This window comes from Myotis yumanensis, unplaced genomic scaffold (genome assembly GCF_028538775.1).
Source record: "Myotis yumanensis isolate MYYU_CA2020_CCGP unplaced genomic scaffold, mMyoYum1.0.hap1 SCAF_16, whole genome shotgun sequence".
Lineage (NCBI taxonomy): Eukaryota > Metazoa > Chordata > Mammalia > Chiroptera > Vespertilionidae > Myotis > Myotis yumanensis.
The window spans coordinates 33,830,905-33,975,083 of NW_027223767.1; the positions used below are offsets into that span (position 1 = coordinate 33,830,905).

General features: G+C 45.8%; 1 protein-coding gene across 1 annotated transcript; it reads right to left on the bottom strand.

Moving 5' to 3' along the window:
* Positions 1 to 3,172: 3,172 nt before the first annotated feature.
* Positions 3,173 to 84,947, bottom strand: MARCHF10 (membrane associated ring-CH-type finger 10). Its single transcript, XM_070393161.1, has 11 exons — positions 84,785 to 84,947; positions 79,937 to 80,043; positions 71,010 to 71,129; positions 50,193 to 50,364; positions 36,387 to 36,539; positions 29,744 to 31,148; positions 24,330 to 24,496; positions 21,787 to 21,896; positions 12,615 to 12,728; positions 7,211 to 7,253; positions 3,173 to 3,610 (listed from the first exon to the last, which is right to left on the bottom strand). The coding sequence occupies exons 2-11, from the start codon at positions 80,024 to 80,026 to the stop codon at positions 3,549 to 3,551; spliced, it is 2,436 nt and encodes an 811-aa protein (XP_070249262.1). The 5' UTR covers positions 80,027 to 80,043; positions 84,785 to 84,947; the 3' UTR covers positions 3,173 to 3,548.
* Between the last annotated feature and the right edge of the window lie 59,232 nt (positions 84,948 to 144,179).

Below are 144,179 nucleotides of genomic sequence, written 5' to 3' on the forward strand. Positions count from 1 at the left end.
GCCGACTTCAGTCTTGAGCTGCAGATTTCAGTCCCCCCTTGTCCGGAAAAGCAGGCGGGGTGCCGGCCCTGGAGAAAGGAAAGGACTTGAATTGGATTTGGTGCTGGTGCAAATACATGGACTGTTTTCCGATATCGGGCCGTGGCAGGACTTCAGTTTTAGCCCTTAAAGGGAATTCTGGGTGGTGAAGGTTATTGCGTCCTCTTGGCATTCCTCCTCTGAGTTCTGAGTTGTTACGGAGCGGCAGGGATGGTCGCTGTATGTCCTCTGCCTCTCTCTGGGGCTTGGGAAACTTTGGATGGTGTCTTTCCTCGCCCTGGGACCGCCTCAGACATGCCGTTCCTCCACGATAATGATAATCATCCAAATGCGTATTGGGTAGTTACCATTGCTGCCTTGTTCTGCCTGCTTACCATGAATGAACCCACTTCATCTATTCAACACCCCCGAGGTAGGTGATGTGACTCTTTTTACAGATGAGGAAACTGAGGCACAGAGAGACGAACTTGCCCTGCCACCGCCCCTCCACCCTCCCTGCACTATGGAGAGTGTTGGGGGTGGGCAGCGGGTCCTGGGGAGCCCCCCTTGTGATCTTGCAGCCAGTCTCAACCTGTCATCTCTGCTGACGGTTTCAGAAGCCTCTCTGGAGTTGAAGGGCCACGAATGATCTCTTCCCTTTTGTCCTGTGGCTTCCCTTCCAAGGCCGTCTCGGGCTTCCCCAGCCAACCGGAAGCAGCGCGTTCCTACCAACCCCCTTGTCAGTTGAAATGGCAGAAAGCGAAGATGAGCCTTCCCAGACCTAAAATTTAGCATGCACACTGTCTTTATTTCGCTCACCACCATGATCCAAATGCTCAATTATGTCCAATTTTATACTAAGGGTGACATCCTTATGAGCTCTCTTAGGCTTTTCTGATCCCTTGGACACTTGATAACAGATACACAAAATAAATCAAGATGAAGCACAGTCTCTCAGACACGGTCCCTGCTCTGGCAGCTTGCTGCTGAGATGCTGGGTGCAGTTCCCAGGGAAGGCGCTAGGTGGGGCCATGCTCACTGCTTCTGGAAGGGCTCATTGCAGAACAAACACGGAACACTATTTCTGCTTTTTTCCTAAAAGGAAAAAACTCTTCAGATTTTCTTCGGTTATCGAACACAGGTACTGATGTAGCTTTATCATGAGAGTGGAGTGGCGGAAAACGAACTTTCAAAAAGCGGGGGGCGGGGGTACTTATATCAGGGTAACCCGGGCTGGGGTGGGATCATGGGGGAGAGTGTTCAGAAGGCAGAGAGATGAGGTGGGGGGCTCGATTGATGTATAGATATTTACACTCTTGGATGTTTTAAAGTTCCCATTTATTTCCTTAATGGGAGTGTGCTCTCTCCTCCTACTGCCATCAGCTCTTCTGGGTCCCACTTGCCTCATCTCACCAAGTGTGGATTGGTGGCTTTTGGTAGCTCCCTCCTGTCTGTGTGGAACCTTAGCTCCCTGACCTGAGCATGGGGCCCTCTGACTCCCCTGCCCAATGACCCCACTCTAGCCAGATGCTCCTGTGTGCACTCCCGGCTTCTTCTTCCTGCCCCACCTCTTGGCTTGCCTGGGCTCCATTCTTCAAGGCCCTTTCTGCTATGCACCCGACTGCTGGAGCTGGTTAAGGATGCTACCCTCTCAGGTGGTCCAGAAGCATGGTCTTAGCCAACAGACTGACTTACACCCTGTAAATTTGGGCGTGTCACGCCCCGGAGCTTAGATGTTGTGGAGATTAATTTTATGTGTCAAGTCAGCTGGGCTAAGGGATGCCCAGATAGTGGGTAAAACATTGTTTCTGAGTATGTGTGTGAGGGTGTTCCGGGAAGAGATTAGCATTTGAATCGGTAGACTGTGTAAAGAATATTGCCTTCCTGGCGTGGGCGGACATCATTCAATCCGTTGAGGGCCTGAATGAATGAAAAGATGAAGGGAAAATTCTCTCTGTGCTTGAGCTGGGCCATCCATCTTCTCCTGCCCTCGAACATCCATGCTCCTGGTTCTTAGACCTTTAGATGAAGACGTGGACACAGGCTATGGGTTCTCCTGGTCCTCAGGCCTTTGGGTTTGAACTGAAATGACATCACCAGCTTTCCTGGGCCTCAGCTTACAGATGGCAGGTCGTGGGACTTCTCAGCCTCCATAATTGCATGAGCCAATCCTCCTAATACATCTCTTCCTATATATCTGTTTAAATCCTATTGGTTCTGCTTCTCTGGAGAATCCTAATACAGTGGGGCCTTGACTTGCGAGTGTCCCGACTAACGAGTTTTTCGAGATACGAACCGTCTCTCGGCCGATTTTTTGCTTTGAGTTGCGAGCTAAAATTCGGGTTACGAGCCAGCTTCAGATACCCCACCACTAGTTGGCGCAGCGAACGCCACAACATCAGCCCAGCATCACGTGTCATTGTAATGGTGAAAACTGATTTGACATACGAGTAATTTGAGTTACGAGCTCCGTCGCGGAACGAATTAAACTCGTAAGTCAAGGCCCCACTGTATAGGGTTTCCTCCCATGTAACATGAGGTTAATGATACCTGCCTCACAGAGTTATTGTGACGATGAGAGATCAATGCAAAATGTTTTTCACCTGCCAAAGTCCTCTCCAGCTGTCTTCAGTCAGTCTCCATCCCTAGTCCCAACCCCCATGACCACTGATCTGTCTCTACAGTGTGGCCTTTTCTAGAAATTGCATGTAAATAGAATCATATGCTGTGCAGTCTTCCGTGTCTGGCTTATTTCACCTAGCATATTCACCTAGCATGATGTTTTTGCATTTATCAGTCGTATGTGCCCACCATCTTTTATTTTTTGACCCCCTCTCCCCCCACAGACAAACAGAAACACATAATGTTCTCTCTTCTCATGAGCTTTCTCTGACCTTTTTTCACCCCGTCTGACCTGGTCTTTGGGCCCTAAGAGGAGAGAAGAGTGGAGTCCACACACCAATCAGGCCCTGACCAGCCCCCGGGGATGTGTCACCCCTCCCGATGGTGGTGGTGGGGAGCAAGGAGACGTGGAGGTGGGGGGGGGGGGGATGGCTGTGGGCTGTGCTTCCCTCTCCTCCCAGTCGGAGGCCTTGAGCCTTTGTCCCATGAGACTGAAATAAGCTTAAAACAGAGTTGGGTAAATTAAGTCGGTTTACTGAATACGCACCTCGATTCCACTCAGGGTGGCGGCCTGAACAGGTGCCCTCAGCAGAGGGACCCCAGGCCGCTGGGCCTGTCAGGGCTGTGGGGTCCTTTGGGGCTTCTGGGCTGAGGGGCAGCAGCAGGGCAGCCTGTGGGTGCTCAACAAGCCAGGCTGCTTGGCCTGTGCTGTCGGGGTCTTGGCTGTTGCTGTCCGTAGACGCTCAAGCCAGACCCCAAGAAGGGAGTGGCATAAAGTAAACACAGTAACTGCAAACACATGGTCTCGGTTTCAGTAAAGAGGAGGGAGGGAGGGAAGGAGGCACCTGGGGACATAGTAAGGGCGGCTGGGGGAGAGGTCTCCGCCGAGCTCCATGGCCAGCTCCTTGCTAGATGACCCGCCTGTTGCCTTCATACATGCCGTTTTCATTTCCATCTCCCAACTCGGAATCTGGAAAGCAAGAAGGACTCTCAGGCTGCAGAGCCACAGCAGACTGCGGGATCTGCCCTGGAGGGGCGTGCCATTGCTGCCCCTCCCGCCCCCACCCCAGCCCCGGCGGCCAGCCACACACATGCTGCAGTGCCTGGAACAGTGTGGGGAACAGAGATGGCAGTCTGGGGCTGGGAAATTCCTAGACTTCCCACCGGCCAGAGCAGCTGGACGGTAAGCCCCTCAACAAAAGCATCTTACTCATCTTCAGATCCCCACGGGGCCTGGTGTGCAAATGTTTGCAGGAGGAATAGCTGGAGGGGGCTCTCAGGGTAGTGCCCCCGCACAAACTCTCGCTTCCTTAACTTGTCAGGAAAGGGGGCTGGGGGGATTGGCCTAGGTTGTAAAGAAGTCTTCCAGGGATCAAGGGGCTGGAAGCAGAGGGCCATGTGATGGGAAGGAAGACAGAGAGGCAGTGGGATGGCAGTGGGGTCTGAGTGAGGAGATGGAATGGGGGTGGGGGCTCTTTATTCTTGGGGGAAACTCTTGTTCTCAATACATTTCTTTTCCCATTAGCTTGAGTGAGTGCCCCCTGACTGTTTGGAAAGAGTTTTTGACTGTGGAAGAAGGGCAAGGAGTAGGAGCAATTGACAAATTGACATGCCCCCATCTTTACCTGGACCCTCTCAGCTTCTCCCTCCACCACAGGAAGCCCCAGCCCCACAAGCTTCCCCCCCCCCCCCCCCCCCGTTTCCTCACTCACCCTGTTCTTTCCCCCAAAGCCAGTTGCCTTGACTTGTGCAAATGGGGAGGTGCTCTGGCCCAGCCTTTGGCCTGAAGGCCTCCCGCCTGCTCCTGTTCACACCTGGATTGATAGCTGCAGGAGGCATTGTTCCCCTCCCTGGCCTTGGGCTTGGCTGTGGTGACAGTCATTCGTGCCAGCTGGGCAGCACTGGCAGGGGGGCTGGGTCTCAGACAGGTGTGACAGGTTGTCGGATCTGGGCACACCCACCCAGGGACTCTCCCCAGCTGCCCTCACCTCTGTGCCACCTGTGCCATTTATGTGTGGCTTCGGTTACCAGGTGCAGGGGCGGGGTGCCTGGTGAGAAGGTTGGCATGGGCACCACAGAGCCACAAAGAGGCTGGCATCTCTGTGCCACCTAGTGGGCCCTGAGGTTTTGCCTTTTCTCCTCCTCGTTTTCCTGAACTGAGCGAGGGCGGCAGGTCACAGCTGTGACTCAGCTCTGGCAGCCGCTCTTAATAAAGTGCTGCCAACCAGGTGAGGCGTGCCAGGCTGCTGGGGACCAAGGAAGAGTGCAGCCCGGGGGAGGGTGGAAGGCATGCGGCTCCGTGGCTCTTCTCTGGATCATGGCTCGGGCGGGAAGCCAGGCGAGGGCAGCATCTGACCAGGTGCCAAGACCGGTCCTGCGCAGGGCTCTACTCCACCTCAGCGGTGCCTGCCGGCCTCTGGTGTGTGTGCAGGGCTGGGGGCAGGTGGGGCGGACCTAGATCCACGTTTCCAGGGAGAACTGGCTGCCCCCCACACTGGGGCCGGTGCAGGGGAGGATGTGGTCCTAGAGCTAGTCCCAGATTCCTGAAGTAGGATGGCAAATGGCATCTCTCTAGAGCAGTGGTTCTCAACCTTCCTAATGCCGCGACCCTTTAATACAGTTCCTCATGTTGTGGTGACCCCCAACCATAAAATTATTTTCGTTGCTACTTCATAACTGTAATTTTGCTACCGTTATGAATCGTCATGTAAATATCTGATGTGCAGGATGTATTTTCATTGTGACAAATTGAACATAATTAAAGCATAGTGATGAATCACAAAAACAATATGTAATTATATATGTGTTTTCCGATGGTCTTAGGCGACCGCTGTGAAAGAGTCGTTCGACCCCCAAAGGGGTCGCGACCCACAGGTTGAGAACCACTGCTCTAGAGCAACGCGGGACGGCAGCATCGCAACCAGGGCACTTGCAGGGGGGGCTCCCAGGATCCCCTCCGTGGAGACCCCTTTTTAAGCATCACCCCAGGGATGCTCTCCTCCTGCCCTTTAGAGACACGAGTCTTCCCTGGGCCCCGTATGTGCCTTCCCCAGCTCGGTGGGGAAAAGGCTTCGTCCTCAGGGCCTCCCGGAGCAGGAGGGCGGCAGCGGCCCATGCTGGGCACTAGGAGGCGCCCCTGCCCAGCCGAACCCACCCGGGCGCGCCCGGCTGCAGCAGGTTTCCCGAACCGGGAAGAGGCGCGGGCGCCGCTGGGGAGGGGCGCAGCCGGGCGCGGCGCCGAGACCCTGCCCGAGCCCCGGCCCCGGGTCCTCTCGGCGCCCACAGCCGGCTGCTGGCTGTCGCGCCCTTTCCGGAGCTGGGGCGCTCGCCAAAAGCCGCGATTAGGACCAGCGAGACCAGGCGCAGAGGCGTTTTCCGCGAGAGGGGGTGTGTGCGCCCGCGACACAAAGGTCTTTTCTCGACCCCACCGCTCCCTTCCCGCTCGCTCCCAGCCGGGTTCCCGGAGGGGGAGCCACCGGGGAGGGATCGACAGTGCTGGATGGTGCGGGTGGCCGCCCAGAGTGGCCCCCGAGGACACGGCGGTCGCGCCCAGAACTAGGACTCTATGGGCTCCTTTTGTGAACGGAGGGAAGGCCCCCTCCCTCCCTCCCCGCGTCTCTGAAAATGGCCCCCCCTACACCCCGGGTCCCGGAGGAGCGTGCCCTGAACAGTAAACTGGGTTCTAGAGGCATCGTCTGGGCCTCGCCCTGTGCAGTTGTGAGCTGGTTCAGCCAGGCGGGTCTGGGGGGGGGGAGGTTCCCCAAAAGCATCCCCCTGACCAGCTGCGCCCTGACCACCAGGGGCTCGCCCCTGGGCCTGGGCCTGACCCGAGTCCCTGGGAGGGGCCCAGGAATCTGCTTTTGGTAAGTCCCCAGGTGATGCTGACGGCAAAGCCAGTGTGGGGTTTACTGTCCTAACCCTTTTAGGGCGGTAACATCGCTCCCTGGAATAGCCTCTGGCGACGGAATTGTCCCATTCTCGCCCCCCGCCCCCCAGGTCCCTGTAATGTTTATTCTCCCTGCAAGCCCTCCTGCTTTCATTAACCACATCTTCCCCAGTGGGGGGTCCTGAGATCATGACCCGGTTTGAAGGCAGGTTTGCTTCCTAGGAGGGACCTTTCTCCGGAGGCCTGGCTCAGCCTGAGTCCAGCAGACCCACTTGATGGGGCCGAATGGTGAGGAAATCCAATAAAAAGCCACGAGCTTGTGACTGACTGTGGTCCCTTCCCGTGATGGCTAAAGAGCCCCTTCCAGGGTTTGGAAGATAACCTGAGAGGCTGGAGAATTCCAGCAAAGGAAAAGGGAAAATCCTGCGGTGAGCCATCCTGCCCCGACACCACCGCCTCCCCTTTTGCTTGCTTTCAGGGTGAGCTGGAACCCTTATCCGCTCCGGGTCAGTGCTTGGACTCGCCTTTATGACCTGCTGCTGCTAGTCTCCCAAGCTCGGTGGGGTTATTTTTGCCTCTGGGTGGTGGTCATTACTTCCTTCCACAGTATTAGGTTCAACACAGCGACAGAAAAAGTAAATGAGCAAACACCCTCAAAATGGCAGGACTGACCCCAAAACCTACTTTCATTTTCTTCCGGTCTGGGTCGTGGGAAATTTCTTGACAACTATGAGAAAGAAGACAGTGAAAAATGAATTGTCTTTCCAAGGCCACCGTGAACAGCTGTGTAATTCCCTAGACTCGGGGAGGTTCTCGGAATGCCTTACCATCACCTTAAAGGAGCAGGGAAAATGCGTGGAGGTGCCCGGAGCACGCTGACATTCAGCACGCGGGGCTCAGCCGGGCCTAAGGACGGCCGCGGCATCACCCGGGTCACCTTTGCCAGTCAGCCCAGGGCTTCTAATTTTGGCAGCGTGAGCAGACTTGCTTCCTCTCTGCAATTGATCTGAAGAGCAAGATCCCATCCTGATGGTCCGAAGCCCATTTTCAGGCCGTGCGGGGGTGAAGGCCTTGCTAATTGGCCACTTGCCTCACCACTGGCTTTTAAACAATCGCTTGTATTCTCTGCCCGGCAGGAAGCAGCAGGCCCATCAAGGCCTTGGGCTCCCTCTTTGTTCTGACTTTATGGCATTTTATGCCACAATAAGAAACACTGTGTACTCCGTGGGAGCCCATTGTGCCAGGCTGTGAGGATGTGGGATCGGGTGCGGAAGGCTGGTGCTCTTCCCCCAGGAGAAGAGGGGTTTTGTGACAGGCTCGAGGACAAAACAAGGGGTGCCAGACACTGTTGCTGGGGCAACAGGCTGCCCAGTGTGGAGGCAGCCTTGGCCTCTGGGGCGCCTCTCACCCACAGGCCAGGAAGAGGGCAGGGGAAGGATGGAATTTCTCATAGAGTGTGCAGTCCCAGTCACCCGGTAAATTATACATCAGGGCCGTGTTAGCCGGCCTCATCCTGTCCCGAGACGCTGTGCCAGGTGATCACATCTATCTAAACCAGCGCTCACACTCCACCAGGAAAAGCCATCTTGGTGAGTGTGGGCCAAGGGTCGGCCTCCCGTATTTTGGGTCGATCTGGTCCTTGGAGGCCAGACTTCTGGTTTTGTAGAAATGGTATGAATGGGGAGGGCTTGGGAAAAGTCCACTCAGCCTCCCACATAAATGGGTCAGGGCGAGTTGAAAGCTGCTTCAAATCTCTACCTGCCTCCCAGGCCAGCTGCGGCACTCTCCTCCCCGCCCCTCCCCTCCCCTCCCCTCCCCTCCGGTTTCTTCAGGTGAAAGTTTTCCTGCAGGTGCAGTGGTGATACAGCACACCTGGGGCAGGAGACAAAGGCGGGCCTCACTCCAGCAGAGCACTCTCTGCCCTTTGCCTTTTGCCTTTCCGCACTCTGACTGGGATTCTCTGTTGTTCTATGTAGTTTAGTGAATTAGGCCCCTAAGGGACATAGAGGAGCTGCCATGGGCAGGCAGGGAGAGAAATGCAGGGCATAGGTACATTTCATGGGGGGAGGGAGGGAAGCCTGGTAGAGATAAGACGTATGGCTATGAGGACTCCCAGGACAGGGGGCTTTGGGGGCGGGGGGGGGGGGTGTCAGGTCCTGAATAATGGAGTGCCCTGTGTGAGTGCTGAAAGGAAGAGAGGACTGGGAAGGCAAGTCTGTATAGCTTCACCTCGCAGGCCAGCTTTGTGTCCCCCTCAGATTAAATAAAGGGTGAGCCAAGATTAAATAAAGGGTGAGCCAAGTGGGGTCAAGTGAGGCCGGTGGGTCTTGTGTCCTCGTGCTGGGCACTTGCACAGAACACCACTCAATGCTTCCTTCAGCCCATATATGCCTCCCTCTGTGCCCACCAAGTCCGCACTTCCCATTTCCAATGCTCCCCACGTGGGCCCCTTGCCCTATAACAGTGCAACAGCCACCCAGCTGGTCCCGTCCCGCTCCAGCCCGCCCTCCTCATGGCTGCTCCAGTTACCTCTCAAAAGCCCAGACCTCTTGGCCTGCCAAACCCAGCTAGAAATCCTTGAGCGGCCTTCTAGCGTCCAACACCAACCCATCACATCCTGCTCCCTGCCAAACCTCCAGGCTCACTTCCTGCCAGTCTTGGCCACACTCAACTCCTCGACTTTCCCAAACATGCAAGGTTTTTCAGGTCTCTGAGCCTTTGCATTGCTTTCTGCATAGAATGCCCTTTTCCTCCCCACCCACCTTTGTCCACCTGCTAAACTCTCCAAGACTCAGTGCAATCATCACCTCCTCAGCTCATCAGTGGATGAGAGCAATAATGGGAGGAGCTTGGCTACCAGGCTCTCAAAGCAGTGGGAAGACTGACGGCAAAGAGCACAACCTACTCAGATTGAAAGCAAGGTCTTGGAGGTGTTGGCTAGTGTCCCTGAGGACCCTGCCCCGGGAGCCTGTCCTGGAGAAGGAGTGGAAGGAGGGGGTGAGAACAGTGGCTCCTCACGTCACCTAACTTTGCTCTGTTTCCCCCATCAATCTTCTGTTGTAATACAAGGCACGTTGTTGATACTCTTGTTACACGTCTATTTTCTCTTTAGACTCTGAGTCCTTTATAATCATCTTTTTATTCCCAGAATCTAGTTTAGAACCTGGTACATAGGAGGCACACAGAAACATCTTTAAACAAACGACTGTACCTTGAACTTGGATGTGTCGTTACCAGAATACCTTTCTCTCCACAAATTTGTACTATCTCCAATTTGTACTCGCTTCCTGGAAGAAGTGAGGTTCTGGTTCATTAATTTGCTGTTTGAGCATCAAAGGTTATTGAGCACCTACACTGTGCCGGGCATTTTCTAGGCACTGGAGGACTGTAGGGGTCAAAAGAGATAAGGGTTCCATGCCCTGGTTGCCAGTGCAACGTCCCACCTCCACCCTACAAGACCACGTCTTTCTTTGACGGTCAGTTAGCACTGGTGGAATCAATCAATGCTCCTGGCTTCCATAGTGTTTGGGACGTGGTCAGCGGTCACATAGGATTCACTGTGTGCCAGCATCACGAGAGGAGTCTAAGGCTGGGCTTTGCCTTCAAATAGCTCACAACCTCACTGGAGAGACAAATTGGTTGTTTATGGGATCATTGGAAATCCAGTCAGGGGACACCTGGTGTTGTCAATATCACAGCCTCTGGGAATTCACTGGGTCTGCCAGTTCTCTTGACCAAGTGTGGCTTTCCAATTATTTTCCAGATTTATAAATATGGTATTTTCTGTTTTTATAAATTCCAACTTGACCATAAGCTCCTCAAAAAAAAGGGACATCATGGCATCACGTCTAGTAGGTGGCCAGGTCTCCACTGATACAGGCTGAGGCATGAATGAATGAGTGAATGAATGATCATCACCACCGACAGGCATGCATCACTGGACACCTTTGTGAAAAACAGCCAAGAAACCCCGTGTGAATGGGTTCTCCAGTTTGGTAGGGACTGGACAGGGAAGGAGGGCTCGCTCCTTACATAGTGCCTCTCTTCTGCTAAATGTTACCCACAGATATCTGAGTATTTTCTACAAAAAAAACACGGAGACTCAAGTCCAGCAGTATGAATTTGCCCAAAGCCCTTGCCTTCCTTCTTCCATTTGTGGAACTCTTAACTGGTTATTTGTACCGGTGCTTGCTCGGTGGTTTAGTGGGTGAGATCTATTTCAGGGTTTCTCATTAAGTGTAAGCTGTGGTGAGAGAAGAATGTTGCCCTGTTCTTTCTGCTTCCTTCCTGTCCTGGTTCCCAGCTGGCTTCTGGTATCCCTTCCTCTTCCTCTAGGATAATTTTACCAGAAGGTTCCTCAGAGCCAGTGCTCTGGAGCCTGGGTTTCCATCCACTGGGTTGCACTATTTGTCGTGTGCTTTGCTGTCTTGAGGGCTAACCCTGCTTGCATTAGCTTGCCGAAGTGGCAGCCATCTGTAACCTATATCAACACTGGGGTGCTTTGAAGTTCAATGTGCAATAAAGGGTTCATTAAAAAGATGTGGAATCATGAAAATGAGGTTACAGAAATGTTAACAAAGGATTATTTCCTGCTTCCTGTACTATTATTTTTTCTTTTTTTAGTGTATTTCTCTGAGGAATTTATGTCACCATTAAAACTACGGAAGAGTTAAAGGAAGGACAGGCCAGGTCAAAAAGAGGGTGAGATTCCTGAGGAGATAGCTTGGCAAAGACCCAGCCTGTTTTCTTAATTGAGAGCTTAGGGTGGGAGAACTTAAGCAGAAGAAGAAGAAAAAAAAAAGGTAGGGACAAATCTAGAACTGTTATGACTAATGGTTTGAGCGCAGCCTTTTAGTTTGGGTTGACTCCAAATGGATCGCAACAGCCTCTAATCATGCAAGGCCTGCGGCAGTGTAAGCGCCTTTTGGAATCACTGAATTCCAGCCTCCAGGCAATGGCCACAGCAGGTGCCTCTTATCTACTTGAGGAGGAGGAAGAGGAGGAGGAGGAGGAGGAGGAGGAGGGAGGAGGAGGAGGAGGAGGAGGAGGGAAAAGGAAAGGGAGGAGGTGGAGGGGTAGGAGAAGGAGGAGGATAAGAGGAGGATTAGAGAGAGAGAGAGAGAGAGAGAGAGAGAGAAGTGAAAAGAAAGAAAGAAAGGGAGGTTCATGGGCCAGGATGGCAGAGTGTCACTCAGACTGTCTCATGGTAGCTTGTTCACTGCCACACTGGCTTGCTTTCCAGTCATGACCTTCTGACATGAACCAAAGTCAAGTTCCAAGCCTCAAGGGGTTCTGGGAACCCAAAACACTAAAAGTCTATCAGCCCCTGGCATGACCTTAAGGTAAAGGAGGGGACCTGGCCTGCCAGCGCTCTCTCCTGGCCCCACCACAGAGAAGCGGTTGACCAAGAGGGAAGTCCCCTGGGGCGCAGAGTTCTGGCTTGACAACAATCAAGACACTTCAGAGGTCTACCTGTCCGCCTCCCGCATTTTGGTTGACTGGGCTCAGGTCAGGCTCCAGTTAGTAGCAGACCCAGGCTTCTGCCTCCAATCTCGAAGCCTCCTGGAGGGCCCTGCTTCTCTTGTTAAAGGAAGGGCAGCCCCAGATGGCCATTCCCGGCCACTTCTCTAATGACAAAGGGTTGGCATCCATGCAGATGCTGGAATAACGTACCCTGGGATCCAAAGCCAGAAACATAGCTCTCCTGTGCGGGGAGGTCCCTGTTTCTCACGGGCCCTCGTGCTTGGGCAGTGGGCGTGCCCACACATGATGCGCACCCAGCCCCAGCAGCCTTGCTGGCCTCTATTTTCGGGGCAAAAATCCCCAGTGACTCACTCGCCTAGGTGACCATTTAATGACCATTTAGTTACTACTCATGTTTAATAGTAAGCAATCATGTGATTATCAATTACTTTTCAGCCAGAGGACTGGGCATACACTTAGCAGCCATTACGTCTCAGTCCTCACGATGACAGTGCTGTGTCCTCCCGGGTGACGGTGAGGACGTCAACAGATCGCACATCTAATAAACAACACTGCAAGGGTTGGGGGCCTGCTGCTGGAGGGGCCGGGATGGGGCCAGACTTACCCGCTCTCTCCCAACCCGGCTGTAGTTGAGTCTCATGAGTTCCGCAAACCTCTGCTCATAGAGGTGGAGCAGCAGCACCAGGTACAAGCCCGAGTTCATCAGCTCATTCTGCAGCTACATTGGAAAAGAAAGTTCTTAAGTTCATCTATAAAATATTCATGGAGGGTAACAAGGCCAAGAGGTGACAAGAAATGGGACAAGAGCCCAGCTGGTGGCTTGGTAGTTGAGCATTGACCTATGAACCTGGAGGTCATGGTTCATTCCCAGTCAGGGCACGTGCCCGGGTTGCAGGCTGAAATCAATAAAAAAAGAAAATGTATATTTTAAAAAGGGGCGAGAGCCTACGCCCCAAGGCCAGGCCTGCCCTCGGGGACCAGAGAACAGAGCAGGAGGGGGTCCTGGCTAGACGGCAGGCAGCCATGGGGGAATTCTTAACTATTTAGTGAGGCTGTCCTGGAGAAGCTCCAGCCTCCAGGCTATGACATGGGGCAAGGCTTCTGTGATGGTCCTTCAAGGACGGGAGGGAGTTTGGAAGGTGGTTATGAGGGGTATTAAGGGCCTTTCGGAGGCGCTGAATGCCAGCCGAGACATAGGGATGAAGAGAGCAGTGTGTGTGTTGGCCCAAGTTCCCCACTCACTGGTGTGGCTGGAGTATTTGTGGCAGGAGTTTGTTTTAGATTTAAAAAAAAAATTGGCATGGGCTGGGGAAATGGTGAGGTGGGACCATATTAGGCAGAAGTGAGGAGTATGGATGTAGCTGTGGCCTCTGAGAAGAGGTGATGTTTGTCTTAGGAAGGCAGACTTCTGTGGGAGAATTTGGGGCACAGGTGCCATGGGAGGATTACTTTATTTTCCTAGATCCCTCATTTGCCCAGAGAAAGGGCACAGGGCTTGTTTTTGTTTATTCCCCCCCCAAATGTATTTTTTATTTATTTTAAAAATACATTTTTATTGATTTCAGAGAGGAAGGGAGAGGGAGAGAAAGATAGAAACGTCAATGATGAGAGAGAATCATTGCTCGGCTACCTCCTGCATGCCCCCCACTGGGGATCGAGCCTGCAACCTGGGCATGTGCCCTTGACCAGAATCAAACCCCGGACCCTTCAGTCCACAGGCCAACGGCTCTATCCACTGAGCCAAACTGGCTAGGGCAGGCCTTGGTTCTTTATGTTACTATCTTTACTTAACTATCTCACCTAAGCCCCACTTACCCCCCATCCAGGCTCATCTATTACCATTTAACCCCCAGAGAGCGTGTGCCTGGCAGGGTCTCAGATGGCACTGTGAACCCCAGGGCCTTTGCAGGTGCCCTCTCCTGGTTTGGGCTGTTGGCTTGTTTTTGTGCCTCTGTTCTGAATGTCCCCTCTCCACCTTTCTGCCGGGCCATGCCCAAAACTTCTCTTATTGCTGTCACAATGTCACTTATGTCACTTCCTTACAGGAGCCTTCCCAACAATTGTTTCAGCCATCCCGTTACTCCCCGACTCCTAAGCATTTGTCTTTATTTTGTACGCTGCATCTAACACTTGCTCATGTTTTCGCCTTTTCTTGGTGGGTGGGTTGTGTTTTACTTTTCTCACTGGTGCTTAGAACATAGGGAGGTACATGGGGCGGGCCTGGCCCCCTGGCTGACCACGGCTCTTCTGTCCTCAGCTCCTTTGGTGGTCTGTGTGGCAAGGCCTCGCCCTGTGGACGCTTCATTGACCTTCAATAAATTAGTGGCATTAGCAACGACTCCTCCCCTCCGCCCCTTTAATCCCCCATCTGTCCTCATGCCAAATCCCCAGGGGCGGGGCCTGGGGACGGAGCCAGACGGTGCTCAGGAAGCCCCAGGGCAACTCGGCTCCCAGCAGAGGGCGTGGCCCTTTGCATCGCCCTTGGGAAAGGTCCGAACTCTGACCCTGTTCCCAGGATAACGGCAGCAGGTCTGCCACAGGGGCCACCCAGGTGCCTCTTCCTTACTCCCGCAGCAGCAGCAGCAGCAGCCACATTCCCATCCCATCAAGGGCCGCTCAGGAAGCTGGCACAGAACACACCTCTTCCAGGACTAAACAGCTGCCAGGAAAGATGCCCAAGCTGGGCCAGGACCGGTGCATTCTTCCTCCTGAATGGGGGCCAACTCCGGATCTCGGGGATCACTGGCCCCAAGGTCACCGCTCAAGGCCCCTCCGCCGCCCTACAGACTCGTCTTCAAAGGCTCTGCCACTGTCCTTGGCAGTCGGCCTCCTATTTTTAGCCTTTCGTCGCGTCCTCCTGCGCTCTTCTGACCTTGGCTGGGAGCAGGCAGAGGGGAAGTTGCTTGTTTTCACCCTTTTCTGCTTTCATTGCCTCCTCCCACTTCCCCGGGAGTGGGTGCCTCCTTTGTGTCTGTTTGCCAGCCACCTTCTCTGGGAAGCCTTCCTAGCCTGCCCCTCCTCCTCTTTAGTGCAAACCGCGCCTTGTCCTGTTTGCTTTTCCACGGGTGGTGGCCTCCTGCAAGCTGCCGCTCTGCCTCCTGCACTGTCATCGCGGTAAGCCTCTTACGTGCAGAGACACTCCGATGCATAATGGCAAATCAATCAGCTCGAAAATGGCTTGGAACGATCAGGTTTGTCAAAGCATTCAGGGAAATCATTTACTCTTTATGACTCAATAAGGCCCGGAGGCATGCAGATGGGAAAATATCCACTAATGTTTTCTGCAGATAATTTGAAAAGTCACTTCTAGCAGATTGTGTCTCCTCGCTGGTCTGTGGGAGGGAACCTGTCACGTGGCGTCATGAACCTCCCTGGCCAGGCTGCTTTATGTGGCCCTTGGCGGAGCTTGTGATGCTCGACCAAGGGGCTGGGCCGGCCAACCCGAGCAGGGAGTCCTCCTTCATCCCCCAGCCACACGTGGGAGGGTTGGTCATCACGGAGAGCTCTGCGGTGTTTGTTCCCAAGGGCGAAAGGAGCCAGGTTTCGGAGTGTTATTTGTTGGGCTACTCCTGACCCACCCCTCCCCGGACCCAAACGCATTGCACTTTGATGCCCTCGTGCCCTCGTGCAGCGGCGGGGACAGGTGGGAGGCGGGGTGGGGAGCCCGGAAAGGCAGAAGCCTGTGAGGCAGGCGACAGGAGCTCTGGAGCGCTCAGCCTCCTCCTGCCAGATGTTTTTCTTTCTTCTCTCCTGCCCCCTCCCCCCCTTCATTTTGTTAATATTCATTTCGACCGAGAGATTTGCCACCGATGCAAAGTCTCCATTTAATCCACTTCAGGAAGCGGACCGCCTGGCTGCACGCTCTCTCCGGTCTTCAAATATGTTCAAGAGATGCTCCCAAGTGTGAGGGTGATTAGGTGCCTGCGTGTGTCCAAGGACATCTGCCCGCGGCTGCGATGGCGCGAGCCCAGGCCTGCGCTCCAGAGCAACGCCAGCCAGAGCCCCGCCGAGACCGTCCTGCGCTGCAGGGCCCAGATGGCAGGGCGCATCTCCATCGCACAGTGGGCACAGCCCGGAGCGGGCAGCCCGGGGCCATCACGGGCTACGACGATGAGCGAAGAGTTTAAGCTGTTGCACGACCGAAGTGACTCCCCATTTATCAAAGGGGAGCAGTCACCACTGCTCTGCCTGCTTCCCCAGGGCGTGATGGCAGAATGAGCTGATCCCCGTGGGCACAGTATTTCGCAAAGCAAAAGTGTCCTGCGAGAGGGGAGAGTGAAGACAGGACTCAGGGCAAGGACCCCATGTGCCTTGTTGGCTCCTGTGCTTCGAGTGCCTGGCCCAGTGCCTGCTCAATCCATACATGTACATGTGAAAGAGTGAGAAAAAACGTATCGTTCTGGACCAGACAGCAGCCCATTTAGCCATGACTTTTGACCCTGGTAGCTCTGACATTCACATGAATCAGAATTACTGAGAGAATATTCCAAAACAAGGTGGCTGTGTACTAACCCCCCTCCCCAGTTTATGATTCAGGGGTCTGGGGTGGGACCCAAGACGTGCGTTTCTAATAAGTTCCCAGGTGATGGTGCTGGACTGGGGACCACCCATTCTTGAGAACCACTGCTGTAGACTGAGGAGCAACAGTTGGAAGCTAAGCAAGCTCCATTTGGCCGGCAGATGAGCCCTGGCAGGACAGAAGGAAGGAGACGCACATCTTTAGTTGGAGAAAAGTACTCTGCCTTTTGCCACAATTGCCACCACTCCCTATTGTGACGCTTGGAAGATTCTGATCACTTGTGATCTGCCTGCGATCTAAATTTGTCTTAAACCTGTTTTCTGCCCTGGCCTATTTGGCCCTCAGACTGAAGGGTGGTAGGTTCAATCCCTGGCTGGGGCACAGGCGGGGGCGCAACCAATTGATGTGTGTCTCTCACATTGATGTTTCTCTCTCTCCCCCCTCCCTTCCACTCTCTCTAAAAATCAGTGGGAAAACTCTCCTCAGGTTAGGATTAACAACAACAAAACATACCTGTTTTCTCCTGGCCCCTTTTGGAGCTCTACTTGTTACTATCCAGGAGTTCTTCCTTCACTAAAAAACAGAATGTCCCAGCCAGAATCAACTACTTCCGGTTAAAGAGCACACCCACAGCAGCCCTTCCAAAAGATGTGCCGTGGGTGAGGAATAAGCCGAGACGGAGAGCTGAGGGCCATGAAACCTGACAGGCCTGCGCTGGTGCCGCTGGGCTGGGCCCCACAGCTGCTTCAGCCTCCTGGGGCCACTCCAGGCAGCCTGGCAGAGTTCCTAATCCTGCCACGCGATGCTCAGTAACAAGGGCCCGGTGGGAACCACCCCATGTCTGAGAACCGAGGGGGTATCAGATCTCAATGCCCTGTTAGGGCTCTTAGGCAGCATTCACTCTGCCCCTACTCAGGTGCACTGAACCAAACCAGGAAAACATACTTTGACCTAAGCCCCTTCCCACCCGCCCAGGCCACTGTCAGTGCTGATTGGGCCCCTAACGGGCAATGGCCCCAGTCTGTCTGTGGTCAGGCCTCGAGGGAGGCATCTACTTCCTCTCTTTCCTTCTTGGTCTTAACAGTCTCATCCTCGGGGAGGCCTCCTCTGGTCCTGAGAGCAGGTCAGGCCCCTCCGTGGCTGTTCCCACAGCGGCCTGCACGTCCCTTGTTCTGGGCCCCCCACACGACGTTCTGATCACTTACAGTCTTCCCCGTTAGAAGGCAGCGGCCGTGTCGGCCTCGGCACCACGGTAGGCACTCCATGTGCTTTAAAAGTTGAACTTCGGTGTTATGTGTATTTTGCCACACTTCACACAAAAAATTAGTGCCTGATCCCATCCCAGACCAATTAAATCAGGATCACTGAGGCTGGGCCCGGGCATCAGCATTAATTTAATAATAATCATAAAAAAAGGTATGCAGCTAAATGTTCGTTTTAATTAGGGGAGATTTTTGTGTGTGTGTGTGTGTGTGTGTGTCTTCGATTTTTGTAATTAAAGAAAAGTATGAGGAAATAAGTTAGTGAGTTAGCTGAGGTCAGGCGAGAGCCAGACTGAGCTGAAGCCTGGCCTCGGCGTCTCCTGGCTTTGTCCCTGTCTTTGTACGTGTCTGTATTTGGCACCGGCTACCCCATCTCAATAAGAGAACCTGTTTTCCAGGAGTGAGAGCAGCACGGAGGGTGGGCTGGGAGGGCCCAGAGGAGTCCAGATGTGAGAGTCAGGGAAGGGCCTGGATTGCAGGTGCACAGCTGTGCCCATGAGGCCTGTGGCCAGGCCGGGGCCTCCCGAGCTGGGGACGCGTCCAGGTTGTATTACATCTTCTACATCTTTGTGTTAAACAACAGTTACTGCAGTCTTGATCCATGGAGAGTTCCTGAACGTGTCTAGGTCATGCTTCTGTAGTGTCTCAAGTTTAACTCGGGCCTTAAGCACACAGACACTATTATATTCACAACAGGCCACGGAAACAGTGGGAACTGCTGTAAAAGTGGCCCCTCGAGTGCTGCCGATCCGGTCCCTCCCTGTGACTGGGGTGCAGGGCATTTTCAAAAGGCTTTGAAGGCCGGTCGAGTTCTCACTGAAACCAGTTTCAGCTCTTTGCTGCATCCAAGTGACGTAATTGCGGTGCCGGGTAATTTCCGTTTTTCCCACAGATCCACTTCCCACCCTGCGCCGTGGCCTTGAGGCCGAGCGCCATGGATTGCGCTAACTAGGCCCCCTTGTGCTCTGGCTTCCCCTTGGGTTTGGCCAAAGGGAGGCTGTGGCGGACCAGTGGGTGGGGGTGGGGGTGTGACCTCCACTCAAGGTCACAGGCTGTTCGCCACGCTCTCCTAAGGTCACAGCTCTCCTGGTCCTGTAACTGCCCTCCCCTGTCACTGCAGGCCTAGCGGAGGTCGCGTTGGCCATCTCAGTTGCTTCGTCGTTTCTTGTTGATTTCTTCCCGTCATGCAGCTCTCGGCACTCACCCCTTGTGAATCTACCATCGTCTCTTTCCTGCCCGGACTCTGGCTGGCAGTGACTTTCACAGTTCTGTTAACAGTGCAGCGTGCTCCTAGCTGGTGTCTCCGCTGGTAGGATGCAGTGTGGCCCCTGTGTAGTAGGCCCGTTGGCTTGGTTCAGGGTGCACGTAGCTTTCTCTCTGGAGTGCCGAACACTTTGGGCATCCCTGTGGCTGTGATACGGCCGTTCTCACTTACTGAGAGCCTTCTGTGCACAGACGTGTTATTAGGTGATGCACTTGGGTCTTTTCCTACATCTGTCGGCAGGAATTGTCATCTCCCCATTTCCTATAGATGAGAGACCTGAGGCTCAGAGAGTTCGTGTAGTTTCCCCAAGATCACACAGCAACTTTGGGGAAGGGAATAGGATTTAGGTTCATGTCTTAGTCTAAGCTGGTGTGTTCTTTGATGGGATGGCTGCTTCTGGCTCATGAGTGCAAACATTTTAGCAGTGCATGGTGCAGGGCAGCAGCTTGGCAGAGGGAGAGCGGTGTGGACACGCTCGGGCCCGAAGGGGGATTTACTGGACGAGGCATTCCCCGGGCCGCCTGGTGTCGGCGAGGCTGCAGACCATCCTGGCAGCATTCCGAGTAACACGGCCTGGTCTGGACGCGTCCTTCTCAGGAAGTCTGGCCGGCTGCGTTTCCTGAAATAATCTGTTCTTCGAGATGACCACATGGACCCTGTCTGCACCCCAGCTGGCACCCTGACCTCAGGCACGCAGAGGGCCTGGTTCCTTTCAAAATTTTGACTCTAACATCCTCAGGGTCCAAGAATGTGAGTCGCTTCTGTTTCTCATCTCAGAACTCGGTGCCTGGGGGTTATGACTGAATGATTCAAGACCCTCAACATGTATGGACTCAAAATACTGAGTTTATTTCTCAGAAAATCCTTTTTTCCCCCCGTCCCTTCCACTCCCCCCCACCCCCCTCTGATGCCCATTCTTTGCAACGCTGGTGTGGCATTATGTCCACTGTATCAACCTTATTAGTTGTGCCGTTCAAATCCCCATTCTTCTCGATATTTCGCTCTTTTGTCTGGCAGCCTTAGGGTTTTAAAAAAGTAACTACAGAAATGCCCAGACTCACATGCACCATGTAGGCTCAGCTGTGCTACTGGCACAAAAGGTCTGGATTCAGGCTGCAGGTCTGACAGCCATAGGGACTCCTCCTCCGAGGCTGACATTTCAGTTGTTAACAATGATTTTATGGTTTTAAAATTATGGGCTTTACAGTCGTGATTATTAATTTTTTAAAAAATTATTTTTATTGATTTCAGAGGGGAAAGGAGAGGGAGAGAGAGATAGAAATATCAGTGATGAGAGAGAATCATTGATCGGCTGCCTCTGGCGTGCCCCATGCTGGGGATCAGCCCACAACCTGGGCACGTGCCCTGGCCAGGAATCGAACTGTGACCTCCTGGTTCATAGGTCGACCTCTGAGCCACGCTGGTCGGGCTAATCTTTTTTTCTAATCACATTGTGAGGGAGGTCAGTCTTAAATTATAATGGTCATGGAAGCTATTTTCATTTGATAAATATTTATTGACTGATTATTATGTGCAAGGCACCTTATAGATCAGTACCACCCAATAGAAAAGAAACATAGCGTGAGCTGCATATACAAGCCACGCATGTAATTTGAAAATTCCAAGTAGCCACATTAGAGAACTAAAAAAAAAAGGTGAAATTATTTTAACAATTTATTTTATTTAACCCAATATATCCCAAATATTATCATTTCAACAAATAATGAATATAAATGTATTTATGTGATACTTGACACTTTATTTTTTAATTCAGTTTGTATTGAACACATCCTGATTGGAAGTAGCTACCTGTTCATTAGCCACGTGTGGCTTCTGGCTTCCACATTGTGCAGTGCATTCTAAATACAGATTGTTTGTCTGAGAGTTGGGCAATTAACTGTTATCCTGGGCATACATCACTTTCCCACCTAAGGTTAACTAACTCCTTTACAGTATTAGAACTGCGATTCAAATACCCCAGGCGAGTTCATTCACTAGGTGTTAAAAAGCACACAGTAGGTGCTTACTACATGTTTATTACCCTTGAGTTAGGCAGTTCCCAAGCATCCCAGAGTTACTTGATATATAAATGGAAGACCATTTCCTCTACGATCCTGATCTTTTTTTCTCCTGTTGCTGTTAAATTCCTTCAGCAAATCTGGACTCAGAGCCTGCCAGACTTTTCCTATTTCTGTGTGTCCATTCAGCGACTACAGCTTCCTATCTTTGTCCCTGACAGCGGCAGGACCTCAACCCAGGGTGATCAAGACTCTCCAACCCTCCAATGTTCTAATTTAGTAACAGGCCTTCTCCAAGAAGGGAGCTAAATAAACACTCCCCACTGCGCACGTGCACAGGCCTCTGCCTTCCTTATATCGGGGAAAGGGTTTCTCTGACTTTGTACCTCTATTATCCTTATTTTGTTGTTGTTAATCCTCACCCTAGGATATTTTTCCATTGATTTTTAGGGCGAGTGGAAGAGAGGGAGAAAGACAGAAACATCCACGTGAAAGAAACACAGTGATTGGTTGCTTCCTGCACGAGCCCCAACCAGGGCCCGGGCTGGGTAGGAGCCTGCAATCGAGGTATGTGCCCTTGACCAGAATCAAACCTGGGATCTTTTGGTCGGCAGGCTGAGGCTCTATCCACTGAGCCAAACTGGCTAGGGCTGACCCTGTATGTCTAACCGACTTTAGCCTGTGGGGGCAGAGTGGTTGTGTGCGTCTCTTACCCGGGACTGCTGGTGCTTCTGGTAGAATTCAGTCATGTTAAAATCATCCAAATCGACCAGCAGGCCTTGCTTACACATCTCACAGGTCTTCACAGCGCCTAGATTCGCCCCTTAAATTAAAGAATTCTTTGTTATGTATGACCCTGGGTCTTTCTGTGTTGACGCTTTGGGTCTTTTGGTGTTGACATTTTGAGAGCCAACTTGTGTGTGTTATGAATTCAGAGTTTCGGTGACCTTCTTTTAAAGGCGGTCATCTTCCTTAGAAAATGACCTTGAATCTGAGAATGGAAAAATTTCCTTTGCAATCACTTTCATTATTATGCAAGCTTCGTATAAGTGAAAGTCCCATGACTTTTAAATAACAGGTCTTGCTTTCAGTTTTAATATAAACATACTGGTTCATAAAATTGGGTTTGCTACATGGAGGTTGAAAGTCTGTAACACAGGTGTTTGCAAAAAAAAAAAAAAAAGGTAAATATTGGGCCTATGTTTTTGCTATTTTGTGTGGGTTTTTTTTTTCTTGCAGATCTAACACAGGTCCAAGTAAATAAATTGGTGGGGACCAAATGGATGGCGGAAGCTATCCTCAATCTGTGGCTTAAAAATCTGCCTTAACTCCCACACAAGTGACTTCTCACCTGAGAAAAGTGAGGGAGCCTGGGGCCAGGTATGGGAACTAGCACAGCGGTATCTGGGGCCAGCGCTTGAACCTGAGCTCAGAGTTGGGAAAAGAAACATGAGAAGGCTTCCTTTGTTGTTGTTTTTGTTTTTTTAAACATGTATTCTAGATCAGCATTTTTCTCCACTTGTCCTACTCCCAACGCAAAAGTGGAAGATGCAGACCTGTGGCTGTTCTCTCTGGGCAAACATTCTTCCAGACGTCTTTCCCTCAGTGTCGTTGCTGCATTTTGGCTAATGATGTGCCAATGTTTATTTTATACTTTAGAGCAAGCATGTCAAACTCAAAGGCTAACACTGGCCAAATGAACGAGGGATGCGGCCCTCGGCCCACAAGTTTGACATGCTTGCATTAGAGAATGCAGGACGAATTAGTTACCGCACTTACTTGGTAAAGAGAAGGTTTGCTCAGTTTCAGAGCCCTATTTGTCCCCACTGAGGGTAAGGAGAAATAGTAAATAATAAAGAATTTCCAAGGACAAGGATGGACAGTAATCCCTTATCTGCATTTTGTTCACTCGATTTTTTTTTTTAAAGCAACAGTCTGCAATGTTGTAGGCTACTGAAGGTCTCATGTGTCTTCCAACCTAATCTTGCTCAACACACCCGACCAACGTCGGCATTTACAAGCATTTGACAGGGCTTCCATCGTCTATTTCATGAGTAATTTTTTTTTCTGTGCTAGATGCGTAATCAGCCTAAATTTCTAGTCAGAGAAAATATTGCATGGCAGAGTCATTAGCAGCTGAAATCCACTCTTTCGTTGCTCTTGGAGGGACTCAGTCCTCTGCCTATACTACACGGAGATGCATTTAAGCCGTGTGGGCAGTGGCCCTAGGTTGCGTGTGCTCGAGCAGATTCGTTTATGGTGTAAGGGCCTCAGGGAGGAGACAGTGTGATCACCCCACGTGTTCATTTCTCTGATTAAATGGTGTTCTGTTCTAGTTAAGGGGGCACAGCCATACCCCCTGGGGACAGGGTAGAGCTCTTAGGTCTCCCAGGCTGCCTGGAAGGATGGCCACGAAGGAGGAGAAAGTAGAAGAGGCGGGAAAGAGGATCTGGTTAGGGGGTAAAAAAAGTTTTGGAGACGTGTGTCTGAAAGATATAGCAGCTATTTTCTCATGGAGTTGTTCTTTGCATTGGGCTTCTGTATTTTTTTGCTCAAGTGGCTCTCATTCCTAAAACCATGTTTTAAAGACCCCCCCCTCCCCTTCTCTGCCAAGAAAACTACACTGACCTACCGATGTGGCTGTATTTAGATTATAACCTCCCCAGGGAGTTGGGGCTTCATGCCCAGTTACAAGATCTGATCGGCTAAAGACAGAGTTGACAAAACCAGCACATGGAAGGCTCCTTGTCTAATAAAGTTCTAGAAAATCCGATCAGTGCTCTTTTCCTACCCCTACTGCAAAAAGGCAGCTCTGCTCTGTTTCTTTAGTGACCCCCCCCCCCCCCCCTTAAATAAATGGAAGCAGAACTGTTTTCGCCAGGTGTCTACTAACTGGCATGGTGGCTGTGTGCTTGCTGAGGTTCAACGGCTGACCCATTTCTAGTTTCCTTCCTCCTGGGACCTCTGCTGAGGCCTCAAGCAGGGGTCAGGATCAATAGCATAAGGTCCAGGATTCTGCTCTCAGACTTGAAAAAAAAATTCCTTTTACCCCGCCCATGATGTAAAGACAGCCTTGATTCCTGCTACTATCAGCCAGGGCTGGGAGCAGGAGCCAGGCTTGGTGGCCACGTTTCCCCGAGTTCCTGCTCGGAGGAGGTGAGCGAGCTGTTGTCAAGGCTCTGAGTCCCACACTGCGGTGCCTCCTATTATTCTGTGTCCTCGCACGTTCACCACTCACTCTTCCTTCCCCACTTACCTGATGTTATTTTCACTTTCAGCCACTTTTTCAGGCACTCCTGGTGAACAAACTGCAGGCTTCCCACACAGCCGCAAGGCTCCAGGAGGGGGTTGGTGGGGGAACCCCCGGCTATCTGACAGATGCGACACAAGTCTCCCTCCTCCTCTGAGTCCTCCTCCAGGAGACTAAATGGAAAACAAGCCCTTGTGACCAAGAGTGCACACGTTTGCAGTTTCCACAAATACCAGTTCCCAGGGCGTGAAGGGGGGGGGGGGGGGAGCAATCCCCCCACACCTGCCCGCAGGGCTCCCAGTTCCACCCCTGCTCCCTCTGACCCTCCTGAAGATTCTTCCAGGTGTGGTTACTGATAATAGGTGCACAGATAGTTATACCAGGTGTCTCTGCAGTAGCTGATGCACTGAGCTGACCAGGAGAACCAGCATGCTACCCTAAGTCTGGAGGGGAGCTGTGGGAAAGGCTGGGAACCCCTCTCCCTGCCGTGGCCACTGTGAGGAAGTCGGCTCTGTAGCTGTGGGAGAGTGCATGGGGTCTGTGGTCAGGCTTGCCTCCACAACTTGTGAGTTTGGCGACTTTGGACCCGTGACTTAAGCTTCCCAGGTCTCTGTTTCCTTGTGGGTAACGCCAGGGTGATAATGATATACCCGCTATCTACGTCAAGGGTCATGGGCAGACTGGATGCAAGGATGATGGTGAACCTGTTCTGCAAACTGTAAAGTGCATCCAAAGTATTTGCACATAGAGGCCACTCAGTAGATGTTGTTTGGGATGAATGATGAACCAATAAATGTGGACATGAGCTCACCAATATACCACGACAGTTGCCAACAATTTATACCAGTATTCCAGAATCTGATGAGGATGGAATGAATAAAAATGTAAGCAACTATATTTGTGTCAAATAAATGGTGAATGAAGACTAGCTGGTTGATGCTCATGTAGGGAGGCCTTTGAGAAACACAATGCTATTTTGTTGTTGTTGTTGTTGTTTAGAATTTCATGGGACTGGGGACTGTCTGGCCAAGGAAAGGAAACTACTAGAGACTAAAATCAAGAGGGAGGGAGAAATGGTCACTGCTCTGGGTGTAGAAGTGTATGCTTAGTTTCTTAAGAGAACTTTTTCCCTAAGAAAAGGAAGTTCAATAAAAAAAGAACAGAATTATAGTTTTCCATTATGGACACAAAAGAAAAAAGATATGTATACCATGTTTATCAAAGAAATGTTTATCTCCAAGATGTCATGTCTCCCCATAATAATCTATAGGTTCAATGCAATTCCAATGAAAACCCAGCAAGCTGATTCTTAAATATAGTTAAGGGCTTTTTAAGGAACAAAGTAGAAAGGGAGGCTTTGTACCATATTATCAAAATTTATAATGGTACAGACTTTAAGATGATGTGATACTGGATCAGGGATCAACAAAAAGGACCAATAGGACAGAACAGAGAGTCCTGAAATGGAGTTTATACATTGATATGTATGCTACATGAGAGAGGTGGTCTGTAGGCCAGCAGAGAAAGATCCTGGGACAACTGGAATTCATAACATGTACCTCACACCACATATTAAACATCACTTTACAGTTAAGTCCCAAATCCATTTCATGTTGAGTTCTAAATTGCAAAGTAAAACTGTAGAGATTTTAGAAGAAAATAGGAAGAATAATGACCCCAGGTTTGGGAAAGATTTCTTAAGATAACCGGATACAAGTCACAATTCAAAAGAAGGTGGATACATTTGACCACGTTCAAATTGAGAATTTCTTTTCATTAAAAGGCATCAAAAAAGAGAAAAGACAAACTACCAATTGGGAAAATATATCTCTAAGATATAACTGCCAAACGATTAGACTAGTTGCCAGAATATGTAAAGGGCTTCTAAAATAAAATAAAAATATTCTTAAAAAATGGGCAAAGACATACAGAAGAGGAAACACAATTGTCATTTAATATTCCAAAGAGCGCATAATATGCTTAGCCTCATTAATAGTTACGAAGGTGTAAATTAAAGCTACAATATCTTTTTGCTCCCATCAGACTGGCAAAAATTTGAAAGGACAATCAGTACAAGTGCTGGCAAGGTGAGACAATAAATTCACATTATTTAGTATGGTGAAAGGTATGCCACCCGCAGCCCAGCAATTCCACTCCTAGATAAAATAATATCCCAGAGAACTCTTTTCATGTGCACCAAGAGATGCTTACGAGAATGTTCACACTGAGCTGTTTGCAGAAAATAGCAAAGAACTCAAGTGTCCATCAACAGGAGAATGGCCGGGTTGTGGCGGTGTTCATATAATGGAATACTTTGTAATGGTAAAAGTGAATGATTTAAAGCCAAATATATCATCAAGGATGCATCTCACTAATGATATAAGGGGGAAAAGCAAATTGTAGAAGAATAGATATTACATTTCTCAGAATAGATATTAAAAAATAATAGTGACATTTCTATAAAATTTAAAAATATGCACAATATATTGTTTAAGAGGACATATATTAATATGGTAAAACCATAAAGCAAAATAAATTCAATAACAGCAAAATAAAAAGCAAAGAATGATAAGTGCAATGCATGTATGATTTCCTAGGGGTGGAAGGGGTGGGACGGAGGGGCTGCGGGAGGGAGGTGAGACAAGGTGGGTCTCACCAGCTCCAGCAATGTTCTATTAGCTCGAAGTCTGGGTTTTGTTTTCTTTCTAATTCTCTGGAAGGTACATATGTTTTATACTTATTTGTATGTGTTAAAGTAACTAACCAAGGGAAACATTTTAAAGAGCATGAAGTGCATTGAGAAATGGGCTTGAAACATTAAAGTAAGGTATCTCTATATATATAAAAGGCCAAGTGACCGACCGTCTGTCTGTCCGACCATCTGACCGACTGACCGGCTGGTACATATGATGCATACTGGCAATTTAAAAATAAACATTAACTCGTGCATGCATGATATATATAAAGCTCTCGTTAGTGTCAATTGCACGTGTGTGTTTTGATCTGTCATTGTCGATTGTGAATCTGGTTGACACTTCTATTATAGAGAAAGGGTCAATAGTGATATTAAAATATTTCTGCTAATTTTCTTTCAATGTGCATGAATCCATGCATTGGGCCACTAGTTATGAAATAAGAACCAAAGTTTACTCAAAATTGCATTTATATGCAAAGATAAAAGACTGAAAATAGTTTTGACAGTGCTTATCGCTGGATTATAGTTATAGGTAATTTTTCTTTCTTTTTTTTTTTAAAGCAATTGGTTTTTTGTTTGTTTTTTTTTTAAATATATTTTATTGATTTTTTACAGAGAGGAAGGGAGAGAGATAGAGAGTTAGAAACATCGATGAGAGAGAAACATCGATCAGCTGCCTCCTGCACATCTCCCACTGGGGATGTGCCCGCAACCCAGGTACATGCCCTTGACCGGAATCGAACCCGGGACCTTTCAGTCCGCAGGCCGACGCTCTATCCACTGAACCAAACCGGTTTCGGCGGTAATTTTTCTTTTAAGTTCATATTTCTAATAATTCTTAAAATGAATATTTTTGAAGTGAGAAAAGTATAAGATTTATTATATACAGAAAAAAGAGAGTGTCTGATAAAGTACACAAATAATAACTGTTTCATGCACTACCGTGCCTAGAAGTACAGCAGAGCATTTTTAAAGGAAATTATTTTTAGTTCAAAGGCATCACTTTGGGTGGTGGAGGTTGAGACTCCTGCCAAGTGGGTCTGAAGCTGTATTTCTGGGTAGCGGAGGATGGATGGGTGTGGGGCATTTGGCCCTTAACCATGGGGCAGTTGGATAAAAGACATCTAGGAGTATGTATGCATTCTATGTTCTATTTCTTCCTCCTTTTTTTTTGTTTCCCACTTACAAATGAATATCAATAGGATAATTAGTGGCCCAAATTAGCTACACATAGAGGGCCAGAATTCAAAGAATTGATTTCCAGATCTGTGAGCCAAGATCAGGGCACGGTAACACCTAACATAAATGAAACGGCAGAATCCTGACATGCTGCTTAATGACGGCTTTCAAATTATCAAATTTGATAGTCGGGAAATATCCAATATCAACTCATAAGAAATAAAAGAGTAATTAAATAAAAAAGATCTACTTCCTGCCCAGCTGGTGTGGCTAAGTGATGGAGCATGGACCTCTGAGTTTGGAGGTCTTGATTAGATTCCCAGTCGGGGCACATGCCCAGGTTTTGGGCTTGATCCCTAGTGAGGGGCATGTAGGAGGCAGCTGATCAATGATTCTCTCTCATCATTGATGTTTCTATCCCTCTTTTCCTCTCCCTTCCTCTCTGAAATCAATAAAAAAAAAATAATTTTTTTTTTTAAAGCTACTCTCTCACTCATGAGAAAGAGCTCCTAGCCCTAGCTGGTTTGACTCAATAGATAGAGCATCAGCCTACAGACTGAAGGGTCCCAGGTTCGATTCTGGTTAAGAGCATGCACCTTGGTTGCAGGCTTGATACCTGGCTTTGGTTGGGCATGTGTAGAAGGCAACCAATCGATGTGTGTCTTCCACATTGATGTTTCTCTCTCTGTGTCTCTCTCTGTCCCTTTCTCTCTCTAAAAATCAATGGGAAAAATATCCTCAGGTGAGGATTAACAAAGAGAGGGACAGAGAGAGAGAGAGAGAAAGAGAGAGAGAGAGAGTGAGTCTAAAATGGAAGCAATGGTGCCTGGTCAGGTTTTGATTCCTGGTCAGGGCATATGCCCAGATCTTGGGCTCCATCCCCAGTAGGGGGAATGCAAGAGGTAGCGGTCAATGATTCTCTCTCATTGATGTTTCTCTCTCTCTTCCTTCCTCTCTGAAATAATACATTTTTAAAAAACCATACAAATAATAAAAAATAAATAAAATGGAAGCAGTGGTTACCCCAGAGCAGCCCTTCAGAGAACTGCGGTAACTATGGTAACCATTGGGGACCTGCCTTTTACTTTGGAAGATTCAAATTCTAAAACTGTTGGTTGGATTTGTGCAAAGTCCCATGAGGGATAGCTGGTGAATTTTAAGTGCTGATGTTGGGGAGATAGCAATCTTTTCATAAAAAATTTTGTTTCCTAATTGCAGTAAGAAATGCTAGTCCTATGGAACAGTCAGAAATCCTTATATCTAGCAAACTTACCTTTCTTAAAATTGCAGTATTTGAGAGGGGGAGAAAAACACATAGGGAATACTGAAGAAATTGAACTGGAACACCAAACTTTCTTTTATAGCTGCATATATTTTAAGAGCAACAAAATAGACAACTTTCTCAATATACGTAGTCATTAAAATGTCAAGGAAGGGCCTACGTATTATTTAAAATTCCCATGACCCTCTAACAAAAGCACTGATTATTTCAGCAAAATGGAATAAAAAATATATGTATTTTCATATAATCATGAAAATTCCTCACCTTTCTTGCAATTTCTTGAGTTTCTCTGGGTCTGCCTTTTCTTTAGTGGCTTCTGTTTCATCTATGAAACCAAAGACTGCCCTTCTGTCCCCATTACCACTTTGGTTTGAGAAATCAGACACTGCAAAGAAAGTAAATGGCATATTTTCTTGCAGGGACCCAGGCACAAGCAAGTGGCCTTGTAAGTTCATTCTTGATGGAAAGGAGCCGGAAGGCTCCGCCAGCGGCATGCTGCTTTGAGAATTTAGTAAGAGATCTTCTGTATGCACTGAAGCCCTCTGAGACTGACTTGTTAAAGGATTAGCTTCCGCTCCCCTGACACCAAATTCATGTGCACTGTTTACTGGAAAGTAACTGTGGTCTTCGGCACTGGCGGATGGATTCCTGTTTCTAATTGGAGACAGTGGTTGACGAACATTAAACCTTGAGTTTCCCTCTGAGTCTGAACTGTGAACTAAAGTCGATATCATTGACAAGTCTCCTGGAATGTCTTCTCTTGGGGCAGAATGCATTAATGATCCAGGAGTGTTATAAGATGAATTTATTGATGATCTTGGAGCTGTTGGTCTTCCAGAAACAAAATAATCAAGAGAAGTACTAGAACTATTTAAATGGGTTTGCCATTCTCTTTCATAATCATGGGTCCCAGGCCTGTCTTCTAGAGAAGCAGGATCACTAAATACATTTTCAGCATTGAGATCATCATCTAGATTAGGTTTGAGTTTGGTGTCCTGTGAACGAAAGGTCTTTTTCTCATTTTCACTGTCACCGCTGTCTTTCTCTTTAGTAGACTCCCCGTCAGGCAGCCTGGGGTCTTGGAACATCCTTTGCCCAACAGAAGGCTGCTCTCTCACTGGCTCCATTACATTGCTGATTCCTAGGGAGCCATGACTGGACTCATTCCTTACAGAATTAGCCCTGCAATTTTCAGGATTTTCTTTACAGTTTTTATGTTTGGCCTGAGTTCCAAGAAATTGACTTCTCTTATGATTGGAAGGAGAACGGGATGAGTGCATACCGAGCAACAAAAGTTCTTCCTCTGCGTGGATTTCCTCTTCAGTGTCGTCATCTTCATCTCCATGACTCAACGATAACATGGAATAAAAATCTTCATCTCTGAACCTAAATGGCACCCTTCTCGACCCTCCCATGGTGGTGGTGAAGAGTGGTGGCCCCAAGGACTCACTCAATACTCGAGGACTGTTCATTCCTGGGAAGGCCTGGGATAGGGCTGGGTGTGGCTCATTCTGGGAACGGGCACGTGGGTCCCCTTTTCTGGCTCTTTCAGAGGCATTCTTGGTAATGGCCAATGGCTGTGAGGATGGGACCAACTTTCTTCTCTCTAGAATTGGCCTCTTCAGCTTAGTGTCACTTGCCCACATTGGGCCTTCTCGTTGAACTGCATCTGCATTGAGAAAAGACAAATTTATCATTGTACTATCGGTGCTCACGGATGAAAGACCTCCGCTACCAAGGGTGAGAGTCCCTGAGGCAACAAACAAGCTTAGAGGAGAAAAGACATGTGGTCAACATGGCGGGAGGGTATGAGACTTCTGCACCAGAGCTGGCTTCCTCGCACTTCTCCTTTGTATGTTTGTGGAACTCAGGCTGGTTCTGGGGAATAGGGCTGACCTGGAGGGTACACATCCTGTCTGCAGAAGCTTCGGGTAGACTGTCCAGCCCTAAGCCAGTCATGGCTGGTGATGGGTAAATCTCTCAAATGGTGGTTTTTATTCCAGTATTTGTTGGAAAGGAAAACCAACACTCCAGGAATGACTTCTACAAAAACCACCAGTACTTTGTGATCTGAATTCGTACAACACACATTTATGACACTCCCGCTTCACACACAGCTCTACAAAATCTTAGGAAAAGTACAGTCTGCCTTGGCAGATTGGGAGGAAGGCTCTTGAAGCTGGTGCCCAATTAAATATATGATCTGTGATTACGTTTACTACTTAGTGAAAATAAAAATCAATAATGCTCTCATTACCTCCTCTTTTTCACTAGCCCCTAGTCAATTTGTAACCTCTGGCTATAAATACAATTTTACCCCCCAATGCCCTGGACCTGAAGTATGAGGAGACACAGAGAGAGGAGAGAGGAATTACTACTGATGGAATCATTTGGTTAAAACTTGCCTTATAAAAATAATGACTAAGCCTACTTATTGAGAGCTTACTAGTACACTGAACAGGCCAGGAACCATGTTAACTGTGTCACATGTACATATTTAGGTTCACAATCCTGTGAAACAGGTACTACAGTCACACCACATTATAAGTGAGAGTACCAAGGCTTAGGGAGGTCACGTAACTTGCCCAAGATCATACTTCTAGTTGGTGATGTAGCGAAAATTTGAACCCGAGCCTGCCTGATACCCCGTTTGTCTTCTTACGATACATGGTTTGCATTATGCTTATGAAACTGGCTGGCCGGGCCAGCGTGGCTCTGTGGTTTGAGTGTTGACCTATGAACCAAGAGGTCATGGTTCCATTCCCTGTAAGGGCATATGCCCGGATTGTGGGCTCGATCCCCAGTGTGTGTGTGTGTGTGTGGGGGGGGGTGCAGGAGGCAGCCAATCAGTGATTCTCTCTCATCATTGATGTTTCTCTCCCTTTCCCTTCCTCTCTGAAAGAAAAAAAGTATTAAAAAAAAAAAAAGAAACTGGCTGGACTTCGAATTTCCTTGTGAAAATGAGCATCCATGTAACTCATCGTTGTCTGTGTGTGTTGTTGAGGGTTCTTTTTTATTTTTTTCTTTCTTTTTTTTTAGCATCTTGATGTGCATAGGACACTGAAAATACTTCTGTGATCCCACTTACCTTCCCCTCCTGACTTTGGCCTTCCCGCTCAGCTCTCAGCTCCCTGGCTGCTAGCCTGCAGCATCTGACAAGGCCCTGCTGTCCTTACCATTCGATTTCTAAAGCGGTTCACAGTGCACCGTGTAGCGTGGACGGGACCCCACGCAATGGGACGGGTTCAAGAAGGCCGCGTGATAACAGCTCAGGCAGGGGAAATGCAAATCCTCTGGGCATGTCTGGCTCAGCCAAGGGCAAGTCAATACTGACTTGCTTTAATTGAGGCCTCCCAGGGGAGCACCAGCTCGAGCCTCTAACGTCCTAATGTTCCGTAAGCCTCCTTTATTGTGAGCTGCGGGGGACACTCAGCTACACAGTGCGAATCTTTACTCATCGGCTCTTCTAGAAATCATTTACGCTCTCCTACCAGGCCCCTCATGGGTTTCATAAGCCCTGGTAATAGACATATCAGCAAAGCCAGAATGCCCTGAGCATCTGGCTGTACCTGTGGGCGGGCAGCTGGTGTGCCCACCCAGACTGGGCTGAGTGCCGGAACCGGAATCTTCTGGCCGCCCCCTGAACACTCAGAACCTGCTGTATGGCAGGCGCTGCCCCCTGTGCCCAGAGCCAATTTGGTTCAGGCTTTGGGAGACGCCTAACAGGCAAAAGAATCAGCTGGGGCAGCTTCTGCAAAACAGAAACTGGAAAGTCAACAGGAGCCATAAGCTTATTTCCTGGAAGCTACCAGCTGTCACCTGGTGACAGTGGCCTCTGGGGCAGGAGGAGTCACAGGCTAAGTGCTGCTGCAGCTCCTGTGGATGCAAAACACCCCAGGAAACGCATCTCCACCCTTCCTCGTCACCACAACTGCCTTCCTCTAAAACTTCCATCAGCGCCTCCCTGGGGTGTGTGTGTGTGTGTGTGTGTGTGTGTGTGTGTGTGTGTGTCCGTCCCCTAAAGGTGGCAGACTGTGCATCCTATGTTTATGCTGTTTTAACCCTATTTCTTGAGTCTATCAAGCAGGGAGCAGATTTCATAGTTCAAGGCCTGGGAAGCACACCACTGTGGAACGCCAGGGATGTGCTATTCACAGAGCAGCCCCACAGATGCTGCTGGGCCTCTCTGAGGCCCTGCATGGGCTCCAGCAGTGGATGGAGTGCCTGCCATGTCCAGGAGTTCAACCAAATGCAACTGAATGTTCTAGGCGCAATGAGAAGAAACCAGAAACGGCATCCATCTGCCCTAAGACTGTCTTCGGCCTAGACTTCTTCATGTGCTTGGCCAATAGCTTCCTACATTCTGACAGCCATATCATTTTAACTGTTTCCTTCTGGTTATAAAAGTAGTCGATATTCACGGTAGAAAATGTGGAACATACAGAAGAGGATGGAGAAATAAAAACCACCCAAATTCTAAAACTCACATGGCATTGCTACTGCCTGGAATTCGGGGATAGATCACAGACTCCAGATCCCTGGGCTGGCCCTGGCCGGTATTGACTCCATTGGTTGGGCATTGTCCCATACACCGAGAGGTCATCGGTTTGATTCCCAGCAAGGCACCAAAAAAGATCCCTGGGCTGTTTTCATCTTGCAATTGTGTGTTGTCTTAGCATTTGAACCCCAATAGGTGGAGCATGTATGTGCTGGCTGATCCCAGGCCCCGCCCACAGCCCTTGCTATGTATTTCCCCTGCCTTACCTAACTATTCATGGAGGCATCTAGGACTCTCTTATCTAGAAATATTGTTTAAAAAAATAAAACCGGGATATTTGGCTATATGCAACTTTACGTCCTTCTTTCCTTCCCTACAACTGTTACTGTGAGCATTAGCTCCTGCCATCAATTTTAAGAACAGGATCTTAATTCTGATATAAGGGTACATTATATAAATGTATCGCAATTTAAATTTGTTTAACTCTTCTCCTATCTTTGTGTATATAGATTGTTTCGAGGTTTTTGCTACCATATATTACACCATGATAAATGCCCTTGCCCATGCATCTTGGACTATCTGTCGTATATTCTTAGAACAGATTAATAGGAAATGGAATCGCAAGATCAAAAGGTACAACTTTCTACCTTTTGACACATTGCTAAATTCCAATTTGTACCAAGTTACCCTACAGGCGGGATATGAAAGCATCTCTCACAGCCGTGTTACAAGGCTTGGCACAGCATCTAACACAGTAGTGCCCAGGAAGTTAGCTAGTAGTGTCATTATCGAGTATTGAGTATTATTTTAAAAACCTTACTCAGTTTGGTAGGCCAAATTTTTCTCATGTGAACTTACATTTATTACTTAGGGAGGTTGAACTTTTTACCCCCAAATGTTTATCAGCTACCTATTTCTTCTGTGAAATTATCTGCTATGCCTCGTCACCATTTTTCTATTAGGTATTCATATTCTTGGTGTGTGTGTGTGTGTGTGTGTGTGTGTGTTTTATTGATTTGTAAGAGCTTTCTATATACTACCTCTCGGATACAATTCAAACATCTGGCTCCTACTCCAATTTATGCAACTCACTTTAGAATATGGAAAAAAGAACTAAAGAGAGATTACTGAGGAAATAATTGGGGGAAGATAAGGAGCCCTGGGTAGAAGACAAAATTGGGACAAATTCTCAATGAATCTCTCAGGATAATGGAAGTTGTCTTTTGGATGCAGGTGGAGGATTGTATGAACCTCATGGGTCTAGGAACGTTTCACGCATGGGGAGCTTCACTTTTTAAATAATATTCGAGAGTTCATCAAGGGCTATTGGGGAGGTGGCTAGAGAGAAACCAACAATAGTTCACTGCCCACTATAGTCACGTGCTGGTCAGTACATGGTTTCCTTGAGTTATAGCAATGTAATGAGATAGATTTCATTATCCTTATTTTAAAGGGAACAGTAGCCCATAGTGACTGTTTGACCATCTAGGGTTCCACCTCCAAGAGGAGGAAGTGCTGGCATTAAAAGTGAGCTCTGTCCTGCCAGAGCATCAGTTCCCTGGGTCCTGTGGGTGTCTGGTGGCTACAGGCTCACATATGCTCTAATCTCAGGCTGTCCAAACACTATCATGTTCTATATTTACACCTGTCTACCACAGTCTGTGTCATATTTTAAAATAAAGGCCACAGTATTCAGTGGGTGTTGAGGAAGTGAGATGCCCAGTGGTTTGCCCACGGGGAAGGGCAGGGCCACGGCAGGGCTGGCTCTCAGGTGGGGCTTTCCTTGAGTCCTCAGGTCCTGTCCTTCTGCCACCACCAGAGAGGGTGACGTGGTTAGCAGAGCAGCATGGCTTGGGCCTTAGCACGAATGCGCAGGCAGGACTGAAAGAGGTGGTGTCTACCAAGCCAGCATTTTGAAATGAAGCATACATTCATTTTGATGTTATTTCGTACAGTGAGATCTTGACACCTTGGTTCAGAGGGGAAAAGGTCTCGGTGGGAGGTGAGCAGTCGGCCACCCACAGACACTCCTGGGGGCGGGGGGAACTGTGGGCAAGTGAGACATTCCTCCACCCTCCCTCCTCGTCTCTACCCTGAACCCAACACCCAACAACTCAAATGCCCTCTCTGGAAGCCTAATGCGGGCATCCACTCAAAACATGACCAGTCACGCTTATGGAGGGATGACAGAGAAAAATAATAAACTCCCCCGCCCTGTTTTCCCCCACCAACCTCCCTCGGAGAAGGCAACTAGGGTCAATGGTTTGTTTTTAAAACCTTGCGTTTCATTGTAAGGTAACTCTCCTTTACATAAAAGTACCAGGGTCTAAAAACCCTACAGAATTCATCAGATAACAGGACAAGTCACTTCTCTCTGAGGACGAAGACGCGTGAGCCACGGGTCCTTACCTGCTCCCCAGAGAGCCGGCGCCTTCCCTGGCAGCTGAGATTTCTGTCTGCTTCTGTCGCCAGCCCCTCTTGGGCTATGCATGTCTGGGCTGACTGTCATTCTCCCCAGGTTTGGCCTCCTCTTCCGTGACAAAATCTGTGGTGGCGGGGCTGCTGAAAGGTGCAAATGAATTTTCCATAATGAATATTTTACAGGAAAATATGTTCGGTATAAAGAATGCTCATAGGGCCCTAGCCAGTTGGGCTCCGTGGATAGAGCCTTGGCCCGCGGACTGAAGGGTCTCGGGTTCGATTCTGATCAAGGGCACGTACCTCGGTTGCAAGCTCAATCCCCATGTGGGAGGCAACCAATCGATGTGTCTCTCACTGTCTCTCCTCCTTCCTTCCACTCTGTCTAAAAATCAATGGGGAAAAAAAATCCTCACGCAGAAAAGAAAGAATGCTCACAGGGCCTGCAATAGGGAAGGCAGTTAAGAGAACGAAGCCAGGAGATCAGGGGAGAAGCCTGGTCACACAGCCTTGTAGCCACATGGGCTTGGGCCAATCACTTCTCGAAGCCTCAGTTTCCCCATCTGTTTCATGGAAATAATAATATCTACTTCCCCGGCTGTTTTCACCATGAGTGCGTACCTGTGACACCTGTAATGTCTTTTCTTTTGCTAAGAAGTTTCTAGCTTCCGGTTCAGTGATGTTGGGATGGGCCTGTTGCTACCACTGTCAAGAGCCTTGCACCGTCGGGACGAAGAAAGGCCCTGCTCCTTCTGTGCCATCCAAGTCTGAATCCCAGCCTTTTGGTACCTGCATGTCCATGCCCCCAGATTGTTTATTGGCGGCTAACCTGGCCTTCCAGAAGGACCCCGAGCATCTGGGGACCATATACCCTTTTTCTTGCCTTTGTGGTCCCCACCACTGTGTTGGGATGATACACGCACAGGACGACAATAGCTGGAGTGCTTACATGGACTGAATTGTCCAATGAATATACTTAAAAATATATATATATTTATTTTATTGATTTTAGAGAGAAAGGGAGAGGGAGAGGTAGCAAGAAATAGAAACATCAATGATGAGAATCATTGACTGGCTGCCTCCGGCACGTCCTACACTGGGAATCGAGCTCCCAACCAACCAAGGCATGTGCCCTGACCAGGAATTGAACTGTGATCTCCTGGTTCATAGCTCAACGCTCAACAGCTGAGCCATGCCAACCGGGCACGAATATACATTTTTAAATTCACATCTTGAACTAGGTTGCTAATTGGTATGAATAATCTCATGTTCCTTCTTCATCACTATTAAGCGTAAGTGCATGTGAGTTTGGGAGTCTCAGTATTTTCCATGCATCTCTACAAGTTCTTGAGTTCACAAGTAGTTGAAATCATGAGTATCTGAACTAAATCCTTCCAAGAGAATTTTCCTGGCTCATCCCCTTTTGGACAGTTCAGAAATTTCATAAATAGCCGTAGCCAGTAGGCAACAGGGGTGAAGCTGGGAAGGGTCCCCCAGCGTGTGCGAGAGAGCAGCCGTTTTTGGCACTGTGAGGACAACTGGATTTATGTTCCAGTGTAAGTTGTGGTTGCGTGAATACTTTTCATTCAGAGTCAGGAAAGGAATGAAGTTCTCCTTGGCAGCCCACGAAGCCTCGTTTAACACAATGGTTGGAGACTACCTACTCCTCCTGACGGGCCCCAGGAGGGGAAGGCAGTGGGTTCTGCGCCCCAACACAGAGAGGACTATGTTCCACAGGGAAGTTACTAGCAGAGGGAAGCTTAGAGCAAGTTGGCGGAGCTCAGAGAGGCCGAGGGCATGACCAGAAAGGAGAGAATTCTCCAGAAAATGAGAACATATTCTTTGGAGGGTGGAGAGTGGTGACTCGACACAATGTCACTGACCAAGAGGAGAGTGAGAGGAGGAGGGTGACAGAGAGGGATCAAGGGCTTTCCAGTAAGGGACCCAGCACAGAAAATGGGGGAGGCACTTTCTCTGCACCTCGAGTTGCTTTCCTCCAATCCGGAGGCTTCTCTTCGAGGGTGCCTCCCTTCCCAGCTCTCAGAAGTCAACAACTGCTCCTACCTCTCACCGATGGACAGGGTTCGAGGAAGCAGTGGGATTCTTATTTACGGAGGAAGAAACAGAGGGAGGACCAGGGAAGGGGCAGGCTTGGGGCTCAGGCCAACTCCAGTGCGTATCTGGGACATGGCCCAAAGGTCCTGGGCACAGGCATCTACTTTGATTTCCAGCAGGAATCCCAGCAGAATATTCAAATTTCCTTCGCAGCCCAGGCAGTAGAACATCGCAATTCCCCAGCCTCGCCCCCCCCCCCCGCCCCCCCCCACCCCCCACTCCGCCCCACCCCATCCACATCCCCTCACACCCTCAGGGGGAGTGATCCTCCCTCTCAGAGGGCCTGCCAGCCAGCAGGTCCTTCAAAGTCTGTTTCCAATTTTACGTCCACCGAGTCTGTTCAGACTCTGCGTTGCCAAGAACTTACAGGCTTCTATGGCCTTTAGCATCTAAATATTCTCAAATTGCCTGATGCGTGTGCCTTCTCCCTCCAGCTAGACTGTAAGGTCCTTAAGGATGGAGCCCCTGTCTTTAGCCGGCTGGTGTGTTGCCACCCACCCCCCAGCCCTCCACCTTGCAGGACAAATAAAACTCGCCTGGTATGATTTGCATGGCTGGAGAAGGTGCATCCCGCTGAAACTATAGTGATTTCCAAATTAGAACCATTTTTTTTTTCTTCTGCAAAACACCCAAGATGGCTTAAGGTAATAGGTCATTTTATTTTCTTATTAAAAAAAAAGTGCCTTCTTCAAAGCATCCGTTCTTTTAAATGATTTCCATTACCACGTCTCCTCTAATCAAGTTTTCAGCAAACTAAAGTAATAAAGCTGAACGTCCAGAGACTGTTTTACCAGGTCTGGCAGCGAAGAAATCACCACTGGTAGTTCAGGCAGGATCCTGCCTGAGGTCTGTAATTTCAACCTCAGTATCTGCAACTGTATAATGGGAATATTCCTATCTTGTTGAGTTAGCAATAGTGTATGTAAATGGTCTAACTCGGTGTCTGGTGCATATGAGCTGCTAAAAATGGTAGCTGCTGCTGCTTCTATAAATAGTGATAATAATTGGAAATCTGAAGTCACTCCCAGGAGAGAACTGAATTGGACCAGAAACTTATTGTCATGCAGGCTCCATAGGCCGAGAATAACTTACTCAATAACCTTCATTCCTGACTCTCCCTCAATCCTTTTACAAAATCCAAAAGGCAAATAGCAACTCTTTTTTTATTTTATTATAATTTGTTCAACAAATACCTGTGTGTCTTTGCTATGCAATAATTTGAGGGTTCACAAAGATGAGGAAGACATTTTGGTCATGACCTTAAAGATTATAATCTAATTTGGCTGCACTGCTGACTTCTTCCCTGTGGAGCCGTTTAGGTTCTAGGGAAAGCAAACTCCTGTGAAATATTCCTTCTCCAGGTGCAACTGCAGTCGTAAATGAGGTGACCCAGATTGCATAGGTTTTTATGTACCTGGGCTCCAGTCCTTAGCACCCCACCTACTCCCCAAAGTGAACCAAACGTCAGCCCTCTGGGGCCTTTCTAGGGATGTTGCTCCACGTGGCACGATACATATATTCATCTGAGGAAGACCAAGTAACATTTACACAGGAAGATGAAATACAACTCCCTCTTCAGGTGCTAGGCCCTTGGCCTTACAGAGGAGGGAGTGGATTGGGTTCAGGACCTCCGTCACCAGGCAATTCGACCTCCTGAAGTTGGTCAGTGAACACTGGGAAGATGGTGGTTTGCTTTGGACAATGCAAAACCCATACTTTGTGTTGGGATCTGAGCAAGGTGACGCCTCCAGTAGCAAAGAAACCCAGCAGCTGTTGAGATAAAGGTGTCTGGCCTCAGTTCTCTTCTTGACAAAGTAGTTGTTGACTGAATAGTTCTTCATTGGACCAGGAAAGGAAACAAAGGTAGAAATCTCCTATTTATACAAGTTCCTGACGACTGGGAGTCAGGACCATTGCACCTAAAAATTGCTCAGTGCCTCACATCACTTGCCATAGTACAGTTCTTTTTTAAAACACTTTTAAAAAAAATATGTTTTTATTGATTTCAGAGAGAGGAAGGGGAGAGGGATAGAAACATCAATGATGAGAGAGAAATTACTGATCCGCTGCCTCCTGCACGCCCCCTCCTGGGGGTCAAGCCTGCAACCCGGGCATGTGCCCTTGACCGGAATCGGTCTGTGACCTCCTGGTTCATGGGTCACATGAGCCACACTGGCTGGGCCCTTACAAAGTTCTTGGTAGACAAAGTTGAAAAGAATGAGAAACCAAACAATACAATTCCTGAACCTTGACCCCTCACCCTTTCTACCTTGACTCAGATGCCCGGTGCCTAGGAGGTGCCAAGATTCTGTCCAAAAGATGCCTTTTAAAACAATCTTATTGCTTCCTTTAGTTGGTGGGAAGAATTACAGCTCAGTACCAGTGCTGGTGTTGCCTAGTGTAATAGGCCGCTTTCTGTACAGTCAAAAGTAACAGGCCGCATCTATCTGAGTGGTTGGAAATGTGTGTTGTCTCACGTACCCAGAGGAGATCTTCATTAAAGCCTAATTATGGACCATAAATATGTTTTATTTTGGAACCCAGGAGGTGAGATTTTTGATTTGGGGAAATGCAGTGCCTAATAAGTAGGCAGAAAAGGGAATGTAAACAGCGACCGAGCCCTTTAATCGGTCCCTCCTCAGTGTGGTGGGAAGGGGTTTTCAGTTCCAGCGTGTGTTTTCCCAAGGCCCTGGCCCGGGTGCCTCTCCCAGGGCCGCCTGGCGTGCGCACATGCACACAGCCCGGGGGCTGATCAGCCGCGAGAGCCCGTCGGCTCTCTGGTGGCAACATTCCCGAGGGTGCCAGACACAGGAGTGAAGAAATCAAATGAGCCTTGAGAGGTGATGGGATTTTATTGGTGGTTCACTCCTCAGCGCTAGAGGAGGGTTGAAGTGGCAGCCGCTGTCTCCTCTTCCTGCTCCTCCCCTGCACACAACCTCCTGGGTTTGGTTGGTCTTGGCATGGCCCTCTGGGCCCCCTCCCGTCCACCTGCCTTCTGGGAGCTGATGTCCCCCTCTCCCCGACTCCACTGTGCTGTGTGCCTTGCTCAGGGCCAATTACCACAGGAGGTAAATTTTACTGGGCCTCCTGGGGCCTGGCAGGCACAGCACAGGGGTCTCCAATGGGGCGGGGGAGGAGATTGGGAAATAGCACAGGGTCGCTGGCGACGGGGGCACAGGGCTCGGGGAGGCCAGGGCGCTCACAGAGGAGGGGAAGGACACTGGAGGGAGGTGGGGGGAAGGGCCCTGGGCCACCGGGGAGGCAGGTGGCACGAGCGGCAGGAGGAGGCAGCAGTAATTGGTATTGGGCCGCAGGACAGGGGAGAAAGCAAAGACGGAGCAGTAAGGGGAATATTCAACACAGAACAGGGGGTGCTCTCTGCTGTCACCTGCACAAAAGAAAAAGAGCAGTCAGGAAGCAGCACTCACGGCGGGAAAGGACATAAAAAAGGTCTGGAAATGAATCAAAACTCAAAAATTGTTCTTTGTTGGGGGGGAGGGCCCTCTCCAGGGGTCGTGGGGCAGGAGGCACCTAGCTGGGACGGCAAGGTCACTGAAGAGTCTACCAGAAACTTGTCATCGACCATCACACCTTTTCCCAGCCAACGGTCTCTGGCATCCCTGACAGATGCCGGAAAGTTCTTCCCCCACCAAGTTCCCGTGTGGAAGCTCTCGGTCCCTTGCAGCTCCCACAGGCCGTCTAATGAGCTGTTCCGGCAGCAGCATATGGTGGCCGGCAGGATCACTTAGGTAAGGCTCTTCCCCTCAGCCCTCCAGCTGCCCCCGGTCGGAGGCGGTGGCCATGCCTTCACCTGGCCTTTCTGCGGCAGAGGGGAAGCTTGGGGAAAGAGAGAGAAGCCGAGAGACCCTGGTGGGGTCAAGGGAAGGGAGAGGGGCCGAGGGGGGAAAGCAGGTGGGCGAGGGAGGAGTCCAAGTGAAGTTAATGATTTGCCCGCTAACTTCACACTCAATCTGCCAACCTTGCTGAAGGCAGAAAGGGGGCACCTGAAGGAGCAGTCACGATCAGAGAGACCCCCTCGGGCATGACAAATCTCTCAGCTCTGCCACTCACCAGCTGGGTCACCTTGGCTCAACTGCTTACCTGCCTGAAACCTGTTTCCTCATCTGCAAAATGAGACGGGTGTGCTCTCTAGCCTTGCTCCTCCAAGGGCGGCCCTTGGACATCACCGGGGAGCTTCTGAGCCCATCCAAACCTACTGACTCAGAACCTGCAGTTTATCAAGGTCGCGGGTGTTTCTTGTGAACTTTAAAGCTTGAGAAGCCAGGCTCTGGGATAGGTGCCCAGACCTCTCTGACGAGAATCTGCTGTAGCGCTTGTTAAAAGCCCAGTTTCGCAGGCCCCTTTTCTGGAGGTTCTGACGCTCTGGGTCGGGGATGGGGACCAGGAGCGAGTATCTTAATTAGGTACCTCCCTGGTGATTCTTAACATCAGAGAAGTTTAGGAGATGCTACAGCTATAATCAGTTCCAGTTCTAAAATGCCATCATTGGAGCCACCCCAGTTGAAAACCATCAGAAGGCAAGCCTTGTTTTCCTGGGCTTTGCTCCATGTGCGTCACAGGTGTTGGTTTTTTTTACAAATGAAAGGCAAGACCCTCCACCAGCAAAAACATCACGACTCGCTGCATTGTGACAGTCGCTTTATTCTGGGGTCTGGACCTGCACCCGCAATATCCCAGGGGCGGGCCTGACCCTGGAAGGCAGGGGCCTCGTCCCGAGTTACTTGAAGCCTCTGCAGCACCTGACGCTGTGATCCACGCCCTCCCTCCAAACGCCTCTCTTGGCTCCTGCAGCGAGTGGTTCCTGCTTCTCAGATCATTTCTCCGGAGTTGTCTTCACGCATTTCCCCCCTAACTGTTCTTAGCCCCCAAGGTTCCTTCGTCTTCTCTCTTCTTACTCCATCCACTCTCACGGGGAGACGCTTGTGGTTTCAGCCGCCTCTTGCTCACGGGAGGCCCTTGGATTCCTCCTGGCAGCTGAGATCTGTGCTGAGCCGCAGACCTGGGTACCTGGGGGCTTCCTGGCATTTCCTCCTGGCCCTCCTGCCTGGCCCCCCCGAGGCAGCACCCACAGAAGGGGACCCGCCCTCTTCTCACTTTCTCAGCCTTGGCGAAGGCAACCACCGCTGGCCTAGTTTTCTGGGCCTGGACGCCAAGTTTTCTTTGATTCTTTCTTTTTCCTCATGTCCACACCCAACAGTCACCGAGTTCCATCAGGTTTACTTCCTTCAACATCCCTCAAGCCCGGGCCCTCTTCCCTATCCCCTCTGCGTCTGCTCCTGGCCAAGCCCTTCTCCTTTCTCTCCGGGTCCACAGCAGCTACTGCTTCTCTGGTCTCGGCCTGTGTTCGGCGTCCTCACCTTCCCAGCCAGTCCCCTTTCCGTGCTACAGCCAGACTCAGCTTTAAAAAATGCCAGTCTGCTCGCATCACTTCCTGCCCGGCCTCTGTCCGTGACTGATGCTCTATCGCCTTCAGCATGACATTCAAGGCCCGTGGGCACCTGGTCCCTGCCTTCCTGTAGGGTGTCAGCTTTATACCCTACACATCCTAATCGGCAGCCTGACCCTACACCAGAGCTTCTCAAGCTCCAATGTGCAGAGGGCTTGTTAAAGGCAGGTCTGACTCAGTAAGTCTGGGTTGGGACACGAGGGTCTGTGTTTCTGACAGGCTCTCGGGTGATGCCTCCTGGTCTGGGGACACTTGGAGACACGAGGCCACAGCTGATTGGTAGTTCCTTGATGCCTGTCTGTCCGCCTCTCTCTTCCCCTCTTCTTTGCTCTCTCCCCTCCGTGCCTTCGCACACTCAGTATATCCTGAGGCACATCTTTCTTGCCTTGCTCCCCTGGCTAACCCCCTCCCCCCTGCCCATCCTTCAGGGTTCTCAGCCCACTCAACGCTCTCACAACTGACTGGTCAGGGCAGGTGGGTGTCCTTCCCGCCCGCGAGGCTGTGAGCCCTGGAGGGCAGGCCCTGTGTGTTTTATTTCTGTATCCCCGGCACCCATGCCGTGGCTGGCAGGTAAGCATGCAGTGAATGAATGAATGAAGTGAATGGATGAGCGATGGGCGAGAAAACCAGTGCACCCTGGCATCATATACCCGGGGACCGTGGGGGCAGGTGAATGTATTTGCTAGCATCCCATAGGGACTGGATAAATGGATGTCTTCATTGAGAATCAAATAATGAAAAGGTTTTGTAATCAAGTTATAGTCTCTCTTACATCTCAAACTACAATTTCTCTTGTGAAGAGGCTAACCCGAGAGCAGCATATGGTGTTGGGCAGGCTCCATGAGCAGAGGGGCCACCGGGGATTAACCTTTACCCGAGGCCTAGTCTAGACCCAGGGTTTTAGTCCTGTCTACCTGGTGAGACAGGCAATAACTCCGCTTTGCTGAGGAGGAAACTGAGTTTGGAGAAGTTGCCAGTTCACATTTACAGGCTATAAAGTGGTGGATCAGGATTCTGAGCCAGGACTTCACATTCTGCTCTGTGACACCCCTGAGCCCCTCTGTCTTGGAAGCGTTGCCATAGAAGGGCTGAGAATGATGATGATCTGTGTAAAAATGGCAGCATCCAGTTCTGCTGGTTGTTTTCTAACTTGGGCAGGTAACTTGGAAAGTTGTTGGACAGCCCGGCCATCATGGCTCAGTGGTTGAGCGCCGATCTATGAACCAAGAGGCCATGGTCCGATTCCGGTCAGGGCACATGCCAGGGTTTCAGGCTCAATCCCCAGTGGGGGGCGTGCAGGAGGCAGCAGATCACTCTCTCTCATCATTGATGTTTCTATCCCTCTCCCTCTCCCTTCTTCTCTGAAAATCAATATAAATATATACATATATATATATATATATATATATATATATATATTTTTTTTTTTTTTTAAAAGAAAGTTGTTGGTCACCAGCAGACTCGCCTGGAAACCCATTAGCCTTAACCTTTCAGAGAAAATCTTCAGGATTTATTTGCAAGGTAGGTTATAAAGACTTGGAATTTGCCTCAAATTTCTCTCCCAAGCTCCTCTTCAAATAGATATTCCCCAATTCAAAAGAGACCACGGTAATTTTAGATGTTTATCTTCATAGACTGAATTCCCTGGTTTTTCTTAGTTTTACCAGAACACATCTTCATGATAAGCCGCTATTAGGCTGAATAGGCCCTGCCACTCCTACAAATCTGAGTCTGGTAATGACTAACATTGAACTCAATAATAAGTGAGGATAATTTCAGAATGCTTGGCTTTGTTTTAAAGGGCAAGATTTTGGAAGCAGGCTCCAGGACTCCATCCAGATCCGCTTTCCTGGCACATAACCAGGGGACGATGCCCAAGCTCTAGGTGAGAAGACAGGGCAGGAGAGGGCACCCTCACTTCCCCTGTGCCTGGCACTGGGGTAGAGAGCACTGTAGGACTCCAGCAGCCAGAGCCCCACAGCACAGTGGCCTTTGGATGCCTCTGTGTGTCCTGGGTAGGAGAGGTGGCTCCTTTCCAACTTGGGCTGGGCTTGGAGGGGTCTGGGGAGCAGGAAGGAGTCCGGGAGCCAGAGGCCACCGTAGCTCCCTGCCCTTCCCTGTCCTCGCCAGGCCTGCTGACCATTCTGTCTCCTACAGACCCATTCAGAATTCCGAAAGAGGAGTATGTGACGCTGCCAGGCTTCTTTCTCACCCTGTATCAGTGTCCACCTTGATCATGAGGTCGGATTTCTGAATCAGCTGCACATCGGACCCAGCTGGGCCTTGAGCCTGCCTGGCTTTTCCATGTCTTTGGGGAGCTAAAGCCAATCTCTGGCTTGGTAAATGCTTTCTGATCATTCATCTCTCTCCATTTGGTGTTTTGCTTTGGGAATTCAGGGTGTAGTAAAAGTGTCTGGACCTGTATTTATGTTAGCATTTTAAAAATATAACTGATCTTTGGCAAAGGAATAAAAAAAGGTTGGAGGGAAGGGGTGACAACATTAAGATAAAGACAAAAGCATTTTCTAGTTCCTTCTCCTTATTAAACGCAGCTCTTATGTGCTGGATTCACGATGCTATAGAATAATATATCAAGGGCCTATGGTGTCAGGCAGTATTCTACAGCTGAGCACAGTTTTATCATTTACTCCTCAAAGCAGATCTCACCTTTGACCCCCGCCCCCCATTTTACAGATGAGGAAACTGAGGCACAAGGAGTTACTTTCTCAAAGGTACAGAGCAAGTAAGCAATGGGGCCCAGATGCTAATCCAAGCATTTTGACTCCAAAGCACGTGCCCACCCATAACCTGCACACCCCGGTGGAGAAAGATAGTAAGGAGAAGCACAAGCCAACTCATTTAGAAACGGTTCCAGGGAATATATGGACTTAATTTAAAATGTGTGAACTCTTTCTAATAGTGGGAAGAACGATGAACATCTGACGCCTTCTCAGTTATAAATCTATTTGTAGAGAGCACGGATTGTTCCTCTATTGTAAAGAGCCATTTTAGGGGTCCTAGACAGCAGTTCACATAGAAGGAAAAACTTTTTTATGACGTGGCTCATCATTGCATAGATTTGCATGGAAGTCACATTCCCCGGCTACATTATTTTTTAAAATGTAATTTACTTTAATTTTTTCCATCACCATTTATCCCCTTTATGCTCGCTTACACCTCCTACCCCCGCAGTCACCACACTGTTGTCCATGTCCATGAGTTTTCTCTCTCTTTTTTTTCCTTTTTGCTCAACCCCTCCACCAGCACCCCCAATATCCCCCTCCTCAACACATACACCAGATCTGTCTGCCTGTTTTCTATCTATGAGTCTGTCTCTATTTTTCGTGGTAGTTCAGTTTGCTCATTAAATTCCACACATGAACGAAATCATTTGATGCTTGTCTTTCCCTGCCTGGTTTATTTCACTTAGCATAATGTTCTCCAGGTCCACCCATGCTGTTGCAAAGGGTAAAATTTTCTTCCTTTTTACAGCAGAGTAGTATGCCATTGTGTAAATGTACCACAGCTTTTTTATCCACTCATCTACTGATGGGCACTTGGGCTGCTTCCAAATCTTGGCTGTTGTAAATAACACTGCAATGATCATAGGGGTGTATATATTCTTTCGAATTTGTGTTTCAGGTTTCTTTGGATAAATTTCCAGAAGATGAATCACTAGGTCATAAAGCAGTTCCATTTTTAATTTTTTGAGGTGACTTTGTAGTGTTTTCCAAAGTGGCTACATTCTGCATTCCCACCAGCAGTGCACAAAGGTTCTCTTTTTCTCCACATCCTCGCCAACACTTGTTGTCCCAGCTACATTATTTTATTTGGTAGAGGTCTGGCCTAACACCATCTGGAAGGCCAACCTATGAGGCAGATGTTGCAAAGAATTTGCATGTTTGATGCTTCAGTTTTGCAAAGAATTCGAGGTCTGACATGGAAAGAACTTTTGGTGACTCTCTGCCAACTTTGGATTTACTCTAAAATGCTTTAGGAAAATAATTTCTCTACAGAGGTGAAGAAAAGCAGGAAATGATAACTATACCTGGTGATTTAGATCAATGTGTCCACATAATTCAGGGCCCAAGTCCTTTTTTTCTGTAATAGGGCATTTGTCTGAATTTTCTGAGTTGTCCCCATCAGTCAGTTTGCCTGTTCCTGAAGAGACTCAGCTTAAATTCCTGCCATGTCTCTGGGCTCCCATTTTGCTCTGCTAATTAAGGAACTCTGAGGGGCTCCTTAAGGGGTGAGTCTACACTTGAAAATAGAACAGATCTTAACACACCAAGGCTTTGCTTTCAGCCAACTTCATGACCAGCCCAGTTTGTTGCACAATGAGTTTGGTTTCTATAGCAACTGACATGTCACCAGGGCTGCTATACTCCCTGGACAGCCAGGCCATGGTCCAGCTCATGGCTGTATGGGTCTGGGACATGATTTGGACCATAATATGATAATAAAGGTGGTAGTTTTTATTTTGTTTTTAAAAAATATATTTGTATTGATTTCAGAGAGGAAGGGAGAGGGAAAGATAGAAACATCAATGATGAGAAAGAATCATTGATTGGCTGCCTTCTGCCTCAAACCGGGGACCAAGCCCACAACCCGGGCATGTGTCCTGACTGGGAATCGAACCATGACCTCCTGGTTCATAGGTCAACACTCAACCACTGAGCCACGCTGGCCGGGCAAGGTGGTAATTTTTAAAGGATTTTTATTACAAGTAACATCCCTCATTTGATGAAATTGACATTTTTCTGCCAACTTGGCTCTCTTGCCTAAACCTTGGTGCTTTGCACTCTAGTAATTCTTCAAATTTAATGTTTTATAGAATGTAAAGTGAGTTAACTCATCCTTTTTGTCAGTGTTGTAAGTTCCATATGGAGCATTTACATCTGTATTAATCAGACACGCTAAAATCATTGAGTGAGCCTACACTGTTCATTTTAATAATAGTTTTCAACAGATGACAAAGCACACCATGCAGCAGCTACCCGGCTTTAGCAAGAAAGCTAAAAATTATATCAAGTGTATGGAGTTGCATTATTTAAACTTAAATTCATTTTTTTCTATTAAAAACATCCTCAATTCAATAAGTTACAACATGTATTTTGAAATATTTGGGAAATGATCCTATCTGCCTTATTTCATTCTTAAACAGCAGAGTTAAGACACCAATTCCTACTAAAAATCTTCCAAGTGAGATATTAACTATGATGATGTATCCCCCTGATTAAGTAAGAAAAAAAGAGTTGGGGCTTTGCCCGAAAGGACATCATTTCAGAAGTTCATTTGCTTTTTTCTTCATTAAAAGCAATAAAATGTGGGTGGTTAACCTGAGAGCTGCCATTTTCTTTACATTAAGACTTAACTGGGTGGATGATTGTATGACAAGAGCTATTTAGGATTAGAAAGGAGTCGTGGCTTGGATGTAAGTGAATCACACGCTATTTGTGAATCCTTCGGCAGTTAATTTGGATCATTTCCATGGCACTGCGAGCAGACGGCAGACTCTCTTCCCCGTTACCCCAGCGTCCACGCCAGTTCCCAGAGGAATCGAGTTTGTCCTACAGATGTTGGCTCTGATGGGAATGAGCCCGGGGGACTCTAACCGTGCAGTTGAATTTATCCCCTTTCTGGATACTGTTAAATCACTCCTGCCTCAAGCAGAGGGCTGGTCTTTGCTTCAAAGGCAGCTGAAGAGTAAATTATTTACCAAATTGCACAAAAGGGAGGATTTATCAAGCCCCTTCTCTCCCAGAGAGGACAACCTCAGAAGCGGAGGCCTTAATTACTCTTTCTTGGCTATAAATTCTGCCATTCAGATGCTTGTGAAAGCTTCTCTTCATGCTCTTGCTTGAGTCATAAAACTTGATACCTGGGGCCAAATGCCTTTATTTCCTGACCCCACCCCACCCGCTAAGGGTGAAGAAGATGAAAAGGCAGCAATTCCAGCAAGTGCCACACAAGGCCAACGACTGGGCAGAAAGTGCAGGGAGTGGCAACAGTTACTCTGCATAACCCATGCCTCCTTGACCTGCTATTCCCCAAAATGAATTTGACCATTTGCATAAGATCATCGGACCCTCAAAAAGCTGTACTGGCCACTTGGAAGCCACTTGGATGTAATCAACATCACCAATTTGATAGTTGTCATTACCTGTCACACCGGGGTTCTAGAATTTGTGAATCGGAATAAACCAGCTACTCACCTGGAGAGGGTTTGCTGGAGCCCACTTTCTCTGGTTGCCTTGCAGTCATGGTACTTTTATGTTTCTGCTTGACGGATGTTTGGTCAATTGCTGGAAGTCTGGAATCAAAGTTCATCGCAGAATTCTTGATAGGTAATCCTGGTTGGGCTAGAAGATCCTCCTCACTATCACTCTATGGAGAATGAAAGGAGTTTGAGTATCAGTAGCCTATTAGGTCATTCTTGCTAAGCAGAGGGGAAAAAGCCAAATGCACTGACCCCCTCCATCTGTAACTCTGGAGCAACCCACCATGATGCTCAATACGCCCTTTCACCAGTAAGATTTTGATGGACTGGGCTTATCAATGTAGAAATAATAGCAAAGTGCTGAGTCTTATTTGTAGAACATTATAAGAAGAATGCACATTTATTGGTCTGTCTTGTAGAACATTATGAAAAGACTGCATTTCTGGTCCTTAAGTAATTAGTTCATGTTCAAAGCCACATAAACTTCTTGCTATTTGTTGTTTGAACTACTTTGGCGGTGGGTGAGGAAAAAAAAAAAAAACATTCCTTGTGTTAATCATACACGTGACAATGGAAAGGAAGTTTAGATAGTGTGTTGGGATCGAATAAGTCAGACCTCACTTTAATATTCTGAGTTACTGGGTGCAACATAAGACAGACTGATCTTTTAAAAAGTCCCCTACTTGTCAGTCTGCTATAAAGAAGTCAGTATAAATCTATGCGCGGACAAATCATGATTCCTGCAATGTCAGAATATCTTAACACAGCCTTACGGACGCAGTAAAAGTTACCCAGCCATTCGATAGCTTGTGTACTTCGCCACACTTCCAACCACCAAAGTAATGATGAAAACAATATAAATGGCTTGTGAGAAACCTGGTCTAGAAGGGTGATTTAAGTCCTGCCTTATGGTTTAGGTGCCGGTGTTAGTATGATTTGCTAGGCCATACACTCAGCAGCAAACAAAACCACAAGGCTTCCCGCCCCCCCCCCGCCCCCATCCCTCCTCCCCTCCCCCGCCAGGAATTTCAACACATCACTAAATTCTCCCACTTGTGCATTCGTCTAGTATTGGAAAATGCAGTCTTTTGCAGACACAGAATGCTAAATTAATGTCCCCCTCACCTCCCCAGCTGTGGCAATTTGTATTGATCTTGCTCATCGCTCTCACCGACAGTTATGGCATTTTCATTTCAAGGCTCCTGACTCAGGAAAATACTCTGACTAGCTTTGAGTGATTGGGTGCAACAGAAGACAAACTAAACTCTAAAAAAATCCCCTCTCTCGTCCATCTTCTGTAAAGAAGATCAAATCTACAGGTGGACCCATCGTTACCCTCCAAGACTGTAAATCATGCTTTGTAATTCAGAGTCTGGGTACAGCCTTCCAACAAATAATTATTGTTTCTCCCTACATGTTCGGCAAACAGACCACCCTCAGATAAAGGGACAGGAAAAGGCAAGGGCATAATGAATTGGTTGTTCTCCCCTTTCCTTTTTGATTCTGGAATTAAATAGAAATCCTTGAAAATTATTCTGAAATGTCAAAGATGAAACATTAGGTCATTTCTGAACATGAAATAGGCTCTCCATTCTCAGAGAAGGAAATGTGGGCACATTTTAATTATTGATGCCTGAGATTGTCATGGGCAAGAGGAACATCCGTGAGCGTGGAACAGAATTCCTCCCACAAACTGCCGCACACCAGCAACTCACACTAGTGGGTGGAGAATTCTCTGCTGCCCCAGGCCATGGTGACCTGGGAGGAGCGGCTGAAGAGACTTCATTGGGTGGAGTGTTAAGCCATGTTTATCTTTCCTTCGCCCATTCACTCATTATACCTTAAGCCTTGAGTAGAACAGGTGACGAAAGCTTGGCCAATCACACCATGCTTGTTGCATGTGGAATTGTGCCCCTGTGTTCCGAGTACATCCATCTCTGGTTCCTGGTTCCATCAACCTTACTTCCAGTTGGTAGTCATTCAGAGTCCAGAAATTGCAGCTGGCGGTGGGTGTTTTGTCAGTTGGAGACTAAATCCAGAATGGCAAGAATATACTTAGGAACTTGCTATTGGATCTTTTCCTGCCTGCTTCATTGAGTAATCTCAAGCAAATCACTTGACCTTCTTGTGTCTTTATTAATGTCTTCATTAATGTCTTCTCATATACTCAGCCATTTTCATGTATCCTTTCTCATGAAAAGCTATCATATTTTTTTGGGAGAAGGACCCTGGGGGTGTGTGTGTATATATGTGTGTGTGTGTGTGTATGTGAATTTGTTAGTAATTCATTCTGGTACTAAAGTGTGGTATCTAAGATTCAGAGCCCAGGTTCCTGGGAGTGCATCCTGGCTCTTTCATGTGATTGATTGACACTGAGGTAGTTCCCCTCCGCATCTCAGATTGTCCCCCCTGTGAACAACAGTACCTACGTGTTGGTGGTTCTGTGAGGAGTAAATGAGTTGAGGTATGTTTATAGCACTTAGAATAGTGCCAGGCAAACAGTAAGTGCCATGTGCATGTTGGCTTTTGCAGTTAGCCATTAATTCATGTTCAGTCACCTCAAAAATTAACCAGCTAATGACTGAACATTAACGATCCACTGTTGAAACCAAAACCAAAAGCCCCAATGAAGAGTTCAATAGAATTTTCACCTATGCCATAGAGATCTGAGCAGAGATGTGGGTCAATTCCTATAATGGACTCTTGGCTTTTTCTGAAAGCAATTTATGATAGAATTGATCTAATCTTAAGAAAATATGGCACACTTTGTTTTTTTTTCAGACAGTAACGCTCTAATGGCAAATATTTAACAACATCTAGAGATTCTCAAACAATAATAATTATTTTGATTTAAAGTTGATTTTAAAACTCTGTCTTTTCCTCTTGTGATTTTGAACAGTAATTACAATTTTCATTTCTTCCCCCATATGTTCCTACGTTAAAATGTCACATGGAGGTGGAGGCGACAGCACACTGCTATTATTTGGGGGAAGAGAAGCAGCTCTCTCTTTTGAAATCAAAGCCAAGAACATAAAAGATAAAATAAAATGAAAACACGGAGCTACTTGATACAGGTGTTGACTTCAAGTCTTCTATTGGTAATTTGTTGAGAAAGTCCTAATCAAGCTGTGTTAACGAAATGAAGTCATTGTCAAAATCAGTATTTTCTGGAATATGACTCTTTTAACATTTTCCAAAGACCCCCGGCTGTGCTATGGCATCATCCACACAGAGGCAGAGCTATTGCCTGGCCCAGGGCAAGGCTATCTCATGAGGTCACAGGACTCACACTGGGAAAAGCAGGGGTGGGGCTTACATTAGGGCAGGTACGCAGCCTTGGGCGCTGCAGTCACAACCTGGTAACATTAGAATGGTTACAGTTAGACTCCTAGAAGAAGGAGAAGCAAGGGTCCCTCGGGGATGTGGGGTTGACTAGATTTTTAAACTGGGACCTAAGAGGGTTGAGTCTGAAATGGAAATGCGACAATGAACAGAGAGGATCAGAAGAGCAAGGGGACTAGAGCAGTCAGGGATAGGAAAGATGAAGTCATTTTCCAACTCTTGCCTGATGGCTCATTTCCAGCACCCAGGGAACTGCTTCTCAACTGGCATGCCTGCCCCTCACCCCAGGGTGTGCTACTGAATTCAGATTGATGTGTACAAAACCCATTTTTGCCATGTATCACGTGATGGATGGCTGGGCCGAGCAGATCTTATGACACAGCGTAGCTCAGGGCACGGCTTGCTGTAAATGAGAGAGAAGAGGCAAGGAGTAGTGTCAGGGAGGTGCCAGAGAAAGACTGCGTGTTTATTACCTTTGAAATAAATGCAGTCTCGTGAGATTCTGAAAGAGAGTGATCAAGGCAGTGAACCCCGACATGCAAACAGCGACAACATGGAAAGGGTGACCGAGGGACTGTGAATGCAAATGAGCACTGTTCTCAAAGTCCATATTCAAACTGTGCCTCAAACACACACCTGTCTTAGGGAATAAGGGCACCCCGTATAAACCACATTCGGGGGAGGATAGATACCTTTATGTGTTCAAGAAATGGAAGGTTAGTATGTTTTACCCCGAGTGCTGTTGCAGCACAAAGTGGGCTAAATTTTCCCTCATCCAAAACCACAACAACAACAACAAAAACCCAACCACTAAGGACAGCAAAAGTCCTTCACACGTTCAGGACAATTTTGAGCTTATCAGAATTGTAAACTTGAACAACAATTAAAAATAGGGATTAGTAACTGTTATGTTTTTTGGTTTTTTTTTTACTCATGTCCCACCTACCTGAATCAAACTGCTGCTTGCCCCATTTCTCTCTCCCACCCGAAGACCCGCCCAGCTGCCAGGTGGGGTTGGCAAGACCAGGATCATCAGTGGAAGCCCTGGCTCTCCATTTGCCACAAGATGTTTTTTGGAGTCTGCAGGGCTGCCATGTGCGTGAATATCACGGGCATCTGTTTCCATTGACTTCTGTAGAGACCTCTCCTTCCAGCCTCCTCTTCTCTGATTCCCAGGCTAGCAAGGTGGAATGACCCAGCCCAGTGGTCGGCAAACTGCGGCTCACGAGCCACATGCGGCTCTTTGGCCCCTTGAGTGTGGCTCTTCCTAAGCCTTAGGAGTATCCTAATTAAGTTAATAACAATGTACCTACCTATATAGTTTAAGTTTTAAAAATGTGGCTCTCAAAAGAAATTTCAATCGTTGTACTGTTGATATTTGGCTCTGTTGACTAATGAGTTTGCCGACCACTGAGCCAGCCTGAGACACTGATCTGAGAGCAATGGTGGCCTCGTGACTAAAGTCTTTGTAAGGTTGGAAAGCCATGGGGTCTGCTCTCTCAAGTGGCATGTGGGGCTTCAGACCCGCTTCATGATTACTATCCATCCCACTACGGATCGGCCTCTGGGTGAAACTTAGAGCCAATCCCTGGCGTGCTGTGGAAATCACTGTTGATTGACATGGGTGGTGGCCACACATTTTTATTATCTTGAGGACAAGTGTGTACAGTGTTCTCTGGGATGGATTTCTGTGTGGTGGCAGTGGGTAAGGAGGTGGTATATGGCCAGAAAATGGTTGGATTTAAAAAATTTGAGCCGAAACCGGTTTGGCTCAGTGGATAGAGCGTCGGCCTGCGGACTGAAAGGTCCCAGGTTCGAGTCCAGTCAAGGGCATGTACCTGGGTTGCGGGCACATCCCCAGTAGGAGGTGTGCAGGAGGCGGCTGGTCGATGTTTCTCTCTCATCGATGTTTCTAACTCTCTCTCTCTCTCTCCCTTCCTCTCTGTAAAAAATCAATAAAATATATTTTAAAAAAAATAAAAAATAAAAAATTTGAACAGTGAAGTGTAGTGTTTGGAAGCACATTGAGACTGCCCTCAGTTGGGTATGGTTTTGCTACAATGTGTTTCTCCTTCTTCCTTTATCTCAATTCCTATTCTCCTTTTAGCTGGGAAGAGCATCAGAGGAATTTGAAAGACTTGATCCATCAAAAGGATCTCGTCCATGAAAATACCTCCTACTCAAAATAATAGGTCATAAAACATGGGAATTAATTGAGAAGTAAATGCACCTACTATGTCTTCAACCCCATGCTAGGCACTATGAAGGAATATAAAAACAAGACGCTTACAATGGGAGAGACAAGATTAATACTATACCAACAAAATGCAAAATATTTGATTAAGTGATAAATTGTGTGGCACCAATTCTGAATTTCAAAGGAACTCAGAGAAAAAGATGGAAATCAAGGGAAGCGTCATGAAGGAGGTGGTGTTTTCTGGGACCTGAAGAATGCGTAGAAACTGTCTAGGGATAGCTGGTTTGGCTCAGTGGATATAGCGTGGCCTGGGGACTGAAGGGTCCCAGGTTCGATTCCGGTGAAGGGCACGTGCTGGGGTTGCAGGCTTGATCCCCAGTAGGGGGTGTGCAGGAGGCAGCCGATCAATGACTCTCTCATCATTGATGTTTCTATCTCTCTCTCCCTCTCCCTTCCACTCTGAAATCAATAAAAATATTTTTTAAAAAAACAAACAAAAACTGTCTTAGGCTGGAGGCCGCACATGAGCCAAGGTATGGATGGTGTATGAGGTGTGGCATGATTCTCGGAGAGTGAGGCAAGTGTCCCGAGCATAGATATGGGAGGAGAGGTGAGAAATAAAGCGGGATGGTAGGGTGGGGTCAGATGCTGGGGGCCTCTGAGATGTAAGCAAAGGCTTCAGACTCAATGAGATAGAGAATGGGGTCCAACGGAAGGTTTCCGAGTAGAAAAATGCTTAAGGTGGCATTTCAGATGAGCTTGCATGTTGCTTTCAGAGGGAGAAAAACAAAGCATCCTACAAATTTGCCCATGAAATAATCGTTTGGTAGTTTCAATGGCTGATTTTTGTAAAGAGTGATTCTTTTCTTATTACAAAAGAAATGTATGCTCATAATGGGAAAAGACAAGCAGGAAGAAAAGTAATTTAAAACACTCAAAACCCCATTAACCTTGAAATTAAAACTGCAAATAGCTTGGTCTGTATTCTTCCAGACCCCTTTTTAAGGACTGGGATGGAGACTACTAGCTTCCCACCAAAATCCCTTCCCAAGTGATGAGAGTTGAAGCTGCGATGTGGCTGCCCACCTTGAACTGAAAGTTTCAGCCTCCTCTGCAACTACATGGAGCCTCAGGAGTAAAGTCTAACCAGCGGCAAGTGAGCCGAAGTGATGCAGGCAGCCTGCTTCAGAGATAACCTCTAGCCCTGCGCCTTCGCTAGAAAGACAGCTTTGTTCGTCATGTGCTGAAGACAATAAAACTATCATCAGCCCGAGTCCCTGCAAGTCCGAGTGGAGCAGAGCTGCCTGTTTCTCTGGTTCCTCCAACCTGGTCTGTCACAGGTGCCAGAAACAAACTCCTGTCTTGATTGTGTCATCACATTTGTGGCCCCCTTGTTATAGCAGCTAGTGTTATCCTAACATACATGTTTATGTATATGTAAATATTTTTTACAACACTATTTCACTTGATACAGTCCATCAATAGCTCCCTTTTTATAAATTTTCAACCTTATTTGGAAAAATTTCAAATCTATAGAGAAGTCGAAAGAATAGCACAAATAACATCCATTGTCCTTTACCTTGCCAATTCGCTTTATCTCTCTCTATATTATTTTCCTGAACAATTTCAAAGTGACTAGACTTCATGATACGTCATCCCTAAATACTTTAATATTTATCTTCTATAAAAATAGACACTTTCCGGTCCTGTAAAACCACAATAGCATTATGTTACCTAAGAAAATTTAATGGTTCCATGACATTATCTAATATGGAGGAGCATATTCAAACCCAAATGCCATCAAAATATCTTTTTAAAATTAAATTTATTGGGGTGACATTGGTTAAAAGGATCGTATAGGTTTCAGGTATAAATTTCTATGATTCTAGATCTGTATATTGCATTGCGCCCATCACCCAAAGTCAAATCATCTTCTGTCACCATACATTACCCAAAATGTCTTTTTAGCTTTTTGTTTTGATTTATGATCAAACAAGGTGCATGCACTGTGTGAAGTTATTATGTCGCTTCAGTTCTCTGTCCTGTTTTCGTTGTCATGTTTTTTTTTTACTGTTTTGAAGAGTCCCAGCCTCATAGAATATCCTATATTCTGAATTTGATTGTTTCCTCATAATAAAATTCAGGTAAATAGTTTTTTGGCATGAATATCCTATAGGTGGTGTGGTGTCCTGCTTTATAACATCACATCAGCACTAAGCAATGCTGTTAGATCTCTAGGTTGAGGTGGTGACTGCCAGATTTCTCTAATGTACATTCCCCACACCTATTTTGTAATCAGTAGATAATCCATGGGATGATTCTGAAACAGTAGCCTATTCCTAAACAACATTTCACCCAGTGATTTTAGCATCTATTGATATGCCCTGCTTGAATTGAAAATTACAATGGGGTAGCAAAATAATTTTTCTAATTCTATCATCTCTTCTACAATTAGGTGGCATTCTTCCTTCTCATTTATCTATCATCCATCTCTCTATCTATTTATCCATCTATGTTTTATTTAATTACCTCATCAAAGTTTTCAGTGCTGAAATTGCACCAAAAACGGAGAGTGGAAGTCCATCCACCTTGGCTCTTGACTTGAGTCTTTGAGTACTTCTTTGCTTTCTGGTACAATAAGTATGATAGCCTCACCTTGTGCTTTACCTACCTAAGAATTGCTTTCTTTTCATTGAGAATGGTATTTAGAAACCAATGTCTGCATGCTAGGTGTGTTCATTGCTACTGGAGTGACATTGTTCTTAAATCCTTTCAATGGAGTTAATCAAAATCATGAGTTCATAGTAATATTTCTAGTTAAAAGTTAACACTATATGGGTTTTTTCTTTTTTTATATTAATATCTCTTTTCTATTATATTTATAATATTTTTTCTTAATTATATTAATATATTTATTTGTTTTACTTTGCAAGAAACATGAAATAATTTCAGAATTACCATACAAATATTACTCTAAGAGTAAACTCACTAAGTAAGGTATTATTTCTTTGAATTATGTGGATCCATCACAATTCTTTTTGTTGCTATGATAAATAGTGTTATGGTAAATGTCTTTATATATTTATACACATCTTTACCCCTTTAAGTTCCCAAAAGTGGGAATTTATACTACTAGATCGAAAGCATCACAACAATTTTAAATTTTTTGTTCCCAAAATGTCCTCCAGAAATATTGTACCGATTTATATTTCAAGATCTATATGAGAATGCCAGTTTCTATGCAACTTTTCCAACTATTATCTTTTAAAAAGTCTTTGTCATTTTGGAAAAAAATTATAACTTTAATTTGTAACTTGTATGTAACTTTAATTATTACACGGGTTCATTTATTTGTCTCATCTATTTAGAATGTATATCCCATCAATTTATAAAAAGGGTCTGAGAAAGTTGAAATCAAACAGTCTCCCAGAAATGGGACAAGAAAAGGCAAACTAACTTACGGTGCGAACACCGAGAACAGTGGTTACCTCTGAAGGGGACAAGGGCAGGAACCGAGTGGGAAGGGGCGTGAGGAATTTCACGGAGTGACAGGAACTTAATGGAGGTTTGGGTTACATGGTTACACCCATGCATTTGCCCAAACTCATTAAATAGTACTCTAAAATGTTCACTGCAGGTAATTTTTACTTCTAGAACAAACACTGGGAAAAATATGAACAATCAAAATCACAAAAACATAATTCTATATGTTGGACTATGGGAGTGATGAGTAAAACAAAGACGTTGCTGTCACAGAGCTACAGTCTAGGTGGGGAGGTAGATCACTTAATAAAACAGTTATTCAACAAATGTAAAATTACAAATCATACTTTTTTTAAAGGAAATGTATGAATGGTATCAAATTATAAGAAGATAGGGCAGAGGAGTCCGGGTCCCTGAGGAGGTGACCTGGGCTGAGATCTGAGACAGGGTGGGAAGGTGGGGTGAGTGTTGCAAGAAGAGGGAACAGCATGTGCAGACTCTAGCAGGAGGTGGCCTGGCACTGAGGAGGACCCAAGGCTAGTGTTGGTGAAGCATAGAGTTGTCTGGAAGGCCAGATCCCACAGGGCCTTGTTGATGTATTTTGGTCCCCCTTCCAAAAGCCACAGAAAGCCACTCTCTCCAAAAATCAATGGAAAAAATATCCTCAGGTGAGGTTTAGCAACAACAACAAAGCCATGGAAGGGGCTTAAGTAGTCATGCAATGATTTCCATTTGCTGATATCACTCTACCTGTGGCAGAGAAGTGAGATTTGGGGGCAGGAGTGGAAGTGTGGGGTCTCGTTGGACTATTTATTACCAGGGGATAGCAGAGAAGTGCCGGAAGCCGCTTGACACAGTCGCTGCAGGAAAGAAACATCTGCACAGCATATGTTTCAAGGGACCTGGCATATATGGCATATTGTTCTTAATATGTTTGCTCTCCTTAGTGCCATGTGTTTTAACCAAGGTCACCTCTCTGAGAAAGGTTGTTTCCCCAGGTGGGGATTTTTCCCTGAGGTTAGGGAGGAGATACAACCCCTTAATTAAGTGCCAGGCGGGTAGTTAAACTACATAATCTTTACTCCCTGGAATGGAGATAAGAAACGCCCTAACCTTTGTAATAGAAATTGACAGGATTAAAATCGGCCTGTATAAATACAGATGTAACAAGACAATAAACATCAGATCCTCATCAGTTCCTAACCAGAGCTCCGACCAGAACTTTGGCTGGAGATCCTGGCTAGAGGTCCTGACTAGGCTGCTGATCAACTGAAGGCTGTCTTCGTGTCATTCCTTCTTCGCCGACTCCGTCCACATCTTTGGGGACCCCTGGACCTGCTGGGGCTGGACCCCAGCAGAGAAGAACACACAGATGGATTAAAAAGATATTGGGGAAGTCCCGGCCGGATGGCTCCGTTGGTTAGAGCATCATCCCATACATCAAAAGGCTGGGTTTGATTCCTGGTCAGGTTGTGGATTTGATCCTCAGGTGAGGATTAAAAATAAAATATATTTGTGAAGTAAAATTGATAGGACTTGGTGATGTATTGAATATGAGGGTGAGGATGAGGGAAAGTGTCAGGTTCTGACAGTACAAAAGGAAGAATAAAGGGTCAGGTTGGAAACGTTAGCAGTGGGCCTGTTGAGTTAAGATGTCTTTAAGACCTCCTAGTAGAAATTACTGAGTAAACAATTGGATATTAAGATCTGAAGATCAAAAGTGAGGTTTGGGTTGGAAATAAAGATTTAGGAGTCATTGGCAGATAATGTCTTGATTTTGGCAGTTAAAATCTTGAACAGGGCTTCTTGGGGATAGGACATGAACTTGGATGGGGGGAAAAAATGACACCTTTATTTCCACCAATCTCTAGCTGAAATCTAAGCATATGTTTCATTTACGAATGCAGGCGGCAAACCACAGTAGTATTAGCAGTACCTGCAATTTTGTCACCAATAGAAATCACAGATATTTTCACATTTCATTAAATTTGTTGCCGATGTCTCAAAATACCCTTTACGCCCATCACTTGTTATTTAATGTGTTAATAATGAAGCACATACATTACTAAATCACAGGTTTCTAAAAATATTCTGATGACTATTTCAATAAAAGTTGTTTCCTTTGAATCCTATGTATCTTTTTTTTTTTTTACATTTTAAAATATTATTCTAAGAAGAGGATTTAGAGAGTTCACCATACTGTCCAAAAGGTTTGGAATACAAAAATAGGATAAAGCTGCCAGCTACCAAGATGAGAACCAAGCCTAGAAATTCCAGGACTCAGCGGAGTGGAGAAGGATGAGATGAGGGGGAAGCCAGCAGAAGAACATGGCTTCGCAGAAGCTCAGGGACACAGTGTGTCCTGGAAGATGGAGTGGCCAGGTCAGAGTTGCCAAGAGGTCAAGAACGGTGAGGACCGAAGGAGACCTGCTGCAGTCAGAGACGAGGAAGTCACTTGATGAACAATCACTTCTGTGGAATGATGAGCGTGGAAGCCAGATTGGAGTGGGTTGAGGAGTGAGGAGGAGGTGGGGAAATGGAGTCAGTCGGTGTAAATAATTATTTTGAGAACTTTGGCTGTGAAGAAGAAACAAGTGGAGGGGCTGTGGGATCGAGGAAGGGCTGTTCTGTTGTTTTTTGTTTTTGTGTGTGTGTGTGTGTGTGTGTGTTTTGTTTTTTTCCAGTTTTTGTAGGAGACCTTAGATCATGACTAAACGCTGATGGAAGCCTCTGGTACAGAGTTGGAGATCCGGCAGGGAAAGGATGACGGGTGGAGTAAGGGTCCTGAGAGAGCTAGGAGGTGGGCTCCTGAGCACAGGCGCAGAGGTGGGAATGAGGGGGGAGGTAGGTGGGGTGGGCAGCTCTGAGCTGAGGAAGCTTCTGCCTGAGGACTGAGACACTGAAGACGGACAATAGAAGAAGGTTTGAAGTGGAAGAGAGCTGGCCAGGGAGACTGGGCAACACTGAGGAGTTCCAGGAGGCTGGTGGCTGTGACCTTTCAGGGGCAGCACTGTTCAGAGTTGGGTGATTTTTCTCCAGCCGTCGCCAGTGGCCTGGGTGCGGGGTCCAGGGACCGTGGATGGGCAGGCCTTCGGCAGAGGTGCGGAAAAAAAGACAAAGGTCAGGGAAACCAAGAGGATCACACGCAGGATCTAGGCTGCTTAGGAACAACGAGAGGGCACGGGAGAGGAGCCAAGAGGTGGCAGAGATGGCGCAGTGGACGTGGATGGGCGGAGAGCTGGAAGGCTGGTGCTCATCAGTAGGTTTCTGGAGATGGAGAACTTCTGGTTGATGATGTAGTTGAGGGTGTGCTGTTGGTGGCGGGGATGGCAGACTGAAACAGAGGGGGCCCTTATGAGGGGAGGCGGCACTTTAAGAGGCACTGGGACCTGAGAAGCTAGGGTGTGGCTGCATTCACCAGGCAGATCCTGAAGTGGTGTAGGATTGTGGGGGAGACCAGGCAATGGGGCCCCAGAGATGGAGCCACAGTCTCCACTGAGTAAGGGAGAGAGGCCAGGAGACAACAGGATGACCGAGGTGTGTGAGGTGGGGCAGGGGAGATGGTGGAATAAAACAGCATAAGCCTCAGTGGACCCTCGTGCCTCCTGAGCCTAAGGAAGGGGTGCAGGAGGGAGGCCAACAGCGCCCTCCAGGGAGGGAGGTCTGAACAGGGGTCTGATGCCATTTCCTGGGCTGCAAGGAGGCTGGATGGCTCACCCTTTTCCAAATGTGCCCAGCTCTCCACCGAGGTCCTAGGCTCTTCCATCCACCCGCCAGGTCCCCCCACCTCAGCTCCCCACTCCCACCACCTGCTCCCCAAATCCTGCCGGTGACTAAGGTCCAGCTGAAAATCTGCATCCGCTGTGGAGTTCTCCCAGGTTTCCCGCTGCCTTTTTATTACGCTCAGCAGACACATCCTGAACCACAGGCATCTGTGTGAGGTCGCCTTTCACCCCGCTGAGCCCCTGAGGCGGGGGCGGGGCTTCTCCTTGCCGCCTCCCCTAGCCCCCAGCACAGCGTCTCAGACACAAAAGGGTTATAATTCCTTAACAAATAAAGCCATATGAAAACAAAACAACCAGGTTCCAGGATGAAATGCTGTATGCGGTAAACCACGTTTAAGGCAGGTATGCAGCGGAATAATAATACCTCGCAACTGAAAACATTTTAAATTTTGATATCTGAATTTTAATTGGTTCTTAACAAGTTGTTTTTTTTTTGGTTTTAAAAATGAATCAGAATCCTTTTTTAAAACGGGATTTTAAAAAATAAAATGTGGTAAACTGAAATACATAGCACCACAGAAAACGGGAGAAAAAGCCACTTCATATAATAATCTTCCCTCCTGCAATTTCTGAGCCGTTGCATTCAATTAACACAGGGAACTCTTCCCGTCAGAGGCTACCAATCTCGGGCTCCGGCAGTTTCAGTGAGGAGGGGGGGTTGGGGGGAGGTAACAATAGTTGTTTGCATTGCAGGCTGGTGGCAGAATCACCCTGGTGCAAGGATTGACTCTGGGCTGTCTTATCTGCAGAAAAAGGCAGAACAGTATCCTGGAAGCAGCTGCCATTTAACCTGACAGTTGCCCCATTTTACTGCCATGCCCTATTTTAAAACCGCCTCCTGGAGCTCTGATGAAGTGCAGAAACGGAGGAGAAACGAAGCACCGCTGGCTTTGCCCTGGACACAGGAGTAATATCCGTTCGCTCCACTCATGCCGTTGGCAGTCGCCAGCAAGCTTTGCCCACAGAGGGGCCTGCGCACCAGCCATTCCAATTTATCTACAATCTTATCATGAGAGAAAGATCCAATGCAGCCTGGCGAGTGATCCGGCGGAACGTCCAGTCACAATAAGACGACTTCTGTTACGAAGGACAGTGAATCCCCAGTCGACTGTGGGCCCGTCTGAGCTTCCTCGGCCCGCGGAGAGCTGCCACCCAGCTGTCCTATGTCTTTGTGTTCATGCCCACCCGGGACAAAAGGAACTGCCAGAGCTTACAGAAGCCAGCTGTGCCTTTGCAGAGCGGTAGGCCAGGACAGGCACGCTCTCTCCAGGGCGGAGGTTTCCAAGGTGTTGATGATAATGGACGAATCTTCAAGCCCAGACGGGCCACTGCACACGGACAGCCTCACCAGACTACTGACCTCTCAACAAGTTCAGGTCAGGGAGCGTTCCTTCCTCCGAGTAACAGCATGACCTTTCTGCTCCCGCTTAGGGGGAGGAGTCCTGTTGTGGCCGCTGTGGCTTTGGTGCTCTGACCTCAACTTGTGCTCATGCCTACAACACCCTGGCAACTGTCAGCCATTGAACATTCATTGTGCTCCTTCTCTGTGGTGGCCATTGGGAATGTGACAATGAACACTGCTGCTCTTGAGCAGCGCTAGCTTAAGGTAGAGGCAGAGAGGAAGGTGTGTGCCGTAGGTAGATTTGAACCCAGAGCGTGTGATGGAAATACAAAGGAGGGACAGAGCAGTCACCCGACCCCCCAGGAAAAGCCTTGGAAATTCTTCCCAGAGGAGGTGCCCTCAGAATTGAAGGTCAGGTCATCAGGGTCTTGAGTACCTTGTTAGCGAATTTGAACAGGACCCCAAAGACAATGGAATTTATTTATTAAAAAATTTTTTAAAAAATTTATTTCAGAAAGGAAGGGAAAGGGAGAGAGAGAATCATTGATCGGTTGCCTCCTGCATGCCCCCTACTGGGATTCGAGCCCCAAACCCTTCAGTCCCCAGGCTGACGCTCTACCCTCTGAGCCAAACCAGCTAGGGCCACTAAAGAATTTTTAATAGAGGAATGACACGATCCAATTTGCTTCTAGAGAATCGTTCTTTTCCTTTTTTAAATATATTTTTATTGATTTTAGATAATAAGGAGGAGGGAGAGACAGAAACATCAATGATAAAAGAGAATCATTGATCTGCTGCCTCCTGCACGCCCTCTACTCAGGATCAAACGGGCAACCCCCTTGACTGGGAATCAAACCATGATTCGCTCAACCTGGTTCATAGGTGGACGCTCAACCACTGAACCATGCCGGGCTAGAGGATTATTCATCCTGCAGCCTCAAAGACTGATGGGAAGGAATGAGGTGAAGACAAAGGGACCAGGCAAATGACTCCTACAACCTTCCAGGCAAAAAAGACAGACCCTGGCAAGGGAGGTGCTGGTGGACAGATTCAAGAGAGAGGAGATAAGACAGTCCAGCTTCAGAGTCTGATTACTGTGAAGTGTGAGGAGGAGCAGGGGGAGGATTCTTAGATAATTTCCAGAATTCTGCCTTAGGCAGAAATAGATTCAAGAAGAGGAACAATCTGAGGGCAGAGGATGACGTATCCAGCCCCTGGAGTCTGAGGGGCTCTTGGGGCACATCAAGGTGAACAGATCCACAGCTAAAATGGAAAACAAACGCAAATGAAAATTCCCACAGACCCGCAGTGGTCAAACCGTGGGCTGTGCATTCCGTCTCTGTGAGGTACATTTCGGGCTGGTGACGCTGTGGGCAGAGCAGCCTTATTACTCAGGTGAACCTCGAGGGCGCAGAATCTGAGCCAGAGGCAAGAGGGAGCTGTGACAAACACTGAGCCAGGTGTTAGAGATGACTCACCACCTCCCAGGCGGGGCAGTCAGAACCAGCGTGTGCTTGTGTGAGCTGTCTCCTCCGCACTGGGGCCTCGGGACAGGAAGAAGGGAGGCCTGACCCACAGGAATCTGACAGTGGATGAGCAGAAGTTAGAGAAAATTAACAGTGTGACTTCCGGAACACATATGCCCGCGCTGGGTCCTGCCTGCTGTCGTGACACTGCTAAGGGTGCTGGTAGGTTGACACTGACAGATTAATGGGAGAACAACTCTCTAAGAGCTGTTTGAAAGAGGAGAAGCTGAAGATTTCACAGACAGGATAGGCTGAATAAATAGGTAGTGAAAGGAATTGTGCAAATATACCCAGGTGGTAGAAAAACACACAATGCAAATCAAGCCTGGCTTGATTGCCTACTGTTCTGCAAAGTATTGTATTGTGGGTTATGCATGGCCAGTATCTGGGAAACAAAACCCCTTCCTGGCCCATGAGGTGTCTTCTTGTTTGTGTTTTGGACTTGACCACAATGTGAAGCAGGGCTGCCCCCAGATCCTTCTGTAACGATGCAGATGGTCTATATCAGCGGTTCTCAACCTGTGGGTCGCGACCCCTTTGGCCGTCGAACGACCCTTTCACAGGGGTCGCCTAAGACCATCCTGCATATCAGATATTTACATTACGATTCATAACAGTAGCAACATTACAGTTATGAAGTAGCAACGAAAATAATTTTATGGTTGGGTCACAACATGAGGAACTGTATTTAAAGGGCTAGAAGGTTGAGAACCACTGGATAAGGTCTATATGTGCGCAGTCCAGTATGGCAGCCACGGACCTCATGTGGCTACCGAGCATGTGAAATGTGGCTGGTGAGACCAAGGAACGGCTGACTTCTAAATTTTATTTTAATTTATTTAAATTTAAAGTTAAATAGCCCCATGTGCTAGTGGCCACTGTATTGAGCAGCTCAGTTCTGGGCGTTTGCTGCCTTGATGTTTGGATGGATATTCTGACTTCTTAAGCCACTGCAGGTTACTTGAAGAGGCTTTACTGTAGCCTCCAAAGTTTGTGTGGAGAAACGTATGATGGCCAGAACAATGAAAATGTTTATGTTGCGTAACCGCCTTCACCTTCGCCTTACCTCACTTTCCCGGAGACCCAGGTGATCTCGCTGATGTAAACACCCTGGCTCTGGCAGGCCTGGGGCAGAGGCAGCTGCTGCTGGGATCAGGTGCACTGCCTCCTTCCAAAGTCAGGCTGGGGCCTTGTGGCCTGCAATCTAAATACTTAGTTGCTCGGTGGATGATGGTGAAAGGACAATCATCCTTGTCCTATTAGCAGAGCAAATGGTGCTCTTGAAAAACGGAGATCTCGTCTCTACTTTCTTTGCCAGTGAAGTAAATGCAGTATCTCCTCAGTCCTTGAGATTTGAACACCCCTTACAGCAAGGATACAGGATCTTGGAAGAGGAGAAGGGCCCAGGACGTCTCTTTTCATAGAAGGTTGCCGTCCTCAGGCTCTGGGATAATCATTTTCATCATTTTCTATGGGGAAATCTGGGCTCCAGTCCCTTCCCGTGAACACGCCGGGGCCCTGTCTGCTGCAGCCAGCTCCCCTAGGCCAGCAGCTGTTCCGGGGAGATGAGTACCTGCTCATATGGAGAGCCCGCTTCATTTTTCAGTCTACTAACTCATCCAGCTTCCAGGTGGTTATGTGGAGCTGATGTTTATTTATTTCCCTGTTAAATTCTAATCTGATTAAACAGTTCAAAAGGTTGCACGTAGCTTTGAAAAGGGTCTAAAATGAAGTTGCCACTTAGGTTGGCTTGTAGAAATCTGGCCCGGGGCTGAGCTGAGGTGGAAGAAGGTATTCTAGAAGCATCAGAACCTGCCCTTCCACTGACACCCGCTGGAGTAGCATTTGCAAGAATAGTTGACCACCAAGGCAATTCATAATGTAATCTAATGTTAGTATGACATTTAAGCGTCTTACTCGTTCTCATAATGATCCCATGAGATAAACATGATAAGTATCTCCTTGGTGGGACACTGAAGTGCTTAGGAGGAGCGCGGTTTGTGCCTGAATTCACGCTGCAATGTGGACAGAGCTGGCCCTCGGTGAGGAGTGTTCTTTCTTCTAGGCCACACCACCAACTAACCGTAGTCAGGAGGCACCACTCCACAGGACATCTCAGCATAGGCGCCAAAGTCACTGCTTCATCTTAGATTTAGACTGAACACAAGCTCTGCCTGGCCAGAGCTTAAAGCCACTGGCTGTGATGAGGGAGTCATGTCATAATGCAGTGGCCACCACGTTAACTGTGCACTTGGGGATCTGCCCACCTCTAGGCAGGTGTCGGGAAATTATAGCTTGATTACTCGCCGGCAAATGCCTCTGTTACTTGACAGTCAATGCCTCGCTTATTCCAGGCTCATCAGAATTTGACAGTCTGAGGCTGGGTTAAGGAATGGGAATTACAGTACATGTCAAATTGCAATACGTATGTGTTAAGTGATGGGAACTGCAATCTGTGTCAAAATGTGGTAGCGGCATGCTTCACGTCATGACCGTACAGTGGGAAAATGTCCATGGATTAAGCAATCCGCTTTCATACTACCCACTCAGGCCGAGAGTGAACTTGCCTTCAGAAACCAGAGGCAAAACATTCCTTAGAGTTTTCAGGCACAGAAATCTCTAGAAGGAAATTACTCGGGAGGATGTTCACCTAGGGAAGAGGGCTTTGGTTAGGTTTAAACAGCTGCTCTTCCTCCTGCCCTTTTCTGACTGACCAAGGATCTTTTGCACTCTGGTGCCCGATGTGGCTTCCAAGACACCGAGCTCGGAAAACTGGATCAGTCTGCCTGGGTTCTCTTGGCGAGGTGCCAATGTTCTTTTTCAGAGCCTCCTCTGGGAGACTAGCTCCAGACCTCCCTGCTAAGGAGAATCCTGTAGAAGGAGCTTTGATACATCCTTCATTCCCCCGGGATTTGAGATATAGCAGGGCAGGCCCAGACTATGAAGGTTTAAGAACAACCAGCTCTTCATAGACATTGATGGGTATTCTCCAAACCATGATCCTGGGGCCTGAGGATTTCTGGGATCTGGTTTGAGTCTCATAAGGGATCTCTGGCTTCACTCGTACCCAGCAAACGTTGAAGGATGGAGCCAGGAGGGATCAACATTATGAGCACACAAGTCAGATGGCTGTTGAAATGTTGCGTTCGGTGACATCTCTCAGCCTGCCCTTCCGGTGCCTTTGTATCCAGAGGCAAATCCTCTAATGTCCCCCAAGGAATACCTGTCATACAGAGAGCCAAGCAGGGGTGAGTTTCACTGTGGAAAATTCTGACTTTGTCACTCTTCTTGATAGAGAAGATGCGACCTTGAAGGCACTTGTACAATCAAGGCCCCAACCCTTGGGATATCATTATCTGGAAAGAATTAGGATTATGTAAATAATGTTGTTTTGAGTTCTCTGACATTGAATACTCCTGTTCTTGTACTTTAGAATAGAAATTGCCAGTTTTAAGCACTTTTACCACCTATTTTTGTCATTATTTCATAATTACTTTTCTATGGGCAACTATGTCCTTTGTAGATGTGGTCTGAGTGTTTTGCATTGATGATTTAAAGAATGAATAATTTTTACAGCTAAAGAAGAAAAAGACAGGAATCTGTTACCAGCTTGTCCCCCAAATAAGTCTGTGAAGAGGAGCATGAAACTTCAAGTCCTTGAATATTTCAACTGCATGAGCATGGCCATACAAAACAACCATGACTATCTTGGGTCTTTGCATGAAAATGGAAGAACCCTGCTGCTCATTGCTTAATAAATCCAATCTAGAGAGATTGCTATATGCTAACTATTTGACTTAAATTTACATTACTTAAAAAAAAAAATCTGTCCTTGATTTTTGTTCCTAAGTGCAAAAATATAAGAAGCTACCTTAATGCTAAAAACGTGTTGTTCTAGCCAGACTAGATTTAATTTTTGGATTAACCTCCCTCCCTAAGTTTCATCAGCATCAGGCATCACATTTTGTCCTTAAGTAACAGGAAAGATCCAGGCAACATGTTCTTCTCAGGGCTGCCAATATTGTTAGTCTCTGTCACCCTCAGACTCTAGGAGAAATCTTTTATCGTGTGATTGTATGTTCCTTAATAGGGAGTATAGATCTCTCCCAGGGATGCGGCTACATCCATGAACATCAATCACTGATGATTTCAGGTGTACTTTGAACATTAAATAACCCAGTGTGAACATCCTAGATTAGAGAAGAAATCCCAACAAGAAGTTGATTGATATCAGGTATCCAGGACCTATCTCAGGGATCCATACCGCCAACAGAAAAGAGAGTCCATCCTCTAGAGTATGTTTCAGGCATAAAATATTAAATAAGACTTTATAAAAGGCATATTACTCATCTTAAATCAATTCACCATGCTAACAATGGGTGTTGAATGCCACTTGTGGTATTCAGCTTACATAGGATAAGGAAGATGCTTACACAGATAAGCGCTTACACATGAAATATGATCATACAGCTCCGTGGTTCAGAGAACCCTCTCTGGGCTCAGACTGCCTGCAGCAGAATCCCTACCCTACCACATACTGGCTGTAAAATCCGAGGTGAATTTTCTTAACTTTTCTAAGGCTCGGTTTTCTCCTCCATAAAGTGAGGCAAATAATATATAGAGATTTAAGAAAATTAAATAAGCTAATATGTACAAAGTACCTAGCACAGTGTGAACATTGTAAGCACTCAAATAATGATAACTACTCACTACTACTGTTATTGTCACCATTCTCATATTGCTATTATATTATATTGCTCTTTTTATTTACTATTATCATCCTAGACACAAATATTTGTACAATGGCTAGTTATTATGGGATGCAGTTATTATTGCATTTTACTCTCTTCATTTAAAATAAAAACTGGATTTGCAGTTTAATGGGTTAGACTATAAGGAAAGAAGAGGGAGGCTGAACCAGGGTGAAGAGAAATCATGTGGCCGGAGGGTGGGGGGGGGGGCGGTGGTGGTACCCACAATGGGAGTTCCTGCCCTTGCTTCTTCCTGCCCTGACCTTTAACTTTTAGGATTCTTTAACATCTCCTTTTTGTGTGGGCTTTTTCCCAAGTAACACACACACACACACACACACACACACACACACCAGCGGGAGAATGTCTTCCAGAGTTCTAAGTACCTGTTTGGAAGATGACCCGTTTAATAACCGGGTTCTCTCCACATTTGTCTCTTGCCCCCCAAATTGATCTCGTTTCTTCTCATTTGAGTCTCTTCTGTATTCCTGTCCTCTCAGACAAGCCTGGAGAACAAAAGAGGGTGGGGTTTGTTTTTTTTTTGTCATCTTGGGTCTATGACTAGCTTTGATAACTTTATGCTTCCTATTGTGAAGAATGTGAAATAAAGCATGAAATAAATACACACGATATATATCTGCAGGGTTGATCAATACCTGTTACCAGTATGAACACTCTCGCCCAGGCATCACTCTCTCTTCCCTTTGCCCAAAATGCCAGGTGAAACATATTAGTCATTGCCTTCATAAATTCAAACAACAAACTTACTGAGAGGCATTTTGTCAAATATTTACCCAACAATTGCCTTCTCAAGGAAGGAAGTACCTAATGTACCATATTAACGTTTCTTTCTGGTCTCTTTCTCTTCATAGCTCCTCCTTCATACTCACCTCCACTCTCCTCTGTCCCCTTGGATTTCACCCTTGTTACAGGAGAAGAATTTTCCTACTCAAGACCTTTAGCACATGCTGTTCCTTCCTCGGGGAATGCCTTTCACAGGATGTTCTCTTGACCAATTAGGAACTAGCTGGGTGGCATCTCAGGTTTCCCCTGCCTCACTGCTCTTCCCCAGGCCAACGTAATTGCTCCTTTATACGTATGAAGCTTGAATTATGCGATTTCGCCCCTATTATATTTATATTTTGAGCCTGTTTCTCCTGCTGATCAGTGAGAACCCTCATGGTAAGGACCATTTCTTATCTTTTGAATCCCCAGTATCTAGCATTTAATGTTAACTGAATTGCATTTTTGTTTGGGAGGAAAGTAATCCCCAAATGTTATAAAAACATAATACAAATAATATATATTTTTTTTATTTTAAAAAACAAAATGAAAAGAAAATCTACTTCCAAAATATTTCTCCTCCAGTACGGGGACTGGACAAACCCAAGAATATCATGTGCTATGGGGATTTCAACTGATGATTTAAATACCCACAAAGAGTAAAACTTCTTAGATCATTTCTACTAGGTTTGTAGAGCCAGCGACTGGATTCACCATGGCCCAGCCAGAGCCAAAGTATCCACTATCATAGTAAAGAAAGGCGGTGTGAAGACCAACAGTATTGTTTCTAAACTAGGCCTGACATGTCCGCCTTCCTGCTGGATTGAGAAAGGGAAGATTTCTTGGGCATTTTTAAAATATATATATTATTGATTTTTTTACAGAGAGGAAGGGAGAGGGATAGAGAGCTAGAAACATCCATGAGAGAGAAACATCGATCACCTGCCTCCTGCACGCTTCCTACTGGAGATGTGCCCACAACCAAGGTACATGCCCTTGACCTGAATCGAACCTGGGGCCTTTCAGTCCGCAGGCCCATACTCTATCCACTGAGCCAAACCGGTTAGGGCTCTTGGGCATTTTTTGACTTCTGTTGGAAAAGCATCCCCTTCCTTGATGTAGAAGGACTTGCCAGGGTTTCCCGCCGCGGGGAAAGCCTAATATGCTACAAGGTTAAGGACAGAAATGGCCTGATATTAACCAAACATTTCCCACTTGGGAAACCAGGGAGTCAGTTACACTCTGCTTCTCAGTTGAGTTGCAGGGGAAGCACTGGCCTCCAGGCTCGCGCATGGTGGCCAGTTGGTTACCTGCCGCAAGTGGGATCCTGGCTTCCCAAGAGAAATGTGCAGTTTCACCCGCCTTGCCTGGAAAGGGTGAACACCCCAAAATGGCTGTTTTTCTTTCTCACAGCTAATCTTATCTCCAAAAACTATTCCATATAGACAGTAAGCCACTGTGATAAATCCTGGGCTGTGTGTGTTTTCATAAATAATTTAAACAGAAAACTCAAAAAACACTGGGCAGAAACTATATAATAAATAAGATAAGCACCAAAGAGAGTTTAGCTGGAGAGCTTAGAGAAGTGTAGCTGAGCACGGGCCTCTTTTTTTCTGTTCCTTCTACAATGACTTGTGACCGGAGCCCCGGCTTGGGAGGAGGCCTGGCTTGGCCCATTGTGTCCTGATGCAGCAGATGTCTGTGTTACCCTAACCTACTGGTATCAAAGGAGCAAGAAAATGCTGATGGGCTGAAAGTGGAGGAACCCGTCTTAGCTAATGCTCGCAGGACCCAGGCAGATTTTGTGGGATGAACAGAATTCCTGTGGGCTGAGTGTTTTTTGAAAATTCTCTCCAAGAATGCATGCGACTTAAATATTTCTTTACCAAAAGGGGATGAGGAATGGAATGATTTACAATGTTGAAAAAAATGTTTTTCTCCTCTGGTTCCTGATCCCTTCTCTCATAGAGGAGAAGGGAGCAAACCAGTGGCAAGGTAGGTACTTCCAATTATTTTCTTTTGATCCAGCCAAGCAATCTTCCTATGTAAATCAAACATTAAACCTCTCAAAGCCACAGCTTTGCTGAGGAGAAGGAACACAGGGACAGAGCCAAGTCCAGGCTTCCAGTCCTAGAAACAGCAAGAATCCAGCCCTGCTCCACCCAGGGGCTAGTTTTCCTGTTATTTGTAAATGTCAATGATGTTTTTGTTGTTGACATTGTTGTTGATGCTGACGTTGTTTCTGCTCAGGGGGGACCTGAAGTGACAGGAGCAAAGGAGCGTGACATCACGGGATGGGGAGGAGGAATGGACTTGTAATTCACAGTCACCAGGGGCTCCCCTTATTCGGAACTTCCAAATTTTTCCCTTTCAAATTCACGTGCCTGGAGCTAGGTTGCTATAAATAAATTTCTGTTCATGTGACGTAACTGGCTGGGGGCAGTCTTGAAGCTGAAGGCGTGTCAGGTGACTTCTTATTCCTTTCTTTTGGGGGAGGATCAGGGCTTCCTCCTTCACCCTTTCTTGGTGTTACCCCTCTGTTCCCCCTCCCCCACTACCACCCCCACCCCCTCCCCCGCCTTGAGCTCATCCCTCTGACTATAGCTCACGCAGACAGGCTGCCTTCTGTGCAGAAGCCACCACTGTGGGGGCAGAACACAGAAGGTGCATCTACGCCTGTGGGGGATGACGTGGGTTTCGTGACTCACTGTAACTCAATCCTGGTAAACACAACGAACCCCAGCTCTGCCACTTTCTAGCATCGTGACCTTGGGCAGCTGACTAACTCCGTTGATTCTCACTCCCCTCATCTGTCAGAGGGGCATGTGAGATGGCCCCGTGCTGCCAGAGTGTTGGGGAGCCCGAGGCACTGCTGGTCAGATGCTTAGCAGAGTGACTGGCTCATGGTGCATGCCCAATAAAAGACACTCTTCATCACCACCACCATTATGATCTTAAGAGTATTTTAATTGTTTCCAATCCCATTTCTTGGTTTACTTCTATTTCTGAAGCCAGCCTTTGCCAAATAATGTGACTCTGATTTTGGTCACGGAAGAAGAAAGACTCTTTCTGTTCAGGCCTGGACGTCATCCTTGTTTTTCTGTCCCAGAAGTAGACGTGTGTTTCTAGTGCCCGCTCCTCCCCTGGCAGCCAGCTGAGGAGAACCTGTTCTAGTCGCTCAGGTGCCCTCTGGAAACCACCTCTTCTGCACATTACAGCTGTCTGAATCAACAGGGATGCTCAAAGCCTCTTCTGTTTCTTTGATAACCAGTCTCCTCTTTTCCCCGGCCTCCTGGTGCCTTAAGAAGCCAGCCATCAATGTCCCACAGGAACATTTCCCAGCCTCATAGTTGTAGCATAAAAACCATCCTAAGATCCAGCTCTGCATGTCCGTCAACAGTGGCCCTGGTCAAGGTTATTGTTCCTCAAACTCCGCAAGCATTTTGGCAAGTGCCTTTAATTGGTTCTTTTTGGCTGTTGCTCTTTTGATCTAACATGCATAATCCAGAGTTTGGGGTTTTAATGATCACTGGTGCCACGATTAAAATTCGTTAGTTTTGAGAGGTTTTAAGTAATCAAAGGTGTGAAAACAGTTTGATGTGATATTCCTCTCAAATGACTTGACCTCAGAGGTGAGCAAGTAGGAAGGGAAGTTGCATTATCTCCATTCATTCCCTCAACCTTCTGAGTGGGCGGTTCCAAACCCTCACCACCAGGCACAGTCACCTGCCATGCCCTTGAACGAGTCTGTATCACGGTCGGTATTTGATCTGTACTTGAAGGAATTAGGACAAATAAGTGACATGAGATGAAACCCATTTAAACACATTAGATAGATTATGGAAAATCATTCCAAAATGCTAAGTGTAATCTTTCTCTCCAGCTTTCAGTGGACATTAATGGCTAAATTCTGCCTCGAGGTACATAAACACATTTGACCAAAAGAAGAAGGAAGGAAAAAAAAACAAACAAAAAACTATGCAGCATGAACACCCTTGAAGAAATAGAGCCAAATTCTGAGATGGCATATAATTATGTACTAGTTACCAGATTCTGAAATAGCATGTAATATGCCAAAGAGATGTTTATTTCCTCTTATGTTTTCAAAAGGGTCCCACCCAACCACTGAAAGGAGTAGCATCAAAATAACTCAGGGCGGGCTGAACCCTCTCCTGCTACTAGCACACAGACCTGCAAAGGCACTGCTAATTTGGTGCATACCAACCCTTAGCATATTTTAGGATGTAGCAGGAATAGTGTGTACAGGAGGTTTCTAAGGGCTTCAATTTGAGCCAGTTCGTTTGAGCCAGTCAAACACAGGAAGGGACGTGTGGCAAAAGTATATGATTTAGGAGTCATATCTAGTTATTAGGTCTTACACTATTTGTACACCCAGAAATGGGGACCTCCTAGTGTTCAAGCAGGTCACGGCACTGTGAATGAGAGCTGGGATTTCTACAAGTAACTAATCAAGTTCATCAATGACCCGGGGATTTAATATCCACCCAATGCAAAGTCTACCTTAGTAAATTATTTAAATACACATAGGTGGCCTATGGACCAAGTTATTAAGGGATCATTAAAGCCATGCAATTGATTCTTAACCCCTTACTTGAAATCCTTTCTAGAACAAGGCGAGGGATAGATTAAATAATCTAACTCACTGTGGTTCCCTTTAAAGTATTTTCTGTGGGTTGCTATATACTTACTTCGACCGATACTCAGGATGTCTTAAAGACAACCTGATTTATTATTTTTTTTGCAGACCTTGTGGTGAGTGGCTTGGAAATGCTCCATTGAGGGTGGATTTGACTTGTAGGAATAGTTACAAGTCATCTGAGTCTAAGTCTGATAAGCAGAGTCGGTGGTCAAATTAAGTAACACTGGCTCTCACCCAAGACAAGGTGTTTGGTTCAACAGAGAAGAATAAGCTTCCACCCCTGCCCTTAAGAAGCTGTGGTCGAGTTTGAGAGGAAGTCACACAAAAGACAGTTTCACAAGCAATTGGAGAGAGGTATGAAAAGGGAGCTGTGGTACTGAAGTGACGGAAATGTTCTAAAATCGATGGTGGTGATAGCTGCAAACTTGGTAAATTTATTGGAAGTCATTAAATTATACACTTAAAACAGGTGAATTTTATAATATGTAAATTATAACTCACTGAAGTTTGTTTTTTTGTTTTGTTTTTTGAAAAAAGGTGTTATAGGAGTACAGAGGTTCCCTTTGACTCTAAATTAAAACGGGGCTTCTCACCATCCTTGTCAAGAGAGTAACGTAAAGAAGGGTGAAGAAGAGGTTAGAGACATGACTGAGTTCAGGCTGTCTTGCTGTGGTTCTTGGGTCTTGGACCCGACCTTAAGTGAGGGAAACAACTGAAGGTTTTCATGCATTCCAATGGCACAGTCAAATTCACATTTTAGATAGATATCAAGAAAGCAGGCTGGAGGCAAGGAGACCGGTGATAAGGATAGTGTAATAGTCTTGGAGAGAAATGATGGAGGGTGAAACCAGGGTGGTGGCAATAGGAGGAAAAGGAAGACACAAGGTTGTGAGCTTTTCAGTAAACTTGGCAGGAGCTGGTGAGAGTGCGATGTGTGTGGTGAGGAAGGAGGAGTCAGGGAAGGTTTAGGCCACTATCACCAGGCAGGGAATATAGAGGAGGGAGGCGGGAGGAAGGATATGGGGAGTGCAACCGTGGTCCTGCTGAATTTGAGGTGCCTATGCGACATCCAGATGGAGATGTCCAACAACAGTGTGCATCTGACGCTGACACTTTGGGAAGACTCAGGTTACAAGTCATTAGTATATGAGTTGTGGTTAAAAACATAAGAGGGGCCCTAGCTGGTTTGGCTTTGTGGATAGAGCATCGGCCTACGAACCAAAGGGTCCTGGTTTCGATTCCGGTCAAGGGCACATGCCCGGGTTGTGGGCTCAGTCCCCAGTGGGGGGTGTGCAGGAGGCAGCCAGTCAGTGGTTCTCTCTCATCATTGATGTTTCTCTCTCTTTCCCTCTCTCTTCCTCTCTGAAATCAATACAAATATATATATATATATATATATATACACACACACACACACAGGAGGGGATTTGCCCGGCTGGTATGGCTCAGTGGTTGAGCATTGACCCATGAGCCAAGAGGTCCCTGATTAGATTCCCAGTCAGGGCACATGCCTGGGGTTTTGGGCTCCATCCCCAGTAGGGGAACGTGGGGGAGGCATTCGATCGATGTCTCTCTCTCATCAATGTTTCTATCTCTCTATCCCTCTCCCTTCTTCTCTCTCGAAAATCAATAAAAATATATTTTAAAACAACATAGGGGATGAGATGGGTCATGGAGACGTAGTGAATTAGAAAAAAATTGGGTGGAGGATGGAAAACTGGGGGAATTAACATTTGAGGGATGGGAAGAAGAGTGTGAGAGAAACAGAAGGGAAATCTGGAGAGTGTGATGTCGTAACGCCAAAGGAGTAATGTTTCCAGAAAAAAATTGTTAAACGTAGATAAAGCTCCAGAAAACAAAGGCTAAAAACGTGAGCTTTGAAAAAAAAAAGTAGATAAGTTAAAAATAGTGATGATAACAGAGGGAGATGATGGACCAGTGAACATGTGGCGGTGTGTCATCCTTTGTTCCTTCCTTTCTCTCATCCCCCTCTCCAGCTATCAGCAAGATGTCTGTGTTGCTTCTATTTCCTGGGTCAGGCCACTTCTTGCGGCCTCTACTCCTACCGTTCTGGCCGAGCCACCAGCATCTCTCTCCTAAATTTCCACAGTAGCTTCCTTACTAGATTCTCTGCTGCTTCTCTTGCCCCTCTCAGACCTTTCCCCACACAGCAGCCAGAGAGATCTTTTAAAAATGTCGATCAGATCACACCACTCCTCTGCTTTAAGTCATCCAATAATTCAAAAAAGAAAAGAGAAGAAAGAAAATCCTCCAATAATTCTCATTGCGATCAGAATAAACTCCAAATACCGAGCTCTGTCCTGAAAACACAACCTGGCCCACCCTTGCCCTGGGCCCATGTGTTTCGGCCCGTTCTGGCCTTCTTTTGTTTCCTCTGATGCTCCAGGTTAGTTCCTGCCTCAGGGCCTTTGCACTCGCTTCCCTTCTGCTCAGGATGTTCTGGCCGGCTCTTCCCCCATCATTTGCTTGCACAGCCAAAGCTGCTTCCTCAAAGAGGACTTTCCTGCCTGTTTAAAGGAGCATCAACCCCACCCCCATTACCCCTGTTTTATCGGCCTCATTATATTCACCGGTAACTGAAGGGATCTTACATATTTATTTACTTGTGTGTATTATTTGTTTCTCGATTCTAGGGCAAGAACTCTGGGAGAAAAGGGACTTTGTTCAGGACATAGTAGGCACTTAAGTATTCTTACTTATAAGAATAGTGTTGAAAGTGCTCTTATGAATAAGAACAGTGTTGAAAGCCCAACAGAGATTAGAAAATGAAACTGCAGGGGCTCTAAGCACACACTGTTGTGTGATTTTTGTTTTTCAACAGAGACCATAAGAAAAGATTGATTATCTCATGTGCCTGTGCTGAAGACAGTTTCAAACAAGTGCTTCGAAACATGGACCGGGCGGCAGAGGCATCTTTGTGAAAAGTAGCAGCACTCCCAGCATGGCCAGTTCGAATATTTATGTTCTCACTTATCGTATACAAATTCCCTCAGTTTTATAAGTCTTGTAGGTAGGTGTGTTGCCAAGTTGCGGGAGAAATCTGCTGACTCTGTTTCCAGCCCCAGCGCGAAGCTGTGTTACGCGGGTGAAATCAGGTTACTGAGATAGGTCTGGTTTCCTTGGTGACCTGCAAGGTTCAGTTATATTTGAAATTGCTAAGGAGGAGGAGAACCTGATAACAGCAGTTCTGTGTCTTCCTTAGGGAAGGAGCACTTTTTGATCCTTAGTCGAGGCTGACGACATGGCCCCTGGGTTGGTGAGGGTTGACCTCCGGGCCAGCGCCAGCCAGCCAGCCAGCGGGCTGAATGACACGCCCAAAGTTTGTCCTAGGCCAGCGCTGGGTAATTGCATCATGACTCCTCGGGCTCTCTGTTTTGGTTTTTGCAAGTCGACGCTGTAACTAGGGTGATGAATAGCTAGCTTATTACGGAATGTGCTAACCATCTTTCTCTGGCAGGATGACAACGAAGGGCCAAGTCATTTTATAAATGGTAGGGCAACCCAATCTACTCCGTAATGTCTTTTTCCTTGGTAGCTGGTTTATCACATTTAGGCCCTCATGTCATTTGTTGGCAAGGTTTGTGTGCCACGCTCTGTGCTAAATACTTTTAAAAGGTTACCTCATTTCATCCCCATGACAATATTAGGGGGTAGGTACTATTATTATCCTCATTTTACAGAGGAGGAAGCTGAGACTCAGAGGTAACGTGGCTTTTCAGGATCACACAGCTTGTAAGTGCTGGGTTTGGGGTTTTAGAAGACGACTGCTGCTGATGCTGTCTGCTGAATTCTCTCCTAATACTGTAAACCAAGGTAGAAGGTAACTCTTGTTTTCTGCAATTACTGTACCTGATATTCAGCCTCCACCTTATGCTGCATGTCCCGCAGAGATTGAGCATCGCTGAGGAACTTCTGTCTGTCCCTTGCTTCATGCAACATGATTCTTAATCCCCGACCTGCAAATAAAGGAGAAATGAATGTGCTGTGACAGGACCCTTTGTGACTTTGCTGTATTTGGAATTAGTATCATTGCGTTCATTCCCGTTATTAATCTAATTTCCATTGTTGGAAAGGCACAGATGCTCCTTTCAGACTGAAGGGACTCTTTGTATCGGTGTGGATGCCCTTACCACCCTCCAGTTCTGGGCGTAAATAATGCAGCCATCAGCTGGCTTTGGTTAGTCACAGGAGTAAGACCGACAGACACTTGATTCAGAAGCAGGTCTACAAAGTGACAGAAAAGAAAACCCAAGAACCTAGCTAAGTTATCAGTGACTGAAGTTATGAGCCCCTGGGAAGTGAAAGTCATTTATTCAACAATGATTGCACCCCTAATTCCAACCCAGGCGCTATGCTGGGCACAGGGGTCTATAGCACTGGGCAAGGTGAACATGGCCCCTGCCTTGAGGTGTTTGCGGTCTAGGGCAAGAAGACTGACATTGAACAAGTGAACCTTAATTGTGATAAATGCTATGGAGACGTATGGGGTTCCATGAGAGTGTTATTATGGGGGGGTGGGGAGGCATAACCTAGGCCAAGAGGCCAGGTGTTCCTTAGGAAATGACACTGGGTTTGCGAAGGAGCGAGGCAGGTAAGAAGCAGGACAGAGAGCATCTCGGACAGAAAGGACAGCAGGTGCAAAAGCTGCAGGGCAGGAAGGGGCTGATGTGGATGAGAAGCAGGCGGTCAGGGCAGTTGGAGCACAGAGATGGGGAGAACAGCACCAAAGGGCTGGAAGGTGGGCAGGAGCCAGCTCATGGGGGTGGGGCCTTGAAGCTCATGAGCCACAGCAGGACGCTGGAAGGTTCTAGTCTGGGGAGTAGATTTGCATTTTTAAAAGGCCCCTGTAGCTGTTATATGGAGAATCGATGTGGGGTGGGGGGGTTGGAGTAAAAATGGAAGTGGAAAGACCATTGGGAACATACTACAGTAATCCAGATGAGATAAGATAGTGACCAGACTTAGGTAGCAAAAGTGGAGATGAGGAGGAGGAAGAGGTGGGGGACGAGGGGAAGGAGGAGGAGGAAGAGGAGATCAAAGGTACTATTTATTGAGCCTCTGCAAGTTATAAACATTTATACATATTAACTCATTCAGATCCTCACGGCCACTCTCTGAGGCAGGCACTGTATCTCTATATTGTAGCTGAGGAAACTGAGACCAAGGGATTCCGTAACTTGCCTAAGGTTAGAGAAATACTAAGTGCAAAAGTTGGGATTTGAACCCAGAGAGTCTCACGCCAATGCCCACAGGAGATACGCAGGAGAGAAAGTCATCAGGAGATGGTGATGACATGAATGGTCTGGGAGAGGGAGACGAAGATAGAAACATCAATGATGAGAGAGAATCATTGATCGGCTGCCTCCTGCGTGCCCCCTACTGGGGATGGAGCCCACAACCAGGGCATGTGCCCTTGACCGGAATTGAACCCGGGATCCTTTAGTCCACAGGCCGACACTCTATCCCCTGAGCTAAACCAGTGAGGGCTCTACATGTATTTTTTAATGATGACCATGTGACAGGTGCTGTCTAGGCTTTGGGGAAACCGCAGGATCAGACAGACAACATTCCTGCCCCCAGGTGTCTACATTCTGCCACTTTTCTTCATTCTCTGGTTTTTCAGTTATGCAGACATTGGCGGAATCAGCTTGCCCCTGACTCATGGTGACCCAGTGTCTGGTCTTGTTGCTGTGAAATCTTCCCAGGTTCATCATCTAGCCCTGAGCAACAGGAAGAACTAGTGTTGGTCCCGCAGGGGTTATTTTATCTTAGAAACATGGTCCTTTAAGAGTCGAATCTAAAACTAGTTTAATAGGTAGTTCCACAATCTATACACAAAACCTAAATCTCTGAGCCTTTTAAAAGTCACTTATGAGATTATATTTTATTCTTTATTTTAATCCTCACCTGAGGATATGTTTAGTGATTTTAAAGAGAGAGGAAGGGAGGGAAGGAGGAAAGGGAAGAGAGAGAGTAACATTGATGTGAGAGAGAAACATGGATCGGTTGCCTCCCATATGCACCCTGACCAGGGATCGAACCCACAACTTAAGTATGTGCTCCAGCCGGGAATCAAACCCGCAACCTTTTTGGTGTGTGCGACGATGCTCCAACCAACTGAGCCATCTAGTCAGGGAGAGAGATTATATTTTAAAAGATCACTTTTAACTTTTCACATGAATTTGTACTTGCATAAAATGAAGTTCCTACCCTTTTCAGAAAATGATGGTGTTAAAACAGGCAGAAAGATGAACCCCTGATGCTACTGTTGGAAAGAGAAGCCTGTCTGAATATTAATCAGGCCGAGAACATAAGGAATCATAATGAAAATATGTTAATGGTCGCTAAAGGGGCACGTTCCAGAGTCCACTGGAAGACACGTTCTGGTTACAAAGTTAATGTAGAAAAGCCAGCTAATCTATCCTGCTTTAATGCAGTATTATTTTAAGGAGGCTTCCAAATCAAGAGCCATGAAATAACTTTGTTTAAAAAGGTAGGAAATAACACTATTTGAATTACTTGCTAGGTTACCGCTGACTTCACAATCACCTACCAAATAAAGGACTTTACAATTGCCTACAAAAGTCTCTTTTCCCTCCCATAAACTCTCTATGGATAGACTTTACCGTAAAAATGATTATTTAGAAGCATCATGGTGCCACATGTGATTTTTTTTTATTTAAATACATCAGTACTTTGTGAGATTAAACAAATACTATTGGACCAAGGAAACAGATTGTGAGAGACAGATCCAGGAGATGGGTGATTGCCACCGTTTAGGCAAACATTCTCCACATTTCTGAAGTGTCCCTTGAACTTCATACTGCACTGCAGGTTTGAAAAACTGACCAGGATGAACAAGAAACAAAAATAACTGTATGGAAATAAATCCACATGAGATCACGCTTGATCCGTGGATCTTAGCTTTGAGGGCCTACTCAACCAGATGGCCATTTGAAGCCGGAAAATTTTCCTCAGCAAATACAGACAGGTGGAAGGGGGGAGAATGATGCTAAAACGTGGGCAAGGCAAAGATTTCTAAAATAGCATCCCGTATTCGCTTGTTTCTCACCTTTGAACTGCTTTTCAATTTAAAACCCACTCATGGTCATGCACGCTTCTGTTTTAAGTCTCTGGTGATACTATATTGGGCCAAATCTGTGCTTTAGACATCAACATAAGAAACCATTTTAAATTGGGAGGGAAAAGAAAAGGGGAAGGAAGTAGGAGGCATGTGGGAAAGCAAGAGCGATGATCCTTCTTGGCCTCAAAATTCTACGTATCTGTGAAATTTCAATGAGGAATATTCTAAGAACTTGGTGACATATGCATTCCTCTCCCGTGCAAATTTTCAACAAATTCCAATTTCCCTGACTAAGGAGAGCAGAATCTGATTGCGTGAATATTTTTCAGTTCTCTAAAATATATATATATATATATATATATATATATATCTACAGCTATGCTTTTCTGTTCTGTGGCCACATTTGTCAGAATTTATTTGAAGGGATTTCTTTTTAATCACCATCGAGCTATTTCACTGTTTTCTTACTATGTTCTCATATTAGAGATACCATTAAAGTTAATATTTTATTGGTTCAGCAATAAGGAAAAATGTAAACTTAAGCCCCTCTTGAGGCTGAAGTCTCCTTTGAAACAAAACCCAAATGGCTATATTAATACCTGACAATCCTGTGTATAAAGTCCCCCTAAGATGTACAAATTGCCAGTTATAAAAACAGCCATGGGGATATAAATACAGCACAGGGAATCTAGTCAATAATATTTTAATAACTATGTCTAGTGTCAGATGGGTACTAGACTTATCGGGGCAGTCACTTCCGTGAGTTATATAAATGTCTCATCTCTGTGCTGCACACCTGAAACCAATGTAATAGTGTATGTCAACCATAATTTGAAAAAAAAAATTAATTCTTCCTGTTCACAACTGAGTGCCTAGGATTTGGGAGATCGTATTCATCCGTTAACACAGTTCATTTGTAATGCCAAGTATCTCAGGTTTTGTTTAAATCTTAGCTTTAAAAAACTTACGAGTTTTAAAATCTTATTAAAATGTCTTGACTTGAGTCTAAGCAACAGAGATGAGTGATTCTGGGCCTAATTGGCCGCACGCTCAGGTACTGAGAGAATACTGTGACCAAAAATAAAGAAGAGGAATTGAGGGGTGGAGGAGTATGATTTGACTCTTCCAGTCCGTTTGGCTTAGGAAATCAGGGGCTGGCGGAGGGGAGGAGAGGGGGACGGCGGGTGTCCTTGGGGGTGACTCTTCACTGCATTGTGAAACGGTGAGGGAGAGGGGCGGCCACACGCTGACCATCGCTTCAGTGGGTGGGTGGTCATGTCAAGCAACAGCAACAATTCCGCACGCAGAGGCCGAGGGGCCATGTGCACCTCTCCTGGACCGCAGACCAGGGCAGTCGCGGGCAAGTTATGTAGGTGCGGGCGGCTGCCAGCTGCAAATAAATGATCAGAGTCCCCCAACCAGTCCCTCGGAGCCCGAAAAAACGGCGTTGTAATAGCAGGAGGGAGGGGGAGGAGCGAGGGGCCAGGCACCCAGGCTTCAGGCCTGATTTCCCCCGCGGAATCGTTTTAGTCAAAGGAGAGGCTGTCCCCTCCCCCGCCCCCCACCTACGCGAGGACTGGGGGCAGCTGGGGCGGGTGGGGCTGGGCCGTTACCTGGCAGGTCAGTCCTTTCTCCCCTGCGAGGGGTTAAGGGGCCCAGGGGCGGGGCAGTCAGACAGGTCCCTGGTGGAGGAGCGGCCCATCAATCGCACCTTGGAGGCCGTCCCTGTGCTCCTCTTCCTTCTCCTCCTCCTCTTTCCTCTCCCCTCCCTCTACCGGCCCCTCTTCCTCTTCCTCCTCCCCGGCTTTCCTCGGCGGCTGCCCGCCTTTCTAGGGGCGGAGGCGGTGGGGGCGGCTCCCTGGCGTCCTCCCGTTTCCCTGGCAACCGGCCCCCTCCTTCCACGCGAGAGCTGGGGGCCCTGGCGTGGAGGTAGGGTGGGGGTTGCGGCCCGTGGTCCTGAGCTGGGACGTGGGGCGCTCTCTGGTTGCCGTGGGAACGAGTGGGATGCGGTGGCGAAGGCAAAAAAAAAACGGAGGTAGCGGAGGGCGGAGAAGAGATGCAGGAGGAGGGAGGAGACGGATTGGCTTTGTCTTGATTTCCAAACCCAAACCTAGATACTGAGGCCTACACTCCTGCCCTGAATCCGTGCTGTGCTTTGTAAAGAATGAGACTAGAAAACGAGAGAGGGGAATATTTTTAATTGAATAAAAGAATATTAAAGACAGTACATAGGTAGAGGGAAAGAAAGTGCAGGTCGGGTGTGAGCTATGCAGGCGGTCTCTGAAATGCCTGCTTCAACCTGAAAGGAAGACATGAATGATTAAGGGCGGCAGAACCAGATAAGAAGCCAGTTAGCTCCCGGTTATCAATTATCTTGGCTGCCTTTCCCTAGGAAGCAGGTTCTTAGAGGTTCAGGGCAGTGCCCACAGAGCCTTGCCCTCCCTCTGCCAGGTTTACTTGTCTGTGGTTTGCATAGGCAAAGATGATTCTGCCATTTATTTTGCATACAGGGTGGGGCAAAAGTAGGTGTACAGCTGTGAGTACATGAAACAGAGTTTATTCTTGTATTATTATTTATTAACTAGAGGCCAAGTGCATGAAATTCATGCACTCAGGGAGGTTCCTCAGCCCAGCGTGGGCCCCTTTGCAGTCTAGGAGCCCTCAGGGGCTGTCCAACTGCCGCTGAAGTGGGAGAGACTCCAGCCACCTTCACTGTGCTTGCCAGTCATGAGCCCAACTTCTGGTTGAGTGGCGCTCCCCATGTGGGAGCGCACTGACCACCAGGGGGCAGCTCCTGCATTTGGCATCTGCCCCCCTGGTGGTCAGTGCGCATCATAGTGACCGGTCGTTACACCATTCAGTTGATTTGCATATTAGCCTTTTATTATATAGGATTGTATTATTTTCCATACAACTGTAAACCGAGTTTTGCCATACCCTGTATTAGGGCACTCAATAATAACTTGCCACCTGATATCAAGTTAGTGCATTTTGATTGGGTAGAGAATAGGGGAAAAGGAGAATAGACATTCTTGGACCCATGCCCGACTGGTGTGATTCAGTGGTTGGGCATCGACCCATGAACCTGGAGGTCATAATTCAATTGCTGGTCAAGGCACATGCCTGGGTTGTGGGCTTGATCCCCAGTAGGGGGCATACAAGAGGCAGCCAATGGATGATTTGCTTTCATCCTTGATGTCTCTCTCTCTCTCTCCCCCTCCCTTCCTCTCTCTGAAGTAAATAAAAACACATTTAAAAAGGAAATTCTTGGACCTTTTGTCAGGGCCCAGAATCCCTAGGAGTCTGTGGTTTGGGGTCTTCTCAGCGCTCTCGCACATCCACTGGGCAGCTGTGTCCTCTGCAGCATCACACTCCTATTCTTATCGCCACCACTCGAGTTTGGGGCTACATGACTTCATAACCAGATTATTGTAAGGGCCTCCTAACCACACCTGGAGCCCTGTCTTCCACACCTTATTCCCACCATTTACCCTCTTCTGAAAGCAGCATACATCTAATGTCACTGGTTCCCTGATAAGAAACTTTCAGATATTGTTTTACTTCTGAAATGAAGTCTAAACTCTTGACCATGGCTTTCCCTATGTCCTCCCTCAGGGCTCACTTTCTTGGTTTTCCTTTTTCAACACTTCTTCACTCCTATCTCAGCCAGATGCTCAGTATAACACACCGAGCATTCCTCCCCGCCTTCACACCAACTTCTAAGGCACCTCCTGAGCCAGGAAGAAGCCAAATAACATGTATTTAGGTGAAGTCTTTGTTTGAGGCACTTTGCCACCCAACCTTCACTGACCCACCAGCAGTCAGTACCTTTCCATCTCCAGTAGTCCAACCCAGGTTCAGCTCTCAGCTAGCTATCAAGTAAGCCTTAGTAAAGCATTAACTGGTCATTGAAGCTTTAACTGATTAAGTACTAATCTAAGACCTCTCCCCATGGTTTTTGCCTTTCAAAACAAGATACCTAAAGATGCAAAATCTTTAAGACAAATCATTGAAACTATAATAGTGAAATGACAGGTAGAAATCTTGTTCTGTTGGAGCTAGGACCCCTCTTAAATAAAAATAATTATAACAATCCGTGATTAACCGAGGAGGAAGTTGAAGCCTAGGTTAGGTAGTTGAAGAGAAATGACATGCCTAAGGACACAAGGTAAGTGACAGATCAGGACTCAAAAGCAGAGTATCCCATTCCCAATTCCCTGATGTTGCCTACAGCAAGGAAATTTGCACCTTGGTCCCAGATTTTTCTCCTTCCACTTCGAGATTTGTTTAAAGTAATACTGTCTACCTCAAATGATTGCAGTGAGGATGAAATGTGAGAGGATAAACAAAGCATTTAACATCATACGTGGCATACAGTAAACCCTCAATAATCAGTAGCTTTACTTCCTGAGGCATATTTTAAGATTTTATTTAATGTACATGAGTATAAACCATAAATATTTTAAGATTTTTAAATAACAAGGTTTGGAGATATCACTTTATGACTCAGGTTTTTAAAAAATATATATTTTTATTGATTTCAGAGAGGAAGGGAGAGGGAGAGAGATAGAAACATCAATGATGAGAGAGAATCATTGATTGGCTGCCTCCTGCACGCCCCTCACTGGGGATCGAGCCCGCCATCCGGGCATGTGCCCTTGACCAGAATTGAACTGGGACCCTTCAGTCTGCAGGCTGACACTCTATCCACTGAGCCAAAGCAGCTAGGGATCATGGCTCAGTTTTAAACTTTTCTACATGTCAAGGGTCTCCAAAAATTAAGTTCTTAAAAAGAATCCTGGTGCCTTTGAAAGAGGATGAGAGTGCCAGAGGTCAGCCTGTAAAAAGTCATTGAGCAACTCCAAGTTTAATGAGTAAACTTAAGCTTGGCATGTAAATTAAAAATCCGATAAGCATTGAAAAACAAAGGGCTAAGGAAGAGGAATATTAAAGTGAGAAGGAAACATAATTCCTGGTTGGGGAAAAGGTCCTACTCTTCATGACTCTTTGTACAGTGCCCTGGTAGAGGATGAATACGGGGAGACAAAACACTTAGAGAGTGGATTCTAATGATTGAAATATTTGGTCTGAGCAAATAAGTTTCAAGAAGCTCTTTAGTTCAAGAGTTCTGCAAAGGGCAACTTCAAGTAGAAAATTTCAAAAGTAGACCCTGTATTAAGTTTCAGAAATAACATTTTGAGGGGAATAGTTAATTCAATACAAAGAGTAAGTTGTCCAGAGGGATGGCTCTGCATCCTAAGCCTCCCAAACCCCGGAAGACGAGCGTATCTAGGAGCCTCGTGGAGACCTGCCCCAGCTGCTCACTTGATCCAGAACAACCCATGCTCTCTTTGTCCTCCTAAGACTTCCTCTTCCTAAGAGAGTCTAACCGGGTCACTATGTCACTATCTAATCAGGAGCTCTCCTCCTGATGGGCATAGAGCCTCATGCCGAGTGGTCTCAGAAGCAGATGGCCGCCCTTACATATAACATTTTCCTCTTTTCCTGGGGCCTGGCCATGACTATTGGGTTTCTGTTTTTTTTTTTGTTTTTTTTTTAAATCTTTATTGTTCAGATTATTACATTTGTTCCTCTTTTTTCCCCCCATAACTCCCCTCCTTCCAGCTCCCATCCCACCCTCCACCCTCACTCCCCACCCACTGTGTTCATCCATAGGTGCATGATTTTTGTCCAGTCACTTCCCGCATCTCCCACACCCCTTTTCCCCCCAAGAATAGTTAGTCCATTCCCTTTCTATGTCCCTGATTCTATTATAATCACCAGTTCATTCTGTACATCAGGTTATTTATTCACTTGATTCTTAGATTCATTTGTTGATAGATGCATATTTGTTGTTCATAATTTGTATCTTTACCTTTTTCTTCTTCTTCCTCTTCTTAAAGGATACCTTTCAGCATTTCATATAATACTGGTTTGGCAGTGGTGAACTCCTTTAGCTTTTCCTTATCTGTGAAGCTCTTTATCTGACCTTCAATTCTGAATGATAGCTTTGCTGGATAAAGTAATCTTGGTTGTAGGTTCTTGGTATTCAGCACTTTGAATATTTCTTGCCATTCCCTTCTGGCCTGCAAAGTTTCTGTTGAGAAATCAGCTGACAGTCGTATGGGTATTCCCTTGTAGGTAATTGAGCCTCTTTCTCTTGCTGCTTTTAAGATTTTCTCTTTGTCTTTTGCTCTTGGCATTTTAATGATGATGTGTCTTGGTGTGGTCCTCTTTGGATTCCTTTTGTTTGGGGTTCTCTGCGCTTCTTGAACCTGTAAGTCCATTTCTTTCTCCAGGTGGGGGAAGTTTTCTGCCATTATTTCTTGAAATAGGTTTTCAATATCTTGCTGTCTCTCATCTTCTGGCACTCCAATAATTCTGATATTAGACCGCTTAAAGCTGTCCCAGAGGCTCCTTACACTATCTTCACACTTTCGGATTCTTTTTTCATTTTGCTTTTCCAATTGGGTGTTTTTTGTCGAATCTTTGGTTTGATTCTTGAGCTCCTCTGGTCTGCTATTGGGTATAATATTCTTTATTTCAGTCCGTGTATGCTTACTTTCTAATTTCTTTATCGTAGCATCGAGGGTCTCATTAGTTTTCGTGAGGCTCTGCACAAATTTATGGCAAGCCCTCAAAATTGCGATTCTTAGCTCCATATCCTCCATTTCTGTCATGTTTTTTTGTCTCCGCATCTTTTATGCTTTCTTGGTGCACCCCCTTGTGGTCTCTGTGCGCAGTCTTGTTCTAGCCAAGCCTTAATTGTTGTAGTTAACACTAGAGGGATTTGACCACCAGGCCGACTGGCTGTAGGAATCAGCTGTGCGGAAAATGTCTGTCTTCTGGGGAGGCGCTAATCCAGCCTTTGCCTGAGGCGATCGGCAAATGGCTGTGCGCAGGGCTTGGGCGGGCGGGATCAACAGGGCGGGGGGAGGGAGCCGCTATGGCCGCTCTCAGTCCGTCCCCAGGGGTTCTGCCTCTCTGTCCTAGCAACCGCTGCAAACCTCGGAGGGGCCGTAGCCAGACAGTCCCGCTTCTCCCGTTTGAGTCTGGGTCCCTAGAGACTCGCCCGGATCTGTAGCCCAGAGTCTGAGACTCCCTCCTGAGTGAAAACGACAACCGCGCCCTCATCCGCCAGCCCGCTTTGCGCACGCACCACCTCACCACCGCACCACCGTACCTTTAAATTTTCCACACTGCGCCTCCTCTGAGCGTCGGAATGCTGTTGTTTTTGCTTCTAGTTGAAGAGTCTCTCCTCAGCCAGCCTTCCTGTGGTTCTGGTTGATGTCCGTTCCGACTTTTAGTTGTATTTTTGAAGTGGTTGTTTACGGCGGCAATCTCCGGTGTTTACCTATGCCGCCATCTTCCGTGCCATGCATTTTTATCGGGTTTCTGTTCTTATCATGGTGGCCCATGTGGCAATGCTGCCTTCGTTCAGTGCACACAGCTGGAGTATGGCAGTTTGTTTGCAGAAACAATCTCCATGAGTGGCTTTCCTGAGAAGGGACTGTAGGCATGCTAGTCCTCAAAAGCTTCCTGGGTTTACCTCTAGAACCCCTTGGTATAGGGAACTCATCTGATTAATTTTAAAAACTGGCTAATGGCTTATTGAACATGCCATGGGCTATGGTGACATTCTGCACTCATCCCATAGCTATATTTGGCCAGATTGAATAGGCAATATGACAATCCCTTAATGTCACTCATTAAAAGTGGTCCTAAATTAATGTCATTAAGATGTCCAGAGAGTGAGGTAGGCAGTTTCCAAATGTATTCTTTTTTAAAAAATCCTCACCTGAAGATATGCTTTTATTGATTCTTTAGAGATAGAGGAAGGGAAAGGGAAAGAGAGAAACATTGATGTGAAAGAGAAACATCAATGGGTTGCCTCCCATACATACCCAACTGGGGATCAAACCTGCAACCTGGGTATATGCCCTGACCAGGAGTCGAACCTGCAACCCTTCAGTGCACAGGAGGACACACCACCGACCTGGGCCAAAATGTATATATTTTGATGGAGGCCATTGAAGACTCAGGATTGGATCCTTGGTTTTGAGGATTAGAAACACCATTTTAGCCAATTCAAAGTTGATCTTTTTAGGAATTGATTCCCAGTAACTCTATTCAGCAGAGACTAAATGTCCTCCTCCTGACCAAGTTATTGTTTTATCCCAGAGAATAAAGCTGGCAACTGACCAGCCCTGGTGGGATGCACAAGGTACCTCCCCCTGATGGAAAGGCATCCCCAGGAGATCAAATTAAAGATCAGGAGATTTAGTGAATATTGAATCAGGTCCAAGGGAATGAGTGTTCTTAAGGGACATCCCGAGCAGGCTGTGGAGGGTGAATGGAGTCACCTTTCTTTCCTCCACAGACACTGCCCTCTGGATAACTGATTTGGGCAACTCATCTCAAAGCTTTTGGAGACTTTTACCACGTTTTTGTTTCACTTAACTGCCTTTTTGCACAACTTCAGGGGATCCTTTCTCTTCCCCTTAATGCCATTAATGGCACAGTTTGCAGTTGAGAAGCCCTGGGTTGGAATCCCAGCAGTGGCACTCGCTGGATGATAATGAACAACTTTTATCCCCCTTCGTACCTCAACACCATCATAGCCAGAGCCTCCTCACCAGCTTGTCGTGAGGATTAATGGAGCAGCAAGTGCCAACTTTCTGGCGGTGTGCTTGACACATAGTAGCTGCTCAACAAGCGGTCGCTATCATCACGTACAGTACGGAGCTTTGATTCTCCTTGCTGAGATCTGAGGACATCTCAAGAACACCAACCATAGATTTAGAAAACGTCTCTAAAGGCTTGTAACCTCTTTAAAATCTTAACCTTATGTTACTAATACCATGGTGGTTAATGTTATCCTGATTATATTTTTTATCCTGCATTTCAGAGAATGACATTTCATGACCTCATCCCTGAATGTGAGGGTGTATCCAATTTGAGGCTTGCAGCCATCCATGAACCGTATGAAATTTAGTAATGCCTGCTGGGCTTTCAGAGGTCAAATACCTGAGATCTGAGATCTCGTGTGGAATAAAGTAGACTCTATTAGGGATTGGCAAGCTCCCTACAATTAATAATAAAAAAGCATGTCCTTTGCGGGATCCCTTAGAATTTTTCTCATTTGGAATGGTAGCTGGTCTATTGTGCTGTTTGATACACACACACACACACACACACACACACACACACAAAGGGCAAACTCATTAAAGTTTTTGGAACCTACAGTATTGAGATATTTCCCCAAAGTTTAAGCAGGCTTTGATTTCTTTCTCCATTTTGGGAGCTTCAGACTTCTCAAAACCCTTCATTACGGCAACTGATGCATGAGATACCAGATTGAATGTGATTATCAGAACTTTGGGAACATAACGCATACTGCTTTGCTGAATTTCTGAGAAATTATTACCAAAGGAAAGAATTTGATTTCTGTCCAGAAGGAGTATCTGATTTGTTTGGACTTTGGATAAACTCGAGCCATACATGTTTGGCCAAGAGTTTCATTTGCGGGCTGATCCTCAATCTCTGAGTAAGAAAGCTTTGACAGCATCCGGGGTCTCACGTGATCATTAAACATGTTTCTGGACAGATAAATACTCAGGCCAAACAAAAAATAATGCTTCTCATCAAGAGGGAAGGGGATCATGGGTACTGAGCAACTGCTGGGCCGTCATGAAGTGTTAGTTACTCCGTGATATTTTGTTTGGATAGAAGTGCTGAGCATGTGAAGAGGGAGAGGGGCAGGGGCATTGTTAGTTTGGGGGGCAGGCGGCCTCCTTTCTAATCACCCACTTCCTGGTCCCTCCGATGACTGCACCAGACAGAGGAGCACTCATCCCTGTCAGAATATTTCCAATGTTTGCTCTCTTTTCTCTCCAGGGCTCTTTCCTTTGTGATTTTCCTTTTCTGTTTTTCTGATTATATGGAAAGATCATCAGATTAGTTGCTAACTCTAATTTCTTTCTTTAACCCCTTGTGGCTTCTCATTGCCTCTGCCTCTCCAAGGACAGCTGCTTACCTTTCCCTTAGCGAGGGGGTGGCCTGCTCAGGGTATTGGGGTATTCTCAGGGAGCAGGGACAGCTTCCAGGACTAGGTGGGAGCAGGTGAAGAATGGCAGGGAAGAGGAAGCAAAGATGGGTTCTTGGTGACTGCTATGCATCCCAAATCCACAAAGCTAGAACATTCTACCCACTTACTTAACAAATATTTGGCTAGTAGGTGTCAAGGACAATCGTAGATAAATCAATAAATATACACTGACAAATGATTAGTGCTAGGACACTAATAGGGTACAGTAAGAGAGGATACTGGGGGTGGCGACAGAGAGGGTACCCTTTTTAGACAAAGGGGTGGAGGACGGCCTCTCTGGGTGAGGTCTAAAGGATGAAGAGGAGCCAGCCCTTTGATGGTGAAGAAGACGCACAGGTAGAGGAAACGGCATTGGCAAGGCCTGGAGGGGAGAGATTGCTCAGGAGACTCAAGGAACTGAGAGGAAGCCAGTGTGGCCGGAAGATTGTTGTGAAGGAAGGCCGGTGAGGTTGTAGAGTTGGGGCTGGGTAAGTGCAGTGGAAAGCCATGGAGTGGTTTTGAAGTGTGAGTGTGAGTGTGTGTGTGCGTGTGTGTGTGTGTGTGTGTGCGTGTCACCAGGTGGAGACCCCTGAGGAGGTTCCTCACCAGAATTGGTAGCTATAGCCTTGTGATTCCTATTCTAGCCTCTGTGGAAGCTTCAGGCATGTGCTTGTCCGTTGGCATGAGACGAGATGACTAAAGAAGAATTGTCTAGGACATTTCTCCTAGTTCCAGGACCCTGACCTGGCCCGATGTCCCAGGTTGGGTAGTCCCTCCTGTGATTCAACTTCTAGTCTCTCACTGCAGGGCTTTGCCTAGTAATGTCCTTGACTGGTGCATTGCAGTCACTGGCGGAGTCTTGCTCCTTTCACTCCCCTCCTTCTTCCTTGCTTGCCCTCCTCCGCCTCTCCTTCCCCATCCCTCCTCCCCACTCCCTTCATCCCTGTTTCCTCTCACTTCTCTCTCTGCCTTTCTCATTAGGCGTCAGTTACTTGCCAAACCACAGCTCTGATGTTTCTGTTTTCCCAAACAGATATCTTGGCTGGTCATTTTTCTCCGTGATTCTCTCTTCTCGTTCCGTGCTAGTCCCTTCTCAGGTCCCCTCACCTCTCCTGGGTGACACAGTTTCAAAAAAATGTCAACAGGAAAAACCACTCCTGCCCCAGCCCTGCAAGAAGACAATGTGAAGGAATGAACCCGGGGTGACGTCACTCTGTGGCCCTCAGTACAGTGGAAGGCAGTTCTTGAAAACCAGCTGGAACAGAAGGTATCGCTGTGCAGCCTCCTGTCTGTGGCTCACGGCGCCCTCTGAGTCAGGATAATGAGAGAACATTCTTAAAACATGACTTAACCACGCTCAGTCCTCAAACAGATTCCTGGATGTGTGTTGAATACGCTCGACCAGCAAGCCCGAGCACAGACGTGCGCGGCAGGCTTGTTAGCACACTTCTCAGAGTGCGGCCTTCGGAGCCGGTTCGTTTGTATTTGAATAAGTCTAGAAAATTATTTAAAAAAACAAGAAAAGAAAAAGGAAGCCAGTCGGCCTGCATGGCAAACACACCATGGGGGCTCTCATGGCTGCTTTTTCATCATTTTCTTTTGTCTTGGGGTGTTCGGGGGTCCTTGACATCATCACACATTAGCAGGAAGAAGTTATGGAAATTTCTTGTCCGACAGAAAAGAGAAACAGGATATTGTCCATTTCCAAAATAAAGCAGAGGTGGAGAGTCATCACACAAGTGCAGTCTGTCCTTTATTTCTCCTATACCTGGAGGGGTGTGTGTGTGTGTGTGTGTGTGTCTGAGTTTAACACAGGCGGCTTATCTGAGTGGATTTTAAGAAATTAATTTAACTGAAAAATGATTAAATTACAAAGAGGAAAAAGCATTTGGTTGGCATCATATGGGGTCGGAGGCCATTGCTAATGCAATATTTCATCAATTGACTCATTGCTATTCTTTCATTGATGTGATTTAGTTTCTCAAATAGCTCTTATCGTGGCAGGCTTGCATTGGATACATTTTACAGATGCCTTGTAATCATTTCAGCGTGTTTACTTAAAAATTTTAAAAGCAATTAAGCAATCTAAATATATTCATGTGAGTGTGTGTGTGTGTGTGTGTGAGTGTGTGTGTGTGTGTGAGTGTGTGTATGTGTGTGTGTGTGTGAGTGTACGTACACACACACACACAGAGATTTTTATAAATGTTCAGACAGGGTTCTGAGTGAACACTAGGGCAAGTGTTAAGTTTATACACTGTAGTGCCCTTCATGCATTTCAAAGAGCTTCATGCAGACTAATGTTAAGCTTTCTTCACACCCTTTGAATATACCATTATCTCCTCTAATGCACTGAAGAAACCGGAGGACAAAGCCTCCCTGTGTCCCTTACCCAAGGCCACACAACTGTGGCTGGGACCTTGAGCTCTCCGAGTGACAGGCACTTACTTGAAGCAGATCACAAGTGGGGAAAGCGGTGGAGGGTCAGTTTGTTAAAAAGTATAATAATCTATTATCGTGGGGGGTAGGGTTTTGATATGCTCTGCTTTTCTTTCATTTTGTTACAAACTAGAGCGAACAAGTCAGAATGATAGGTCTTTCTCCTAGAAACCTACGGAGGTCTGGGGTGGAACAGGAACGCAGGACCGTGGGCGAGGGCGGAGCAACGTTTTGGCAACGTATACATAGGTGTGTGTGCACATGGGTGGCAGTACCTTCGTGCCCTGGCCTGTCCCGCACCTCTTCCCCTTCGTCTTTGTTTCGGAATGTTGTGTCCAGAGTTTGGAAATGCAGACACAATTTGATGCATAGGTTTGGAACCGAGCGCCAGGATGACAGACTCTCTCCTGGTGCCGCCCGTGAGGGAGGGAGGTGCAGTCATGTAGTCGTTCATCAAACGCTTAGCCAGCGGTTAAATGTCAAGTGCTGTGCTAGCTCCTGTGGACTTGGAGGAGTCAGACGTGGTCTTTGTGCTTGTGGGGGAGGAAGGAAAGTTAAACAAGGCCATGGAGTAAGTCCTACATAGAGGTGGGTGTGGGCCTGGGAGAGGGTGAGGGAGAGATGAACAGAGAGAAAAGAGAGGTTCTCATGGTGAGGAATGAAGTGCCTCTAAGTATTGCTTGAGGCCCTACTCTGTGTTGCCTGCTGCCAGTTCCCTTCAGACAGAAGCCTGTCTCACAGTGCCAGACACAGGCTAGCCTCGGGCTGGGTGACGCTGGCTGTTGGCTCTCCCAGCCTTCCCGGCTCTGCCCTTTTCCTCCCTCCCACCCACACGTTTCTTTCCCTCCCTGTCTGGAGGGGGCGCCTAAAGGTCTTATCAAATTCTGCATAGGGCAGCCGCACAGTCAGTCTATATTTATTGAGTCGAACTGGTCGGAAAAGTATTCACATTGAGGCATAAAGGACTACTAAGGGGTACACCAGGCAGCATGTGCATTTGAGAGGCCGCAAAGCCTCAAGCAAAAACTTCAGCCAGGCCTGGCCGGTGTGTCCCAGGAGGTCAGGGTTCAATTCCTGGTCAGGGCACATGCCCCAGGTGGGGGCATCAGTGATGTTTCTGTCTCTCTCTCCCTCTCTGAAATCAATAAAAATATATTAAAAAATAAAAAATAAAAGCTTCAGCCAGCCCTAACCGGTTTGGCTCAGTGGATGGAGCGTTGGCCTGCGGACTGAAGGGTCCCAGGTTCGATTCCGGACAAGGGCATGTACCTTGGTTGTGGGCACATCCCCAGTAGGGGGTGTGCAGGAGGCAGCTGGTTGATGTTTCTCACTCATCAGTGTTTCTAACTCTCTATTCCTCTCCCCTCCTCTCTGTAGAAAATCAATAAAATATATTAAAAAAAAAAAAAAAAAAAAGCTTCAGCCAGCTAGGAAAGAGCGTTTTCTTGGTGAGCCTCTGGACAGCTGCCTGCTCGCTCTGCCCTTAAAGCTGGCCCTGCTTCCAAACATTCCGTCTTGCCTGTTTTCCCTCCCGGCTCTCTATTGTGACTGGCTGATAAGGCCGGGTAGGGGCCCGATAACGGCTAATCTGGGTCCTTGGCTGGAAATCCCACAGCCTGCAGAAGCAACCGCTTCGAAGCATTTGAGATACCAGCGCTGAGAAACAGATTTGGGCGAGTGGGACATTTCGATGTTATCCTCTCTAAATACACCCCCTAATTTGTTCATTCTTGGCCATTTGTACATTTCCTGCTTCAGGGCAGAACTGGCGGAAGTGAGTGTATGAATGGGGACAACATGGTAAGCAGGTAGGGGTCTAGGCTGTGGTATTATTTAAAGTCCCCCAGCTGATCTAATGTAAGGTCTGGGCTCTGAATGCAGAAATATCCCCTTCATTTTATAGGTGAAGTAGCTGAGAGAAGTGACTCCCCTGAAGTCCCACAGCCCGTGAGAGGCAGAGTGGGGCCCAGAACCTGGGATTCTTCCCCCGCCCCCCCCTCCCCATATTCATAGACAGAGAAACATTTCAATAATATCCCCTGTGGGTCTTTTTTTCTGTTTAATTCCAGAATTACTCTCATTTTGAATTGAGATACAACCTCGATTAGACATAAACTTCAAGAAAAGACTCTAAACCCTTATTTCCCAGGAAATCTTCAGATCAGTGGATACCTTTGAAGGGATTCTGATGTGGGACATGGCCCTAAATGCCTCCCATTTTAGGTCCCATTGGGATCTGAAACTGTACTGAATATAGAGTTTCATTGGGAAGAATAGGGAGGAACCTCCAAGAAGCAAACACCTGAGTCTGATCAACCTTGTCTTCGCTGACTCACAGTGGAAACCAGAGGGGCTCATTATCAGGGGCCTCACACACCTGTAAGTGCGTGTGAGCAAGGTGGGCTGGGGGCTGGCTACAGGGAGGAGAGCCACCATTGCCCAGCTCCCGCCCGTCCCTCTCCGTGGCACAACCACGCGGGAGCTAGGCCTTCTGAATGCTCAGGAAGACAGAAATGCAGGTTTGTGTTTGTTTCTGTTTTTTGTATCTTTAATGAAATATCCTGATCTGTGAATGTGGGCAACAAATACAGTTTTTAGCAAAAACACTGTAATGGTCAAATAAAGCCAACTCATGAGCTCTGTTCCAGCTGTAAGACTCTCCATGCTCAGTCTTGACTGTTACTAGTTTACAAAACTTTTGATCTCAGTCCATCCTGCTTCCCCTTGCCCTCGACCCTGGAAGAGGGAAAAGTAGTGCCTCGGTTTCCTTTTACATTTTGTTCATTTCCTCACTGTTCTTTTGGGGTTGGCACCTCTGCTACATCATAAATTTTCCTAATGAAATTGAAAGGAAAGGTCCTTACGGCTCATAAGATCTAGTATAACTTATTTTTCACTTCCTTTGGAACATATAATGAGTCCGGCTATTACTAGCTTTGCCGTGGGACAGACTAGTTCTGCTCTGCTCTGCTGTAGAAGGAAAAATGCTTTCATTCACTGTGAAATGAAATGGAAGTTTCCACTGTAGGAGTGGGGCCACCTCTGAGCCAGGGAAATGATAAAATAAAAATCCGAATTATTCTTCCATTCTTCATTTCAAGAAGAAAATACTCTGGATGCGTACACAACATGGCATCGAGAGTCCTCGATCTCAACTAAGCGAAGGTGTTAACAATAACAGGTGCAGCTTTTTCGCTGACAGTAGAAGAGCTGATGCGAAATTACCCTTTAATCTAAAGTTTTCATACGGCAAAAATAAGTGTAAGTCACTTGTGAAGCCTTGTAGAGATTAAGGTAAAATATGTGTATTTGGTTATTCTCTTTACACATAACCCTGAATTTCACACAGTTCTTTTTTTTTTTTTTTTTACATGTAAAATTAGAATATGTATCTGTGAGCATCTGTCTCAGGTGTATTTCTGGGAACAGTTCCACTGTCCTCAGGTAACCAGAGGTGGGTAACAGTTTCTGACAAGAGCTGAAGGGAACAGGATTAAACACGAATTAGAGCGATTATATTTTCTTTATCTAAAAACTTCAAGTCTTCGGAAAGCTGCTTGGTGTCTATTTTGAGCACACTGCCCACATAGCTCAAGGACAGGATTTTTGCATAATTTTGCTCTCCCTCTTTTTATCTGTTTGGGTGTATTTATTATTTCATATGTGATGATGCAAGGCTCATTAAAAGGTCCATTTATATCCCTGTTATCTGCATGGGGATCTAGCTGTCTTTCTCTGACTGTTTATAGAAACCTCACTGTCATAGTCAGATTCGCTGGCAACAGGCCCTTTCTAACACACTATACATTCCATTCCCCTCTGTGGCTATATTTATGGGAGTCTGTGTGACTTTCTCAAGACTAATAAAGACGGTGGAAGAGGATAGGTCCTGGATTTATCCACCCATGGAATTTTAGTGCTTTCAGAGGGAAGGTTTATCTTATGTTCTTTTTCTTCCCCAATTTAATGAAAACAACAACAAAAAGCGTCAGTCCCAGTGAGTGACAGTTGGCAGATCTGCATTATTCAACTGCAGGGCCTCCCCAGTTTCTGATGCTTGGAGATGGACAAGTAATTACCCCCTGTCTGTGGCTATTTTCTAGCAGGCTAAGCCCAATGTTTATCGTAAACTAGCTGCCATTGAAAGCTGTAACAGCAAGCCTTATGTTCCCACACCATACATTTGACTTGCACTGTATTTCTTTGTCTACCTTCATGGTTTATTATATTCTTGGGAATAGTTCATTTTAAAAGAAGATAACGGAAAAATGAAAATGGAACAAAATCCACATTCATGCTTGGAAAAAGATACGCTCGGCACACATGTTTTTCATACACCCAGGCAGCCCCGATGGCCACTTCCTGGGTATTGGCAGCTTGCGTGGAACCATTAGATGCAGTTGCTATTAGTGTATCATTTGTGAAATGGTCCAGAAAATAACCTAAGGAATAAAGTTTAGCCCGGCCAGCGTAGCTCAGTGGTTGAGCATTGACCTAGGAACCAGGAGGTCATGGTTCGATTCCCAGTCAGGGCATATGCCCTGGTTGCGGGCTCAATCCCCAGTGTGGGGTGTGCAGGATTTTTAAAAATATATTAAAAAAAAAGAAGAAGAAGAAGAAGAAAGTTTAACCAGACCACATAGGCCCAGGGCAGTGGTTCTCAAACTTTTTTGTCTCAGGACACCCAAATTTTATACTCTTAAAATTTGTTTTATTTTTAAATATATTTTTATTGAGTTCAGAAAGAAAGAGGGAGAGAGAGATAGAAACATCAGTCATGAGAGAGAATCATTGGATCAGCTGCCTCCTGCATGACCCCACTGGGGATCGAGCCCACAACCCAGGCATGTACCCTGACTGGGAATGGAACCGTGACCTCCTTGTTCCTAGGTTGATGCTCAACCACTGAGTATGCTGGCCGGGCAAAAGTGGCAGTTTCTCTCTCTCTCTCTCTCTCTCTCTCTCTATATATATATATATATATATATATTTTTTTCTTTATTAAGGTATTACATATGTGTCCTTATCCCCTCATTGCCCCCCACCCCCCACTCATGCCCTCAACCCCCCTGGTGTCTGTGTCCATTGGTTAGGCTTATATGCATGCATACAAGTCCTTTGGTGAAAGTGGCAGTTTCTTAAAGGTAAACTGCAGTGATGAATCTGAAACCCTAACAGTGGACCTTTTTTCTTTTTAAACTAACAGATTTTACTTTTTAGAACTATTTTAGGTTTACAAAAAATTGAGCAGTTTGCACAGAGAATTCCATATATCCTTTCCCCAATATAAAAATTTTTCATTTATGTGGCACAATTGTTAAAAATCAATGAGCCAGTATTGACACATTAACTAAAGTACGTACATGGTTTACATTAGGGTTCACTCTTTTTAAAAAAAATATATTTTTATTGATTTCAGAGAGGAAGGGAGAGGGAGAGAGAGAAATAGAAACATCAATGATGAGAGAGAATCGTCCACCCACTGCTTCCTGCATGCCCCCTGTTGGGGATCGAGCCTGAAACCCAAGCATGTGCCCTTGACCTGAATCAAACCCAGGACCCTTCAGTCCACAGGCCGATGCTCTATCCACTGAGCCAAACCAGCTAGGGCCAGGGTTCACTCTTTTGCGATGTATAGTTCTATGGGTTTTGACAAGTGCATATCATGTGTCCACCATGACCGCATCAGACAGAATCGTTTCACAGCCTCGAAAACCTTTGTGTTCCACCTGTTCATTCTTCTCTTCCCCTGAACCTCTGCAATCAGTCTTTTTACTGTCTCTATAGATTTGCCTTTTACCGAATATCTTATGGTTGGAATCACACAGTATATATTCTTTTCAGACTGGCTTCTTTCGCCAAGCACTATGCAGTTAACGTTCCTTTGTGTCTTTTCATGGGTTGATAGTTCATTTCTTTTTATGACTGAATACTATTCCACTGGTGAATGTGTTATCTCTTTACCTTTTGAAAGACATCTTGGGTTGCTTCCAGTTTTGGGAAATTATGAATAAAGCTGCTGTAAACATTTGTGTGCAGGTTTTTGTTTTGACACAGGTTTTCAGCTCATTTGGGTAAATACCAAGGAGTGCGATTGCTGAATCCTCTGGTATGATTATGTTTAGCTTTGTAAGAAACTGCAAGAATGTCTTCCAAAGTGGCTGTACAGTCCCACCAGCAATGAACGAGCCTTCCTACCATCCCGCAGCCCCACCAGCATTTGGTATTATCGGGTTTTTGGTTGGTTGGTTATTTTTATTTTAACCATTCGCATTGGTATATACTGGTATCTCATTTTTGTTTGAATTTCCTAAAGGACAGTTGATGTTGAGCATCTTCTCATATGCTTATTTGCTGTGTGTCTTCTTTGGTGAAGTGTCTGCTGAGATCTTTAGACCATTTTTGAATTGGATTGTTTATTATGGTTGAGTTTTAAGAGTTTTTTGTTTGTTTTGGATACCAGTCCTTTATCAGATCTGTGTTTTGTTAATATTTTTCTCCCAGCCTGTGGCAGCTACTGGATATATAAGAAATCATTAGAAAATAAAGTCATTTGTCCTGTAACATCTTAAACCCTATTGACTGTCTATAATGAGTTCAGCAGGTCCGTAAATAATGTAATTTCATTATAACATTGACGAGGGGGAAAAAAATCAGTTCCCCACAGGGGCCACCATCTGTGTGGAGTGGAATGTTCTCCCCATGTCCACGTGGGTTTTCTCCAGGTACTAGTTTCCTTCCACATCTCAAGGATGAGCACGCTAGGTCCGTGGTCAGCAAACTGCGGCCCCTTGAGTGTGGCTCTTCCACAAAATACCACGTGTGGGCGCGCACGTACAGTGCAATTGAAACTTCGTGGCCACACTCAAGGGGCCAAAGAGCTGCATGTGGCTCGTGAGCCGCAGTTTGCCGACCACTGCGCTAGGTTAAACAGGCTTGTCTACATTGTACCAGTCTGAGTGACTGTGTGTAGGGGGTGTGAGTTCACCCTTTGATGGGAGGGCTGTCCAGGGTGGGTACTGCCTTGTGCCTTGAGCTGCCAGGATAGGCTCTGGCCGCCTGCCACCCTGAACTGAAATAAGCAGGTTGGAAAATCATTCTCTCACTTGTTTTTATTAGTCTTTCTTAAATGTATGCATAGCTCACATTTATTTCAATGTTTAATATTAGCAGTGTTTTGGGGTTTTTGTTTAGATGTTTTTGTAGCCAAAAATGTATGTAGGACCTTAATTCTTCTTTGTATCAATTAGCCTGTGGTCAAATTGGTTTCCTTATAGGTTGTTTCACTTAAAGTCGCCGTTTCCAAGAACCTATTATCAGCCCTGCCAGCATAGCTCAGTGGTTGAGTGTTGACCTATGACCCAGGAAGTCACAGTTCGATTCTCGGTCAGGGCACATGCCCAGCTTGTGGGCTCGATCCCCAGTAGGGGGTGTGCAGGAGAAAGCGAAGCAATGATTCTCATCATTTATGTTTTTCTCTCTCCCTTCCTCTCTACAATCAATAAAATTTATTTAAAGAACCTATCTCGATGTTAAGAGAGGACTTACTGTACATAGCTGTCCTCAGGCTTCATCTTCCTGGGACAAAGGAGAGGCCAACCAGACAGTCTCGAAGGCGTTAAGGAGCTGTGGCTGCTCCGACCAGGAGTAGAAGAGTCAGACACTTCCACGGCACCATGAAGCCTTGTTACCTGGCCACTTCCTTCCCCAGTCCTGGGCGAGGCCAGATCACCTGCCCAGCTCCTAACGGCCAGGTTGTTCTGGGGAACCTGGATGTTTCTAGTTCCCTGGGCTTTGGTGCCCAGGTTGCACGCCTAATTCCTGCGCCTCCCCACCCAGTTTTTGGATGGATTCTCTCACACACTTGGCTAAGGTTTTCCAACTCGCTGGGTTCAACGCTCCTGCTGCTGCCCTGATTTGATGCCTCTTCCCAATAAGAGCTCCATGCCCTCCTCCTCTATCCAGGGAGTGGATTGTGGGGTGAGGCTACAGTGTTTTGGACACGTTCAAGCCTTGAACTGATGAGAGGGCACAGTCCGCTCATTGCCACGTGCAAGTCCCAGATTGGAGGGCAGAGCCTTCCCAGCACAATTATAGCCAACAGCTGTGGTTGTAAGCTTGCACCTATGGTCCGAACACGTGGCCCCACGTGCCTGAGTGATAGAGTTCAGGTGTATGTAGTTGAGTAGGATTGAAACCCACGAGAATGTTGTAAACATTTTGATCATGCCCCTACTTTGCCTCTTGGCATCTGGTATAAAATAAAGACGTGACTTGTGGGCGCTGGCACTGTCTCTCTCCATCAGAGGGGCAGCGTCCCACCGAGACCCAGCTTTCACTCTCTTGACTGTCTTTTCTTAATCCTTTCATCGCCCCCACTCGGGTTCACCCTTGGCCGTGCTGGCGCGGCACATTGGATCACCTGCTCGGACATGGATTGGACTTGTCCCACTGAGTTCCCTGCTATCCCCTCTCTCCCTTGGGCCTTCCCTGCCACCTCCCTGTCCCCGGGCAGGATGTCCTCACTCCATAGCAGAGGCACAAACCCTAGGAAGAGGCCACGCCTTTATTCCAGTGATGCCACTGCTCCAAAATTTATGTGTAACTCTTCTCTTAGACAGCACTTTTAACATCTCCAGGGACTGTATTTCAGGGATTGACTTTTGTTTCCAATGGCCAGACATTATTCAGGGTCATGCACAATAATGAAGACTGTGATCCAACATGACACCACTATTTGTGTTGCTAAAGCATGAGGATTGATTTTCTTTTGTAATTTGTAATCTGGGCTCCAAAAGAAATTCCATTAGACTGCAGGCATGAGAGCGAGGGCTGTGTTTTTTTTTTTTTTTTCTGCTCTTCACTGTATGCCCAGCTTGGAAAATGGCAGGTGCTTAATAAATATCTGTTGAAGGACTGAGTAGGAGGACTTCTGAGACTGTCTGGAGCAGGGCCTCGGCATTTGAACACACAGGCGACCTCTCAAGGTGACCGCCAGGAGAGGACCACGCTGGCTCAGCGCAGAAACCCGGACATGCGTGTTCCTCTCCCTTCTGGCTTTATCCTCATGTGGGAACATGACGAGTTGCAAGCCCAGAGGGTTAGTAACAATTAAACGAGGAATGTAAACCTTGGGATCATCCACATGTTGAAGCCATGTGTGCAGATGCTGTTCCCCCGGGAACCGCGGAAGCGGCTGATGGTCAGTACGGTCTAAGTCTTTCCATTAGAAATTATGATTACCAGAAATGCTTCAGAGATGTTTTCAAGCACAGCTCAGTGCTTTAGATAGACTTGCTTTTCTCTTCATGTGGTAGAGTCACATCTGGACATTAGTTAGATATATTTCATCTAAAAATAGCTTTCATCCAATTTACTGTCACTTGAGGAGAGATTTTTTTTTTAAGGCAGACTCCACTTATAATTCTCTGCAGTCTTTCATGGCTCACTGCCATTTAATATAAAAAAATAAAGATATCAGTGTGTGTGTAGGGAAATACAATGAAGTAATTATTTTTATAGACCGGGGAAAAAAAATAAGACCTCTGCCTTGTCGTTCCCCTTTTCTTCTTCTTCTTTTTTTAAGTCATCACTGGTCTTCCTGGTTATGTTGTTAAGCCCTAACCTCAGCATCGGTGTGAACTGCAGGTTTTTCTTAGTAATTACTTCGGGGCTACAGTATGAATTTGAGGGTTTTTGTCTGTCTCCCTTCAGACGGTCTTCTTTTCACTGTCATCGATTGTGTCTTCTCATCAATCTACCACTTGGGGTTTTGAAAGAAAGGAGCGTGTGAGAAAGGAGTCCAGAATGAGAGATGAAGGGGGAAATCAGAAGTGGGGTGAAAGCACCGGGCTCGGGGACCCTCTGGAGCAGCGGCACATGTACAGGCGGACACTGGAATGAAATCTGACGCTAGAGGAGTCGGCGTGCGGCTCCTTCTACCTGAGGTGCCGACGTGCATCTGAGCGAATCCCAGTTGGCTCTGGAGGGGACTGGCTGTAAATAAGGAAGCACTTACAAGTCAATCCCCATCTCACATTCCTCAAGGGCCTCGGTAGTTCTGGAAATACAGGGTGTCCCCCCAGGATGCCGGCACTCTTTAACAGCTGAGAGCTCAAATTTGAAAATGAGATGTATTTCAATAAACACTGCCTTTAGTGTGTGTATACTTTTTTGGGGGATACCCTATATTTATCTTCGGGGACGGGACTTGGACCTTTCTTGCTTTGTCTCCCTGAGGAGAACTCTGGTTTTTACCCTTTTTCTCTGAAGACACATCCCTCCCCTTGACCCCCCTTCTCCCCTCCCCCCTCTCCTCTCCTCCCTCCCCCTGCCCCCAGTTTACCAAGAAGGTCGTTGTTATCAATGTGATGGAGATGATGTGTTTTCCTTTTCAACCCACCTTCCCACCAGAGTTAATGGGTCTGACCGTCATTGGTATGTGTGGTCCGTGCATGCCTGTGCTTGGAGTTCCTTTCCATGCAGTGGGGAAAGGTTTGTCTGACTCCATCCACATCCTCTACCCTTTTCACCTGTGCCGTTCCATGGGGTGTGTAAAATGTGAGACAGCAGAGAGCCTGAGCTATGGACTGAGTAGTGTTGGCTGAGCTGTGCAGCGATTCCATCCAGGATCTTGGTATCGACAGTATTGTGTGTGAATGTCTAATCTGCCCATCGAGATGAGCTTAAACACATCTGCTTAGAAGATTCTCGTCCAATCCATTAACATAAGGGCCTTCCAATTCCTCAGCATAGCCAGCCTGTAAAAACATTTGCAACATCAGCCCTGAGATTGGACCTGTTGGGCCATTTCCATTTAGTGAAAAATCTGTATAGATTTCTCTTTGGATACATCTTGGCATAAATGAAACAATGAACTTAATGTTTTAAGAGAAGACTCTCATTTGAATTTAGTTATTGCAACTTTCATTTCTCAACTATAACAATTTAACAGATATGTGAGTATCAGGGGTGGGATGAAATTAATTTTTACCACCCACGATAGTTCATCAGTTAAATAAGGAAAGCTTTTAATGGATTTGTGCCTGGTGTTCCTAAAATAATTTCACCATAACAAAAGGTCTTGAAAGACTAAGAAAAAGTATGATGACAATTAAATTGCCTATCTGAACAGGTTTTACTGTATAGGAGGAAAACAGAGTCTTAAAATAGTTCATTGTAGACTGAAAAGATGGAGAAATCCATAAAGGGAGCACAAAGGTGTTGCCAACGGATTGAAAATCTTTTTAAAAGTACCAACACAGTACTTGTCCTTTGCTTGCACAGACTCCCAGGTTTTCGCGACCTTTCACACTTCCATTTCATTTTTGTGGGCGTGTGACTTGCTTCAGTGAGACTTCTAAGCAAGTAATATTTCTCTGCTCTAAAAGGTAAACCTTCATTCTTCCCAATTGTACAGTAAAGCTTTGTATTCTTCATGTTTTAAACCTACTGATTAAGAATTTGACGATCGCCCCCGCAGGTGTGGCTCAGTTGGTTGGGCGTCACCCCATGCACCGAAAGGTTGCCCGTTCCATTCCCAGTCAGGGCACAGGCCGGGTTGTAGGCTCAATCCCCTGCAGGAAGCAGCCCATCAGTGTTTCACTCTCACATCACATGAATGTTTCTCTTTCTCTCCCTCCCCCTTCCTCACTCTCTCAAGCTGAATAAATAAAATAAAACAAATAAATTGACAGTCTCCATGAAAAAGGTGAACAGGGCAGAAAGACAGCCTGAGGGTTTGATGGACGTACTCTGCCTCAGCCCTTTCATATCTCCCCTCTTATATAATGTCAGGGCTGGAAGGGAGCTTAGCAACCCATCTAGTCCAATACCCTCTTTTACAGATGAAGACAGTGAAGCAGAGAGACGGTAAGTGATTAGCTCAAGGGCACACAGCCAGCTAGAGGCCGCAGAGGGAGAGAATGCAATCCAGTGCCTTCCCTCACTGATGGCTTATTCGCTTGATAAAGGCTTGCCAGGACCTCAGCGGGAATCCATGTGTATAGCTCCTAGTCTTTATTAACGAGTCTAATGGAAAGAAATAAAATTCCTTTGGAATATCCTCTCCTGGAGACTTTTCATAGGTGGTATTTCAATACTACATGCTTTGTGCTCCATCCTGAGCCCAGGTTAGTGTGGTTTGAAGATGTTTCCTTTAAGCATCTGGTGTGAGCCAGTGGGTACCTGCCATCCTCCGTTTGTTTGGTCCAGGAATGGTGACCCTCCTCAGAGTGAGGATGTTCTGGAAGCCTCTCGGTCCCATGAGGCTTGTCCGTCTCTCACCTCCTTCTGCTCCTCTTGGCTTAGAAGGGAAAAACAAGGAATGAAACCCGAATTTCCTCTTTATTACCTGGTCACCCTGTGTCAAGACAACTGTTTTACTCTTCTGGTTTTCTAGCTCCTTGTGTTTTTATTATCCGAACTTAAAAATTTTTTTTTTTAATGATTCATTATCTTCTGGAAAATCAAGAGAAGGGTAGGTGTGATATCTAGAACCCAGGGTGTGCCTTGCTTGCCATTTGTTCTAATTATTCCATGCGCAACTCTGTGCTGGGCATTCGTTGTATGGGACTTAAAAAACAAACAAAATAGACATCAGGATCCCCAAACTGAAAGAGTTTTTAGTCTGGGGAAACAAAATAAACATGACAGAGACAACTAGAAACGGTAGGTGGGTGACTGATAGTTAAAGAACCATTAGGGCTGGTCCTGGGTAACTGTGAAGTGGGTAGCATTTCGCCTCTTCTTTCTTTCTATGCGTGGCAGTGCCTTCTTCTCTCACCCTGAGAGAGGGGAGCGAGGAGACAGGGAGAAGGAGAGAAAGACCATGAAGTTGGAAGGAACCTTTGTCCCAAAGGGTTTGTCCAATCACTTTTACAGGCGAGGAGACTGAAAACTGTTTTGTCTCAAGTCGGTTACAGACATCTTTACAAACACTGAAGCTCAGGGCTCTTGACCACTAGTCCTATGACACTTACACAGAGGTGGCTTCGAAGGCCGGGGACAGTCACCTCTCCCAAAAGGAGGCAAGTTTAGTGAATTGGTCAAATTAGGCCATTTTAATGGGCCATAGACAGGAAGATAGGACTGTTAAAATAGTTAAAGGTCCCAGAATGCACGCATAGTCTGTTTGGATACTATGCCTGTAAGATTCCAGAAAAATAAAGCGTGGCCTAGAGACCCAGCCACGCCTCTTTTTGGGCGCTGGTGTTTCCAGGGGGTCGAGGAGAGAGTGGTGGTGGTGGTGGTGGTGGTGGTGGCGGTGGTGGGTTGAGTGTGGTGTGTGCTTCAGGCCCAATTGGTATTCCCAATGCTCTGGCAAGGAGGCCCTCCTGGCTTTGGCCGTGGGCAAATACTCTGTTGCTTGTGTGCCCCCACCTTATTGTTTGGCTCTGCTCACCGGTGACTTCCCTGGCTTCCCTTTACCTCACATTGGCCTGGTTTGACCTGAGGTTTGGATTTGTGCTTTGGTTCTGGTACAGCCCGAGAGAGCCCTTTCAGTGACCCAGGCGGGTTCACTAGTTTGATAACAGGGTTTGGGGCCAAAGTGCCAGCAAAGTGAAGTGTCCCTTTGCCTCCCTCTGTCCTCAGTGAGTATAGATCCCCTTCTTACCCTGCAGGAAGGGGTGGGTGATGAAAGGAAGGAAGGTTTGGGGGTTCCAGGTCTCTGACCCATTCTGTACTAGGCATAATGTTTCTCCATCTACACATAACCATCAGCATCCCATTGTGACAAGACTTAGATACAGTCCAAGTAAGTGGTGGTGATGAACATCTTTGTTCCCCTTCCCCTGCCCCATCCAAAGACCATGCCATGTGCACACAAGGGTTCTGAACACAGCAAGATTCTGAACAAGGCAAAGGACAGCTGTGGCCTGAGGTTGTTCCAGATCCAGCTCTCCCTTTGCCCTCCATAATGTTTGACGGCTCTAGGTCCCATGGAGGCTGGGGAGCGAGTCTAAGAAGTCAGGGACCAGTTCCAATGAACTTGTCCCGAGTTGCTTGGGATTTGCCTGCTTTTAGGACTCAATGTCCCAAGTCCCAAAAAACCCCTCACTCCTAGGCAAACTGGTGCAGTTGGTCAGCTTCACTCTCGTCACCGGAAACCAGTGGTCACTAGGCCACACGGTGATCTCTGGAGTCATTGTACAGGTGGAACATTTGACCTTTTCTCAACAGTAGGGTGGCCCTGCAAGTATGTGGAGTAAACGGGGAGATGAACTTGCTTTTCAAGTTTGGGCACAGGAACCCCAGTAAAACCCGTCCTTTAGCCTCTGATAAGAATCATACTTTTGGCCGGAGGCTGCACTTTCAAAGCAGTAAGAGTTTATAACGACCGACTGACCGACCGACCGTGAGACTTGGGCTGCAGACCAGGGGTGTCTCGTGAGGACCCTGGGTTAACAGGCAGGCACTGAAGCTGGCAACAGGCCTCGGATCCCTACGCCACTGGCATCAGGCGCTACTGTACCCAAACCTCCAACGACAGGGTTTCCGGATGACACACCCTTCTGCACAGGCAGAGCTCCTGCACAGACACCAGGCCAGACTTGTCCTTGGTGCTCAGCCTCTCTTTAAGGACAGGCTGATGGACATGTGTGATCCTGGCAGCACCTGAGTGGTTTCTCACCTGGATTTTAAGCAGCTGTGGACAGGAAGGCAAGGGTGGAAATGAGCCCATCAGTGATTCCTCCCCCACCCCCCCCCCGCCCCCCACCCCCGGTTTCCTCTCCATCTCTCCCTCTGTCTACCTCCCCTTCTTCCCTCTCCTTTTCTACCTTTCTTCTCTCTCCCTCCCTCCCCCTCCTCCCCAAGCTCAGGAAGAATCAGAACTGTGAAGTCCCAAATGAAGCCAGAAATGACAGCAGAGTAAGTGTCTGAGTAGAAAAAGGTTCTGGTGCCCAGCAGCTCCGTGTCCAGGGTCTCCCTGGGAGATTTCACCAAGCCAGTTGATTCCGGGTATCTTAAAGGTACCACTCAACCTGCAATGATAACTTCCACCTACTCCCCAGAAGATCACATGCTATGGAAGCATCTGACAAGACTGTGTAAATTCATTTATTTTTTAGATTCCACATATAAGTGAAATCATATGGTATTTGTCTTTCTCTATCTGACTTATTTCACTTAGCACAATTCCCTCTAGGTTCATCCATGTTGTTGCAAAAAGCAAGATCTCATTCTTTTTCTTGGCTGAGTACTATTTTACTTTTTATATGTACCACTTCTTCTTCATCCATTTGCCTATCAATGGGCACTTAGTCGCTTCCATATCTTGGCTAGTGTTTTTAATGCTGCAATGAACATGGGATACATACATCGTTCGAATTAGTGTAGCATATAATTGTTCATAGCATTTTCTTATAATCCTTCATATTTTTGTGATATTGATTGTCATTTCCCCTCTTTCACTTCTGGTTTTATTTATTTGGGTTCGCTTTCTCTCTCTCTCTCTCTCTCTCTCTCTCTCTCTCTGTCTAAGGGTTTATAAATTTTGTTTATTTTTTCAAAGAACCAGCTTTTAGTTTCAATAACATTTTCTATTATTTTTTGAGACTGTTTTATTTATTTCTACTCTGACCTTTATTATTTCCTTTCTTCTGCTCACTTTGGGCTTCATTTGTTCTTTTCCTAGCTCCTTTTGGTGAAAAGTTAAATTGCTTATTTGAACTTTTTCTTGTTTCTTGAGATAGGCCTATATTGCTATAAATTTCCCTCTTTGGCTGTGTCCCATAGATTTGGGGTGGTTGTGTTTTCATTTTCATTTGATAGTACCTTTTGGTTCTCCATGATGGTCGCTCTATAATTTAGTTGTAATTTTAACATGGTTGTGGGAGGAGGCAAACATAGCCTTTACGTACTCTGCCACCTTGACTAGAAGACCAGTCTTTTTATCACACATTTAATCCACATTATTAAAACTTTAAAACTTAAGTATAAAAAGTACAGGGACTTCATCAAGGTCATATACATCCTTTCAATTAACACAACTTTATCTCTTTGAAAACAGTCCACACAATCAGAATGTAAACCATGTAAATAACAATGACCAATTTGGGTAAATTGGGAGGGTTTTGTAGTCCCAGTTTCTCAGTATTATGCAGGCTGGTTCTGCATTAGGGATAGACAGTCTTACTGCCAGTGAGCTGCTGACTATTGGCTAAAGCATTTATTGATGATATTTCCTCACGTCTGAGCTTATGCATATCTTCCTTTTTTCTTTGGTTCCTCATCTTTTACCCCTTTCTCCACCTTCTACTCCTATTTACCTTTTTTGTCTTTCTATTTTAAAGAGACTGATTGCCCATATACCTGCTTCCTTCTAGGTGCAACTGTCCCTGCACACAGCTCTGCCTGCCCTTTTCCTACCACCTCACTCCCCCACACCGACTGCTTCTGGTTCCCACTCTTCCAGAGGCCTGATTACTCCATTTCCTTGGAGTCAGTGAAATCTCACAACCCTCCTACTGGAGCATGTTTAAGTAGATTTGTTCTTGCAATCAAAGTTGTCTTAAGCCCCTTCCTCTTCCTTCCTCTGTTGTCGGTACCCGAAGGAATTCTCAGCCTCCATGATGTCACCCAGGACATAAAAGGCGTACCGGCCAGCCTGCATGCTTTGAAGCATGGGAATATTTGGAAATGGGTGGACAATTGGTTTAATTTTCTACTCTTTATTGGAATGTTTCAGCATCTTGTTGGACAAGGCTCTGGGGCTACATTTAAACTCCTTGTTAAGACCATTAAATGGATTTTGTTGTGTGCAAAACAAGAAGGATTCACATTGACATTGCCACTAAGCCCTGCCTATTTGGTGGGTTTAGCTGGATATCGGTGGTCAGGGATTTCTTTCTTTTATTCTCATTTTTAAGAATGACAAACTTTTAAAATTGGGAATAAAATAGACTTTATCTCCCTAAAAGGAAGGGCTGTAAAGCAGCAAAGGCTTTTCCTATCTCCAGAAGGGAATTGTGGCAAAAGAATAGAAACTTTATGGGGAGTTACTGGTGTTATCAACGGCTTTTCAAAATAGACTTGAAATGAATAGTCGTGTGCTGGTTTTATTATTGCTTTGCGAGTTTACATTTTGTTTTTTAGGTATTTTCTCCTCCCTATGAGATGGTTGCTAGGACTTGAGAGCAAATAACCTTTATTGTGTTGAATTTGGGACTAAACATAATTATCTTTTAATTTGGGTTTATAGTGCCAGTTTTTGACAGTTATATTATGAGCTGTTTGAGGAAAATTGAGCCCACATGCTGTAAGCTGCTTCCTATTCAGTTACCCTTCAAGTTATGATGTTTCTGCTCTCCCTTCCCCCATTCCTCCACTGGGCAGCCTCTGGACCAGATGTTGCTGGAGGCAAACCAGATGATCCAGTATGGGCACTGCCCAGCTCCAGCATTGTCTCCTCTGAAAAGACCCTTGTTCCCAGCCAGCATGTTTTTCTGGATGACTCCATGGACATGAGACTCAATGGATGCTGTAGTTCTCCTCACAGAGGAAAATGGTGAGTAAATAGAAGTTTTGTATATTGAGTTAATATTTCTAGTAAACTCTATGAGCATGTCAGAGAGGCTTCACCTTCATTTCTGACTGGTCTTCAGCTGGTGGCAGCACTTCTTGCCTAAACTGCCCCATAACATTTCTCTAAAGCAGCGGTTCTCAACCTGTGGGTTGCGACCCCTTTGGCGGTCGAACGACCCTTTCACAGGGGTCGCCTAAGACCATCCTGCATATCAGATATTTACATTACGATTCATAACAGTAGCAACATTACAGTTAGGAAGTAGCAACGAAAATAATGTTATGGTTGGACCACAACATGAGGAACTGTATTTAAAGGGCCAGAAGGTTGAGAACCACTGCTCTAAAGGAAGGTAATGAGCTGTAAATAAACTCTTAAGTGCACCATGGGAGCACATTGCTTATAGAAATCGTTTTGAAAAATAATAACTATTTTTCTCTGTTTCTAGGGCCCAAGCAGAAGTTTGGGGTCCTCTAGAAGCAGCCCTGGAAGGGTTTAAGGGCAAATGGATAATTAGGGTGGTCATGCCAGAAAGGACCAGGAGGGAGTGGGAGGTGACACAAGGAAGAGAAGTCAAAAAAAGGTATGTCTTAGGGTAAGTTACAGCAGTAGGTAGGTAAGTGGGGCTAATCCTGCTGGGAGCCCTGGGAGACTGTGTATGAGACACACCTTGGATACATAGCACCTGAGGGTGAGGGAGCTGGGATATCTTATGCCGGTTCCCTCAGTTATTGATAGAGGGTTGTTTCCAGGGAGGGGGTGGGTGTTAATTTCCCATCAGGGGCTATGAAATCCAAGAAGGCTCTTAGCCTATGAGTGCTGGTGGTTGGAAGCCAACTGTAAATGGCTGAAATGTAAATGGCCACGGGCAGGACACCAACACATCTATTATACTTCTCAGAGAATGTGGGAGGAGGCAGACACTCCGCTGCTCCCAAAAGTCACTAAAATAATGACTTTATTGGTAAGTGCCTTCTATATGCATTTTCTGCAAATCAAAAAGGCTTTTAGAGACTTATTATTAGGAAAGTAAAGTCTTTCCCTCAAAATATTTTCTTTATATAGAAATACTAGGAAATGGAACTAGTGGACACAACCAACAGATTCCTATCAAGCCTTTTTTCTAAATGCTCCCATCCATCACTTTAAGTAGATGCAGGATATAGCAGCAAACATACAGGGCGGGGCAAAAGTAGATTTACAGTTGTGAGTATGCAAAATACAGAGTTTGTTCTTGTATTATTACTCCCCCCCCCCCCCCCCCGATACAAACAACTGTAAACCTACTTTTGCCTTACCCTGTATCAACCATTATTCTCAAGATGACTTTTAATCCACCGCCAGTGGTATTCTGTGATTACCATATGCTTTCCCCTTAGGTGCTTTTAAAACTGGCTGCAGACCCCTGGGTACCTCACAGACCACAGTGTGGCAGGCAGACCATCTGCAACTTACCCCAGTGAGCAGGGGCCAAACAGAGGTATGTGACGTTGTCCCTTCATCCTTGGCACCAGCTCCAAACACTGACAACGGAAAAGTGTGATGAAACCCAGGCATCCTAATCCCCAGGACATCTCATGGAGATCTGGAACCCCTCGTCCCTGGAGAGTCCTGCTGCTCTCTTTATCCCGAATGGCACTCTGGCAGCTGAGCCAATCATGCCTGGTTGTTCTATTGTTATGAGGGTTGATGAGTCTCTGAGTTCCGAGCATACTATCACAGAGGGATCTTGGTGAGGAGGAGAATGAAGCTCATGGAGTCTCTACTGCACACAGATGCCACAAAAGAGTGGAGCTGAACTTCCTTTGAGAGGCATATTGATGGACTGGCATTTTGGCAAAATAGAATCCAGAACAGTTCTATGTCAAGTCTGCCTAAGTGGCAGCCAGTATGGGCATCAGATCCATTGACGGTTTCTACTGGGATTCCTAATTCTAGTCCCTGATGTGTAATTGGTGTTTAGAGCTAGAAAAAACATTAAAGACCTAAAATACTGATAAGGACGCTGCATTCCAGTGTGGTTCCGTCATTTGCCCAGACTCAAGCAGCTGGTGAAGAGCTGGGCTGAGGGGAGGGAGCCCGGCTTTTCCCACTTCGCTGTGAAGCTAATAAGTGAAAGCAGCAGGATCTCTCATTGGATTGAGTAGAAGCAAATGTTCGGTTCCACAAAGTTCTGTGAATACCTGCTGAAGATAGTGCAAGGCATTGTGGGAATCTGAAGAACAGGTGCCCTCATCATAACTCTCAACAATGCAGACGTGGAAAAGCAACTACACAGCCTAGCAGAAGAGTTCTATTTTATGTGGGCCCACAGGATAAACTGAGGCACTCACCCTGGAACTTACGTTCTGGTGAGCCTACGGCTACCAGCAAGAAATGCAGCCTTGCACATCTGTGCTGGGACATGGGGCTTTCGGGGAGACAGAGGAGAGAGAAGCTGACATCCATGTACAGTATGATAAGGGAGTAAATGCCCCAAACTCTCAGCCCTCCCTTGACCCAGACGACCGTGAGGGTTGAGCCAGTTGCCTGGAAGAAGGTGCCCTGCCATCTGTAGCCATTTCCTGACTGCACAGACTCGAGCAGGTACCTAATCCTTCTAAGATTCCATTTCTCCAACTCGGATAATGCTGGAAATAACAGCATCTACTGTGTTGGCCGGCATGAAGACTAAAGGAGCTCATGCAAGTCATCTTCTCAGTACTCAATAAATCCTTGTCATTATTTTGCCCAGTTGCTACCTTCCGCCCCAGCCCCACTACATCTCCCCATTGCTCCACCTTTTCTGTAGAGCTTTCCCACCATCACTTTCCCCCAAACTCACCTCGAACGATTTTTTCCTCCCTGTTCTCATGCACCGTCTGCCTAAGCTCTTTGCTCCTTGCCTCCCAGCTCTCTTTACCTCCTGCTTCTGTTTCCCGCTCCCTGTCTTCATTCCTTTATGCTTCCGATTCATCCTCTATCCCAGTGGTCGGCAAACTCATTAGTCAACAGAGCCAAATATCAACAGGACAACGATTGAAATTTCTTTTGAGCGCCAAATTTCTTAAACTTAAACTCTATAGGTAGGTACATTGTTATTAACTTAATTAGGGTACTCCTAAGCTGGCCTTTGCTAAAAACGTCCTCAATCTGATTGAGGTACGTTCACTGAGGTCCACCCCTTCCAACTCTCCCACACTCGTCCTGTATACTTGTTTCAGATAGACGAGCGTGGATGGGAGAGTTGGAAGGGGTCGACCTCAGCGAACGTACCTCAAAACAATGTACCTCCCTCTTGCTGCGTATCCCATGGCCCGGGGCCCGCCTGCGCTGCATCTCCCGTCGCCCTACCACCCCCCAGTTCTTCTAACGCCACTTCTTCAAAATAGACTCGCCCAGGCCAAAAACCAACTTCTGCGCATGGGCCACAAAGTTTCAATGGCACTGTAAGTACGTGCCCGCACGTGGTATTTTGTGGAAGAGCCACACTCAAGGGGCCAAAGAGCCACGTGTGGCTTGTGAGCCGCGGTTTGCCGACCACTGCTCTAGCCCATTTTCTTTTTTTTTTTTTTTTTTTTTTTTTTTTTTTTTTTATGAGGGAAAGTTTTTTTTTTATTTATTTATTTTTTTTATTTTTTTTTTTCGCTTAAAGTATTACAAAGGGTATTACATAAGTGTCCTTTTTTCCCCCCCCCCGCCCTTGACAAACCCCTACCTTCCCTTACCCCCCAGTGTCTTATGTCCATTAGTTATGCTTATATGCATGCATACAAGTCCTTCGGTTGATCTCTTACTCCCCTCCCTCCTGCCCCCCAACTCTCTCTGGCCTTCCCACTGCAGTTTGACAATCAGTTTGAGGCAGCTCTGCCTCTGTATCTATTATTGTTCAAAAGTTTGTAATGGTCTTTATTATCCATGAATGAGTGAGATCATGTGGTATTTTTCCTTCATTGACTGGCTTGTTTCACTTAGCATTATGCTCTCCAGTTCCATCCATGATGTTGCAAATGGTAGGAGTTCCTTCTTTTTAACAGCAGCATAGTATTCCATCGTGTAGATGTACCACAGTTTTCTAATCCATTCATCTACTGATGGGCACTTAGGCTGTTTCCAGATCTTAGCTATGGTGAATTGTGCTGCTATGAACATCTGGTTACATATATCCTTTCTGATTGGTGTTTCTGGTTTCTTGGGATATATTCCTAGTAGTGGGATCACAGGGTCAAATGGGAGTTCCATTTCCAATTTTTTGAGGAACCTCCATACTGCCTTCCATAGTGGCTGCACCAGTCTGCATTCCCACCAGCAGTGCACAAGTGTTCCTTTTTCTCCACATCCTCTCCAGCACTTGTCGTTTGTTGATTTGTTGATGATGGCCATTCTGACAGGTGTGAGATGGTACCTCATTGTTGTTTTGATTTGCATCTCTCGGATGATTAGTGACTTTGAGCATGTTTTCATATGCCTCTTGGCTTTCTGAATGTCCTCTTTTGAAAGGTGTCTATTTAGATCCTTTGCCCATTTTTTGATTGGATTGTTTATCTTCTTTTTGTTAAGTTGTATGAGTTCCCTATAAATTTTGGAGATTAAGCCCTTATCAGATATGACGTTGGCAAATATGTTTTCCCAAGAGGTGGGTTTTCTTGTTGTTTTGTTGATGGTTTCTTTTGCTGTGCAGAAGCTTTTTATTTTGATGTAGTCCCATTTGTTCAGTTTCTCTTTAGTTTCAACTGCCCTAGGAGCTGTATCAGTGAAGAAATTGTTTTGGCATAAGTCTGAGATTTTGTTGCCTTTGTATTCTTCTAGACTTTTTATGGTTTCCTGTCGTACATTTAAGTCCTTTATCCATTTTGAGTTTATTCTTGTGTATGGTGTAAGTTGGTGGTCTAGTTTCATTTTCTTGCATATATCTATCCAATTTTCCCAACACCATTTATTGAAGAGACTATCTTGGCTCCATTGTATGTTCATGCCTCCTTTGTCAAAAATTAATTGAGCATATTGGTTCGGGCTAATTTCTGGACTCTCTATTCTATTCCACTGGTCTATATGTCTGTTCTTGTGCCAGTACCAGGCAGTTTTGAGAACAGTGGCTTTGTAATACAGTTTGATATCTGGCATTGAGATCCCACCTACTTTGTTCTTTCTCAGGATCGCTGCAGCTATTCGGGGTCTTTTTTTATTCCAGATGAATTTTTGGAGAGTTCGTTCTAGATCTTTGAAGAAGGCCATTGGTATTTTAATGGGAAGTGCGTTGAATGTATAGATTGCTTTGGGTAGTATGGACATTTTAATGATGTTGATTCTACCAATCCAAGAACATGGTATGTTCTTCCATCTGTTTATGTCTTCCTCTATCTCTTTTTTCAACGTCCTGTAGTTTTCTGAGTAGAGGTCTTTAACCTCTTTAGTTAAGTTTATTCCTAGGTATCTTAATTTTTTTGGTGCGATGGTAAATGGGATTGTTTTTCTAATCTCTCTTTCTGAAAGTTCACTATTGGTGTATAGAAATGCCTCAGATTTCTTGGGGTTAATTTTGTATCCTGCTACATTGCCAAATTCATGTATTAAGTCTAGTAGCTTTTTGATGGAGTCTCTAGGGTTTTGTATGTATAATATCATGTCATCTGCAAATAAGGACAGTTTTACTTCCTCTTTTCCAATTTGGATGCCTTTTATTTCTTCTTCTTGCCTAATTGCAATGGCTAATACTTCCAGTACTATGTTGAACAGGAGTGGTGAGAGTGGGCATCCCTGTCTTGTTCCTGTTCTTAGGGGAAATGGTGTTAGTTTTTGTCCATTGAGTATGATGTTGGCTGTGGGCTTGTCATATATGGCTTTTATTATGTTGAGGTATGATCCTTCTATTCCCACCTTTCTGAGAGTTTTTATCAAAAATGGGTGTTGGATTTTGTCGAATGCTTTTTCTGCATCAATTGATATGACCATGTGGTTTTTTTCTTTCAATTTGTTTATGTGATGTATCACATTTATTGATTTACGGATGTTGTACCATCCTTGCATCTCTGGGATAAATCCTACTTGGTCATGGTGTATGATCCTTCTGATGTACTGCTGGATCCGATTTGCTAAGATTTTGTTGAGGATTTTGGCATCTATGTTCATGAGGGATATTGGCCTGTAATTCTCTTTCATTGTGATGTCTTTACCTGGTTTTGGTATTAGGGTGATGCTGGCTTCATAGAATGAGCTTGGAAGTGTTCCTTCCTCTTGAATTTTTTGTAGTAGTCTGAGGAGGGTAGGTTTTAGTTCTTCCTTGAATGTTTGGTAGAACTCCCCTGTGAAGCCGTCTGGCCCTGGGCTTTTGTTTGCTGGAAGCTTTCTGATGACTGCTTCAATTTCTTCCATAGTTATTGGCCTATTGAGGTTTTTAGATTCTTCCTGATTGAGTTTTGGAATGTTGTATTTTTCTAGGAATTTGTCCATTTCCTCCAGGTTGTCTAATTTGTTGGAGTAGAGTTGCCCGTAGTATTGTTTAACAATCATTTGTATTTCTGTGGGGTCTGTTGTTATTTCGCCTCTATCATTTCTGATTTGGTTTATTTGGGACCTTTCTCTTTGCTTCTTGGTGAGCCTGGCGAGGGGTTTGTCAATCTTGTTTATCCTTTCAAAGAACCAGCTCTTGGTTTCATTGATTTTCTGTATTGTTTTTTTGGTCTCTATGTCATTGATTTCTGCTCTAATCTTTATTATCTCCTTCCTTCTGCTCACTCTGGGGTTTTCTTGTTGCTCTCTTTCTAATTCTTTGAGTTGTAGAGTTAGATGATTAACTACCATTTTTTCTTGTTTTTTGAGATAGGCCTGTAGAGCTATAAACTTTCCTCTCAGGACTGCTTTCATTGTGTCCCAGAGGTTTTGGATTGTTGTGTTTTCATTGTCATTAGTGTCCAGGATGTTTTTAATTTCTTCTTTGATGTCATCGGTAACCCAATCAATATTTAATAACATGCTATTCAGCTTCCAAGTGTTTGAGTATTTTGGGTTGTTTTTTTTGTAGTTTATTTCTAACATTATGCCATCGTGGTCTGAGAAGATGCTTTTTATGATCTCAATCTTCTTGAATTTGTGGAGACTTTGCTTGTGACCCAATATGTGGTCTATTTTTGAATATGTCCCATGAGCACCTGAGAGGAATGTATATTCCGCAGCTGTGGGGTGTAGAGTTCTGAAGATGTCAATTAAGTCCATCTGATCTAGTGAGTCATTTAGGAATGCTGTTTCTTTGCTGATTGTTTGTCTAGCGGATTTATCCAGTGATGTCAGTGGTGTATTAAAGTCCCCTACTATGATTGTGTTATTGTCGATATCTCCCCTGATATCTTCCAGAAGTTTTCTTATGTATGTGGGTGCTCCTGCATTGGGTGCATATATGTTTACCAGGGTTATATCTTCTTGTTGTATTGATCCCTTTAGTATTATGAAGTGGCCTTCCTTATCTCTGGTTATGGCCTTCACTTTGAGATGTATTTTGTCAGATATAAGTATTGCTACCCCAGCTTTCTTTTCCTTTCCATTTGCGTGAAAGATATTTTTCCATCCCTTCACTTTCAGTCTGTGTGAGTCCTTTCCAATGAGGTGGGTCTCTTGTAGACAGCAGATGTATGGGTCATGTTTTTTTATCCATTCAGCCACTCGATGTCTTTTATTTGGAGCATTTAGTCCATTTACATTTAAAGTTATTATTGAAAGGTACTTGTTTGTAGCCATTTCTTTTTTTGTGTGTGTGTGTGGCTGATTTCTTTCTGAGCTTGATATTTCTTCTTTTACACCAGTCCCTTTAGCATTTCTTGCATGGCTGGCTTGGTGGTGATAAACTCCCTTAGCCCTTTTTTGTCTGTGAAGCTTCTTATTTCCCCTTCAATTTTGAATGATAGCCTTGCTGGATAGAGTATTCTTGGATTCAGTCCTTTGCTTTGCATCACTTTGTAGATTTCCGTCCATTCTTTTCTGGCCTGATGTGTTTCTGTTGAGAAATCATTTGATAATCGAATGGGAGATCCCTTGTATGTTACTTTCCGCCTCTCTCTTGCAGCCTGTAAGATTCTCTCTTTATCCTGAACATTTGCCATGGTAATTATGATGTGTCTTGGTGTGGGTCTTTTCGGGTTCACCTTGTTTGGGACTCTCTGGGCTTGTGTGACTTTTTTCTTCCCCACCTCAGGGAAGTTTTCTGATATTATTTCTTCGAATAGGTTTTCTAATCCATGTTCATCTTTCTGTTGTTCTGGCACCCCTATTATTCGTATGTTGCTTCGTTTCATGTTGTCCCAAAGTTCCCTTAGGCTCTCCTCCTGTCTTTTAATTTTTTTCTCCATTTGCAGTACAGTTTGAGTGTGTTTTGCTTCCTTGTCTTCTAATTCACTGATTCGGTCCTCCGCTTCTCCCAGTCTACTGTTGATACTTTCAATGGTGTTTTTTATTGCAGCTATGTCGCTCTTCATTTCTTCTTGGGACTTACTTAAGTTGTTGATTTTTTCATCTGTTTCTTCTAGCTTCTTGCATACGTAGTTGAGTTTTTCATCTGTTTCTTCTTGCTTCTTGAACATCCGGTGCATGTACTCTAGGAACCTTATTCTGAATTCTTTTTCCGTCATGTTGCATATCTCTGTCTCACTTAGCTGCTTTTCTGGCGAGTCCTCCTTTTCTTTCCTTTGGGGGTTTCTTTGTCTACCCATGTTTGATCTCACTGACATTACTTGTTGTTGAATCGTTCAGTGGCTGGACCCTGGGTGGCAGTGGCTGCTCCCTGGGTGGCAGTGGCTCCTCGGTCTGTGGTTGCTCCTTGGGCGGTTGTGGTAGCAGCGGCTCCTCTGTTGATAGCAGAGCCTCTGATGGGTGCTGTTCACAGTTGTGGTGGCTCTTCTGGCTGGTGGAGGGTGGCTTCAGACGCAGCAACTGTTCCCCAGGCAGAGCGTGTGGTGATCAGGAGGCCGCTGTTGCTTGAATCTGTTGCGTTGATTTAGAGGCACAAAATACAACACAACAAGGCACAACGTACCAGGCACTGAACACTATTGTATTTACGATATTACTAACCCCAAATAAAGGTGGCCACCCGAGCTAAGAGAGTTGGGAGGTAAGGGGGAAAGAAGAGAAAAAGATAGAAGAGAAAAAAGCAAGAAAGAAAAAAAGGAGTGCAAAAATGAGATTGGAAAAGGGAGGGGAAAAAGAGGAGGAAAAAAAAGAAAAAAAAAAAAAAAAAAGAGAGAAAAGAGAGTGAAGTGTAAAAGGGGGAGAGACTATTTATGTGAGGAGGAAACTCCTATAGGACCGCCACTAATACCAACAAATTGCAGCAACAGATTCCTGGAGATGAATACAAACTACAAACAACCAATAATATCAAGCGACGCAAGGGGACAGAGAAGCGCAGAAATAACCGGGGGGGGGGGGGGGGGGGGGGGCGGGGAGAGGGAGGGGCAGGAAAACAAAAAGAATAAGCAGTCTAACCTTACAAACAATCAAAAAAAGAAGAAGAAAAAAGAAAAAAAAAGAAAAACAATATACTCGTCAATCAGGCAAACAACGATAAAACAATAGAGAGAGAAAAGAAGAAGAAGAGAGAGAGGAAAAAAAATGGATAGTGAAGGAAGATAAGGGAAAGGTGTGTAAGGGTTTAGAACAGGGGATTGGACGTAGGATATTTAAGCAGGGTTAAATTTTGACAGAGGGTAAAAAGAATAGGGAAGATCTAAAGCTGGAGTAGGGTAAGAGAAACAGGACAGCAGAAGGGAAAAAGTGGGGAAGATTGTTTAGCACAGAGGCAAATTGAGGTAGAGAAAAATGTTGCTAAAGGAACGATGAAAATAGAATGGAGAACATTAGTCCCAAAATAAAATAAAGACAAGATAAGATGACACTTTAAAAACTGGTAAAATGGTAGCGGTAATAATACTAGTTAAAAATAAAAATGTAGTAGCTGAAAGGGCAAAATCAGGTGATGGAGAAAAAGAAAAAAGAAAAAAAAAAAAAAGAAAAAAAAAAAAAAGAAAAATGTTTTCTTAGTTAAAAGGAGAAAAAGTAATTTTAAAAAATAAAAATAAAAATTAGCATTAATGCAGGTGCTTCAGATCTTCTACTCTTCTTATTGGCACGCCCGGAATTCAGGAGAATGTTGACTTTCTCTCTGATACACTGCTCCTCCTTGTTGCAAGCCACAGTCCTTATTGCCTTATCTGTATTTACAGAGGAGTCAGTTCGTGGCTCTGCCTCTGGGTGGCAGTGTGTCTGGGTTGACCTCCGAGGTTATAATTTCTCTCCGACCAGTTCTCTATTGTACCTGAACCAGCTCCGCCCAGAGGTGGTTCCCTCGGTGCCACTCCCAGCTCTGTTTCCCAGGCTCCCCAAAAACAATCTTCCCCTACAAGCTCTGCTAGTGACCCCAACTGGGCACTCACATGCACTGGGCTCAACAATCAAACTCACAGAAGTAAGAGGAAGTGTGCAAACTAGAGCCTGGGAAGCTGTTCGAACTCGCAGGGTTCCACCCTCCAGAACCGCGCGGAGTGTCTGCGCGCGCTCAAGCCCCTGGCATCAACAAGTAGCCGGTTATCAGGGAAACTCTGAGGCAGCCCTCATGCATCCAGTCCAACTATGGGCTCATTTATAGTGTTACCTTCTGGCAGCAGCCCTGCGGGAGCCCTCCCCCTTTGCGAGACACGCTGGCCTCTATAGGCACGGATTTTGGAGAGCGCGGATTTTGGCGGACGCAGATTTCCCCCTGCGCCTGTGCGCGAGTTCCTCGCTCCAACCTGAACTGCGAACCGCACTTTTGAGGTAAGTCTAACCTTTCCGTGGAGGGGTGCAGGTCTCCCCTTGGCTCTTGCAGTCGCGCTGTTTGCGAATCGTTGCCTCCGGGTCAGTAGCCGATCTCTGGATGCCGGTGAACGCTGCCTGAGATTAGCCCATTTTCTTATAATTTGTGCTCTTCATCGCACCTCCCTGATTCCTTCTTTTCCCTCCTCACATTCACCCATCCTCCACCACTTTCACGCCCCCTCGCTGCCCCTTCCTAGTCTTGCTCTCCCCACCCCGTGTTCCTTGCCCAATTAGGAACTCCATCCCGCCCCCATCTCTCCCATTCACAGTTCCACTCCAGGAAGCGTCCTTGTTCATTGTGGCAGGCAGGCTCTGAGATGGACACCTAGGGTCCCCAGCGCTTGCTCTCCATGCCCTGTGGGTTCCCCTTTGTTTCAGTATGGCCTGGACCTAGCCACTAGATTCTAAAGACTATGACGAAAAGGATGGGATAGCACTTCTGAGTTTAAGTTAAAAAAGACTAGGCTGCTCTTTGGCTATGAGGAAGCCAGCTGCCATGTCGTAAACAGCCTTATTGAGAGGCCCACATAGCAAGAAACTGGTCTCCAGCCAACCGCCATGTGAGTGATCCTCCCCCAGCTGAGCCTCGAGATGACTGCAGCCCCTCTGACAACTTGACCGGAGCCTGGGAGGGGCCTCCAGCCTGAAGCCCCAGGTAAGATGCTGCTGGATTCCTGACCCACAGAAACTGAGATGATCACTATTCGTTGTCATAAGCGACTATACTTGGGGGTCATTTTTTGTGCAGCGATATTAAGAATGCAGAGTTGTTTTATACGGACCACCATTCAGAGAGGTTTGTTTACCCTTCTTTGGGTCTCAGCCTCCTCATCTGTGAGACTTGGGGGTCACAGTCCAGTGTCCCAAGTCTCCTGTCCTTGAGGATGTCGTCAGTGACGTTACAACCAGGCCCATCGGTGCTACTGTTCAGCACAGGGAGCCCCAGCTTAAACCTGCACATCTTCGCATTTTGAGCTCTACATCTTTATATTTGCCTCACATTTTTCATTCCTATTATCTGAAGTCTGTTTCTAATTTCTGACAGAATTGCTGTGGCCTATTGTGTGCCTGGCTCTGCATGACATGCCAATTTCATTTTGAAGTCACGGCTATTGTCTTTCTCTCTGCTAATCTCTCTTGTTTTGCAAAATTCCAATAGAACGTGTGAACATAGAGAGTTGCCCTTGCGCCTGATCCTGGCGCTGGATGGCCCCCAGTCGGGTGGATGATAGACAGACAGCCTGTCTGCCACGGAGGCATCTTTTCTTGCTTAAAAAATTTGCTTTCTAGATTGCAGACTCCCTTACAACTCGAGCAAAGACTGGAACATATTAAATAAAAGCAGAGCTGAAATTGGATGGAAAGTCTCAGCCACTTAGATTCCAACCTCTCTTTCAGAGGGAGCACGTGGGGAAGGGGCTGGGACATGCCCATGGGTAATGCAAGGCAAGAAGACTTCCTTACCTTTCTCACACCATTCAAGTTTTAAGCGGGAGTGACATATTTTTTCTTAAGCAGGGCCTGTAACCCCGGATCCATCACTTATGTATGGTGTCCATGGCAACCAGGCAATGGTATGGGATCCCTTCTCACTGGGGAATTCCTTTTATGGCTCATTTCCGAAACCAGCATGGCCAGTACACGAGTCTGCAGTTTCCCAGTTGCCTAGCAACCAGCTCCTATGCTCTAGTCACTGGGAAAAGCAGACAGTTTAAAAAAAAAAAAAAGTGTCGTCAGAATCATATGTTATATTCTCTCTACTTTGTCTCTTTAGAATAAAATAATTAGTGTGTGATAAGGATGCGGGAAAGGGCACCCGCTCCCTGTTGTTAATGCCTCCACTGCTCCTGGTGGGCTGTTGCAGGCAGGGAGAGGGAGGGAAATGTTAGCATGCTTTCGGCTGGTAATTAAGCAGCGCGAGCCATCTGCACATTGAAAGCTCTACATTTTTCACGTCTCGTGGGGGCATCAAGTAAGTACAGGGCCAGCAATCTGTGCTGCGTTCCCTCCCCCAAACCAGGAAGCCAGACTCCACCCACAGGTGTCACTGGACTATCTCTCCTTGGCTCATAATCCTGGGGGTGGGGTGGGGGGAGGGGGAGGTGAGAGTATGTTTGTTGGGTTTTTGGTAGAAAGACAAGGAGACTATGGGGTCTCCTTGAGTTACAGCAGTGGTTTTCAACCCAGGGGGTGACTTTGCCCCGCTGGCTACATTTGGCAAGGTCTGCGGACAATTCTGGTTGTCACAACTGGTGGAGGAGCAGGGTGTTACTGATATTTAGTGGGTAGAGAGACCAGGGAGATGGCTAAACATCCTACAATACAAAGGACAGCCCCCAGCAACAACAAAGTCTCCTACTCACGATGTCAATATGTTTGAGGTTGAAAAGCCCTGAGTAAGAGGAACCAGAATATCCATCTGTCTTGTTAAAAACCCAGCACTGTAGCTGACTAGGAAAAATGTTGACAAGGTAAAAGGTGGCACTCATCCAAATCATTCAACAGACACAATCCCAACTGGAATTCCGGATGGCACATGGCACGGGACTCCTCCCCTCCTGCCAGCAGTTGACTTAGCAAAAGTGTAGAGCAGAGAGCCCTCTGGAGCCTGTGGCGGTGGAGGTAACCCCTGGGGTTGCCTTCCTCGGAGGGAGGAGAGCAGAGAGGGCTGCCCGTCCCCCTTCAGGGAGGTGACTTTGGCACCAGACAGATTGGGTTTCATATATTGAGTCTCTGGCCTCTGCGCTCTGGGCTCTGAGGTATTCTACATCCGTGGTCGCCAACCGGTGGTCCGCGGCCTACTGGTGGTCCTTGAGATCTGAAAGGTTGGCGACCGCTGTTCTACATAATCTCCCAGAGACTCAGTCTTCACAAGTCCAAAATGGAAATTAAAGTGGGTGTTGTGAGAAAGATGAGACAGATACGCGAAATGCCTGTCTGATTACGCCCTCCCACTCCCCTTCTTGTCTCACCCCGGGACCCACATTGTCCCCGGTCTCCTGCGAGGTACTTTGTACTTTTGAGGAATAGGAATCAATGCACCGCACCTATAATGACTGAGGCCATTTAACAAGAGCACAGGACAAAAGCACCATTTTTGGAGTTTGGGCTGGTAGTCAGAGGCTGTTTTTAGGCATGAAGGCCAGAGTAGGCCTGGGCTTCAAGTCCCAGCTCCTCCATTTTACTGGCTGTGTGACCTTGAGTAGCTATTTAACCTGAGAGGTTTCTCATCAATGAAATGGGGGTCATTATCCTCTCTGATGGTATTGTTGTAAGGATTAGAAATAATGTATGGAAAAGTGCTTAGACTGATCTTCTTGTTTTTAAAGGGGCAACATGGTCTTAACCCCAGATCTTTTCCACTGACACGGAGAGTGAAGCGGTGGCCGGGTGTTAGGAAGACAGCATTGGCCTCCCTATCATTTCCTCTGCAAAACCCAGACTTCCCTCAGTAACCTGGGATAGTTCCAGCCGCCCTGACCTTATGTAAGCAGTTTTGAAGCTATTTCCATTTTCAGCCACTGCTACCTCTTTGTGGGAGGAGGTGATGCGTTCATACATTTAGTAACCAGTTTCCACTTGCTTGAAATGTTGAGAATATCTCAGGATACTGCCTCGTTCTAACCGGTGGGTTTTGGTCCGTATTTACATCATCCATACCTTTCACAGTTCTCTAGACTGGAGCATGCGTCCTTGTCAGCCTCCACCCTGGCCTCCTACAGAGCCCCTCCAGGCCCTCGATCATGTGAAATGCCTGTGAGCTCCGTTCTTTCTCCAGATGCATCAACCAGAACTGCGCACGCCTTACAAAGGTTAAGGTAATGTTTTTGTACTCTTGTTCCTTATTCTTCCTAACAATTTCATTGTTAGGCCGTTGGGGCCCTGAGTCTTGGCTGCGTACTCTTGCAATGATTCCCAAGTCCTTTTTCTGGTCAGAATAGCTGGCTCATAGTGGCAGCATCTGGTTTTCCAGTTTTGACTGTTCCCTCCGAGCAGAATTATGGAATCTCACCCGGAAGCCGCCACCGCTGGGAAAGATGGCATGAGGTGTTTACTGGGCATGCGTGAGACCCCCCCAGAACGTTGGGCACAGGTGCCTTGTCTGGGAACAAGTGGCCCGAGCTGGAGCCACAGTCACCCCAGAGCTGTGAGCAGCTGGAGACAGGACATCCTGAGGTTTACCAGGAGGCCCAGAAGCACTCAAAGTATGTAGAGGTCAGAGCAGTGGCAAAGAGAGAGTCCGGGAGGTCAAGGGGCATCAGGCCGCCGAGGGCAGGGCAGGCAGCTTGCCTGGGATGCAGGATGACAGATGGGAGATTCAAAACAGGGCACCATTGGAACCCTGAAACAAGGCAAGGTTTTCCCAGGGTGGGGACTGAGCTGCAGGAGAGGAGCCTGGCTGAAAAGGGGGCCCAGCGTCGGCAGCTTAAGGCAGATCCTATCACAATGAAGCAGAAGGAAAAACAGGGAGGGAAAGAGGTTGATATCTAATTTGGGGCAAATAATTTTTTTCCTGTTCCTACGGCACTAGTGCAGGTTCCTGGAAGATCAGCTGGCTGGTCAGTTCAGGGATTCTGACTGTGTCCTCCGTGGGTATCACACCTCTGCATGGCCATGACTTTCATAAAGCTCCCACAGGCAGTGCTGATCTCTTGGGCCAAGGAAAACATGTCTGTGATCACGTTTGGGAGTTTTGTAAACTACACGTCCCTCCTGGAAATTCACAGTGTACATTCGCATTTGAAAAGCTCTGAAAACTCCTGTGCTAGAGAAATCCGTTTGTTTTTCATTCAATGTCTCTCCAACACGGTTGACAACAGGATCCTTTGGTTACGTAAAAGCTATGAACTTCCTGTGGACACACCTTGAGAGACAATGTTCTGGAACATTCCCAGGCCCTTTACAACCTGGCCTGGCCTTGTTTCCCAACTTTACCTTCCTTCATTTCCCTACATTCCAGCCACACTGAACTCTCCCTTGTACGTGCCTGTTTCCCATTTCCTTCTTTCTTGTGAAACAGGTGATTCATTATCTGCCCCCAAATGGGAAGAATTCTGAGCCTTCCTCACTGCACCCCCACCATTCATGTCTGTCTGTCCTTTAAGGCTCACCTAAAAGGGTCACTTGATCCATCTCTGCCTCAGCTTTCCTGTTACTATAAAAAAAATCCTTCTCTCTTTTGATCCCTTATGTCACACTATCTGTTATTTTTAGGGCACTTTAGCACTTTTTATTTATTTAATATATATTAATATATTTGTCTTGATTTTGGAAAGGAAAGGAGAGGCAGAGAGATAGAAACATCAATGATGAGAGAAAAGCATTGATCGACTGCCTCCTGCACGCCCCCTCCTGGGGATCAAGCCCGCAACCTGGGCATGTGCCCTGACCAGAATCGAACTGTGACCTCCTGGTTTATCGGTCAACCCTCAACCCCTGAGCCACACCAGCCCAGCAAGGGCACTTAGCACTTTTTAATTTGTGTGTGGCTGTTTACACCTTTCTTATTAGTAGACAGAATCCATGCCTGATTCTGCTGCCCCAGAACACAGCATATTTGTAGGATTGTTCAAGGGAGCAGAGAGTATGATGCTATGACCTCCAAGATTGAAGTTTCTCAGTCCTCCGGCCAGAGAAGGCAAATGTCTGGCTCACTTGTTGCCAACCCACATTCTTACCTGTGGCAAACACATTCATCAATCACAATGTGATTCTTCTGGGGCCCAGATGGCAGCCCCCCCCCCCCCCCCCCCCCCCCGCCCCACACACACACGTCCCCTCCTCTAGGCTTCTCAACACAGTGCTCCCAATAGCCAGAATCAATAGGTTAAGGTTGGCATGACAGAGGAAATCTAATTGTTACCCCTGATTTGGACTTTTCCACGAAGTGAAAGGTAGGAAAATTTAGCAGGCAGAATAGGGGAGCCGTTAATACTTCAGATCAGGGATTGTCCACAACAGAAAAGAGCAATTAGCAAAACTATTCATTATACTTTCATGTTCACGTCTAGTCTCAAGGCTAATTATTTGTATAATTAACCTGTAACAAAATGCAAATAATTGATGAGCCTGATTTCTTGGAATGAAACATGAGTCCTGTGAAATGTAAATAGATGTGAATTACGAACAGCTTTCCTTTACTTAGGCTTCCTAATAAGGCACTGCCTGGAAATTAAAGAAACCATTTAAGTTTAATGCCGTTTACATTTTTAAAACCCCTCAACAAAATAAAACAATATGATACGTATTTAAATGCATAGAAAAAGCACAGATTTTTTAATTCTCACTCTACCACTTTCTAGCTGTGGACCTTGGGCAAGTTACTAATCTGACTTTACTCATGTTCCTTATAAGCCTCAGTTTCGGCTTTTATAAAATAGGTATGATAGCAGCCCCTCGTTCACAGGATTGAGAATTAAACGAGCGCTAACTCATCTGCAAAGAGTACATAATGAATGTAAGCCATTGTTTTTACACTTTTATATTGCTTAGATTTTTTTCTTATGTGAGAAGGTGAGGGAGAGGGGATGTATATGGATGTCTCTGCTGTAACACCATCTATGTGTTCCTGAAATACTTTTATGGTCTACAAAATAGCCCGCTGAAAATAGCTGGCTGCTGGGGGAAGAAAATAGGGTTGGGGCAGACCACTCCAAACCTATACAACTTTGTAACCAGGGCCCTAGCAAAAACAATGTCAAAACTACAATATCAGCCCCACTCAACCTTACGTTACACAAACACGTGCATGCTGTATCCCAACCTTGAACCCTCAGGCTCCTGGAGCTTCTTTTTGATATAAAAGTCCTGGGGGACATTCATTCTAACGACCTTTTTCATCAAAATTAAACATCCCATTTAAGGAGTAGTGTTCTTCACTACTCTGTCATTCTAGTTTAACGGGAAATGTCTTTGCAGCTGCTTCATCTGCAAAAAGCTGGACATGAGGGTAACACGGTGATTCTTAAAAGTCACTAAGTTCGTCACTTTCTGTGGCTAAAGAAGGAAGCTGTGTGTATTCTCAGCTTTTCCTTCAGGCCTTTAGAGAATGCTAAGGTTTCCTCTTTTTGAAAGAGGTAACTGCAGTGAGAAAGCTTGCCTCTGGTTGTTTCAAAACATTAACATGCTAGGAAAAATATTGCGTAGGAACCGATATGGCTTCCATGTTCTACCAATTCCCCATGTACCCATGGCATGTGAGGTCATCCATAGTTAAGAAGCACATGTTGTAGCAAAACAGTTTGTATTGCATATCTCCTACCAGTTGCTGTGGTAGGAGCTAAATATAAACCATGTGATTTATATCTGCCCATTAATCTATGTAGTAGCTTTCCTTATCTCTGATAAGTCTCCGGGGCATTGAATAACTTGCCTGAGGTCACAGATTTTTAAGTAGCAAAGCCCGGGTTCCTAGCTGGAATCCAACTAACGGCAAAACTCATGCTTTTAGAGACCTCACTAATCCCTTAAATGTGGATGGAGGCAGGAAAGAAGACAGACACACTGGCTGTGGTGATGAGTGAAAGCCTGATTTCCAACTCCGCAAGTCACTAACATTTCATCTAATTTAATCCTCACAACAATCTTTGCCACCACTTCAGAGATGAAGAAATTGAAGCTCAAGATATAAACCTAGCCCTAGCTGGTTCCTAAACTGGGGTGTTTCTCCCTACATCTTATTTATGTTTGTCTCTGAGTAAAGACACCATCCCTTACTATCGCAATGAGCCTGTCTGCTAGTTTTTAAAAAGTTATGTGACTTGAGCATCGTCATTCACCCATTGTCTCATGTGATGAATTTCACTGTGTCTATTTACTTCACCAGGAAGAACAAAGAGTCCCAAACAAGATGAATTCAAAGAGGCCCCCACCAAGACACACGATAATTAAAATGCCAAAGGTTAACGATAAAGAGAGAATCTTAAAGGCAGCAAGAGAAAGCAGTTAGTTACCTACAAGGGAGCTTCCACAAGACGGTGATCTGCTTATTCAAAAGAAACTTTGCAACCAGAAGGGAGTGACATGAAATATTCAAAGTGATGAAAAGTAAAAAATTAAACCAAGATCACCTAAACAAGGCTGTCATTTAGAATCAAAGGAGAGATAGTTTCCCGGGGCGGGGGAACACTGAGTTAAGCAGTATTCTACCAGTATTATAAAAAATGATAAAGGGACTTCTTTAAGTAGAAAAGAAATGATAAAATAATATGAATCAGAAAATATTGGAAAAGAAAAAAATTCTCATTAACAAATGTAATAACTTAGTAAAAACTGGATCAATCGACTATAAAGCTAATACAAAGGATAAAGGCAAAAGTAGGAAGATCATGTGTAATCATAACAGTCCAGTACACACACACACACACACACACACAAACACACACAAAATCATTAAAAAAATAACAGATAAATGTGGAGGGGTGAGTAAAAATTGTAATGGTTTTAGAAAGTGTTGGAACTTAAACAACCATCAACTTAAAATAGACTGCCATAAACATAGTTTTGTGTATAGGAAGCACATGGTAACCACAAACAAAAAACCTACAAAAGGCATACAAGAAATAGAGAAAGGAATCCAAACACAACTCTACAGAAAGTCATCAGCATACCAGAAAAGAGAGCAAGAGCATAAGAAAGGGAAAGAGTAATATAAAAATGATCAGAAAACAATAAATTGAAATAACTACATATCTATCAGTAATTACTTTAAATGTAGAAGGAAGGAAATAAAGATCAGAGTGGAAATAAAAGATATAGAGTCTAAAAAAAACCACAATAGAAAAGATCAATGAAACCAAGAGCTGGTTCTTTTAAAAAATAAACAAAATTGATAAACCTTTAGCCAGACTCATCAAGAAAAAAAAGAGAGCCCAAATAAATAAAATCAAAATGAAAGGAAATGACAACTAGCACTACAGAAATACAAGGGGTTATAAGAAAATACTATGAACAATTATGGTATAGCCAATTAATTGGACAACCTAGAAAAAATAGATAAATTCCTAGAAGTATACAGTCTCCCCAGGCTGAATCAGGAAAAATAGACCAATAATTTCTAACAAAATCAAACTCTAAATCAAAAACTCCCACAAACTAAAGCCCTGGACCAGATGGCTTCACAGGTGAATTTTGCCAAACATTCAAAGAAGAATTAGTCCTTACCCTTTGCAAACTATTCCAAAAAAGTAAAGTGGAGGGAAAGCTTCCAAACTCATTTTACAAGGCCAGCATTACCCTGATACCCAAGACAGAAAATGATACTACGAGATAAGAAAACCACAGGCCAATATTCCTGTGAACACAAATGCAAAAGTTCACAATAAAATATGAGCAAACCAAATTCAGCAGCATATTAAAGGGAATCATTCACAATGACCAAGTGGGATTCTCTCTGGGATACAAGGATGGTTCCACATATGCAAATCAATGTGATACATCACATTAATATAACTAAAGAGAAAATTATCATGATCATCTCAATAGAGGTAGAAAAAAAAATTGACAGAAATCAGCATCCATTCACGATAAAGACTCTTAACAAATTAGGTATTGAAAGAATGCACCTCAACATAATAACATCTATTAGATATGACAAGCCTACAGCTAATATCATAGTCAATGGTGAAAGACTGAAAGCTTTCCCTCTAAGATCAGGAATAAGACAAGGGTGCCCATTCTCACCACTCCTATTCAACATTGTACTGGAAAGTCCTAGCCAGAATTAATAAAGCTATTAACCTGCATGCATTTTTTTTTCAAAAGAACAACTTAAGCTTACTTTTGCCCCACCCTGTATATGATCCATTAGTTTATGACAAAATAGCCAAAAATATACAATGGGGAAAGGACAGTTTTCTCAATCGATGGTGCAGGGAAACTGGACAGTTAAAGAATGAAATTGGACCACTATCTTGCACCATACACAAAAATTAACTCAAAATGAGTTAAAGACTTAAACATAAGACATGAACCATAACACTCTTAAAGCAGGTGGTAAGCTTCTTTGACATCAGTATCGGTGATAAAAATTCTACTGGATTTGGCAACAAAAGCAAAAATCAACAAGTGGGACTACATCAAACTAAAAAGTGCACAGTAAAGAAAACCAACAAAATGAAAAGCAACCTACAGAATGGAAAAATATTTTTACAGATCATGTCTACAACAGTTTACTATTCAAAGTATATAAAGAACTCATACAACTCTTTAGCAAAAGAAAAAAAACACACAATTTGATTAAAAAGTGGATAAAGGCCCTAACCGGTTTGGCTCAGTGGATAGAGCGTCGGCCTGCGGACTCAAGGGTCCAGGTTCGATTCCAGTCAAGGGCATGTACCTTGGTTGCGGGCACATACCCAGTGGGGACTGTGCAGGAGGCAGCTGATTGATGTTTCTCTCTCCTCGATGTTTCTAACTCTCTATCCCTCTCCCTTCCTCTCTGTAAAAAATCAATAAAATATATTTTTTTTAAAAAGTGGACAGAGGATCTAATAGACATTTCACCAGGGAAGACATAAAGATGACCAACAGGTTCATGAAAAAGTGCTCAATATCTCTAATTATGGAAACGCAAATGAAAACCGCAATGAGTTATCACCTCACACCTGTTAGAATGACCATCATCAAAGACAAAAAATTAGTGTTGGCGAAGATGTGGAGAAAAGGGAACACTGTGCACTGCTCATGGAAATGTATTTTGGTGCAGCCACGATGGAAAACAGTATGGACGTTCCTCAAAAAATTAAAAATAGAGCTACCATATGATCGAGTAATTCCACTGCTGGGTATTCATCCCAAGAAAAGGAAACCATTAACTAGAAATGGCATATGCACCCCCCATGTTCATTGCAGCACTATTTATAATAGCCAAGATGTGGAAACAACGTGTCCATCGATGTGTAACACATTTTGAGTAACAAAGGAATAATAGAATGAAGAGTGTAAGCTTTGAAATCTGGCAGAACTGAGTTGGAATGCTGATTTACACTTATTAATTGATATCTTCAACAAAAAAGTTATTTAATTTTTCTTAGCGATTTCTTATTAATAAAACACTGTGTATTAAATAAAAAATAATAGAAACGATTTTATGAAATAATACTGCCTGGAACTTAGTAAGTACTTACTACATATTTGTTCTCTTCCTCATAACTCAGAATATCTGACCTACAGAATACTGACTCGGTACTAGACTCAAACCAAAGATCTAGAGTTTTTGTCAATGGTCTAATCACTGATACTTTACCTTGAATCTTCTCAAACTGTTCCATAGAGATGTTCTTCAGTGTTCTATGATTAAATAAATTTGGGAAACACCCCTATAGTTTATTTCCCTTAGAGATTCATAATGCACATGAACATTTTTTAAAACTATGCATTAAGAAATATGTATAATTTTAAGATATTGTATTTTTCATTTGTAGAATTTCCATTTTTTAGTAGTTTCTATTTTTCTGATGAGATTTTATATGTTTACAGCCATTGCGAGCATATTTTCTTTGACATCATTGAGTTAGTTATAATGGCTGTTTTAAAATTCTTGTCTGCTAATACCATTATCTGAGTCAACTAGGGGGTGTCTGTGTTAATGATCGTTTCTCTTAAATAGGAGTCACACTTTCCTACTTTGTATTTGGAATAATTTTGGATTGCACCTGGATGTTGCAAATGATACATTATAGAAACTCTCAATTCTACTATATTCCTTTAAAGAGTTTTCAGTTTTTGTTTCAGCGGAAAGATAACACAGCTGAATTCAATCTGCAAACTCTATGTTCCCTGAGAAGGGCATCAACTAAAGTCTCAGCTTATTTTTTTCAGTCTTTGCTGGGCTACTTGGCGTCTGTCCCATGCATGCTTGGTTCAGGTATCAGACAAAGACCTGAGCAGAGTTTAACATAGATTGTGGGCCTGCCCTTTTCTGATTCTCTCCTTTCTGAAATGCCTTCCATTTTCAGCTGCTGTGGTCATCCAGAATTGTCTTCTAGTTCTTCAAGTCAATCTTACTGAGTTTCTATTTGCATTTTAGCCATATTGCCTGGCATAGCTCTCTGTAGGGCCTGCTCTACAAAAAGGCCAAAAGCTATAAAAATGGGAAGGTCATCCAGTGCCATTACCATCATAGAGTTGGCTCACGTTCAGAGTCTGCCTGCTTTTGATCATCCTCCAGTGCTATCAAGTAGTTGTTTATATTTTTTGAGAATTACATTTTCTCAAGAATTTAGTTTTCATCTGCAGAAATGTTGGTCTGACATGAGCTACTGGGCCATTACCAAAACTGAAACCTGTGTAATATTCTTTTATTTAAAAAAATATTTTTATTGATTTTAGAGAGGAAGGGAGAGGGAGAAATAGAAACATCAATAATGAGAGAGACACATCGATTGGTTGCCCCCTACATGTGCCCCAACCAGGGCCGGGGATTGAGCCTGCAAGCAAGGTATGTGCCCTTGCCTGGGACCCTTCAGTCCACAGGTGGCTCTGTCCACTGAGCCAAACTGGCTAGGGCCTGTGTAATATTCTTTAATCTAGCATTCCCTAAAGAGAGTCTTCATTTGGTAGAACCGTATTATTAGTATATCACAGACCTTAGTATTTCAAAGAACTCATTTTGGGAAATGCTATTCTAAGATTTGTATCCCGAGAGACTTAAAAAAATGGTAATAAAACAGAGATTAGATAGTTAAAAAGCAAAATGGGTTTTGAGGAAGGAAATGATGGAAATAAATGTAAGAAATGCATTAAAATGCAATCCCTCCCTTAATACCCTCTAAGTAACATTCTATGGGGAAGAGTGGTGATTTTCTATGACATTGCTCCCAGAAATGAGGGATGTACTCCAAATTCCTCAATTCCTTTTTAATTATTAGGCAGGTGAGATCCACATATTTTTCTCAGTTCTTCTTGAACCTATTTATATTGTCACTATTATCTAAATTCACAATAGTTAAATTAAAAAAACAAAATTTTTGTTCAGAAAATTAAGATCTATGATTTTGTGTTTTTTAAAACAATATTTATTTATTTTTAGAGAAAATGGAAAGGAGAGAGAAAGAAACATCAACGTTAGAGCTAAATATCAATAGGCTACCTCCTGCATGCCCCCCACTTGCACGCCCCACACCAAGGATTGAGCCCACAACCTGGGCATGCGCCCTGACCAGAAACTGAACCGGCAACCTTTTGGTTCATGGGACGATGCCCAACCAACTGAGCCACACCAGCCAGAGCCATAATTTTGTTTTGATTAAAGTCCTCAGGCCCAAAGGTTGAGAGCAGGCTATACAAAGAAGTAAATAATACCAAATACCATACAGAATCCACAACACAAAAAGGCTCGAATAACAACTGTTTTTTCTTCCCTCTCATTTTATTAGAAAAGGTAATTAAGTGAATAATTTGATATTACAATATGACAGAGGATCAGTATAGATTCAGCCTAACCTACACCTGTTTTATTCTTTAACTACAATGAATGTAAAAGTGATAAGATAAAATTAAGCTATGATAGTTATTGTTTAGAAAAATAAAATCTCAAGTAAAGTGCCTCTCTGATCATAATCGAAGATTATTTACGTTATGGTGTTACTGTCAAGTACATTTTATTGTATTCTCTCTCTCTGAAAATTGGTGAACTGTGTGCCATAATGGAATATAGAAGGAGTTCAAGCTTAGGTTTAGTAATTCTTCACCAGTGTTTTGAAAATTAAATTAGATAGCATTTATGAAGTATGTACTGAATATAAAGGACCAAACAGAATGTCTGATACTCATTAAATGTTGGTTTTCCTCTCCTATCTGGTTTTCTGGGACTGCAAAAAAGAATTCTTTGATAGCAAACATGGGCAGAAACGTTTTATTAGTTTTTTAAATTCAGACAGGCAGAGGAATGAAAGAAATGTGCCTTTCGGTTGATAGACTCCTATCCCAAACTGAACCGGAATTTCAAAAGAGCTGAGCCTGAACTTGTAACACTTTAAACCCAGTTCCCTATGTACTTCAGGAGAATTGTCTTCCCGTTGCTTACACCTGTATCGTCAAACTGTCAAAAGAGCAACTTCCTACTTAAGTTATATTTATGCATGCAAATGAAGTGCTTTATATTAAATTAACTTTGGTTGCATTAGATGGAATCTTTCAGAGGAAATAAATCATTCATTAGCACAGTGAGGAAGTTGACCTTCTGGGCACCTTCCTGAGAGTGATGTTTCATTAGCGCCCGATCAGCTTCACGGCTATCTGAGGTCTGGAGACCCTGATGGTATCTCTCATATCCACCCTCCATCAGGCTAGAATGCCTCGGTCCTAACACCTGGACGGTGGCTTCCTTTTGTCTGCATTCTGTGTCCCTGTTACATAGACCAGTGCATCTGAGAGAAGACCAGTAAGAAGGCAGGAGCCAGGAACTGTCTCCAATCTAAGCATCCCGTAGGAAAACAATGTCCTCTCTGGTCCATTGTGAAAGAGGTCATTTGGCACTCATCCCACAAGTGGAACATAAATTTTTAAAATGGGAAAAGTGGAGTGAGACAGGGAGGGAGACGTTGATTTGCAGAAATTACCAGGCAGGAGGTTAGACCCTGTGATTAGATTTGGGCACACAAACTCTCCCAAGGTTGCTAGAGAAGAAATCACCTGCTGGCCGCATTCTGCTGGCTGGATTGGGAAAGAACCCAAGACTTCATTTTTCACGACAGTTACATGTGTCAGAACCAGAGGAGACGGATGATAACCAATTGTCTGGGTGCTTTTGTGAGCACCTCTTTTCTCCTGTGCTGGGCTATGCGATTACCAGAGCCCTTAAGAATGCTTATTATCAATGGGAGTAATTTCACATCCCATCCCTTTAGTGAAAAGATGCGAAAATTGATCTTCATTCTGCGGTGAGACCGGAACCAGAACAGAGGGAACCCAGGCCTTGGAAGTAAATGTATGCCCATCATTGTTTTCATTATGTATTGTTAGCCCAGCCTCCAGGGAAATGAACTCTAGTCCCGCTGTCTTTCTGCAAACGTGCAGATGTGTTCCCAGTCTGGTGAAGTAGGCTGTCAGTTCCGTTTATTGTTAAATTTTTGTAGTGACTGTCAAGAAAGGTGTTGGCAGCCCCAAAGAATATAGTTCTCTGTGTTACCCACAGACAGGGGACAAAATAATTTGACACTTACTCCCAAAGAGGAACTTGTCCTTCAAATTCAGAGTATTGTGGGTTTTTCTTTTTTTTCTTATGGGCTTTTTTTTTTTTTTCTTTAATGGTTTCAAAGGTCTCCTCAAAAGGGCAGCAAAAATTAGCCTTAAATAGTATTTCTTGGACTGCTTTTAACAATGGCAATAAGGCCAAAGCTTCTAGTCTTGACAAAAGTGGTTTCTTACCCGTTGTTTTCATCCTGCCAGAATAAGCAAGAAACTTAAAGATGTGCTTTTGTTATAGCTAAAGACCATGTTTTAGCTCCTGCAAGGACAGACTAGTATGCAAACTCGGTTATGTGTCTCTTCAGTTCTCTGCTCCTAAGGCAAAAAGTAGGTGTGTGTGTTTGTGTTTTGGATAGGACTTCTGCTTTCATTAGCACAATTAACATATCAACAATAACTTGTATTACCATAAATTTTGTATTTCACTGCAAGGAATCTGACTTATTTACTAAGAGCTGCAATCAAGATGAAAATCTTTATCTTAAAAATTTACCTTGGAACCCTGGTCAGTGGACTCAGTGGTTAGAGCACCGGCCTGTGCACCAAAGGGTCTCAGGCTCAATTCCTGGATTTCTGATCAAGGGCACACACCTGGGTTGCAGAATTCAATCCCGGCTCTGGTCAGGGTGCACGTAGAAGGCAGTCAGTAGGTTTGTCTTTCTCACATCGATGTCTCTCTCTCTCCCACCCCCCCCCTTCCTTCCTCCCACTCTCTCTAAAAATCAATGGAAAAAATATCCTCAGGTGAGGATTAACAATCCCCCCTGCATTCCATCCCCCCTCCCCCGCCCCCCCCCCCCCCCCCCCCCCAACACACCACTTGGAAACAGAAGGCCGAATAAAAACACAATACAAACTGTGTTTTCTAAGTGTTCTTCCCTTGCAGGTGACATTAGCCTGACTTTGATCTACAGACATGATATCATCTACAGGGTGTGCCCAGTGCCAAACTACTTCATTCTTTTGACCAAAACAGTGGTTTTGTGCAGGCTAAATGGCTTCACAGTTGGCCCGCGTCTTCACAAACAGGTCAGAGCAGATTCAAGTTTCACAACTCCTGCAGACTGGAGCCTCTTCTCCCTTCACCAGCTGGAGTCTACATTTGTCAGTTACTTCCTTGGGGCCTGGCTGAAGACTCATTTCCTCCAGGACTCCCTCTTTTAAGAACTCCCCTCGCTCAGTCATTCCCTTCTATCACACCTGCTCATTACTCATCTAACACTCTTTGTTCTGCTCTGCCACGCACTCAGTTATGGTTTACCTCGTGATCATTCTCTAAATTTTTACTTTATCCTTCAGCTAAATTAAAATTGCCTTGAAAGCAGGGCCTGTCTGCTATTTCTTTTGTGTACTCCTGTAACAGTTAAATATAGTGCTATGCATAGAAGTTTCTTTAAAGAAGAGGAACCTACCCTGGCTGGTGTTGCTCAGTGGTAGAGCCTTGTATTCCCCATCGAAGGGTCGTGGATTTGATTCCCGGTCAAGGGCACATACCTGGGTTGCAACCAATCAATGTGTCTCTCTCTCATTGATGTTTCTCTCTCTCTCTCTCTCTCTCTCTCTCTCTCTCTCTCTCTCTCTCTCTCTCTCTTTCTCTGCCTCTCTTCCTCCCTCCCTTCTCCCCTACCTTCCACTCTCCCCAAAAATCGTCAATGGGAAAAATATCCTCAGGAGAGGATTAACGAAGAAGGAGGGGGAGGGAGAGCAGGAGGAACAACATTTTGTGGTTTTTGCATCGGGGTTGGGATCCTACCTTCACCTTCTGTTCCTAAAAATCAGACTCACTTCATCAACATCATGGGATTATCCCAGTCTGTTCTGATGACAATGGCATGCAGCCCTGGTATAGTCCTCTCTGTTTTGAGCCCAGAAATCTGTCACAAGTTTCTGTCCTAACATCTCATGGATTTGGTTTTTCAAAGGTTAGATTGTCCACCATCAGGAAGGTAGGGATAAGGAAGCAGAGAAGAGTGATGTCTGTGCAGAGAGTGATATTAAGTGGAAAGCAGAGGATCCAAGAAGACCTGGGAGCAAACCTGTGTGAGAAGGAAGAGGGGGAAACAGGTAGTTGGGATATGAAACAGCAAAGAGCGTAAGCTCCTCATGGGAGTCTCAGGTTGGGGAGGGGCTGGGGAAATTAGGAGTAGACGTGTTCAGAACCCATGCTGATCTGAACAGTCAGAGGTGCAGTGAAGTACATATAAGGCCTCACACCTGTGTCTAGGAGCTACATGACAATGTGCTGGGGGAACTAGAAGCCTCGGGATAAACAAGGCACTTTTTCTGGAATATCTATTTTACTAAACAATTTAGAAATCTTTCGATTGCAAATGAACTAGCCTAAGCCAACTCACCCACCCCACCCCCTTTTCGGAGGGTTCACTTGGCTGGAAAGTCCCCAAAGCCTCAGGTATGGGTGGAGACAGGTGCTCTAAGTATGATGTCAGAGCTCTAGCTCTCTTTCCGGCCTGCCGCTCTGCTTGGCCTTATTCTGAGTGCGGGCTCTCTCCCAGTTGAAGTTGATTGCTGGCCACTCCAGAGCCTCGTTTACCTGGCTTAGCCACCCACGGGAAGAAAAGGAACTTCTTTGTCCTCCTATCCATACACCTATTACCAAAAGAAACTGCCGTCGGGCCTTGAGACACGTGCCAGTGGGGTACCACGATTGGCCTGGCTCATGTCAGCGGCCATGGCCAGGGATCAGAGCCATTATCAATGACAGCCGATGGCACTCATGCAGCAGGGGACTGCGATCCCTTTGGCAGACAGAAACATCATGTCCATAGCCCTCGATGTTAAGTAATTTAAAACGTCTTTATATTCAAATAAACGCACGTTGGGCTATGAGCAGGTTTGGGGTACTTGGTTTACCTTTTTCTGCTGATAATGGAGCTCTGGTGAAAAACTTGGAGCAGCGCTGATCAATATACATGGCTTTTTAAACCTAGAGCTACTGAGTGGAGTTAGGTGTGACGGTACTTACCACACTGGATGGTTGTGCCTTTCAGAGGGAAGCCTGGCATTGTATTTGCAGATGTTGTAAAACTAAAGGGCTTGTAGTTCAATGTCGTGGACAGCATCAATCTCTTTGCTCCATGGACTAGACGGCCTGAATTACCCACCTGTGGGCAGCGGCAATAAGAGCCAGCCATAGGTGTTGCCACCCTTCTTCACCTTGGTAGCATGGACACCCTGGAAAGTGATATGAGGCTACGAGGAAGGACTGAGGAAGCCATGGGAGAACTTGCAGAGTATAAAGGGAAACTGGTCAGCACACATGGACTCCCACTGCTGCCATCCCACCTGCTTAACCTGCCCAGCGCCCAGCCTACCATGGTTTCACGTGCTCCCCAAGTTGAGGTAGAACCAGAGCAGATGCTGTCAGGGCCCTGCTCTTATCCCTTTGCCTTAGTTCTTCAACTGCAGAGCTACCAGACTTCCAGTGGCCAGCATCTGCATTTCCTGGGGGGGTGCTCTCTGGCCGCTGCTGGCGTGGCTGGCTGGAAGTGGCTGGATGTGATTCCCCTGAGGAAGCCCTCAGCCGATGACTGGCAGGAGCTGAAGAAATAGCCCAGCTTCCCATCCCTTGAGTGTGCTTACTCTGAGGCCTGTTCTACACTGGCTCTCAGGCTGGCCCAGTGGGATTCAGCGCCAGTTGCTCATAGTAGCTGGCTCGGTAACACATCCTTCATTGTCTGCTTCTCCTTCCTTGCATCACCCACTCCCACACTTACACTGCTTACATAAACTACTTGCTCTTGAATCCTTACCTCAGCGTCAGCTTCTGGAGGAACCCAAGCCAAGAGGGAGATGGATAAAGTCTCCGGATCTTTCCTTAAACTAGGGAAGGCTTTCTGTGCTTTTGTATAGGAATGATGGGCCCGTTATGCAAATAGCCACTGATGTCGCTATAGATTCATTTGGTTATTAACCCTTATGATATTAGCAATATCCTAAGGTTATGGAACTACCTGGGGAGTCAATATGTTCCTATAACACCTTTATTGGTTAGTTGTTGTTGCATAACAAGTGATCCATAATGATAATCCCTTATTACAATTCATGCATCTAGAGATTGATTAGGGTTGGCTGATCTAAATGGGTTCATCCATGCATGTCTCTACAGAGACTTTGGTGGTGAATATAGGCATAATAGACCCACCAAAGGATAGTTCTTTAAACTAGGGAAGGCTTTATTTGAAAGCTCCATCTTGGCTTAGGTTCCTCCAGAAGAGCTGGGGCTCTCTTGTAGACAGAGCTTAGCAGGGCAACTCTCTGCTCCATGTGTCCTTCCTACTGTCCTGGGACCAGCCAGCCAGCCTGGGCACATTCTTCTCTTGGCAATGGCAGAGGTATAAGTAAGAGTAACATGTTCAATTGAGCAAGTGCTTTCATAAGCCTCTATTTGCATCATACATGTGACCGTTCCTTTGACCCAAGTAAATCAGATGACCAAACTCAAGGAGAGTCAAGGGGTAGGAAAATCTACTCTTCACCTTTAGCGGGGAGATCTTCAAATTCACATGACAAGGGTGTGGAGAGAGGGAGGAACGAGGAATTGAGACTAAATCTATTTGACACCTATACACTTGTGCTCATAAGTCTCTGTCTTTCTACTTGTCTGTCCCCTGGGGGAGTTCTGCAGGGAACACTTGGCTGTCATCAATTTTGTAACTTTTGTAAATTACATTCTGACTTACCTCTTGTTCTTAGGGCTTTCATATTTTTTTTCTCTTCTACAACAAACAACCTATTTTTGTAATCTAAAACAGATCCAATGAAGGTGCCCATCTGAACTTGTCTTAGTACTGAACTAATGAATTTGAAGTGAAATGTATACTTCAAAAGCTGAAGCATGAAGGACTAACCAAAATAGTGCTTCAAGACAACACACAAATTTCCAGAAGTGTTTCATTGGAGGAATCCTTTTCACGATAATCCAGAC

Coding starts and splice junctions, on each gene's coding strand:
- MARCHF10 (XM_070393161.1), bottom strand. CDS start 80,026: ATGTTGCATGAAGCAAGGGACAGACAGAAGTTCCTCAGCGATGCTCAA. Junction 36,540..50,192: donor CTCCAGCAAACCCTCTCCAG/GTGAGTAGCTGG, acceptor TGCACCTTTCAG/CAGCCCCGCCACCACAGATT. Junction 31,149..36,386: donor GCCGGCTCTCTGGGGAGCAG/GTAAGGACCCGT, acceptor TTCTCAATGCAG/ATGCAGTTCAACGAGAAGGC.